Source organism: Syzygium oleosum, unplaced genomic scaffold, assembly GCF_021117445.2.
Source record: "Syzygium oleosum isolate NSW1041296 unplaced genomic scaffold, Sole_v2.1 Sole_v2.02, whole genome shotgun sequence".
NCBI classification, from domain to species: domain Eukaryota; kingdom Viridiplantae; phylum Streptophyta; class Magnoliopsida; order Myrtales; family Myrtaceae; genus Syzygium; species Syzygium oleosum.
Window position 1 is genome coordinate 4,776,072 of NW_026607486.1, and position 115,939 is coordinate 4,892,010.

Below are 115,939 nucleotides of genomic sequence, written 5' to 3' on the forward strand. Positions count from 1 at the left end.
TCTTCCCTATTGCCCTTTTATTTTCCAACAAAACTGTTCCTATGAAAATCACACCCTTAACCACTTGCCTTTGAGAGGAGCATCGGAGTAATGCCAAGGTTCCAACTTTGAAACACCCATTCCAGATTTTAACTATTGACACGTGAGCCAAAAATGCATCTTTAGAACAGATGCATGTTGGTAAGTATGATGCACAATACACCTAATGATAAAAGACAGGAGCGGTTCAAGCAATCTAGGAGTGAAAGCAAGCAATTTCTTAAGCAAAGAAACTAGAAAATGGTTCGGCCATAGCCATTTTCTTTCATAATAATCAGCAATATAACCATAGAAACCCATCAAACATCGATTTACCGTTATAATTGGGAGGTAAAAAAGTACATCAGCTCCTGAGATCATGTCTCAATAGATGGTTTCTGCTCCAACACATGTAGGCAATAGCAGCAAGCAAGACAAAGCCTTCATGCCAGTGATACGACAGCAAGGCGGTTGCCGTTTGTGGACCAGGAGAACTTCAGTTCTCTCTAAATACCACAAATAGAACACTCCGCCCGAACTGAACTGACCAGGACAAATGAACGGAACAAAAAATAACTGAGGATTTAGTCTTCTAAATAACATAGTCAGAGCATTCAGAAATATGTGAAGTTTGGTCCATGTTGAAGCTGGGCAACTTCTCGAGCTCAGTTGGGTTCTCTTTCCCTCCAACCAACCTTGCCGGGTTACCAACGGCAGTAGTTCTGGGCGGCACGTCCTTCAACACAACTGACCCCGCACCGATCTTAGCTCCGTCACCGATCCTAATGTTCCCGAGAATGCAAGTCCCCGCGCCTATCAAGACCCCATCTCCAATTTTGGGGTGCCTATCACCGGAGACTTTACCAGTGCCTCCCAAGGTCACATTGTGCAAAATGGACACGTCGTTCCCGATCACTGCAGTCTCGCCGACCACCACTCCAGCGGCATGATCGACCAGTATCCCCCGCCCGATCCTCGCGCCGGGATGGATGTCCACTCCAAACACCTCGGACACCCTGTTCTGCAACAAGTATGCTAGACTCTCCCTTCCTTGTGACCACAGTTTATGAGCCACCCTGTGGGATTGGCATGCCAAAAACCCTTTGAAGTTAAGAAAGCAATGGATGTAAGTCTTGCAGGCAGGGTCCCTCTGCTTCACCGCTCTCAAATCAGCCCGGACAGCACTCGTGATTTCAGGGTCATCGTCGAAGACACCCTTGAAAAGATCGAAAAGGGTTCGCCTACAAATGCTCGAATTGCTCAATTTAACCGAGAGATGATTCGCCAGAGCACTCTCCAACGAGCTGTAACTCATAATCGAGTCCTGATAGTAATTCCACAAGATGGTTTCTTGACAGGCGTCGCAAAAAGCCTCATCTTGCATCACACGCCACAAATCATCTTCCCCTTCCCTCGCATCGAGGGCTTCGGCGGACGCGGGGGAGGACGAGGACGAGGCAAGGCGATCCCGGAAACCGGGTCGGCAGCATGTAGCGAACTTGCGCGATAGATCGTCGCCTTGGGACCTGTTGGGATCGCGGGAAAGCTGGCAACTTTCTCTCCTGGGAGCGTCTATGCAAGCGGCCATTGAATCTGAGGAACCCGTGAAGTTGCGATGGTTGCTCAAGGTCGGCGATGTCCGAGAAAGAGACGAAGAAGAAGAAGAAGAAGATGATTATGAGGATGATGGTGGTGGTGGGAAATGGAAGAAACGGTCGTATTTTATAGCGGCCCAAGAGAGAGTTCGAGGAAGCTGGGATGTTCTCGGGAAACGTCAATTTCGGTAAATTTAAAACCAGAGGAATTTAATATTTGCAGGATTTCCATTACTAAAATGGATGCAAGAAAACGGGGCAGATATTAAATTCCTTTGGATAAAAATTTTACTGTGGTGACGACGGTCGGGAGCTATAGGGGATTGATCGTCGGCGATGAGTCGATTGATGATGGCGGTAGAGGTCGAGCAGTTGCCCGAATTTCGATGAGCAACTTCGGTTTTTTTTCCAAGAATTAAGCAATTTTTTTTCGAAACTTGGATGTACATAACTGGTGAAACTATGGAAAAGAAGCGTTACGATTATTTTATGTTTATTCTCTTGCGAAATGAGTGTGACTCTTTCCCTTTTTAAGGAAGTGTCGTGTTAGTGGCAAGCCACTTGTAGAACTCTAATTAGGAATGTTTCTTTAGCAGCCGTGGAAATGTCGAGATCTTTCTTTTGCATGCATAGAGATCAATCGTGAAAATTTTATCACATTTCTAATGGTGCGTGTATATATATATTTGAATATATATATATATATATATAAGGAAATGTCATTTCCTCTTTAAATTATGAATGAAAGCCTAACAGTGAATGGATTATGCAATCAAATTGGATTTGATTCTCTATTGAACCAGCTGAACTTGTGGTCCGACGTTCAACGTCCTTTTTTTCTTTCGCTCGAAACCGGTCCATCTTGAAGGCAATATAGTTTCCACCACAAGTTTTATACTTCAAAAATAAATAAAGTTTTGAAAAAGATCGAAAAATCAGCATGACACTCAATAAATTATGTGCCTCATATTTTTCAAGATAATAAAAAAAAAAACCTTGATAATCCATATAGAAAGAGTGTACTATGAGTCTATGACCACATAATGTGTGTATTATGAAGTTTGAATAAAATAATTGGCTTTTTGACTTTTTTTTTATTTACTTGATAATCATGCGTTTGGTCCCTCCCGAGAACCTCCTTGTACTTTCGACTTTTTCATTAGATCAAGAAAATTCCTTTTTCGCTATCAAGGTTTGACGGGTGAATTCTCCAAAAAATCCCAAACTTTTTTTTGTCTAAGAAAAAATTCAAAATTTTAAGTTCAATCTCAAATCTACCCCGAATTTTATTTTATGTAAAAAGAATCATCAAATTTCAATTTATTTTCAAAAATATACTCTCGTGATCCAGTCCTAACTTGATGTGGCACTTCCACGTCGATAACAAATCCTCATCAGCAAAGTAATGGGGCGATAGATACAGACCGACGTCGCATTTTTACTTCGATGACAAATCAAACCAAATAAAAATTGTTGAAATTCTCCAAAATAAAATCATTTTAGGATATAAAAGTTAGTGACGATAACAAATCCACCAAAAAAAAAATTAATTTAAAAAATAAACCTAACTTTTAGGTTTAGTCCAAATTTGCTCTAAACTTTTTTATCTAAAAAAAAAGCCGCATTACTTTGTTGACGTGGATTTGTTATCGACGTGGAAGTGCCACGTCAAGTTGGGACTGGATCATGGGGGTATATTTTTGAAAATAAATTGAATTTTGGTGATATTTTTTTACACAACAAAATTCGGAGCAGATTTGGGACTGGACTTAAAATTTAGGATTTTTTTTGAAATTAAAAAAATCGGGGGAGATTTGAGACTGGATCTAAAGTTTGAGATTTTTTTAAGATAAAAAAAAGTTCGGAGCAGATTTGAAATTTGACTTCAAGTTGGAGGTTTTTTAGGAAATTAGATCAGGTATGATTCCGATGAAGTTTTATGTTAAACTGAAGACCAGACGTACCATTAATTCCAGGTCAAATTAGCTGTGCAATTGGCAGATGTTGAAATCAGCGAATTCGTTCTCCGTACAAGTACCATTGGTATTTCGAGATATGAAATATTATCCTTTTAGAGTTATTTCAAAACTATCCTCGAGCTTTTCCTTCCTCTAATTTTGAAGCACACAATGAGCACCTGTATCTTGAATCCCTAAAAAATTTTGGCATGTCATGTTCGCAAAACCCGCCTTTTACGTCCTTTAGGTAGAGTGGAGGATGAGAAGACAATAGGTACATCGTCGTAATTTTAGATGTAAACCATAGGTTTTTGAAATTTCGAGTCACAAAATGAAGAGTTTTCAAAGTAGTTGTTTAAAGTGTATACGTGAAACTTATCCTATCAATCAATCCTAGGATCGATTTCAGAGTTTACTCGAGAACCAGCCAATTTCTTTTTTTTTTCTTCCTTTTTTTTGTTTCTTTTTTAGTTAGACAAAATATTTGACCAAATGAAAAGGTTAGGCAAAATGGAAATGAACTCAATAACAGAAATTCTCATTTGTCAATAACAATAAACCATAAAAGATGAACACGTAAAACAAAATAAATAATAAAAAGTTCAAAACACGTAACCTCAGTTCATTGGTTCTAGATTTAGTAGAACCTAGAAATCGGGAACCGAGCCGCATAGTATCGATTCTAATTCTTTTGGAATCGGTAACCGCGGAACTTGGAACCGCACCGAATTTTATGATAGGTTCGTTTTAGTTCCCAATTCTACCTCGAGTCCATGCTCACCATTAATCTCAATAAAACTCCATTCCATTTTTTTAAAAAAAGAAAACCCAAAAGATAGAAAAGAGAAAAAGCAGCGGAGGTAAAGCCAAAGGCGGCGCGTCGTCCCATCAACCGCGCGGGACCCGAACCCGACGCACCGGACCCCACAATCCAGTCAAACGACGTGGGACTATGCAGCAACGACGGCGACTGGTGTCTCGCCGTGAGGCTATCGCTGACGTGCCGCTCCTCCATTGGTTGGATAGCGTCCCCCTCGAGGGCGTGGGATCAGAGAAGAGAGACGCGTTTTGACCGTCCACCGTGAATCCTGGGGGGCGGGGGCCCCTCAATTATTGCTCCCACCCCCCGCCCCCGAAGCCTCCCATGTTTATGTAACGCCTGACGTAATTTCCAGCGAAGAACTCCGGCATTTCTTCGTGGGCCCCCCCCCCCAACAACCAGCGCCGCCCGTCCGTCGTAGCTGCTCCCCCTGTGGACCGCTCGCTCCGTCGGAGGGCCCACGTGTCAGGGAAAACTTTGACTCGAGCACAGTTAAATGATTAAAAAGTAACCTTAAACCTTTTTAATACTTGATATAAATTCGATCCTCAACCTTTTAATCTAATCAATTTGATTCCAATCGTTTTGATAATTTATCCGGCCAATTTTAACGTAACTGTTTAGTCAGCGCTGATCTCCTACGTGGTACGGCCGACGATGATGTTGATAAAAATTGCAAAGATTGGGGCGGTCAGCGTTGACTAAACCGCTGCATCAGGGATTTTTTGGCAAAAATTGGCCGAAAGGATTAAATGGGCAAATCATTAAAAGGTTTGGGTATAAATTGTTAAATTGGCAAAACGTTTAGGATTAAAGTGGCACCATTGAAAAGTTTTTGACTAAATTGGCCAAATTGAAAGTTTTAGGACTGAATTGGTACAATTGCAATGATTTATCATTATTTTTTGGTAATTTCCCCTTTTCAATCTTAAAAAGTATCGATTATGTATAATATTAAAAACATTAGCGAATTGAAAAATGAAAGTTTCGACAATTGTCTACTTAACGAATATGCATGTAAGTCTCGTTACTGAAATCTTACTTAAATGAGTAAATACCTTAAAATTAAGAAACGAACCCAGCATATCATTTAATTTTACGCACCCAATCGGGATTTTCAGCTTTCGTTTTTCCTTTTTGCCCCCTTTGAGAGTGCCAGCTTTATTCTCGTGGGTGTTTCCGGTCCATGTCAATCTCTGTCATATGAGCTATTAGATAATGCGAGTCCCGAAAAAGTATCTAATAATCGCTGTTTTGAGGTCAAATCCTTTGAAAATGTGAGGTAAGAGATGTTCCCCCGTCGAATATCATCCTGTTTGGCCAAGCTTAATGTTTAAAACTTCTAGGGAGAGGGAAAGATTTAACGGGCACATAATACATACAATAAAATAAAATATAAGTATTAATATTTGGGTAATGACGATTCGAAGTTCACTTTTGCCTCAATTATCACCGAAATAATCAAAGCGATTAAAATAATGCACACGACCAACAGAAGCGAACTCATGCGGAGCAATAATCGCGTAAACGATTGGAGCGCTTTTCAAATAATGACACGGATACCAAGAAACCTTGTACGACAAGGAAACATGAAACTTCCACACGATTCAACTTGACTTTGATGCTTCGACCCTCTACCCCTCCCGATCTTTGGAGTCTTACCACTTGCCTTGATGCTTTGCCGTTGTACTCGCAAGCTAGGACTTAAAATATAAATGAATATCGTTATTCTTTTAAAAAAAAAATTGACTTTGAAATACGTGTGGTTTTATATTGCCAGTCCTACGTGATGCTAACCTATATGCACACGTCAGTGTCCCCTCAACAACCCAAATCCACCACGAATTTTTTTATTTAATCGATCAAATTAGGGGTGTGCGAAAAAAGAGAAAATCGCCCGGAACCAAACCAGTCGGGAATCGGCGGCTCTCGTGAATACTGATCCGATTCCCGATTCCAATTTATTAAAACTAGTGAGTACCTGGTCCAATTTCCGATTTCAAACGTGAAACCGCCTATTCGGATCGGACCGATAATTGTGTGTATATATGCACATGGTTCAAAATGTTAAGAATTCAAGTGTGTTTCATGTCATTTACCAGATAGTTAATTACCCGCTCTATTTAATGTGAAAACAAAGTCGTGATGTCTTGTATTCGATTCCTTAAATTTTTCTCGCCAACCCATTAAAAAATTCTCTCTTTTAGTTGTGATGGTTGGAGAACACCATCGAGCGGAAGAGACCCCATGTCACTCCAGCGGCGAAAGCGGCAGTGAGAGATGGGCGTTGCCCACATCTTGGCATCCCAGCTACTTCATCCCGCTCGAAGCACGTGAGGGACATGGAGAACACAAGGGGTGTATAACATGTTTCGAGATATGAATGTGATGCCGGCTTGGATTGTTTTTGCAGGGGTTCGATTGGATTATTTCTCAAAGTCAGGGCCAAAGGATGATCACATGGAGAGGGCCCTCAACGACCTTCGTCACGGAGCATTTTCAAGAGCCAATCTAGTCGAGTGTTGTATAGACTTTGCAGTTCACGAGTCTTATCTCATGCCTTGACTTATCTTGCCAAAGGGATTGGGATTGGGTACCAGTTCCATCGATCCACCCGAGAACCGGATCGGACCGGATTGATGGTCTAATTCCCGAGTGGATTCCGGTCCGATTTCTAGGTGGATCTATGGAAGCAACGGACAATTTCAATTTTTCGGAACCGGTCTTAGTGGGCGGTTTTCGGTTCTGCGGTGGGAACTGCCCATCCAGACCATGCTCAAATCCACAAGAATTAACTCACAATGAATGGTCAAAAGTGCTCCTCTTAAGTATGCTTCCTGTCTATACACCCAAAAAAAAAAGTTATGCTTCAATCAAAGGCCTATAATTTAAATAATCAGTTATGGAAAAAAAAAATTATCGTTTATGCAAATATTAAAATATAAATTATTGTCGATAATGAAAACACATTTTCTTGGCTTATTATTTCAAACTACCAAAAAAAATCATTTTTAAGAACAAAAATTTTAAATTATTTATTTTTAGCGAAATAAATTACCGGTACCACCCCCACTTCCGAAGGCTCAACACTGAACCTTAGAGACTAGTCACATTGGAAAAAAAAATGGCTTATTATCCAACGGGCATAGGTAGTCGTGCGGCAATTGATCGGATATTAAAAAATAGGCAAAAGGACACTACAAGTGCCATAACTTGTGTACGGCGATCACTTTGGTGTCATAACCTTTTTTTCGGATTACTTTGGTGCCAAGTCGAAGTAAAAGAGATCACTTTAGTGCCAATTTGGCCGGAAATCCGACATGGCATTTTTTATTAATTTTTTACGCCGACGTGGCTCGCCGAAGGCTGAGTCAGCATGTACAGTCAGCATTTTTTTATTTTAAATAAATTTTTTCAGCGTGTACAGTCAGCATTTTTTATTTTAAATATTTTTTTTCCTTTTTTTTTCTTCTTTCCTTTTTCTTTTCTTTTCTTTTTTTTCTTTTCTCCCCTCGCCGGCCGGTTGCCGGTGGCCGGCCGGCCACCGGCGAAGCCCGGGAAGGGCCGGGCGAGGCGGCCTTGCCCATGGCCGGCGAGGGCGGCCGACCCTCGCCGGTGACAGCGAGGCCGGCCGCCTCGCCGCGGCGTCGGGCGAGGGTCGCCCACGCCCGACTTAGGCGAGGGCGACCTCGCCGGCCCGGCGAGGGCTCGCCTCGCCCGACGCCGGCGAGGCGACCCTCGCCCACCCAGCGAGGGCTTCCCTCGCCGGCGTCGGGCGAGGGTCGCCCACGCCCGACTCGGCGAGGGCGACCCTCGCCCGCCCGAGGCAAGGGCTTCCTCGCCGGCGTCGGGCGAGGAAGCCCACACCCGACTTAGGCGAAGGTGATCCTCGCCGGCGTCGGGCGGGAAGCCCTCGCGGGCCGCGAAGGTTGCCCTCGCCGAGTCGGCGTGGCGACCCTCGCCCGACGCCGGCTAGGGCGACCCTCGCCGGCGAGGGTCGCCCTCGCCGGATCTGCGAGGGCGACCCTTGCCGGATCCGGCGAGGGCGACCCTTGCCGGCGTCGGGCGAGGGCAGCCCTCGCCTGGGCCGGCCTTACCTGTCGCCGGCGAGGGTCGGCCGCCCCTCGCCGGCCATGGGCAAGGCCGCCCTCACCCAGCCCTTCCCGGGCTTCGCCGGTGGCCGAGCAACCGGCCTGCGAGGGGAGAAAAGTAAAAAAAGAAAAGAAAAGAAAAAGGAAAGAAGAAAAAAAATGAAAAAAAATATTTAAAATAAAAAATGCTGACTGTACACGCTGAAAAAAATTATTTAAAATAAAAAAATACTGACTGTACACGCTGACTTAGCCTCCGGCGAGCCACGTCGGAGTCAAAAATTAATAAAAAATGCCACGTCGGATTTCCGGCCAAATTGGCATTAAAGTGATCTCTTTTCCTCCGACTTGGCACCAAAGTGATCCGAAAAAAAGTTATGACACCAAAGTGATCGCCGTACACAAGTTATGGCACTTGTAGTGTCCTTTTGCCTTAAAAAATATATGAATCAAAGCGAGAGTTTTGTCTCGCTTTTCTTTTTTCATTTTAGCCCTCGTGTACTTTATTACTCTAATTCTAAAGCACTTTTTTTTCTTTAAAGAGAAAAAATAGGTAAAATTAACCGAAGAAAACGGACAAAAGAGGTGAAACATAGAAGGTCATTTTCCACTTCCCCGTTCCCGTTGTTGATGACCTGACATAGCCTTTTGATTAATCAGAAGTCCTAAAATTTATCACGAAATTGTAATCGAGTTCTAAAACTTTTCGTGCACAACTGGCATCGACTAAATCGCCACGTTAGTGATTTGTGACTAAAATTGGCCAGAATGACTGGATGGGCAATTCAGGTCTAAATTGGTAAATTGGCAAAATATTTAAGACTAAATTGGCACAGTTGAAAGATTTATAACTAAATTGGCAAATCATTAAAAAATTTATGACTAAATTGATAAAGTTGAAAGGCTTGTAACTGAATTGACACAAATACAATAGGTTTATGAATTTTTTGGTAATTTTCCCATTTGAATCATATGGAAATTTCAAGCATTGATCATGTGAAGCGGCGCACACATCATCCATGCATGACCAGCACCGAAAATAGTTCAATCTTAAAAAGTATCGATTACACGTAATATTGAAAGCATTAGTGAATTGAAAAATGTAAAGTTTCGACAATTGTCTACTTGACGAATATGCATGTAAATCTCATTTCCAATATCTTACTTAAACCAAAATTAAGAAACGAACCCAACATATCATTTAATTTTACGCACCCAATCGGGATTTCCAGCTTTCGTCTTTCCTTTTTTCCCCGGTTAGTAGAGCCGGCTCTATTCTCGTGGAATATGCTCCTTTTGTTGCTCCCGCAAATTCTACAAATGTTTTGGGTAATGACGATTCCAAGTTTAATTTGGCCTCAATTATCACCGTAATATAATCAAAGCGATTAAAATAATGCACACGACCAACGGGAGCGGGGGACTCGTGCGGAGCAATCTTCGCGTAAAAAGATCGGAGCGATTTTCAAATAATGACACGGATGGCGAGAAACCTTGTACAACAAGGAAACACGAAGCTTCCAACACGATTCAACTTGACTTTGAAATTGGTGTGTGTGTTTTTATATTGACATTTGCCAGCCATATGCGATGCTGAGCTATATGCACACGTCGGTGTCCCCTCAACAGTCCAAATCGGCGAGGAATTTCTTCGTCTTTGTCGATCAAAGGCACGAGGATGGACGCGCGGGGAATGGTCAAAAGCGCACCTCTTAAGGATGCTTCCCGTCTTAATCAAAGGCTTCATTCGCGAAAAATAAAAAGTTTAAGGAAATACTTTTTTTTTAAAAGAAACAATTGATTAGATCGCTTATAATAATAAATGAACGAGAGTATTATAAAGATTATTATCGATAATGAATACACGATTAGCTTACTAATCATTTCAAGCGATACAAAAGATTATTTTTAAGAATACGTTTTTCAAGTCAGTAATTTTTCGAGAAACAAACGGAGACCAGATAAAAAGAAAAGGGGATAAGTGCACTGGAAGTTTTTCAAAACTTGTCATGAAAGTATAATCGAGTTCTAAAACTTTCAGAAAGTGCAGTCAATAACTAAAAATTATAACAAAACTACAATCAAGTCCTAAAACTTTCAAAAAGTTCAGTCAAATCTTAAAACTTATTAAGTTAGTGCAATCAAATCCTGAAATTTATCATGTCAATGTAATCAAGCACTATAACTTGTTATCAATGTCAAGTTGGACATGGTTAATGAAAGGACTTGATTGCACCAACTTTACAAGTTTTAGGACTTGATTAATTTTTTTTTTAAGCTTTAGGACTCAATTGCACTTTCATGATAAATTTTAAGAAATTATGTGATAACCGATTTTATCCTTGCACTCTATGTGAAGCAATATACAATGAATGAACAATTTGTTTTTTTAGTTAGTGAAAATACAGAAAAATGCCCATTTAATGTTTTCTTTCTCTAGAAAAGAATTCATGTAACTTGTCCGATTAGAATTACGTTTTTTTACTGTTAATTTCTTATTTTGCATGAGGAATGAAAGTTAATCACGCACGACACACGATAACTATTTTAATATGATGTGTAATAAAAGCATTTAATACTCTGAAAGAAATACAAAGTCAACTTTTTTATACTTCATATTTTGGAAATGTCATTGTCTTAGTCGCAAAAGCAACCAACGCATTCGAGTCACTGGACAATACGGACTCCCACGCATAACCCACTCGATCGAAAGATTTAAGATGGACAAAAGCTATATACCAGGTGCCGCGAATAGGAGGAATTTGTGTTCAATAATGGCATGTCGTGCATTCATCGCAACTAATCAAATCCTGTCAATCCAAGAAAAGAAAGGGTTCGATGAGTCGACAAATGCAAACGGGCTTTTTTGGATGCACACCGAAAAAAGTTCACGATGCACTTGTGACCGATCCCAAGTGGTCTCTTGTCGCACATGCGATGATGCAAAGGGTTGCCCCTTGGAGATGCTAAAGAGCATGCCAAGATGCTCTTGCCTAAGACAACGGAAAGTCCCAAGGCATCGTCATCCATCCATCCATCAAAATCCAAAGCAGGGTCGTTCGTCAATTTAAGATGAATTCTTTTGTACTGCGTATTTATTTAATTACAAAAAATATATATTGTTTTAAAAAGTAATGTTTGCCAGATCCTCGGATCTTGTGGCGGCCCATCACACGTCGGCATCATGCTCTCCTCCTCCCTTGAATATTCTACTACCATTATCCGTAGGCGAATCAAAAGCTTGTCAAGCACGACGACGTAATCTCCAAGCTTTTAACTTTAGAAATAATGACACAAATGATCCTTGAATTTTAATTTAATGTGCAATATAATTTCTGAGTATTTAATTTATTCAATGTGATCACTGAACTTTAACTATATATGTAATTTGGTCCATGAACTTTTAATTTATTTAATGTGGTCCTTAGATTTTTTGTACATATTTAATGTAATCCCTAAATTATATGAAAATATTCAATGTTGTCCTTCCATTAATTCAAATTCAAGGTTAACATCGAATATTTTCATATAGTCTAGGAATCAAATTGAACATGTACCAAAAGTTCAGGGATTATATTAAATAAATTAAAAGTTTACGGACGACATTACACGTTTAGCTAAAAGTTCAATAATTATATTGAATAAATTAAAAGTTCAAATATCACGTTGTATATTGAATTTAAAGTTCAGGGACAGTTTGTATTATTTTTCCCTTAACTTTAAAACGAAGAGAGTGAACCGAAGAAAATGAAGATGGAGGAAGGAAAGATTGATTTGTACTTTATTGCTGTGAATGGGGGAGGAAACATAAACGTTTTGACTTTTGACCAATTCTCGTGTTTGCGTGAACGCGAATGCGAAAGAGCACTAGAAGGAACCCAAATGATGGGGAGGTAAGTAAGCGTAAATGTTTGGGCTTTTCCAGTACGTTTTCCTTGATCTCCTCAATTTGGAGGAAACCGACGACGACCGGACGCGGGTCGGGATGCAATTTTCCTCCAAGTTTCTTCCCCGATTTCAGATTAATCGAAAGTTAGGCCGTCAAAGAACTTGGAGCTCGGGTTAGGAAATTTGCCGAGGAATGCCTTTCTCGTGAACTGACTCAGCAAACGGATTAAACGTGAATCGAGGCTTTGACTTTGGAGAATAAGGGTCCGTTCGGTTTTCTATGGCTTTAAGTTTGGAGAATAAGGATCCATTCAGTTCGGTATTTTGATAGCCCCTTGAAAAAAATTTGAGGGTGTTTGGCAACCATTTCTAATGGGCTTTGGGCCTAATACTAGCATTGGGAAGACTGAAAGCTCGAGGTAGGTGAGGACCCGCTTTGAGCTTTCAGAATTTTCGGAACGCTAAAACAAGGGTTAAATGATATTTTTTTCCTTCCAAAATTACCCTCACCAATTTTTTAATTTTTCGATTTTGCCCCTCATTACTACTATTCATCTTCTTTGCGCGAGGGCGGCCAGTGAGGACCGACGAGGCCAGATCTGAGTGACGAGAGGCCGGTAGCCCAGGCAATCTCCGCCTAAGGTTGCGCATAGCTTAAGGTTGCACGACCCCAAGCTGCGCCAAGGGTCGCGCGACCTCGATCAATGGCGCCAAAGGCCTTTGCCAGCTCCGGCGAAGGGTTTGATTTCCTTTTAAAAAAAAATCGCTGCCAAAGTCCTTCGCAATTTTTTTTTTACTAAACAGTACTTAACTCGAAATTGCTTTACAAAGGATTTTTTACTAAACGCAATTTGCATTTTCCCAAAACCCTTTAAGCCCTTCAAGCTAAAGGCTTTTGCATTCCCCAAGGCCCATTTCCTAAGTCGAACCAAACGCAACCTAGCTCTCAAAAAAGAATCCTTGAGTCCAAACACAGGCTTGAGTTTTCTCTTGCCCGGCAACCCAACTTAAAAGCTGGCTTTTCTCCTACATGTTGTTTATCCGTGATCCTTGCGATTAGGTGACGTTGGAATTTCAAGGAAAAATTGTCAAATCAGTCCTAAACCTATTGTACGGCGGCCAATTCAGTCCTAAACCTTTTAATTTTGCCAATTTAGTCCTAAACCTTTTAAATTCTTGCCAATTGAGTCCTTCCGGCCAATTTTGGCCGGCCGGCGCTGACGTGGCCGCCGGCCGGCACCGGCCGTCCGGTCAACGCTGACGTGGCAATTTTTAATTATTTTTTTTCAATTTTTTAATCTTTTTTTTTCTTTTTCTTCTTTTTTTTTTTTCTGCTGTCTCCCCTCTGGCCAGTCCGGCGGTCGGCCGGAGGGGAGGGCCGGCGAGGCCTATGGCGAAGCTCGCCCTGCCGGCCACCAGCGAGGGTGAGCCGCGCCGGCCACCGGCGAGGGCGAGCCTCGCCGGCCCCGGCGAGGGCGAGGCGAGGTCGGCCTCGCCTTGCCGTCGCGACCCGGGCGACGGCGAGGCTCGACCTCGCCTTGCCGTCACGACCCAAGCGATGGCGAGGCGAGGCGAGGCGAGGCGAGGTCGAGCCTCGCCGTCGCCGGGTCGCGACGGCGAGGCAAGGCCGACCTCGCCTCTCCCAGCCAGGGGCCAGCGAGGCTCGCCCTCGCCGGGGCCGGCGGGGCGAGCTTCGCCAGAGGCCTCGCCGGCCCTCCCCTCTGGCCGACCGCCGGTCGTCGGACCGGCCAGAGGGGAGAAAGCAGAAAAAAAAAAATTAAAAAATTAAAAAATCGAAAAAAAACTAATTAAAAATTGCCACGTCAACGTTGACCGGACGGCCGGCCAAAATTGGCCGGAAGGACTCAATTGGCAAGAATTTAAAAGGTTTAGGACTGAATTGGCAAACTTAAAAGGTTTAGGACTGAATTGGCCGCCGTACAATAGGTTTAGGACTGATTTGATAATTTTCCCGAATTTCAAAGTCTCTTAGACATCAGAACGGCTCGAAGTATATCGCACTAGGCGACGGTCACTCGATGTTAGTATGATGTGAAAACGCACAGCAGGTCCAGCATCAAGCGAACTCTCTTGAGATCTTTCGCTTTTCACTGAAAGGGCAAATGTAACCACAACACGAGGTTAGTAATTCCGCATTACTTGTTAGCAACTTTCTAAACGTGCTAGCAAATGACGGACTAGGAAAAATCGTTGAATTAAGTAAACCGGAAGGTAGTCATGAGAATTTAAAAATGCTTGCAAAGGATCGTCATTCCCCATTTTAACTTCAGCATCTATCTAGTTCAGTGAATTCTCCGGCATACTCTGCTATTTTTGCCTGGTAACTGCTGAAGGCAGCAATCATAGGAAAGGATACAAGGAGGATTGAGAAACTATTGGTCGGCACTACTAAGATCTGAAGACCACCTGAGACAATTATTCTTACAAGATATGAGAACTTGTGCCATGGCACACTGCTCATAACTAGAATTGGGGGGAACCCACCACAAGCCAGGCAAAGGTTATTGTCAAATGGACTATCATCAAACCAGGGAAGCTCTACTTGATATCTTAGATTTCAAACAAGTTGCACCAAACCCAGAAGAGAGTGGCCAGATTTCAAGTTCTCAGAACCAGCAGCAAAAGTTTAACTCAATCATACAAATTACAACTTAAAGAATTCATAAGCTCAGAGCCTAATTTTACAGATAATCTTTTTCAATCTATCCAACATGATAAGGATTTTACTGCTTAGAACTTATGGTTAATTTAGGAGATTCTCTCCGGTTAAGAATCCGAATTTGACATCTGTACGTTGCTCCAGCACCGTGATTTCATCATCGCATTATGGTTGAGGTCATTGCAACGCTATCTTCAATCAATCTTGTGCTGAGAAAAGTCATGAACTGGTTACAAAATAATAGGTACATATCTTTAACTTACAACCAAGAGAAGGAAGATTACATTTCTCTCGTTGTTCAGTGACTTGTGAAGAGAAGCAATCAACCAAGAAAACAGCTATCCTAAAAACAAAAGCGAAAGCAAGCAAACCTCTAGCCTGTGAAGATACCTCGCCTGAACTAGAGCGCTGCTTCTTCAGAGCTTGACCTCAACATCAACTCCGGCAGGAAGGTCAAGTTGCATAAGAGAATCTATCGTTTGTGCAGTTGGATATAGAATATCAATAAGGCGCTGGTGGGTTCTAATCTCAAAATGGAACCTAGCGTCTTTGTGCACATGAGGTGACTTGAGCACACAGTACACTCTCTTCTTGGTTGGCAACGGCACGGGACCCATAGTTTTCGCATTCGTATTCCTAGCTGCATCCATTATCTGCTTGCAAGAGTCCTCTATTAAGGGCACCCAATAAGATCTAAGCTTTATTCTGATTTTCTGCTTCGGAGCCATCTGAGGAACATCAAAAGAAAATTATAATCTTGCAAACAAGGACAGTGGCAAACAACTATGCAATATACGTCTTCCACCAATGATAAGCACACCATCCAATTTTCACAGTAAGAGATGCACAAGATTTTATACTTTCTTCAATGCATGGCTTTCAGGGGCAAACATTTTGTTGCCATAAGATGCCAGGCTTTCGTAATAGTCGTAAGACGGGAAGAGTGGGGAGACTGAATCCTGAGCGTATGGATAGCGAGGGAAGGAGGAGGTCTAGTCATTTGGCTCTTAACATGAAATCACTAAGCTCCACACCCAAAATCTTCTCCTCAACGAAATACAAACAGCAGCAATGAGATATGAAAAAGATGCCCCTGTATTATTATCGACTCTTAAGCGTCAATGCCAAGAGAAAGGCCTAAACAAACTAGTATCGGATTCAAGGCAATATCCAGTTGGGTTGGCGTCTCCGAACCAAATTACTAACTTCTACATACTCAAATTGAAAGAAAGTGATACTCTCTCCTCGAACCAACGCTCTCTTTTATCCTTTCTCGGGATTTCCCACGAAAACAATGCCTGAAGTTCTCATACATCAAACAACGGCAATACTTCATCCACTCATCCTTCAATAAAAACCCATCACAACACCACGACAACCTTGAATACCACACAGATTCCAGTTCAAGAAAGCAATGCAATCGCTCTCTTCATTCTATTCCCCACGTCACGACCAAACAGGAACACAAACACGGCCTCAAAAAGATAAGAGAGCGAAACGAACCTCGACCGCGCCGGAATCGGGACCATCGAGGGTCTCCTGCGCGTCCAGAGCTTCGGGAGCTGCCGAGACGGTCGTCGCCCGCGAGCTCTTCAGAGCCTTGAGCTTCAACGCCGTCGCGGAGGGTACGGACGCGCAGGAGGGCTTGGGTTTCTGGCAAACCGCATGCGAATTGGGGACGGGCAGGGAAGAGAATAGGGTCGCGGAGATCGAAGACGAAGCCATTTCTCGAATCTGCGATGAGGGAGGGTATTCGGATGATATCTTCTTCTTCTTCTTCTTCGTTCTTCTTGCTCGGGCTCACCTTCGCTTCTCCCTTGCCACTGTGGCCAGTGTTATCCACACTTTCTGATGAGAGAGGAACATGAAGGTTCAACTCGAGATGGGCCATGGGCTCCATAAATAAGTGGGCTTACTCACCGGCCCAAAATGTATTTGCATTATGTTGATATGGGCTTGATCATTCGAGGTATAATATTTTAATTTTTTTTAAATATTATATAATAAAAAAGAGTTTCATCATATATATATATATTGAAAAAAATGCTCTATGTTCTCACAAAACAAAAGAAAATCATTTTTTTAATATTTATCCTTCTTTTTTTATCAGTTAATGATCTAGTCTTTTATAAATGTCATAAAATCAAGTCGGGTGATAATGTCGGGTTGGTTAACATAATGGAATTTCTTTCCAAGGGCTGGTTGATTTATCGTTTCCTTACGGGCCTTAGAAACTCTTCTTGAGTCAGCCTTACTCACATCGGACACTCATGAGAATGGGAAGAAGCTGAATTTGTGATTGTATTTTTGAGCGAATAGAAATGAGGGGAAGGGACCCATATTCATGCGAAAACTCCTATAATTACAATTGTTGACCTCAAATCCAATCTAATAGTGGAAATTGAAGAGAAATCTCCAGAATACAAGTTTCTCATTTTACCCTCAAAGAATTCTCTAGGATGTCTTTTTTTTTTTTTTTGGTAAGGTAAATTCTCTAGGATGTCATTGTATGTATTTTCCAATTCGTCCTCAAGAATATTCTAAAGTGCTCAAGCAAGGTCTTCGAGATTCATCAAGTTATCTTGGTAATTCCTCGCAATATATTGCTTCGAAAATCTCTGGATCATTTAGCATGACATCGCAGCATCACAGGCCAATGAGTTTTTCGTATTTTATTTGTAACAAGTACCGAAAACAATCGTAGTCATTCGATCGGTCGCTCGATATAACCGCGGTGCAGCAAAGCCTCCCACGGACGCTTCCGATCTCACCGCAAAGGCCGGTCTTTTTTCATCCATTTGGAAACGTAGGCATTAGATATCACAGCTGCGCTGAACTTGGGTGTGGAGCTCGCCATCTGATCCTAACCTAGAAGCTCAGATTCAATTTGCCTCAACACAACATAAACCTCCCAGTTTTAGTCGCATTTGAAATTCACTTCTGCGGATCTTCGCAGTTCCACCACCCAAAAGAAGCACATAACTGCTGTCTTTTCCACTCTCCCCCCCTAACTACTCGTCAACAAACCACTCTCTCCATTTTCACTATGCATTTTTAACTTCCCAATTCTTGAGCAGACCATTCCTTTTGAAATTCCCAAACTTCCATCGAGCACAACCCTCATGACTGGCCCCTTTGTTCCTACAAGTGATGATCAAACCATAACTGTCTGTTTCACTTTATTCGGTGCATGGTTTTCAAACACCAGCATCCCATCTTTGTACTTCCCCTCACCTTTTTGTATAATTTGATTGACCCAGCAACGCTTTTGCATGACATGCAATATGTTTCTTCTCTACGCTGGTCATAAACGTACGTTGGTGGCGGAACAGACACTTCACCTGCACGCTCCCATATTTATTGTACTCACCTGTTTCGCATTCCTTCTCCTTTTCAACTGAGGAAAACCGTGGAGACCCCTTGAAGTTCCTTTTAACGGGAAAAGAAAAATCAGAAACCTCGCAGATGAATGAGGATGTTTTAAAGTCTATGCTTTGGTGGGTTTAGAAACAAAACCGAATCTTGAAAGAACTTACAGTAATTCGCCAAGGGAAGCAGTTTCGAGACTCGGGGCGGATGACGATGGATCTGACGTCAGCTCTCTTAGGTGTTGTCATGATTCTGAGTGTTCTGAGTGAGGTTGACGTGATGTGCATCATGGCACAGAAGGATTTCATCAGTTGGGATGATATGAGAGTGAACGAGCATGAGTACAGAAACATGATCCGAGAGGAGTCGTATTCGAAAAAGGGTCAGTCTAATCGAAGCGGAGTGATCCTCGTCGACAAGAACGGCCGTGGCGATTCCATCACAGTTCAAGGAGCGGTCAACATGGTTCCAGATAACAACTCGCAGAGAGTGAAGATTCTCATTCTTGCAGGAACTTACAGGTTTGGACGTGTTCATTGCAATCACTTGTAATTCTCCATTGCGCCAACCCATGTGGGGAAAAAAGAAGCACCACGGTAGAATCTTGAAAGGCCTACACACATCCACTGCAAAAATCACATCTTTTCTGGTGAATTCATCGGTTTTTTCTTCTACTCCAGGTCATGCTTGAGCTTTTGCTTAGTTTTTGCTTTTCAATCAGTAACGGACGAATTACTTAATAAGTTGGCGGTTCGCGTGAGCACGATTAATTTTTTTCCTGAAAAAGAAAACAGCTGTTACGTGGGTGTTATGGGAAGTTACGTGGGACAATAGAACTCTCTCTCTCTCTCTCTCTCTCTCTCTCTCTCTCTCTCTCTCTCTCTCTCTCTCTCTCTCTCTCATGGTTAAGAATGAGCTTAGTATGGGGTGATCACGAGTGAATCAAGACCAAGACGTTACTGAGAATTTATGTTGTGTGCAGAGAGAAGGTTCATGTGCCAAGTTCCAAGCCATACATTTCCTTCATTGGAGATGAAGATCAAAACTCCAAAACCAGAATCACCTGGCATGACAAAGCTTCTGACAAGCAAGCCGATGGCTGTGAACTGGGAACCTACAGATCAGCCTCCGTGACTGTAGAATCTGATTTCTTCTGTGCATCTGGAATCACCTTCGAGGTAATAATCCCAAAAAAGGAATGGTAAAAATTAAAAGAAGAAAAAAATCAATTTTTGCGCATGTTTAACTCCTGCAAAAAGAAAGAGAGAGAGATAGAGAACTAGAACATGAACTTAATTTGGTGGTCGTGTGTTTGATGGGGTTGTGTGGTGACAGAATACAGTGGTTGCAGTCCCAGGGGGTTATGGAATGCAAGCAGTGGCTCTGAGAGTCTCAGGAGATAAAGCCATGTTCTACAGAGTCAGGGTGTTGGGGACGCAGGACACACTCCTAGATGACACTGGCTCCCATTACTTCTATCAGTGTTACATCCAGGGAAGTGTGGACTTCATCTTTGGCAGATCAACATCGCTTTATGAGGTATTATTTAGATTTTCAGGGAAATCTTGGGTATTTTTTTCCGCCTGTAGAGATAATGACTTCGGCGGGGTTCTTTTTTTCGCCGGATAGAATTCTAAGCTTGATTAAGATGTGCCAGGAGTGCGTCATTCACTCAACGGCGACGAATTTTGGGGCAATCGCAGCTCATCACAGGGATTCGCCGAGCGATGATTCGGGGTTTTCCTTTGTCAATTGTGTCATCAATGGAACCGGCAACATCTACTTGGGGAGAGCATGGGGAGACTATTCGAGAGCAGTGTACTCCTACTGTTACATGGATAACATCATAACTCCACCGGGATGGAGCGACTGGAACCACCCTTACAGGCAAAAGTAAATTTATCCTTCTCGAACATGTCGAAACAATTAAGGCCTTGAGTCAGTTTGAACTGAATGTTTCGAGGACTAATGATTCTAAGATGGGCTGTGTTTTTGGATAGGACCGTGGTGTTCGGGGAGTACCAGTGCAGAGGCAGAGGGGCTGACAAAAGTGGACGAGTGCCGTGGTCGAAAACTTTCAGTCACGAGGAAGCGAGACCATTCCTGGATAAGAAATTTATTCAAGGAGAGCGATGGCTTAGACTCTGAAATTCTTCAGGGCCTTCTTTCGAGCGTGTATCCTCGGGCAACACGGGCAATTTTGAGGAGTTCCTTCTCTCTTCCACATTCTGTTTATATGATTAGGTAGGTTAATGCTGATGTAAAGGTTAAGTGGGTGTGTGCTTCCGGTGGCCCAAGTGGTCACTGACCATATATATATACAGTGTAGTAGCCAAGATACCCTTAATGAAAGTTCTGATAAATTGTTCCTTCTCTTATCTTGGATTATAAGCGGAAGACATATTAAAAAGCGAACCAAACAGAACTGAGGAACTTACGTCTGCTAGAAAGGAATAAAAAGTCGGGCCCCAAAGAAAGGAATGAACCAACTAGCATCTTTCCACATGTAAGATTTTTGGACTCCGACTTCAGGTTATCTGCACAATAACTGATCAAGTGAAGTTTCGCTCCCCATGCTGAACTTATGGCAGAACGTCGATTGAACCAAAGGAGCACCTTAGGGCATGACCGAGTCTGTAAACCATCATACAAGTTTTCAGCAGTAGGAAGAAATTATGACTTGAAGATCAAGAGGTAACAACTTCTGGGACACAATATAGGTTATCATACATTGCGAACTAGCGCTAACAGAAGAACAGGCGTACTAATCGTGGATACACCCGCACGATACATTTCAAGGCCCCTCTACAAAAAAGGACCATCTGCCAAGATTCTATATCTAGACTTCGAAAACAATTAGTTGAAACTGAGACCTTGGTAATCCTAAACCCACTACCATACATACAGCTAGAGCAGCGATCGAGACACCAGTTAATATTTACAAAACTGGACATAATGATTCCGAGACTTTACACAAATGACACAGCTACTGCCAAATATTTCCTACGCCAAATGGAGTTCTCCATTATTCCCCTACGAAATGGCATCAAGTGTCATGCTGCCACTTCCATAATCTCCATCAGCTTACAATTTTGTGCAGAAGCTTCCGATGCATCCATATCCAGGGCATTGTCATCATCACTTCGCACTTCATCTTCCACATCGTCATCGTCAATGTCATCATTATCATCACTACCTCCGACATCACCTTCATGATTGCGAATGTCATTGGTTTTGTAGTAATCATCATCTTCATTGCTTTCATGTATTAATGGCGATGGATTCTTGTCATCAGCAGGGTCCACGTCTTCAGCAAGGCCATTAGAATCGGTTGTGGCACAGTTGAGTTTCCCTTCATCACCAATGACTTCAATGGCAGTAGTTGTGTCAGCATCTGACCCAGTAACATCATCACTCTTGACTTCTTTGATCATAGTTGGTGATGCTGAAAGCTTAGAATCCAGGGCAACAGCAGAAGTTATGGCTGAAAGAATATCCGGCTTAGCCTCGATATCAATCCATCTGTCCCCCACCCAATCTCTAGCAATCCGCAAATCCTTCATTTGCATACTCATGAATAAGTTTTCACCTGATACCACCAAGAATAACATTTTTTGTTCCGGTCATCAAGAATAAAATTAAAAGAAACAGAAATAGAAGCAGAGAACAGATCAATGCAAAGATACGAGACAGCACAAACTTATTATCATATTTCTTTTAACACACTTACCGGGAAAATAAATTTTCATATCATCATCTTCACAGTTATTGACCCTGATTACAACCCCTTCCCACCAGCCATCACTCCACCATGCATCCACTGCCACTCCAACATCAAGAGGTGATTTGGTTTGATCAACAGAATATGGAATCGGCCGGATTGTTAGGCGGCTTGAAACCCTCATCCCAAGCTTATCAGGAGCAGCAAATTTGACGGCAGGTATCCACTCCTACACCGGCAGTGCAAGCGTCAATTGCCAATTTAATGGAGAATAGAGTGAGTTTGCTAAACATGCGGGTAGAGGATGGGCTATGAGCATGGGTTATATTTGTCTTGTTCAAACACAACTAATTGAAAAAGGGAAAGGAAACATTTAAAAGGTTCACAGCATATAAAAAAAGAGCTTTTTCAATTAGTTTTGCTTAATTATGAACATTTCCATCTTAGGGTCTACAACATTTAAGATAATTCCACCTCGGAGTAAAAAATGAGCTTCTAATTCTAAATAAAATTAAATAATAACAGAGAGAACGTTGCGCTTAGAGAATTGAAAAAGTTAGTGTACCTCAAGATTGGCACTTCCATTGTCATCCTTCAAGTCATCATAACAGACTTTCAACTGCTTTCTGGTCACCTGCAAAATAGTACACCTGAACCAGCAGCCTCGGATGCCACTATCTTGGCATAGCAATTCGATCTTTTCACCAACTTTAAAACGTGGAGCCAAACGAGGCTGAGAGTTAACATGCTTAAGAGATAGCAACTTCCAAGCCAACAAACCATCATTTAATTTCTTATTTGCAGGTTCATATGTCAGATTGGCAAAATCTCCTCCAGATCTTTTTACTCCAGAATAAGCTGCAACACACCTCTTGTAACCTCTGCAACTTCTTGTCCTCTTACCACCCACCTTAACATCAGCACCTGAGGTTAAATCTTCATCTTCCTCCCCAGTCAGACCATTCCATGCTGTGTCTGGCTTTCGCAAAGGACTGGAAAGGAAACAAGAGAGAATGGGCTGATCGAAATAGCCCCTCAATTTGCTAAGATCAAATGATTTCACTTTGTTATTTCTAAACTGTCTGAAACATAGGTATATTTTGGATGATAATGCATGAGGAACCGCAGCCAAACACTTAGTGTAATGTTCGCGTGTCAGAACTGTAGCAGGACCATCAACACATTCTGCACTGACGACCTGTGCATAAGGCGTTATGAAAACTTCCTTGGGATGAGGATTTCGTATAGGTGTTACACCCTTGACTTCATCACTGTAGTGAAGCCACCTTATTTTGACCTTTTTCTGTCCCCTTCTGTCTTCATACATGTCTTCCAAATAAGCAAGATAGCGAGTCTCTCCCTTGCCCATGACAAATACAAACGAATGTATCTGACAACATAAAAAACATGTCAGGAGAAAATATAGCAGTAACAACACGAAAGAATTTGAGAAACATCAGGAAGCCCATGACTCAACAAAGATGTAGTTTCAACCGCGATGCACATCTCAAAGCAAATCTGAGCGGAGCAATAACATAAAAACTGATGAAACTTTACCGGTCACATATAGAGGTTGATACCTCTATGATTACACAGTGAAAAGTAGTATTCACATAAACACAGTGGCAGAACCAGGGGGGTTCTGGGAGGCAGCATTGCTGTCATCTGTCAGGACTTAGAAGTAATTCCCTTCTTCATAACATGTCCATTAATTTTGTGTCAAATGTTTTACTACGCCCGTCATTGGACATAAACATGATTCAATCCAGTAAATATAATGAAGCATGTATAAAGCGTGACTTCAACAAGCAAGAAACAACAATACTCATAACATTTCCATCTCAATGTGAAACATCCGATTCCCTCAAAGTAAAGAATGCCCACTTGAGGGGTCATTTTGTGCATATCAGAGATCAACCGAATAAGTTTTCCAGGTTTATCAGAATCTTGCAGAACTTTCTTGTCTCTCACATAGCAAAAGTGAAGTCTGACAACTGGAAGTTTGAAGAATGCATCAACTAACACGATAATAAAACTCCTGGTTACTTGCCTAGGTCCTCGTACCTATGAATTTATATACGTAACCTTGAGAGTTCATATTTCAGTAATTAGTGCTTACATCTATCGAAATCCCGTTCCGGCAGAAGGATGGGTAATGCTTCAGTTGTTTACCACATGTCCATGCAGTACCTGACCACACAATTTCTGAGGTATGCCCACCAAGTATGCTTGCCGGACGACCCTGAAAAGCTGATATTAAGCAAATATCACAGGCATAAAACACAGAAGACAGAAGGAAAAAGAAAATTGTACCTGGCAATCTGATACTTGAGCTAGTGACCTCTTCAGAGGAAACTCAAAATTTCTCAGAGCATGTGACTTATCAAGTTTAGGTGATCCTGCAAATGCAAAAAGATAGTTGAATAAGCTTATCATCACAATCTTCATGACGTACAGAGAACTTGGCATGCTAAATGCTTCATCTTGCGAGTACCAGCATATGCAACCATATGCAAACATTGACACTGTCCCTTTTGATTGTAGTATACAAGGTTGACATATCCAAAGGTCATTCTACTTCTAGCAATAACTTGCATCAAAGACACTAGCCAGAACTTTTGAATCATCAGCAGAATGCTATTATAAACTTAACTATGTGAACTCAATGCTGCGCCCAGGAGAGCTTACTCCCTTCGACAGATTCAATAATAGATTGGTAGTACCCGCAAGTTCCTTTCCAATTATGCACTTCCATGCAAGTCCAGCATGTGGCTATAATTTTTATAAGTAACAGATTAGCTTATGTGATAAATTAAAGGCAGGGATCTTGCCGGAGCACTTAATAGTGCATGTGCTTCAATCTACTCTACATATCCACTTCAAAGAGATGGTAGCGGAGGCACTTCAACAAACTATTCGCATAAAATATCGATGGCCCACCAGGCAAAGATTGCTTCAGATAAACTCCAGGATATGGAATTTCTGAATTCCGCAACTACGAAAACAACACCAACCTGTAAATCCTTGTGAAATTTTGCAAATTCTTTAGTTCCATGCACAATATCAGTACACTCTTCGAAAACCGAAACACAAGCAAAGACGTGACCTTCTAGCTTTGTACGCTGTATTATTGTTCTTTCTGAAGCATTTCATCGTTCGTCATGGTCTTTCTTTCATGATAGTGATACTACAAGCTGCAAGGGGAAAAGATAAGGTTTCATACGTACCACGGTGTTTTGATATCATAGATGTCAGCCAATCAACGACCTCTCTTCTCGATCTCCACTTGAAGCCGGCATGTATTGAACTTTGACTGCCAAAAGCTTCCACAAACTCGTCAGCAACAACATAGAACATATGCCTGACACTCCTCTCTGTTCCGACAACAGCAAGGATTGTTTCCCCAGCAGAATCCTTCAAAAAATAGTGAACCACACGGTTGCCACGCTCTAAGGAGACAAATTGCTCTTTCCACTCAACAAAATAACACCCTTCTCCGGACATTTTCGCCAAAACCACGGATGCAGTTCCAGCAACACCAAAACCTACTTTAAATACTCGTTACATAACTGAAAACGAAATCTGGCCTCGAGAGAGCGAAAACTCTCCGAAATGACTAGCCAACAGTGAGGACTATGATAATACAAATATAGGAAACCAGAAATCAGCAACTAAATTTTCCCGTGACATGACTCAATACAGCGAACGCCAATTCTGTGCCCCAGACCCAAGAACTCGCAAACTTACGAAGGGCACGGAACCTAGAGGAGTTCCGCAGATGAGGCACAAAAAGCAGATCAAGCCCTAATTACACGGCTTACGGTGGGGCGATCAAAGCGGGAAGAGGTCAAAGCGACCGACTTTCAGCCTTTTCCATGGATGAACAATTCCTGCTCTGAAGAGCTCTCGGAAGCTATCAGGAAGCAAGACATCACCATCGCCAGGCGGAAACGAAGGCCCGCGGGGGAGCAATTCTCAACTCCAACCGCAAAGCAGCCCCCACCCAACACAAAACCCGTGTTACCAAACCAGATCAACCAAAACCTCGCACGAAGCTACGCCCCCACAACGATCGGCGACCAGATCAGAGGACCCCCTCGCCCCAAAAGAGGGCCGCCCGGCTCGCAAGAACCCTCGAGCCAACACCGGCAACCGCCCAGGGGAAGCGAAGCGAACCGCGCGCCTCTGCCCAAAACGCCGGAAGGTGGGGCACAGGCCGCCGCCGAGGAGCGGGCCGGCGGGGCTCGAAGCAGCCGAGGGGACGGGGGGTGACTAGGGTCTTCTGGGAGGGTTGGAGCGGGGAGGTCAAACTGGGGAAGGGCGGCGCGTTCACACGGCGGCGCGCTCCGGGAGAGCAGCGAGGGGCAAGTGAAATGGAGATGGTTAGAGAGAGAAAGGGAGGGAGGCCGTACGGAGGTTCTAGAGAGAGAGAGAGAGGGGAGCCGAGAGATGTCGCAGAGGATGACGAAGAGCACTTGCGTAACAAACCATGGACATGGGGGAAGCGCAGAGAGAGAGAGAGAGAGGAGAGAGAGCCAATGGTGAAATGATGAGAGAGAAGGAGTGGGGAGGGTTGGGTTTGGTTGGTACTTGGTAGGACCGAAGAAGAAGAAGAAGAGGAGGAAGAAGAAAGAAAAAAAATGGCGAATGTGTGGAAATGAAATGTGGTGGATTGACCGCGGGCCCATGGGCCTGTACTCGGCCCAAACGGACACCGTTGATCATCCCGCAAGCCTGCGATGCTTAAATCGAGGGCCGGGAGACATGGGCCGGGTTTGGGCCGAAATCCTGACTTCCGGAATCGGGGTACGGGCTTAGCGGCCCATTTGGATCCTTTCTTGCGCGAGCGGTTTATCTAATAATGTGTACGTATACTATCTTAGAGCTCTACTGTGCGAGCCCTAAAAAGAGGCGTCTCTCGCGGATTTGGAAATTGTGTTTGAATTTTTCTGAACTGGGCTTTGTAATCGGATTGGGAAGATGCATACCCGTTCCGGAACTCGAAAAGGGTGCGGAAGGGCGACCACCATGCCGTGCCATCATCTCTTATGGGTATCGTTGCAAGAATGTCCGGATTGAGTCGTGATGACTCGAAACACCAGCAACTCAAAAGTCCGAGGACGGCGTACACTTCACCGCTTCACCTTAGCCCCAGTTGCACCTCGGAAATTAGGGATCCTCTCCTCATGAAGTATAAATGTTCAAGACGCGACTTGGCTAGAGATTAGCTCGCGAAATAGCTCGAACTTGTGTTCTTATCGAGGCGCGCGACTCTTCTGTCCTTGGCCTATCACGCTTGGCGGTGGGAACACCAGTATTCTTGCCTTAATTCCACGGCACCATGATTAGAAGAACCAACCATAAACCCAAGATATTTTCTCTCATTTCTAGACACTTCCTCCTTTCCTACAGGAAGCTAACACTCATTGGAAGCTGAGGGGTTTTAAAGATGAAAAGCGACTGGTCATGTGATCTAGATTCATCCTCTACATAATAAATACCATCCTACCAAGATTTTTTTCATCGCTGCATTCACTACCCATAACAAATGAAAAGGTTAGCATATTCGATAACCTTGTGGCCATTTCTCATCCAAGTATAGGGCCATTAAGAAGTCTATAAATACATACAGGCAACAACCCTCTTCGGCTTGCTCTGGCTTCGAGCCTTCTTTCTCTTTCAAATCCCTCTCTTTTTGAAAATTGGGTGACGTTTTTCTGCCTTCCTTTTGTTTTCTGGTGCACGGGAACTGTAAAGCAATGGCCTTCAAGTGGTTGCTCAGTTCAGCATTCATCCAAGTTCTGGGGATTGCAGAAGAAACTGTAGAGGAAAAAGAAAAGGGCAAGGCTAATAATGGATGCTCCAATGGAAGACGGACCCGTGATCAAGCCCAACGTAGCGGGAAGGCCGACAGCAAGGACAGAGCAGAAGAGCTTGCATCTGCAACGAGGTTCCAAATGCCTCTTCACTACCCGAGGTACACAAAAGCTGACTATGAGAAGATGGAGGAATGGAGACTCGATTTGCTCCTCCAAGAATATGGGATGAACTGTCAGTGTCAGGGCTCTCTTGATGAGAAGAGGGCATTCGCCATCGGCGCTTTCTTGTGGCCTGATCAGCGTTGACTCCCAAAAGACCGAACTTTACTGGTGCAAGAACTTGTACTGTCGCTCGAGTGATGTAAAAGACAAAACCTGTTGAAGAATTATGCAGTCTTGAGGTTAGTGTCGTGAAGTCATGTTGGCGAAATGAACAGTCGCCGTGATCAAAGGGATGTGGATACTTTTGGAAGATGAAACCACTATCGCCCTGGTCCTGATGGAGAGAGTCAGTTCCGTAATAATAGATAACTTTTTTTCCATGGATTTGCTATTTGTTTTTTTTTTATATGGATTTATTAACATAATTTCGAGTTTAAGGTGGAATGATCATTTCTATAATCCTCTGATATTATTCATTTTTCAAGTGTAGACTATCATGTCGTAGAGGATATTTCCATAATGTTATTCAACACAGATTTAATTAATATGTATATCATTAATTTGTTAAATATGAGCAACCACCTTATGTTGTGTTTTTGTATCCATTTATTGACAAAATATTCTGTTAAAAAGGGTATCCATGCAACTTTTTAATTGCAAAAATCATCACTTATTGTGCAGTCAGGGATGCCTTCTCTTTGCAATATACACGGTCATGTGATGAACCCTCTAAATATTGTACCTATTTTACTTTATATTAACTTTTTTGTAACGACAGGTATCCCTCCATCGTTAGATTCTCCTTAATTTAAAGCACTAATATAGATGTGCTAAAGTAATCTCGAAAATCGATTTGCTAAAGAGCAATATAGGATACATAAACAATTTGCCTAACAACCGGAGATTATGCTAAAGTGAAAAATAGAATCGATACGCACATAAACAATACACGCTTGAAGCTAAATAATGATACATAAGAAATAGAGATTTACTTAAAGTGCAAAATGGAATCGACATATACACGAAAAATATACTATTAGGGGTTAGAAATTTGCTCAAACGACCATCAAAAGCAAATTCGTTAGCTAAACCCCGTGCCCGAGCATGCCACGTACCTCAACCTCGCGGGTTTTAGATCCTATGCACTCGCCTGTTACCACGATCAACATTAATCCAAAGATACTTGACTTTCTGTTTTTTGGTCGATGAAAGATACTTAACTTCGTGTCGCTTGTTCATGCAAAAGGCCCTGAGCTAGAAACGTAGAACCCACGAGATATCATTCTAAATGATCATGAATCTGCTCAGATCTCTGTCGTGTCTTTTGATTGAACGGTACCCAACAAAGATAATTCTCGTTTGCTGACGTTCCGGATCGGCTACACAAATCCTTCGCGAGTCGACGCTCCTCGGTGCATCATCAACCGTCCCATCACCGCGGACCGCCACAGTTGACAGCGACAACGCGTCGAAGTCTCTACCACGTTCTGAAACGGGGTACCGTCATCTTCTTCTTCAGCTGCTCCTTTTTCGGTTTTCTTTTGCTTTTTATCTTGTGGGTGAAGGAGCTGAGAGAGCCGTTCCTGAATGCTCCCCTGTTTTCTCTGGTAAGCGTTAAAAGCATCTGGGTTTCGCCAAAATTCTTGCCTTTTTTTTTTGTTTTTTTCTTCTTGGAACTTGTTGGTGGATTTGAGGGTGAGTGACGTTTGGGTTCAGATCCACTTATTTCCTCTGGCGAAACTTGATTGCTAAGCAACTCTAATTTGGTTTCCTGCTGTAACAATTCTGATCTTGGGGTTCCCGGGTTGGGCAAAGAGAGGTGATCTTTTTTTTCTCTGCTATTGTTTTTTTCAAATGGGAGTGGATTGTGCAATTCTTGAAAATTATAATTAGAAACTGCGTGGTGAATTGGTCTGACTAGTTCTGTGGTAAAGAAATGGGATTCTCTGAATCTGTTCGTTCCGAAAATGATAAATTGCTTGGTGATAGCAGATCCCGGGGCTTCAGATTTTCATTTTCACACTGCACACGGTGCAGTCCGTTTACTGGCACTCTTATGCTATCTTGAGTACGCTAGCTTATGTGTTGACTGTCTTAGAAATCAAAAGGCTCTGTCTTTCTTCTAGACAAGAAAACTTCTCAACTGTGATCTGGTCTCTTTGGGTTGTTGAAAGCATGAATAGACTTGCCTCAAACATGATAGTTATTGAAGCATGAACAGTGCTCTGCTCATCGGTGGTGCTATTTTATATTGAACCATTGATAGTGATCTCTTCACTTGGCTTTGATTGAGGTCTTAAAAGTTTAGGCTTGTTTTGATATCTTCCAGGTGATCCTCTGTTGCGGAAGCCCCTCCATGGATGCTAATGGTGTGAAGCTTCCCTTACTGTCGAAGCCGCTTGATTCAACTCCAACAGATAAAAAGGAACCCAAGAGAAGGAGGTTTCGGCGCTGCAAAAGTGCTCCTCTTGCAGAGGGCATTCCTCGTGAAGCGAATCTCAATGGCTCAATCCAGTGTTCCGAGTCCGTACCAGGGTACCTCCACCCCAGTTTCAAAAGAGTTGCAATACTCTTGGCGCTCTACATAGGTTTTGGCACGGTGTGCTTCTACCTTGCGAAGAACGAGATCGATGGAGAAAAGACAAATGACATTCTTGATGCAGTTTATTTCTGTATTGTGACAATGACCACTGTTGGGTATGGAGACCTTGTGCCAGGCAGCGCTCTGACAAAACTACTTGCTTGTGCTTTTGTCTTCTCGGGGATGGCTCTTGTTGGCCTAATTCTGAGCAAAGCGGCAGATTACCTTGTAGAGAAGCAGGAAATCATGCTGTTCAAAGCCCTGCATTTGCATAACAAAGTTGGCCCCGCTGAAATGCTAAAAGAAATCGAAACCAACCGAGTGAGATACAAGTGTGTCACAGCCTTTATCCTTCTGCTGTTGCTCATAGTTGCTGGAACAGCTTTCCTAGTTCTAGTCGAGCACCTGGACATTGTTGACGCATTCTACTGTGTGTGTTCTACCATCACAACACTAGGATACGGAGATAAAAGTTTCTCAACCGAAGCAGGGCGTGTTTTTGCTGTGTTTTGGATACTAACAAGTACGATATGTGTGGCTCAGTTTTTCCTCTACATTGCTGAGCTAAACACGGAAAATAGACGGAGGGCATTGGTCAAATGGGTTCTCTCTAGGAGAATGACTCATGTAGATCTGGAGGCAGCTGATCTTGATGATGATGGGGTTGTCGAGTAAGTTCAATTTTTGCTTAATTGAACGCCAATATGGGGCATTTTGATAAATCCTTCATCTAATAGCCACAGGTTACCACGGGAGTCATTACCAACAGATTGGCAAAATTATGGTGGTCCTTATGTTTGCAATTATCTAGGTTTATACTAACGTTTGAAAAAAAAGGAAATTATTTCTTGAGGAAAAATTACCACTTCCGCTTTTCCACGCGCTGAATCATTTTAAATGCCCCAGTATTCTGTTTCTGTTGCAACTTGCTTGTTGATGGCTTCTATTTGTCTTTTATCTGCACTTATCATGAATGCGATTCTTGCTTTTCAGCGCTGCTGAGTTCATTATATATAAGCTCAAGGAAATGGGGAAGATTAGTCAAGAAGATATATCACTAATTTTGGAGGAGTTTGATGATCTTGATGTCGACCAATCAGGAACTTTGTCCGTTTCTGATACAACACTTGCCCAATCGTCCTAAGCGGAACGTGATTGCACCATACTTGAGCGATTAATGACTTCTACAGTTGTGTATATCATATTGGATTGTTGATGTTATGTGCATATGGTAGGTCCTTCAATTAGGGTTCTTCTTTCATGGTTTAGAAAAACTTCGCAACACTAGCTTTATCAGGAAAATGAGAGATTTGGCTCGGAGCTGTTCAAGATCCTACAGGCATCTCTCGTGTGACAATTTCCATCACTGAAAAGAGTGAGATGTTGATGATAATCTCTATTGCAGGAGTAGCATTTAATGGCATTTGAGTATGTTCTCTTAATAAAGTATACACCTCTCTCTTTATTATGTTGAGTAAGATGGTTGATTCAGCACTTTATATCTCCAATTTTGCCTGAATGTGCAAACTATGAGCAACAGCCACATCCTTCATTACACTTGAACTTTTCTGAAGATTCTCGGTCGGAATACAGTAAGAAATGTATATTCCCGTACTCCTGCAGGGCAGTAAGTCATAATGAATCTTTTTGTGCTCACGAAAGATTATCCTTCAGATTTCATTTGTTGTTGACGTATTGGATGTCGTAGATCAAGTATACAATTCCGTACAGCTGATGTGCTTCTTGTTTATACTAGAACACCAGACGTCCTCTGATGCAAATTGTGTCATTAATAACTGAAATCAACAGCATTTTGATGCAATATTACGTCCTCTTGATTCTCGAGTTCATGATGCTTCAAAAGTGGAATTATACAATAACTACTAAGTGGACTTTGGACATAAACAATCAGGTGGTCTCAACGTCTTGAAATTTTATCTGAGACATGCTGAGGCCATAAAAAGATCACCGAACCTGAGTGCATCCACTGTAGATGATTACGCGAACAGACCCGTATTTTCAATTAACTGACTTTCAAACTAATGAGTGACAAGCTTTGGGTGTTCAGTTCAACCGAAGTTCGATATCATCGAGATCGCTAAACGTTATTGTCCATCTAACTCGTGCTCACGATTATGATTGCAGGTAAAGCACGGGAGTATGATTAGGCGGGCTATAGGATGTGTCGATAAGTCTTTAAAGCAAATCCAGACACCATGATTCTCCATCCTTAAGGGAAGCACCATGATTGCTTCATTAGTCAAAAGCTCTTTTGGCACGTGTTTAAGAGCAATGCCCAGTTTCTGAATCGACTATTTCCTGTGAAATCGAGTGAAAAGGAAAAAGATTGTAGCTCAGCTCTCTCAGAACTCAGAAGCTCTGCTTCTGGCCTTTGCAAGTTTCTTCCTTATTGAAAAGAAAGCTTCCCTCTCTCTGTTCCAGGACCATTTTTTGTCTTTCGTTTCCTGGAAAGGGGAAATCTCAACTGGTAGCCAAAGTTTGGGGACAGTTTGGCAGATAATTATCATTCCAGACTCTCTTCCCTTCTTCATAGCTGATCTGTTACTTTCAGCCTGAGGCATGTAGAACTTACCTTTTTTTTGCTGCTACCTTTTTATAGATGCCAATATAGTCCCCACCATATTGTCCATCGTTACTTCCTTTTTTTCTTCTCTGCCAGGATGAGAAAGCTAGCAGAGAAGCAAATTTGTGCCCTCCTTCCCGTCAAAACACCAAAATTCAACATTAGAGTGATTGTTGCTTCTCTAGTTTTTGCCGGTTTTACGAGCTCTGGTTTCGTTCCTCTTCCAGTCAAGATTCCACTCTTGGCACTCTCAGCCGTCTTCTTTGTCACATCTTTCCTGAAGAAGAAGAAAGCTGTGGACGAAAGTGCCGCCGGACATAAAAATCTGGAGCTTCACCACATAGGTACTGTTGACAAGCACTTCCAACAAAAAACCCAACAGGTAGCGGAATCGGAGGGAGAAAGAAGTGCTGCCCAGATGGTTAAAATCCGGAAAGGATCGCTGGATTTTCCAGCAGGCGGTGAAAGTGGTGATGAGTTGATAGAAAGTGAAACTTTCGAGCTACATTTCATCAGTTCTGATAACGGAAGTTGCAGCCCACTGGTTTGTTCAAGCGATGACGATGACAAGGACGACGGCAGCCTCATTGAGATCTCTCTACCAACTAACGTTTGCTTGGCCGATCTCTCGCCAAAGTCCATTGGTGAGAAGCAGGAAGTGACAGAGACTTTGACAGACGACGAAATCAATGAGGAAGACAACTTAATAGAACTAGACATATCCATGGGATCCATCAGGTGCTCGAAGTTTGAGATTTGAGGCATAGGCCATGCAAGTATGATCAAATATGTACAAGGATGCTCGATTTTACACTACACTGATCATCAAAATTCTATCTCGGCTTGGAGTCCTAATACAGCAATAAGTTTTTTGCCATGACACGGAATGTAATTGCATATTTAAGAAGTTAGCATTTATGTTTAGTTGTTTTATGCAATGTTTTGTTGAGAGAGTTCCGCTCCATTAGAAAAGAATGACGTCTTCTAGCCAAGCAACTATAAATGGGCTAAAGTTGCCCAATGTGTGCCTACTTTATCAAGAACAAGGGAAAAAAAGAGGTCAACAAGAAGAGAACAAAAAGGAATAGAGGCAAAGCTGAACCGTGCGCCTATTTGCAATCGGTTATTAGGAAAAGAAGTGGCCATTCCAAGGGACTATTGGCACAAGCATGACATCGGATAATGAAACGAATAGGATTTAGCCTGAAAAGGGGATAGAAATGGTTAAATGAACATCTTGAAAGTAATGAATGAATGTGTAGCTAAATCATCCACGAGGAGAGTCTAATATTCTAACATCTTGGCATCAGTTTTGCAAAATTTGAGCATCTCAGACATGCTCATGCTTCTTGGGCATTTTGCAACAAGGTACCGAACTCTATTTGTCAAACTCAACATCAACATGCAACTCAAAAGGAGAAGGGAAAAAACCATCCAGTTGGACTCATTACAGTCAAACATGTGCCCAAGAAAACATTCAATATAATTCCAGTTTCCAGCCACAGAAAACATTCAATATAACACCCGATCCAGCAATTCATTCACCAAAATCGGAGTGGAGGACAAAGCAATGACGCAAAAGCTACCACTAACATCAGTTTACAGGCTAAAATACGCCATGCAGAATTTCACAGAAAACTCATAATTTCGGTTAAAATCTGCAACCAGTTACCGTACTTGAGCAGATAGGAAGGAAAGGGGAGACAGACAGGAGCAAAAGTGTTGCAAAAGATGAGAATTGTGATTGACTAGAAATAGATATTTACAAGGTGATAAGACATGTACAATTCACATGGGCTAATCAACTACCGTATAGTTAGGTTCTCTACAGTCTACAAAAAACACATCGTGTGGTCAACAATGGTGATACAGTCGGGGGAAAAAGAGGCCGTAAAAAATGATACAGAAAAATAGCCAATCAAGGACAGAACATGAGCGAAACATCCTCAACTAAATCCTATTACATCACGATTCAAATGATAGTTCTACGATAATCTACAACATCTATGACTTCAGCAATGTCAAGCCATAACATCATCCACAAAGTCGGTTGCTCAAGCTAATCAACTCAAAAACATAAATTCAAAGGTCTTTCAAACTTAAAACGGAAGTTCCACTCCTAACATCCATGGGAAAACGCCATGCATTATCCCTCTCATATAAGATAGTCATAAAGGTCTTCACCATCTCCAAGTAGTCCATAGTACTGCCGTAGAGCTTCAAGTCTTGGTATTGACCCTTCTTTAGCTATGGAAAAAAAAAATGAGCCAAGCAACATTTGCATAAGAAATAAGTACTTGATGAGAAAAATAGAAATCCAAACAAGTACAGAAGAAGGCAAATTGATCAGAAAAAGTTAGCAATGCCACCCAATGCTGATGTGTCCATCAAAGTTACAGTCGGTTTCATGACTTTCTGTTTATGGCCCATGCAATAGAGACATTAGAATCTGAATATAAAGTGCCTATCTGAAATGTTCATGAAAACCTGTTAAAAAATCTCTGTAATCGAACATGGCAGTTTTCAGTTGTTTACGTGCAAAAGTAAATTTTGGACATTCTAACAGGATGATCATTTTTAGTTTTCTCATTGAAAAAACTAGACCGAATGCTTGTATTTGATTGCTCAGTATTTTATTCAATTAACAAAAGCAAAATAACTGAAAAGATCATTTCCTTTTTCAGAATCAGGCACCATTTCTTGAAACAACATTTAAAAACCACAAACAACTAAAAGAACAGCTCGACATGCAAGTCCCACTGTTCAGTGTTCTCTATCATTAGAAACAGAATGTAGCTTCTATAACATCCTTAAGAACAAAACCAGAGCTTCAAAATTTATTCAACCTTGAACTGACGACTGGATTGGGGCTTGGCTGCGCTAAATATTTGCACAGGCCAAGAAATCGTTTCAGTTAAAAAGCATTGGATGAATACTCGAAGCAAATGAAACTCAGAAAGCGCAGTGTATATCTAGGCAGAGAACTTTCCGTTGTAGAATAAAAAAAAATTTAAGATGATCGAAATACTTGAACCGGTCTGATTTAATTTGAGGGCGAGAAAAAAACGAGTTTATAGTGATGAATAAGCGAAAGGACCCTGAGTGAAGGTATGAGAATGCAGACATGATGTAACCTCAACTACGTGTTACAAAAACCACAACAAAACTAGCGGTAAATAAAGAGTTTCCAGAAAGAAAAATGCTGCGTGATATGTTCCAATCTAACTATTAAGAATTTCAACAGCAAACACTCCTCGCAAACAGAGTTGCACTACATTGTTTCACTAACATATGCAACTAAGCCATAAGAACTGAGATCGTTTCTCACTAGTTCAAGAATTCATTACCCTAGGCATACCACCACCAACTAACTTTACACCATCAACTATCCACATCAAAATTAAAGAATCATATCTGCAAGAATCTATATTTCTTTAAAAGATGGCATAACTACAAAATTAATTTTACGAACTGCGTCGAGGTTCGATCTTTAATACAAAACAAATATCAGGCATACGAAATGGAAAGAAAGGATGGCATGATACCCCAGAGAGCCAACTAATTCTAATTTTGTTGTCAGAATACAAATGCTTTCAGTATACACCAACTGTAAATTATTGTTGACAACACACATGCAAGCACGAAAGCACACATATCCAAGCACACAAGTGACGTGTTTAATAGAGGATCAAACAAGTCTAATGGTCAAAAAATTCGGGAAGCAATACATAATCACGAGATGTAATGCCAGTAGTCAGAGGACGATGCAGTAAAAATATAAATAGTTGAAAATGGTATGGAAAAATGCCGAATAAAACTTGTAAATCTCATCCAAGGGCTTAAATCTAAAAAATGATTCTGATGTACGAAACAAACCACCATACCATTCTGATGTAGGAAACAAACCGCCATACCAGTCAAAGACACACAAGGTTAAGAGCAGAGTAGATGCACTGTCAACGTATGTGAGTAACAAACAAAAGCTCTATGCAAATTCTCTACAACCACCAGCAGGCACTGAATAGATTACTCAATATGAAAATAAGTCACAAGAACAGATTATAATTACTCTATAGCATTGAAGCATGCTGAAAATGATGAAACGACTAGAACTACAGAGGGAACACTTCAATAGCCTCTAGATGGAATGAAGCATGTCATAGCAAATGAACAAAGAGAAGACCGCTTTCAGAATATTGGAACTTTAAAATACTATTAAGTCACTCAACTTCCAAAAATAATACTATTCCCAAGAAAAAATGTATCGTCTCACTTAAATGCAAAAGTCGCGTGATTAGCCTATCTGTAAGAATCTTTAAGCTCAAAGAGAAAATATCACAAGCAATAAACTGCAAAGAATGCACACACAAACATGGAAGAACTTACAAATAAACAGGATATCTGAAACTAGAAGAGAATGTTTGGATACTTACTTTGTTTAAGGCAGGAAAAACCATGCCCCACACAAGAAGAGGCCATCAAGAACTTAAATGCCCCATTTACAGGACCACTGTCCAATAGATGAAGAACCCACAAAAGCAGCAGAAGACGAACTGGATAGGCATGCATCTCTCTGTTTTGTTTCTTCCCATTCTCAATGGGAACAAGAACAGAGAAATTATTCGGAGGTAAGGCGACGCCTCTTTCCATAATCAGCATCCCTTGATTTTGAGCGATGGTCCTCCTCTTGCAATACTCTGGACTTGCTATGAGTTCTTGAGGACCGTCCTCTTTCATACTCATCATCATGCTCTGCCTCGCGGTCCCTGTACCGATAATGATCCGCATATCTGTCTCTGTCCTCCCTGTACCGATCCCGTTCTCGGTCCCTGTCCCTTTCCCGGTCCCTCTCCCTATCTCTTTCACGATCACGATCACGGGAACGTTCCCTGTCCCTATCACCACGTTCTCTGTCACGTTCTCTACTGATATCTCTATCCTCACGGGGCCTCCTCTCTGACCACTCATTATCATGAGCCACATCCTTCTCTCTAGGCATTTCTCTTTCATAACCCGATTCTCTATCATCACGGTATCTTCTGTCAGAAGAACCTGACCAGTCCCTCTCAAAACTCCTGTCCTTTTCCTTGTTGGGTGGCCAACCCCCTCTATCATGACTCACCTCACCGTACTGATGATCAGAAGCAGCTTCTTCCCCATAACTGGACTCACCTGCTCGACCCCCACCATGATCGTCACCGCCCCATCCACCCATATTAGGATCAGACCACATGCCCATGTTAGGTCCCTCAACACCAGATGTGGGCATCATCCCCATTGCATTCATCGGCATCCCTCTCCCAAAAAATGCAGGATTCACATGAGGAGCTACTCCAGGTAAGCCGACACCTCCCATAGGTCCACCAGGGAATGAAGGCATTATACCAGAAAATGGAGGAGTAGGCGCACCAGGAAAGCCACCATAGCTCCCCATCCTACCCATCGGTCCACCAAAAGTTGGATCAAAACCCTGACCCATCATCGACTGAGGGTGTAATAATGGAGGGGTACCGCCAATACCCTGGCCAAAACCATTGCCCCCATTACCCATGATGCCTCTCCCGCCCACTCCAGCACCCCTGTTTCTCATTGGACCAACAGGACCCCTATTTCCCATTCCTGCATTACCCCTGCCCCAATTTCCTCTCCCAAATCCTCTGTTATTATCACCACCTTGATAGTTGCCACCAGTGGTAATATTATTTCCTCCGGTCTTCGCTGCGGGTTCATTGGGCCCTCGTCTGGCCTGTGAAAGTGCAGCCTGAGCCATTTGTTGATTCCTATTTACTTGAGCTTCTCCCATTCTCTTAACACTATAAGGCGATGCAAAAGCAACTACACATGGTCTACCATTGAAAACATGCCCATTCATGCCTTCCTTACAGGATGTTGCAGCTGTTGGGTCGTAAAACTCAACCTGGCAATACCCTTTGGACTTTCCACTTGCTTTCTCATCAAAAAATTTGACCTCCTTCACTGGCCCATATTTGCACAGCTCTCCCTCCAGCTCAGCATCTGTTGTCCACCAATGCAAATCCCCCACAAACAGTATCGTTCCTCCACCTCCCCCTGCACCTCCACCCGAATTAGCTCCAACACCAGCACTGGCAACAGCAACAGTAACAGCAACGGCACCCGCAGACACGTTATTGACACCCGGATTCACCATCCCATTTCCACCAACACCTTTCACAGCTCCTCCTCCACTTTGCCTAGCTAAAACCTCATTTCCAATACTAGGAATGCTACCGACATTGGCAACATTACCTACACCGCCAGCATGTGCCTGCTGTCCAATCCCTTGAGGCCCTACGTCACTTCTACTTCCACTCTGTACCTCCATTTCGTTAACCTTACTAGACCCCGGCCCTAATTCAACCCTAAGCCCTCCGCTCCGCTGTTGTCCAACCACCAGCCCCGATCCACTCGGTCCCTTCATTTCATTTCCTCTAAAACCCTGGCTTTGATACCCCGAAACCCTAGAATCTCCTCCGCCATCGACAACCACCCCGCCGACACTCCCGCTCTCGCCGCCCCCGACACCGGGTATCGAAACGCCCTGAACAGAATCGGGCGCGACCATCGGAGGCTCGATCTTCTTCTCCTCCGCGACATCGCTTCTAAACCCTAAATCCTCGTTCTTCCGCATGGTCTGGAGGAAATTCTCCCCGACGTTCACGTCGTTGTACAAATCCTCGTAATCATCATCCTCCTCGACTAGGAACCCGTCGTCGGCGACCGCGGAGATCGCCTCGTTGCGGTGGAACTGATCCATCTGATCCCCACCCTCCCCGTACCCTCCCTCCCCTTCCTCCATCCTCTTTCTCTCTCCTAGGGTTTAGCGCTCCGGCGAGAGAGAGAGAGAGAGGAAGCGATCCCGCTCTACCCGAACGAAATTCCTCAGGAAACGACCAGCGACATGTGCGATCGAAGGGACAGCGAAGCGCGGAATCGACGAGGGGGTTTCCCGATCTTACCAGTGAGGAGAAAGTGCTGCGCCCTTGCGCCTGTGGAACAGTAGAGAGAGAGAGAGAGAGAGAGAGAGGGAGGGAGATAGAGAGAGAAGGAAACCCTAATCCTCCTGATCTGGAAGCTCGTGCCCGTGGGAGAGAGAGAGGGAGGGAGGTCGGCTAGGAGCTGAGAAATTTCTGGCCTTTTTGCTAATTTTCTTTGCTTTGTTGGTGTGGGAGTGCGGGTGAATGCTAACGTGAGCCCGGTGCGTGCCAGTGTTGCGCATTCGCTAACAGCACATTTTGCGTGCTTTGGATGAGTTGACCAAAACGCAAACCCGCAAATGGAATTAACATGTTCACAATTTTTTTGACTCTTTAAATAGGTTAATTTTTTTACCCAAAAAAAGAACTGTAGTAAAATCTTGTTTTGTAACAAAAGATTAGGTTACGAATGATTGCCATTCTATTTTATAAATTAATTTCTGATTTTTTTCTATTTTTGTTTCTGGACGAGTTTCTAAGAAAAAAACACGTTTGATAACGACACAAAATTTTGTTTGATAATGGTACAAAATTTCTTCTCTCGGGTGATCGACAAGTGGACGATGGGCGGATGACGGCAGCGGCAGACGGTGGTAGCGAACAACAGGCGGTGGACGTGGGGGAGGCGGCGGCGGACGGCGACACAACCAGTGCGGACGACGGCGATTGGAGGTGGCCGACGTTGGGCAGCAACGAGAGGCAGGCGATGGTCGATGGCGGGAGGCAGCGAGAGGAGGGCAGCCGGCGGCGGAAGACGGTGACCGGCGGATGGTGACCCATGGCGGCCATCGGCAGGAGAAGGCGATCGGTGAGAGGCATCGGCCGGCAAGTAGGCGGCGTCGGGCGGTGAGTGGGCGACTGGCTAGTAACGAAGGTGAGCAATAAAAAGAATTTCTCATTTTTGTTCCAGAAATAGAAAAGTAGAAAATTTTACTTCTCATTTCTATTCCAAACCTATTTCTGAAAACAAAATTTGTTCTAGAAATTGAAAAATAAAATTTCGTTACCAAACGGATTTCTGTTACAAACTTGTTTCTGAAACAGAAAAATAGAAACGGAATAGTTATTATTCGCAGCCTTAAATAGCACTATTGAGAGATTCATATCCAAAACTCTCAAATTGGATTGAATATAGGCTGATTGGGTTACAAGAGAATCATACAAGGTCTTAGGAATAAGGGTCAAAAGCTATGTCCCGATATCTCTCTCTCCTTTTTTATGATCTTGCCATGCATCTCTTCTATCCAAATCCAGTGTATTGACTCTATCCATACCGATCATAGTGATTTTGTTGCGTGATCGTGCCGAGCCCGAGTTCAAGTGGAAGCCAAAATGATCAAGTCGTTGAATGATGAGGTGGTTGAGAGTGCTAACTATTCGTTTCTATTTTTATTATTGACACGAGATGCCGTTTTGTTAACAATCTCCCGCTTTCATCAAAGGGGCTCTTTGCGAAATGTCGAGATAATGCATAAGGTCATGCACATAATGCATAAGGTCAATGTGCATGTGAATGAAAAATTTGCATAACTGAAGGAAAAGCTTCTTAAACTCAAAGTCAATTGACACAACCCAAGGGAGCGAAGGGCTCCGAGCCTGTCCGTAAAAGAGAAATTGCCCCTTACGTGCATGAGACGTGGCCCCTTACGTGCATGAGACGTGGCCCATCCGTGCATGGGACATGGCCCATGCAGGTCTAGGTGTGAACATCATTCGTGACCCTTCAGTTGCTTCTAACACATGACCCTGCAGCTTCCCTTGGCAAGCGTCCCTTGAGCTTCCCCACGCCCTTAGGGCCCCAGCAACTTCTTGAGTAGCCATGTAATGATTATATCGATTCAAACATCACCGTTAGATCATGAAGGGATCAACGGATCATATTAGACCCGGACCTGTATATATAGGGGACCCTCCCCCTTCATTTGTACATGCTCTTTCTTGCAAGAAATTTAACTACTCAGCTTTCTCTCCATTCTTGTGAGTTCGAGTGTGTGTGTGCAAGGCTGACTTGGGAGTAATCCTAAAGCCGCACGGGTGTGGGATCGTTGTTAATCGACCGATCCGTGGCACAATGCTATAATTGTGGTTTTGACATAGTTGCCGCGTGCTGTAAAATGCCATGGCTTGTTATTTGATAATATATGTTTTAGAGAGGCAACACCTCGAAATACGATGAGATGGCTTCCTATAAATTGCTGATAGCTACTCCATATTCGAGAGTGCTGCAGCGCATGATGAGTTTGCCAAACACATCATGAACGTTGCAAATAACAGTAATCGTTTAAAAATTGCAGTCGTTGCAGAAAAGGTGTCTCGGCGTGCTTTTCAATGCATGGTAAGTTATGTTGTCGTTCTCTCCTATAAGCTTATTTTGCTGCTTTATAAGCTATAGGTAAATGACAAACAATGCTCGTCTATATTTGCGTTAGAGGTGATCAATGGAGAGACTCGAGTTAAGCTCTTGAATTGAGCCTCATTTGTTGTTCAAGCCCACTCAAAGGACAAATGACGAATAAATGCTTCCCGCGTGTCATATGCACAAGTCTCTATATATATAGTAAGGTTGAGCAATCGAACAATTCAATCAGGAACTGAACCGAACAAACCTTATCCGACCGGTTCTAGGTTGGTTCATACGAAGACGGTTCAGTTCCCAGTTCTCGAGTAAAGTGTTTCAAAATCGACACTAAATATTTTATGTTTAAAACAATTTCTACTTGTAAAGTATTTTATTTGATCTTGTGTTTATTTTTACGTCAATTTTATATATTTACAAGTACAACATAAATATACTTAATTTACTAAAAAAAAGGGCAAAAAGCAGACCGGTTCCTCAGTCAACCCTGGATTCAACCGATTCGATAGTAGGCCAGCTTCAGGGTGGACTGGTTCGGTTCCCGATTCTAAAAAACCAAGAAACGACTTCGACATCATAGATTTTAAGTTCTTGGTCCGAAATTCACTCATCTTGGACCCGATCACTCCTTCCATGCGAGGCGACGACTTTCAAACACACACAATAGACTGGCTTGCCACGCAGCACGCATCGGTCATGCCATGGAAGATTTGGGCGAGAACGAAAAGCAAAACGTGAGCAAAGGCTCGACCAAAATAGATCCCTTCACTAAAGATCCCATTAACCCTTTCAAGATTCGCGAAGCAAGAGTGGGCCATCGCTGGTCAACCTCGGGCAATCTTAACCTCAAAAGTCCAGTCCACAACACCAAGGGCCTTAGGCCCAGATCAATTGGGCCTCGGGCCCATATTATTTGGGCCTTACCCCAGCTGGTGGCATCTGGCACGTGGATGAGGCCCATAACAATTCGAGCCCAAGAGCAAGAAACTGGCCTCCAATGTGCGTGCCAAATTATTAACCTCGACATGGTCCCACGTGGACCTTCGGACAATTGACTGGTCCAGATTAACGTTTCTTCCCCTGGCGCGTAGTACCGCCCTTGTCCTTTCGCGGTCTTCTTTTAACCGCACCGCGAATCATCCCCTCCGTGACTCTATTACACACAGGGTAATAATTCTCTTATACACAAACTGGCCACTGATTCTCTTCCCGCATGACTCGTACTTGTGGTATCGGGAAAGACGGATGAGTAGTAATAGTACGAAATCACCTAGTCATTTTCAAGGGTACTCATCGTCTTCTTCGACCTTTAGCCGTGAAGAGGGTTTAAGTTAATCTCACCCTCCATTCTCTTTTTTGTTGATTTTGTTAGAGTTTTCTTGTTGTTTTCTTATTTTTTCTTTCCCCCCAATCTAGATTCGAGAGTTCTTTTTTCCTGACTTAGTTCTAGATATGAGACTATGAACTTTCCCGATCTAATTTTAGGCATAAGATCTATCTTATTCCGATTTAGATCCAATAGTTCAATAATCTTTTTTGGGAATTCGATACTTATGTGTTTTGTCCGTGTATAGGTCCTCCGCCTCCAATCTTAAAGGTGATTGCACGAGCTCTAGCGTCTTGCTAACCTATAAAAATTTGCTCTTCCAAATTTGATTGTTTTTGTACGACAATGGTGTAGAGGAAGCCGAACCTTGATACGCACAACGCCAAAGTTATTGGAGAAGATATTGCCAAACCTTGATACGCACCGCCAATTTACAACCCCACGGTTATTGGAGAAGATATTGCCGAACCTAGATGGGCATCGCCAATTTGCAATGCCACAGTTACCGAAGAAGATATTTTTGTCCATGCCACTGACCATAATACAATATCCAGCGATTGGTCGTCGATTATTTTGCTTGACAGATTCATATCTATAAAACGAGTATATGCTTAATCCTGCCGGTGCTCTATCGATTTATAGATTTGACTTTGTTATGTAGTATTCTGGCCTTTACTCTATTTCGATTCGCTTTGCTACGAAAGTTTATATATTTGTCATGTATATATTTTTTAGCACACTTTACAATTTTCTTCCGATAAAAAAATAAATAAAAGTGGACAATGCGGCACGATTCACGAGCGTCGACACTGGTCATAAGATTACTTTTATTTTGCCGCTAGATTGACCAGCAGAGGAACCATAGGATCCTCTTCCCGTGATCAAACAAAACGACACGCGTTCACATGCCCCCGTCTTTCCTCCTTATCGACCAACACCTGTCCGTTCTCTATTCTTCGCTCGATTAATTTAATTAATCTCCCGCCGATCCGCCCTTAAACGCCAATTAATAATTACCCACTTTTAATCGTCCCGTTCGCATCAGCCAAGAGGCCCAAGACGCTTTTTACTTTGACCGTGGACGCGGCAGCAGGGGATCAGTGCTCGCGCCGCGCTGGGGCGGGGGAATCTCCGGTTCCGCCCGAAGAGGACAAAGCGAGGCCGCGGCCGCACGGAGGAGGGTCCGCCCCACCCACGTCCGTCCGAGCAACGGCTACTTCCCCCCTCCCCGGTTGCCGGTCACCCCCGGTGGGCCCCACCACCCACCCAAACGGTCGCATTTCCCTCCGCCCTTTTCCGTCGTCTTCTTCCCCGTTAACCGCTTTATATTCATCCGTCACCCTTTCTCTCTCTACACCCTTTCATTCACTCTCTCTCTCTCTGACATTTTCAGTGATTTGCAGTCGTCTTGCATTTCGGGTTTGATTTTCTCGAGCACCCAAGATGCGTGGATTCGTCGCGGAGTTTGCGATCCTGGCGCTCCTCTTGTTGAATCTCTCGTGCCCGGCGCGATCCGCCGGCGATGCGCCTTCCCCGTCGCCTTCGTCGCCCAAATCGTCGGCGCCGCCGCCGACGAGCACGGCCGCTCCTCCGACGAGTTCTCTCGCTCCTCCGACGAGTTCTGTCGCTCCTCCTGCCAAGTCTCCAGCGGCGGCAGCGCCGACAACTTCCTCCCCGCCCGCGTCTGCTCCGAAAGTTTCTCCGGCGATGCCGACCGCTCCTTCGGTTCCACCCTCCACGTCCCCGGCCGCCGCCGCTCCTCCATCCGGCGCGCCTGCTCCGGTTCAGTCTCCGGCCGCTGCTCCTCCGACGCCTCAGGCACCGGCTGCAGCGCCGGTGAGCGCTCCTACCGCGACCCCGGCGAGCGCTCCTACCGCGGCGCCAGCCGTTTCTCCGGCATCAGCGCCGGTCAGTTCTCCACCAGTCGCGGAAGTACCAGCGAGCGCCGCTACTCCCGGGGCGGCCAGCATCCCTTCAAGTTCGGCGACGCCTGCGGAGTCCCCCTCGATATTCCCGAGCACCGGAAGCCCGCCGAGCCCGACGCCGGAGACCATATCGCCCGACACCGCGGCGAGCCCGGTGAACGACGATTCCGGCTCGAGTTCAACCCGAGCCATGGTGATTTTGAGCGGATTGGCCGTGTGGACCGCCATGGCTATCTAGAGGAAGGAGCTAAGTTAATAATTAGTAACTTTTCCCACATTATTGTTCATATCGTACGTTGGTTGTCGGAATTAACGATTGTGATTGTAGTGGAGCTGCTTGTTTGTATTTACATTGTTAAATAAGCATCCTCGTTTTGATGGAGGCTGTGTCTTTGATGCGTTCTTTGATTTGTGTGTTACTTACCTAATCCACGGATCTAGTGCTAATCCACGATACTAACCTCAAATCTGAGTAGTAGGATAAGAAAGTGGTGAAGTATGAAATTAATAATTATTGAAAGCATGATAAAACTATGTCCTTTGTTGTCATTTCACAATTCGGTACATAGGTGATTTTGGAAAGTAAAATGACAGTTTTGATATATATATATATATATATTTATCTCAATTTGTGCGTAATTTTTTCTTTCGAAATAAATAAGATTTTAGCAATGAAGTTTGATGTAACTTGTGTTTCACATGTCCTTAGATACATGCAAATTGCCCTCGTTTTATGTGCATCGACTGATGCTTCGATTGTTCTCAAATCACCCTCAATGGGATACATTGTTATTTGGAAAAGAAAAGCGAAATACGACAGCAAAACTAAGTTCTTAACCACTCGATTTCATTCCGAAGTATTTTTCTGATACGTTATCTACAATGATTTGCACTAATTTATACTCACTCCGTATTCATTTATCATGCAAGATCTCATCCGACAAACAATTTCGTAATCTATCATGTTGGATTACCCCGAGCTGCCTCCGAGTTACATCGGATGCAACTTTTGTTGTATAGGAAAAGAAATTTGGTTTGCTATTATCTAAATTTCCTAGCAAAAGATGAACCTAGCATCCTTTTATATGATATTTACTCCAACGTCGTGGTTATCGAAATTTGAATTCACAAAGGCTCTGTAAAAATTGCTGTATCATCTCGGTAGCATCACAGATAAAGTCAAATACATTTTGATTACGAATGAGATTCTTATATGATATTTACTCTATCGAAACCCAAATTAAAAAAGGCTCCGTAAAAATCGCAGTATCATCTTGAAATCTTTAGTAGGAAGGAGGTTCTTTCAAACCTTTCCTTAAATTAGGCTCGGACACCACCTCATCACCCCCTACAAACAAGATCAATGGAGCTGCATTTGCACGGCTCATGTAAAATAACTTCAGAGAATGAATCGAATTCGCTATGCTTAACTTGAAATGATTTTCAATCCTCAATACATACGACAGCACAAAAACATCTTCCATGTGAAAAGACCTACCGTTCGAGTCCGTATAGCCCTAATATAAATAATACGATAAACGGTTCATCATAACTAATACAAAAGTTTAGTTAACTAGTAGATTAAATTGATAAAACGAAACTATAAATCTTTTAAAATTCGAACAAATCCTTTGATTTTCACAACACCCTATCCTTAAATTTTGGGTTGTCACCCAATTAAGCTCGGCCCATCCAAAGGGTCCAATCCACAATTAAAAAAAAAATCAGAAACCATGCCGATAATAAATAAACAAAAATATCAGAAACCAGAAAAATCTCCCACAATCTTTTTGGCGCTGCGTAAGAAATTTCTTCGGCTCAAAAAATCCAAAATCCTTTCGAAAATTCAGCCATGACCATCTCCTATCTCCTCTCGCCATTGACGCCGCCCTGCAAGCCGTTCCTCGCCTACCCCCATCTCGGGCACCCGCCGCCCACCGCCGCCCTCGCCTCGGCAAGGCCACGGCGGCCCGTCGCCGTCCGGTCCAAGAACGGCGACTCCGCCGACGCGCCCGACCGGCTGATCTCCGCCGTCTGCTACTTCTACCCTTTCTTCGACGGCGTCCAGTACGGCAAGTACGTCATCAACCAGTTCGCCCCGCTTCAGTCCCTCGTCCAGCCCCTCGTCCCGGCCATCAGGGTGTTCAAGGGCTTCCCTCTGAACGGGTTCTTGGTGTTCTTGACGCTCTACTTCGTGGTGGTGCGGAACCCCAACTTCAGCCGCTACGTCAGGTTCAACACCATGCAGGCGATTGTGCTCGATGTGTTGCTGATTTTCCCCGACTTGCTGGAGAGGAGCTTCAACCCGCGGGATGGGTTGGGGTTGGACTTGATGATGAGCTTGGACAGCACTGTGTTCTTGTTCCTCCTCGTTTGCTTGATTTATGGGTCGTCCTCTTGCTTGCTGGGCCAGATTCCGAGATTGCCCATTGTTGCCGAGGCTGCCGAGAGGCAAGTTCTTTGAAGATTTGGTCGATTAATTATCGATGATTATTTTACGCCCCAATTGTAATTTGCGCGATACATTTCGTGATGGTGTTGTGTATTAGTTTACTGAGTTACTTGTTCCTGATAGGAAGAAGCTCATACAGCTGAATTTTGTGATTGCTTGTCTGATATGAAATAGATAGCGCAATTCGAGCCCGGGTAACCATTTTTTGACTCGTTCTCATAGTTATCTTATCTGATGTAGTTGCAAAGTTAAATACAGAATTTTGGAATGTTCAATCAAGTCTCCAATCTATTTAGCTGAAGGTCCAAGCATTTATTTTCTTTATGGTGTCTATGGCTTTTTGACCGTTTGAGGCTGGAAGAGTGGTTTGTTAACTACTTTGAACTTCAACTGGGAAAAATTATAGAAGAATGTTCATCGTTTGTGGTCTGCGTGGATTCTCTATTTTTTAGGTTCTTTGCTTATAAGCTAGAAGAGTGCTATACATGATCCATTGAAATCAAGCCTTGTGGTTGCACTCAAGTCAAGGCTGGATGTCTATGCTTATTCAATATATATGAATGGTTGAAGCTTAAATAGAGGCTGCTTATTCCGCGGACATGCCACTGAACGGTGTCATGGATGAAATGAGAATATCTCGACACGTTGACATATACTCAGACTCGCTTTGTCAGGTTGCCTTCGCAAGTGTGTCAGTATTGTCTCCTGAACTATGCATTGTTTGTTGTTGGATTGCGACTGGTTGGGTTACTGCAATTGAGGTTAGAATAAATTCCATGCCGTCTTAGATATTCATGTATTTGCTCGTGTCTGATAAAACCTACAAGTCCTCCCGCCATCTTGGTTGAATTAACACTTTTAAGTGTGGTTCAGCTCGGAGGCAGCTGGGTAGCCCAGGACGTAGATTAACTTGGCATTCTCTTAATTGTTGGAGTGATTCGTGATCTCAGATGAGTAGATTTATGTTTTCTAGACTGAAATGTCTGTCCCGGACTCCATTGATTGCTGGATGTTCCGTGACACATGCAAAGGTAACCTCATATTTACCAATACAGATTAGAACTGTGAACTGGTCTCTGACTGGATGTAGGGTATGAGTTCGGAACAATGACAAACTGAAGCTGGATCTTATCACCTTTTCGAATGGTCGATTAGGTAGTCTCACTTTTAGCTTTTTACTGGAGATTAATGCTTTTCATAGACCAATAAAGCTCAAGGCTGATGGCTTTGCTGCAAGTTAGAATGGTGGAAAATGAGACAGTAAAGGGGCTTGAACTGCTCAGACTAAAATAGCAATTTGAAGACGCATCGCGAGCGTGAGATTATGAAGAATCCCTGAAAGGGAGGTAAAATTTCAGGATTAGCATGATGCGGGTTTCGTTAACGATGATTCAGATTTGGGGTAATCTGGGATGAACTAAACTTTTCAAGAATCATAAGTTGTTTTTTTTTTTCTGCCTTTGGCCATCAAGCCCTTTGGCTGCGCTAGTTTCGAATAGCGGAAGCAAGCAGTTGGGGGAATGGAAGTCGTAGCATGTGAATTTGCCTGTCTGTGTTCAAGAACGGTGATGATGAAATGAATGTCGTTCTCATAATCATGTATTGTGATTAGAACTTCTCTTGTTTACGCTTTGACACTGAAAGTCGTTTTTCAGAAAACTCTCATAATTCCGGATTCTCCTCTATCATCACCACTGACCGATGACACCACTGTTGTGAGGGTGACTTCGCCATCAGCGACCCTCACCAGCTTCCGCCTTTGTCGGTCACCAGGGCCCTTATCTGTCGGCCATCCCTCCCAAAACTCATTTGAAAATTATTCAAAAAAGTCCCAAATCTATTATATGACGATGAATTCAGTCTTAAATATTTCAATTATGCCAATCTAGTTCCAAACCTTTTGAAAATTTGTCAATTTAGTTCTAAATCTTTCAATTATGCCAATTAAGTTTTAAATCATCTAACGATTTGCTAATCTTCCTCATACCGACCCTTTATCTTCAAAAGCGCCTTTCTCTTGCGTTCCCTCCAACGGTCTCCTCCACGGGAGGGTCTGGCAGCGACGGAGGAGGAGGAGGCACCGTCGCAGAGGGGTAGAGACGCCACTTCTTGCGCTTGTAAATGAAGCCGTCGTCGTTGCAAAGCTCCCACTCGTTCTCGACTTCAACTGGTGATGGGGTTGCCAAGCCCTAATCCTTCACAAACCTTGATCCATTTTCCCACCTAGGAACTAGTTGGACTGATCGGTTCGATCCGATTCCAGGATCAGATGGTTTGGTTCTTGGTTCTACAAACTGGGAATGGGCCCCGTTGGTCCGGTTCCCAATTTCTGGGTAGGAATCGGGCCGCCCAAAAACCGATTACCCCAAGGTTTAGCTACCCATTTGGGGCTTATAATGAGGGCTTCACATTTGCTATAGAATATTTGGTTTGAGTCATGCTACTCAACCTATTCATAAGCATACGAGTCCATTACTATAGTTTCAAGTTTCTCCATATGAGATACCAAATGCTTAAGGCATAAGTTGGTTAGAAGTTCGGCTCAAACTTGGGGAAAATTATTCAAAAAGTTCTAAACTTATTGCACTTTTGCCAATTCATTTATAAACTTTTTAATTTTGCCAATTGAGTTCTAAACATTTTCAAGTTTTGCCAATTGAATTTCAAACTGAAAATTGCTAACGTGGACGATTGCCCTACTTGGCATGTCCAGACGTGGGCGGCGACGCCGATGTGAATAGATTTTAATAAATTTTTAATAATTTTCTTTTTTTTTTTGTTTTTTTGGTTGAAAGGGTGCCAACCTGTGCCAGCCATTGGGTGAGGGCTTTGTAGCCCTCGTCGACCGAGGGCAAGGGTTCATGGCCCTTGCTATGGTCGGCGAGGGTGTTGTGAGCCTTTGCCGTGGCTTGTGAGGGGTTGTGGCCCCTTGCTGGCCTCAGTGAGGGGTTGGTACCCTTCGCCTTGCCAGATCTAGCGAGGGCCACAGCCCTCGCCCCCCGAGGATTTGTGGCCCTTTGAACCAAAAAAGAAAAACAAAAGAAAAGAAAAGAAAGAAAAAGGAAAAATAAAAAAATAATTAAAATTTATCCAGCCACCGTCGCATACGGCTACGTGACTATCGACGCCCACGTCCGGCTTTCCAATCGAAATCGAATGGATTTAACTCAATTGATAAAATATAAAAATGTTTATGATTTAATTAACGAAATTAAAATATTGAACACTGAATTGATAAAAATATAATAAATTAATAATTTTTTTGGACAACTTTTCCCTCCAACTTGTGATCTTATGAAAAAATCGTGATCCTTTTATCGCTAAGTTATCGCGCACGGGGGTTCTCCCTCCCGAGTCCCGACAATATCAGGGAAGAAGTGGGCCTCAAATCGAAAATGGTCGGAGGCAATTGAATGGCCACGTACGAACATGGCGAGCACGAGAGGACATGTGATGACATTGTACTAACATTGTTTGCTATAATTATATCAGCAAAAGTAAGCCTGAAATTATTGTTTCCAGGGGCGTCCAAACGTGGGGATCCCAGCTTGTTTGGTTTTATTCTTTACTTGGGAGACCTCTTCTTCCATAACGAAAGCTATCCTTCTTAACTAAAAGATTCTCTACACTTAGCTTTGCTTTTGGGCTACTGCTATGAGTCTAAAACAAGGCTGATTGGGCCACCAACTAGCGAAGCTCTTAAAGAGTGATAAAATAAAATGAAAAATGGATAATACCACAAATGATTTATGAACTTTGATTTAACGTGCAATGTAATTCCTAAACTCTACTTTAATGGGTAATATGATCCATGAACTTTTAATTCGTTCAATATGATCCCTGGACTTATAGTACATGTTCAATTTAATCATTGAATTTTACGAAAATGTTCAATATTATATTTTAATTAATTCAAGTTTAGAGATAATATTAAATATTTTTACAAATCATGAATCATATTAAATAAATTAAAAGTTTATGGATCACTTTTTACATTGAGTAAAGTTTAAGGATTACGGCGCACGTTATGTCAAAGTTCGGATGCCATTTATGTAATTTTCCTTACAGAAAAAGGGAGAAGAAGAAGAGAGCAGTAGAGAAAAAGGAAGAGAACAGCTGACAACCTTTCGATGCAAATTGGTAAATTCACAATTTGTGGGCCGTAAGTCGTGCTTTAGAGCTTGACAAAGACAAAAAAAACTGGACCTTTGGAGGTTGTCGTTTTCCCTAATTTCGGTGGAATCATTCCCTGACATTTAATTTTGATTTAATCTTCGGACAGCCTTAATGCTGTCCAGTTCATTAACTCCAGATAAACCTTAACCCGATCGCCCCCCCCTCCAAAAGAAAAAACCAATGGAAAATATAAAAAGAAATTGTTGGGTACATTTTCTTCTCGAAAAGTAATACGTATAACGCCTTCTGGTCGGAGTAGATTACGCATGAAATCGCGGGCGTTCTCTTCTGTTTTGACTTTGAATAAATGGCGCGATCGGAAAATTTTCAGTTCGAGTGTCGAGAATGATCTCACGAACTGTGCACAAACTGCTCCAGATCACACGCTTACATGCAAAGTCAATCAATTCGTAGAGCTTCCGCTATCTAGACCCATGTGTTCTATTTGGATTAGAAGTGTACAAAGGCGTGGTTGTCAAAGTGTTCCACGATGAGGAAAAAAAAAAACTGTAGATCGGTCTGAATTGACCCATCAATGGCCTGACCTAAAAGGGCTAGTGGTGGCTCTTGTCCCATAAGTCCGAAAACTGATTACATCTTTTTAAGTAACAAAATATTCCGCAATGTACGTAGCATCCCCATTTTTTTTTTTTGTCTCGTCCCCAGCCTCAATTTCTCGATCCGCCATCAGGTCCGAGAGAGGCCTGTTTGGTTCGAGCTTTGGAAAGCTTTGGCCAAATGCAAAGACATTTAGCACAAGACTTTGGAAATGCGGATGTTTAGCAAACATCCATGAAAAGTGCTTTGGAAATGCAAGTTATTTGGTAAACATATATTTGAAAAGTCTTTTGGTGTAACCAATTTATGTTTTTTTAAATTTAATTGTTTAAAATTGAAGTAAAAAAAATAATGACGGTAACTTTTATATTTTCGCGACGAGAATAACATAATAGAAATATATTCACAAATTTTAAAAAAAAGGAGTCATTTCATTATAATACACATACATGTCCCTAAGAATGAAATACATTAATCCCCTCATTTACATCATCATGATCAACTGAATATCCATTATCGGGATCCAATTCTGCATTTTCAAAATCCGTATCGATCACGACATTTCTTCATATATAATTGTGCAAAGTCATTGTCGCTATGACAATTTGCACTTGCTTTTCATACGGATAACATGGCATATTTGTCAGAATCTTCCACTTATTTTTTAATACACCAAAGGCTCGCTCAATTACCGAGCGTAGAGAGAAATGGGCACGATTGAACACTTCTCGATACCCTGTTGGTGTAGGACCTTGTCGAAACTCTGGCAAATGATATCTAACATCTTTATATGGCCCCAAATAACCCGTGAGATTTGGATATCCAAGATCTACTAAATAATATTTACCTACACAAATATAATGAAAATTTAATCAATATATGCCACTTGGATATATATGGATATACCTAAACAATTAATTAACGAACCTGGAGGAGGATGAGGAAAATCTAAATCCAACCCAAAAAAAAAAGTTATGCAAAGCGGCGCATCAACCCAAAAAAACCCAAACAAATTCATGACTCTAACACGAATCTCAAGGCGTCACGAGTCGAGTGAGGGTGAGGGTAGTGAGGTGAGCGTGAAGACTGGGCTTCTCTTTTTAAATGGGCAAAAGTGGATTTTTGGATAAATTTTGAGGAAAAAGTAACAAAATATTTTCAATGTACGTAGCATCCCCATTTTTTTTTTGTCTCGTCCCCGGCCTCAATTTCTCGATCCGCCATCAGGTCCGAGAGTGAGTATGCACATCATTTTCTTCTAGACGACTCAACTCGGGCAACAAAAGTTAAATCCGGGCCTCTGGCCACCATTGGCCATTTGAACACGTCTGGTTTCGCCAGCAGGTTATGCGTATCGGGATTACCTTTTCCGCGAACCGGCCGGCTCGAGAGGTCGCGCCGAACTGTAGCTTGAGTAGGCACGTGGAGGGAGTTCCATTTTCGTTCTAAGATCCAAAGGAAGTCTCCTACTCGGTAGCTAAAGTCGATGAAAAAACCTCAGTCCCCCCATGTTCGTCCCAAAAAGCTTCTTTTCCTGATTCCAGCTAAGGCGCAACGCCAGCTCCTTCGATTCTGTCGGTGACGCGGGGGGGTGGTGGCGGCGATCTGATCTCCACCCCCCCCGCCCGCCGGTCTCTCGTGATCGATCCGATCATCGGCCGTCCACGTGTCGCCACGCCACGAGGCGAGCTAGCCTGTCCCACGAAAAAGGGGGGGGGGGGGGGTCGCTTCTTCTTCGCGCATCATAGTGGTGGACCCGCGCTTCATTTATGTGCAGAGGACGGCCATGTCGCGCCACAGCGCTGTCTGCAACTCGCGTGCGGAAGAGAGAGGGAGGGGAAAAAAAGAAGCGGAGAATAGTGAAATGACGAGTATCTCCTTCCTCCGAATAATAATAATAATAAAAAATGACGGCATTAACGACATTGATGGTATGTTGGTGGCGTCTCGTTAGCCGTTCGTCGTGAATTTATTACACGACACCACCAATCCGGGGCTCGAATTTTGATAGATATGATCATGCATTTGCAAATTGCGATTGAATCCTTCTTCTTCCTTTTTTTTTTTTATGATTTATTTCCCGATTCATTCTTTCCTTTTTTTTCTGCCCATTTGCCACGATTCCTCCTTTGAATTATGACGATTTAGAAATAAAAGATTAGCCACCGATCCCCTTTTCTTTTGGATCGATCTTTGCTATCATGGTTACCAAATCATGCCTTTCATAATTCGATTAATTCAACAGCCAGTGGGGAAAAAGGAAGAAGGTTATGGGGATGTCATGGAAGGTGTTCCACACTTTTCGCGGGGGAACATATGATTTAGATCCGACCAAAAAAACAAGGACATATGATGTAGATCACGAGCTAGAAAGATGGTTAGACATTTATTATCATCCCTTCTAGAAAGATTCTCACGTGCAAACCATCACATCTTTTAGGAAACAAAGAAAGAAAGCGGTGGACATCATTAGTCCAATCGAAGGTGTAATTGTCATCTTAGACTCACGTTGAGTTCAATCATGCCTCAGGTAAAGTCACCCTTTTCGAACTCTATAATGTTAATATGCTTTTGGCCCATAAGATTGAGATGTCGGATCCGGTGCCAAATATATGTATATATCGCTATCTTATCACGCCGTCACGAGAATTAATGTGTTTTTCCTACGCAATGTGTGTGTGATGAAAGAATCATTATGTCTGATTGAGAGTAAGTAACCAAGAAGTCTCGGATACTTAATTAGTGTCAAAGTTGATTCAAGGTATCATGTGATCGGGTATTTGTTGAAGAATCTGAAAAAAAGGAGCAAATACCACAAAAAATCCCGAATTATGTCTTCGGTGACAAAAGTATGATCAAATTTTTTTTTGTCGCCGAAAATCCTAACTTGCCCACTGCGACATAAATACCATTAATTTTTTTGTGTACATGTGTGACATATATATATATATATATATATATATATATATCTTATTTCAGTTCCATCCAAGATATATTTGTCATATCGTATAAGTACGGGATTTTTTATGACAAAAAAATGTTTAGGATATTTATGTCACCATGAGTAAGTTTATGATTTTTAGCAACACAAAAAAATTTACGGTATTGGTGTCACAGTAAGTGTATTGGTGTCACAGTAAGTGTCATCTGAGGTTTTTTGGTGGTACTAACAAAAAAAAAAAAAAAGGACTTTAAGCAGTGGCTTGATTAGTAAATACCCCCAAAACCAGCCCCATTTCCAAGACCACCCATCTCTCTGTCTCTCTCTCTAGACCTGCTTATGCTACTCAGCTCAGCTCAGCTCAGCTCCCCCCTGCACTCCACGCTCCACTCTCTCTCCTCGTCCTTCACTCTCCCCCTCTCTCCACCTCCGCTCCCCTCCCCTCACGCGCCGCCGCCGCCGCCGCCGCCGCAGCCACAATGCAGCTCCGCCGCCTCCCCCTCCTCCTCCGCCTCGCCCTCTCCCTCCTCGCGGCGGCCCTCACCGTCGCCCGCGCGCACAACATCACGCGCCTCCTGGCGAAGCACCCGGAGTTCTCGACCTTCAACCACTACCTGACGGAGACCCACCTGGCGGCCGAGATCAACAGCCGCACCACCATCACCGTCATGGCCCTCGACAACGCCGCCATGAGCCGCCTCCTCGCCCCCCACCCCACCATCGCCACCCTCAAGAACATCCTCTCCCTCCACGTCCTCCTCGACTACTTCGGCCCCAAGAAGCTCCACCAGATCACCAACGGCACCGCCCTCGCCGCCACCCTCTTCCAGGCCACCGGCTCCGCCCCGGGCTCCACCGGCTTCGTCAACATCACCGATCTCAAGGGCGGCAAGGTCGGGTTCGCCCCCGAGGACAACAACGGCCACCTGGACACCTACTTCGTCAAGGGCCTCGAGGAGATCCCGTACAACATCTCGGTGATCCAGATCAGCAACGCCCTGCCCTCCGACGTGGCGGCGGCGCCGACCCCGGGGCCGAGCGAGATGAACCTGACGAGGCTGATGTCGGCGCACGGGTGCAAGGCGTTCGCCGACACGCTGGAGGCGAACGCGGACGCCATGAAGACTTACGAGGTGAGCGGGTGGGTATGTGGGGGTTTCTTAAATTATGGATCTTAATTAATTAGTGGATGGATTAGAGGTAATTAGTAGAGTAAAGAGCAAGTTGCTTCTTAATCTTAAGTGATTACTAATTAGGGAATGAGGAGTCCAAAGCTGTTGACTTTTTTCTGTTGGGGTTTTCTGATTTGGACATCAGAACTGGTCAGCCGCTGTCTGAACTTGATGAATGTCGGATAAAAATCTTTGGTGGTCTCATCTTAGCGCTGAGATCTCCTTCTTGTTTGGAGTTTTTGAAAGAGGTCGACATGCAATTGAGGTAAACAATGAACATTTGGGATTAATTTAGTTCTTGCAACATTGGCCATTAATAGCATGCGTGGAGCTGTACTTAATTACTACCTAAGTTGTGCCCTGGCAAGTTAATAAATACAGCCTTAAATGGTCAAGCAGGTGAAGAACCTAAGCTGCTTGAATGTCTTGCCCTGTTGTTAATTCAGGTTATCTTTTCTAGAAGTATTTGTACCTTGTGTTGGGGTTCTGATAGCTGAGTGATTGTCCTTGTTTTCCAATTGCAGGACAATGTGGAAGGAGGCTTAACCACATTTTGCCCTCTTGATGATCCCTTCAAGCAATTTCTACCCAAGTACAAGAACTTGTCAGCACCCGGGAAGGCCTCCTTCCTCGAGTTCTTCGCCATACCGATGTACCTGTCCATGGCCATGCTGAAGTCCAACAATGGACCGATGAACACTTTGGCGACCGACGGGGCGAGCAAGTACGACTTCACGGTGCAGAACGACGGCGAACAGGTGACCCTAAAGACCAGAGTCAACACTGTTAAGATCACCGGGACTCTGCTAGACGAGCAGCCGCTCGCAATCTATTCGATCGACAAGGTTCTGATGCCGAAGGAGTTGTTTAAGGCGGCGGCCCCGACTCCGGCCCCAGCTCCTGCACCCGAGAAGGCGGCTGATTCGCCGAAGTCTTCGAAGAGGAAGTCGGTACCGGCTTCTGCGGACTCACCGGCTGACTCTCCCGATGGTGATGTTGCTGATCAGACCGCAGATAGTAATGGCAGTGTGAGGTTTGGAAGCGCAAGATTTGGTTTTCTCGTATGGAGCTTGTGGTTTGGTGCGCATTTTCTGCTATGAGTTTATTGTGCCTTTAGATGTTTTCATTTTTGGAGTGAAATAAGTCAGGTGAGAGGTGGTTCGTAGGATGTAGTATTTATTCCCATTGAACTAGTCATAGTTTCTTGATTGGTTTTGGTGTCTCTTGTGTGTATTTGTAAGGGTTTTCTGTGGTTATGATTTGCTTTTGACGTGTTGCAAGTTCAACTAGAGTTTGTCTCAGGAGGTGTAACATATTAGAGTTTCTGTATATTTCATTATGAGATTGTTTGATAGTGAATGAGTTATTTGCATCCTAATTACAGCAGCCTAAACGCAATCTTGGTGATCTTATGGTTCACATGGTAACACTGTAAATTTTATCATGATAAGTCGTAGTTATCAATAAGTCAAGTGGCTCTAGATTCAAGGGGTTACCGCCGTAGCTGAACCCGAGGGGAAGATCATTTGTACCGATATTGACAAGATCGTTTTATCGGACATCTTTGTGTCCGTCTCACTTACAATCGACTCAAGTTAATATGATACATATACCTTAAACTAGTGAAATGCGAATGTTACCTTATTTTCACAAGGAGCACAAAACGACTTTTGCTCAACGAGTGAAAGGAACACATAAGTACACGGAGCGGGTATTATACATGCAATGACACGAGAATTATTTTATGACAGAAGCCAACGGGGTTATAATTCAGATACCCTATAACAAAGAAGAAAATCAAACTTACCATTAATTGTGGATAAAGCAAAGCACGACGACTATCGACCAGAGCAAGGACGGGAAAAAAGCAAGAGCAGCAGAGCGGTTGTCAACGGGCACAAATCCATAAGGATTAGGAGGGCTATAACCATAAGGAATTGGGGGGGCAAACTGACAGCAGGCGGTGAACTGACCCGGCGGGAAATTCCCTTGAACCGGCAATGGTGGCGGCGGTGCTCCCGACACCGGATAGCCCGTGGCCAGTGGCGGAGGCGGTGGCAGCGGCGCTCCATAGAGAGGGTACCCTTGGGGCGGTAATGGGGGAGGTAAAGTGTGACATGGGTACTGGCAGATTGTGCAATTGGTGCATGTTGCAGCAGAAGCAGATGAAGAAGAAAGCAAGCCAGTTTTGGAAACAACCCTGGACCTCGACTCTACTACACAATCATGACAGAGGATCAGCAAGACATTAGCAAGTGAGATCAACAGCTTTTGCAGAGACATTTCAGCCTTTTGAGGACCCCTGTGACCTGTGAAGGAGGATCAAGAACGGCGGTAGGTTATAGGTATAGAGCCGGAGAGAGTCGCAAAAGGGTTATACGGTGGTTTCAAGAGAATCCTACACCTGTGTACAGGTTTTTTGACGGGCTGTTTCACTGTGTGAATGCGAAGGTCAGTGTGGTTCTCATCCCTTCTGCTTTGTAATATTGCGGATTTTGGTGCCGCAGGGCACAACATCTGTCATGGCTTAGCAAGGGGTAGTAAAGAAACCTTTACTTCATCTGCATGAGAGAGAGACCCGGAACGGACAAACAGTGGGCTCTTTTTGGTGATTAAACTCCTAGGGACACAGCTAGCGCAACTTAGTTCAAGATTGTATACATCTGCGTCAGCAACTTTTATATATGGTCCAGCCCAAATTAATTAAGGGCAAAGGAAAAGAGAAATACGCAGCTCTAGAATTGATTCAACCTACAGCAAAACATCTCTTGATTTACCTTTTCAAACTTCAAATAAGGCAACAATTGAGCTAATTTACTCCATCCCAGGGATCCAGAACCAGAAGTACAGAAAATGGGGAGAGACAAAAACTCATTAGGAAGATACTTCAAAGCAAACTATGAACTTCTCATGATAAAATGCCTTTTCTTTCATCCGACTTGATCAACGAACAGCTGCCGTTGAGTCATTCCGGAAAAGAACAATGCAGATTGTGTATAAACTGATGTCAGTAAGTGGTTCACGAACAGATGAATGGAAACAATATGAACACATGTGAATTATTCAATAGACCAGTAATGAGTTACTTAGAGGACTTAGAGGACCTGATATGACAATAATCAATCTATCCTCTGGTAAATTGGTTGGCTGAAGCTCACTGATTTAGGTGTTAGCTCTTCAAGCAAGGAATTAAATGTTCATAATTGATGGATAAGATAAGGCGTATCCAGCATACTCTCCCAACTGCACCTTCCAAGAATATTTTGCTAGTGCAACCAAGAATTTCATTCGTCTGGGGGAAACTGCATTGACTGGAAAAAAGAAATTTCTTCAAATATATATCCAATTCTAAAGAAGAGCAGTAAAAAAGTTCAAGAGATGCCCGTATATTCAGGTGCATCCAGTGTACAAGAAAAAAACTGGGAGGAATAAATCTACACTCAGATAGTGCATCAAGTGGGCCTTCTGTTAGTTACTCAACCTATGGCTTCAGAGATCAAATCAGAGAATCAAGGTTCACCATCTTGACATTATGAACAATGGTTATCGGGCTCGCCATTGGAAAATGCTTCCAAGAAAGAACAAAAGAAATGACTGCATAGTTTAGATGCAATACCTTTGTCTACTCTTCGTTTGACTTCAAGTATAGATGATGTTCTTTTATATATTCAACCACTTCGTCTTCAGTCAGATATTTTATAGAAAGCCCTCTTGAAATGCATTCCCTATAATAACAGCAGAAAGCAGAAGACTTCTCAGTATCAAATATTTTAATTGGCTACCGCAACTTCAACAAATGGATCACTCAGTACCTCACTCGTGTTGAACTTATCTGATTTGGAACAAGTTCATCCACCACTTTGATATTCTCCTGCAGGTAAATTCAGTAAGGGAGGAGAATTGGCTACTTTCAGAGCTACATTGCACTTAAACTATCTGAACTGACTATTTCATTAAATATGATGCTTCTTGTTTTAACGCTTTGAACCTTTAAAAAAAGTCAACTAAAGATGCATCAAATGCTGCACGTTGCAGCACAGTAAAACACAATCCAGATTGTTCGACAACTGGATCTAGAATTCTAGACTCTAGTCTAAAGAAAAGCACGTTTTTAGGGAAAAACTTTCTGTGGCAGCTCGGTCTAAATTGTCCCCACAAAGAGAAAGAAAGTTTAAGCAAGAGGAGTTACCCTGTAATCACTCAAAATGTCATCATCTGAAATTATCTTCTCAATTTCCTGTCCCTCCCTACGTATGCAAACCACGCCGTAATCCTTGCATATAATTCTTACCTGAAGCAATGACCAAAAAGTGTGATCCATCAATCACTGCTGCAACCCATTAACTCTCAGTTCACTTTCAATTAGTGCCCGTCATTTCACACATACCAACAATGGAAAACCAAATCTCATGTACAACTTAACAAGAAAATAGCACTTCAATCAGGCATGTAATAGTTGGATTTAAAGGAAGGAACTGTCTAGTCAGTCTCATCTCCTTCCTCATTTTAAAAACATCGGATATAATGACAGTTGAAAAAATAACTGTCGAAAGACCACCATGTCCAGCAAACTTTAGCATCGTGAGCTACAAGATAGAAATTGACAAATTGCATGCCCCATTAATGTGGACTGTATTAGGAAATATATCCACCTGGTCACGAATCCAAGCTCCAGGAACACCACAAGATTGGAGTAGATCAGAACCACAAACGAGCATGACTTTAAGGGAATCTGCATAAAAAAGAGACAGCGGAAGCTGTGAAATTGCCTCCCAGAAAACTTCTGATCCCTTGCATAAAATCAAACATTCCAGGAACTGTTACGGTTCTCCAGCAGCATTATGTTAGGTTGCAGACACCACTTTCTCCAGTGAACTTGGTCAGATTGAGTCCGTGGGAACCGTTGAAGCAAGGACAGGAAACCACATTCCCCACCTCCTCCTCAACATAGGTTTTTGGCAATCACCAAAACTGACTATATGAAGAGACAGAATAACCACCACTCTATGTAATAACTTTTCACTAGCATTGAGACTCACAACTGAACGGTTTTGTAGGCAAAAATCAACGATGCAATTTAATCAAATGAACTCTACCATATTTACCAAAGGATAGCTGCCGTTCCTGACACAAGATACTCTTCACTCTACATAAAACAGTCAGAGTGCGTTGGGAGGTGCTTTGATTTGCCTCCCATGAATCAACCATTACGAAGTCAGAACTCTTGCAGGCCAGATGACATAAACGTATCCGATGCTCAGCTGATATGAGACCCTACACAAGCACTTACTTCATTCGGTTACTGATCAGTGCTAAAATGAAAGGAAAGAAACAACACTAGTTTATTCTGTAGCTACAATGATGATAAAAAATACAAGCAAAAAGTCGAGAAATTTAATCAAGTAGTCTGTACAAATGCGAAGATAGACTATATCTCATTTTACATGTTGAGCCTCAACTGATCACCTTATTGTTAAGGATCAACCATCCAGACTAGATATTTACTTATACATATCATCCATCACAAATTTATTACTATCATGTCTAATAGTTCTTGACAAAACTTTACAAGGAATAGCTACTCCGTTTCTTCATAATTAGCACGAAATGACAGCAACATCTATGCACGTGACACAAGAATCCCTTCATTTCACGGATGCCAAATTTATGTTAAGAATCAACCTTTTGTTCACTGTTTCACCTGCCATGAAATTCCGACTGTTCCGTACATAATAACTTATTACCGTGTCACCTCCGCAAACCTATCAATATTACTTACTATTTGGTTACTTGCTACTCGACAAGTTACAGAGATTCACATACCCTTTTCTTGTATGCATTGTTGACAGGTGACATATAACCTCCAATGACAGAATACCCTTCTGCATTGAGTGCATCCCTTGCCAGCTCTAGGAAATTCACGTAAGGCATTAAGAAACAGAGTGGAAAATCCAAAGTTTGCTGAAGATGAGAAAACATCTTCAAGATCAGCACTAATTCTTTGCAAAATACATATTCAAACTAGTATGCATTAACCTAAACTGGATAACATGCAATCATTATATAACGTACATTATTCAAGAAATTCAAGGAGAGGTGCACGTCATGCACCCCCACTCACCGACACCAGAATCATCTAAAAGATCTTCCGGAAGACAGAGTTCATATTTTCACAGCGCTTAAAGACAGAGTTGGACATGCAATGTGTGACTATATTCATGATGGATGAACATGAGATACACCATAAAGATAGAATCTGGCGACAGTCTTAAACATACATAGTGGTGGAAGAAAAAAAGACTCAAAACAGAATGTGCTCAAGGGCACGAAGAAGCACCATTTATTAGCTTACACAGAGAAACCACACACCCAAAAATCATCAAATGGGTATCATTTTTTCCACCACCTCGTTCCTGGTGAAAGCCCTGATCATTCACTCGTACATGCCAAACTTAACTTGTGAGCGGAGCCAGGGAGTTACCGAATATGCGCAGATGCATATAAGTAGGAGGATTGAAACTTCCGGTCGCCACCAGAACCACGTACCCGTTTCTCCTGTCGCGAACGACGTAAAACCCAAATCACTTTCTTCGAATCAGCAACAAAATACGGCGCCCCCCAAGTTGGTGCAATATCAATGATCCCGAATGATGAACAGAAGAAAGAGCGATACATGAACGGACGAGAGCGACTTGCTCGCGTGCATCCGGAACCGAACACGGTTTCGCAAAAATTTCAAAACGATTCAGCCTCAGAAAGCCGAGCAACTCACGGTTCATCGGACGATCTCGGCGACAGTTTCTCCATCGGGAGGGGAACGTCCATCTTCTCGACGTCGAAAGCTAACAGGAAACGGGGGCAAGAATCAGCTAACGAACGCGGAATTCCCCGGAGCTCGCGTTCGGCGATGACAGCGCGACGGCGTTTGCAAAGGAGGGAGACGACCTCGCCGATCGAGATTGCGTACCGGAGAGAGAGAGAGAGAGAGAGAGAGAGAGAGAGAGAGAGAGAGAGGTTCGATTTGAGCTTTTCGGCCTTCGACGTGTTTGACGATTCCGATGGGAGTCGGAAAGTGGAAGGAAGAAGCGGCGTCGACCGCCGACGAGACCTTTGGCCCGTCGCATGGGAACGTCTCCGCATATCGTGAAAACTAAGCACTAACGCGCGCGCGTGCAATAAAAAATGAAAGGTTCAAATCAACACAGCTTAATAAATTTATTTTAAATTAATTTTATATTACAAAAAACCCCAAAAAGATATCTATTTTATGAATAACGTCGCAAGAAATTGCCAATTGAAAAATTAAGCAAAATTATTTTATTACGCAATAGTGGATTATTAGATAATGGAAAGAAATTATTGTTGGGAAGATTACTATGAGATTCAAATTTCAATACTGGAAAAATGTGAGAAAAATAATATTATGAAATTACCTATTTGCCCATGTACTAAATATTCGTAAAATAGATAATGAAGAATATTTGAGAGAAGAGAAAGAAATGATTGGTATCCCTAAAAGTAAGAAGGCTCTCTGTATATTTTTTTTATAACAGCATACATAATTACTTAACTATGTGCACGCATTAAGTCAAGTGCTTACATAATTTAAAAGGGTTTAAGATTTGAGAAAAAAGATAGATGCTAATGCATTAAGAAGTTGACGAGTTCTTAAACGATGAATTTTGTGCAGATATGATTTAAAATTAATCGAAAAATAAGAAAAAATTGTTTGAATTGCTAAAGATTCGACAAGTTCTTAAATTAACTACCAACATTATTTCTTAATAATTTAAGATATACTATTCTCTACATGATTTTTTTAAGAATTATATAATTTACCATGTCCACTAATCAATTGAATGGGAGGGATTTCTTCTCCACGAACTCATTAAAACTTATTGACTTTGTTTGTTTTACGGAAAATAAATAATTTGGACAATATTTTCCTAAAAAAGAATAACTTATATAGCTTACAAAAATGATTGAACAAAAAATATCTTCGCCTTGTTTGTTTCACGAAAAATGAATGATTTAGACAATATTTTTCTAAAAAGAATCACTTATATAGCTTACAAAAATGAATGAATAATTTTTTTTCATCATTTATAAAAATATTTAGATATAAATTGTCATCGACTAATTATTTTAAGCGATACAAGGGATCATTTTTAAAAAATTATTTTTCAAATAATTTATTTTTCGCGAAATAAATGGAGCTTTAATAAAGATTGAAATCCCTGGAAATCATCTCCAACCAAAGAAGTTACAATTTTTTCTCAGTGTGTAATGTGGACATACCTTTAAACTGTAACTTCCCATGCATGCACAAACCTTTGGTCTCCTGTCCATTCCAACTCTCCGCCTAAAGCTTAGCCCAGCTTTCACTTGTCTATGAACTGAACCTAAGCATCATCGTCACAACCCAACTGTTGCATTGCAATGGCTTCTGTATCAGCGACCCGAGGGTTGACATTACTCAGATTGGCTCGCATGTTCGGTTGCTCCTCTCGCGATGGTCATTGCGCTTCTGCCTCGCCTCCTCTTGCTTCTTCCTACGGTTTCCGAGTAAGCAGTGACAAGGGTTGAACCAAGCCTGCTCCAAATGACACTCGTGAACCATATATGAACCATATAACGTGCGGGCTTCACGCAACAGATTCCACATCGGCGGTACTCTTCGTATGTGCCTATAATCACTTCGAAGTATCCTACGTGGCTCTTGGTTTGCTGGCCCTTTTGGTACCACTGAAGAAACATTTTCCCATTGTTCACACAGAACTACAGAGAGCTACATCGCCAAAATCCTCCTTACTATAGCCATTCCATTGACTTGGATCATTCAAAAACCTACAATCCAGGAATTTTATGGCTATAACATTTCAATGTGAAAGAATTCTTACAAAACTACAGAAATTTTGGTGCAAACAGATAGAGTGTAATGCCGCTTGTAACCCTCAACCGTGAGACTCTAAAAATGGGAGTAAGCTAATCCACAGCAACAGGGGGTATGCGTCTGCTTCATGCCTTTGATTCGTTCTCTCTCTGTATTGTGTTGCACCGATCTACCATGGAGGGGTTGGGCTGGAGCTCAAAGCTAGCTGGATTAGGGGCTACATATTCTGGCCGATGATGGTAAGCACATTTCTCAAGCATGGTATGAGTGGGATCAGGTTGAACATAACCTTGCATCTGCCGTCTTAAACTTATTAACCTCAACTGAGCCAAGAACCAATAAAAAGCTGCAACGGAACATGAGACTTTGAGTCATGCAGACACAGCACACCTAAAAACTGGAATCAGCTGCAGCATGAGGAACGGCAGATTTTTATCAACTTAAGTACACGCCCCATAAAATATATATAATTTAATGGTCGTGAAAGAGATGTGCTCTTACATGTGCCAAGAAAACAGTTCACTGGAGCTGGCATGATCACTCAAGGAGGCTAATAGCAACCATTTTGAATGACAGATGGATTTTACAGCTTCAAGTCCAATTTGAGCATCCGCCCCCCAAAGACATTAAGAATATAGGACTATATGAAGTGGCCAGCTGTAATTGTTAAGAACATCACATGAACTATTTCTTTAGAGGTAAGACTAAAGAAACCACATAAACAAATTACACACCACAACTATAAAGCTCGGAGAAGACGAGCTGCAAAGGCCCCATCCAAGGAATGTTTAACTGGATTGGAGAAGTAGAAACCCCTTTCCGTTACAAATTCACAAGGGACATACTTGTCCGCAGGATCAACGCAGAACTCCTACAGGAAAAACAGCGAAAATGCCAACGATAGAGTTCTCAGCTATACCACAGGAAGAACAATGCAACCAAAATCAGCAGTCTTCCAACATCTTCAATTTGTTAACTTTCTTTGAAATCTAAAGGGTAAATGACACAAATGGTCCATGAACTTTGGCCCAATAGGCAACGTGGTTCCTGAACTCTGAATTTGTTCGATGTGGTCCCTGAACTTTAGTTCAATATCCAATGTCGTCCCTGGACTTTTAATTTGTTCACCACATCGAACAAATTCAGAGTTCAGGGACCACGTTGCATATTGGGCCAAAGTTCATGGACCATTTGTGTCATTATCCCAAATCTAAATGAGATGTGCTACTATCGTCATCCCACCATCATATCTCAATAACTAGTTAAAATTTAAACATGATATAACACAAACGTTCAACTTGACAATTATCATTGACATACCGGATGCCTGAGAAGAAATGCTGTCACTCTCTCCTCATTCTCTTCAGGATCAATGGAGCAAGTACTGTACACTAACACACCACCAGGCTTCACCAATCTTAATATCAAATGGAAAATTGAGGAATTAATTAGAGGAAAAAGGGCATAAGAGATAGGCTTCTCGGTGCCATGCACCCAATTTGAAGATGCATGCCCAGATTAGAGAGGAGAGTCACATGTTGGGGGGAGAGTTACATTTGAAACTTGACTTGCACCATCCACAGTCTTGTTCACTCACTTTTACTATAACTTATTCTGTGCTGAGATATGGGCATTGACTTCACATACATACATGTGGTAGGGGAATCTCTTTTTGGTATACTTATAACAGAGGGATTCCAGAAATAGATCAGAGAAACAGGATTTTTCATGACTTCAACAAACTCACTCAGGTTAGTAAGATTAACAAGTTCATCTCACGGGAAATGCACGGAAAAGAACTGAGATGGGATAACACAACAATGATTCTCAGGGAAAAGAAGTCGTCAGTCACACCTGGAGGCTGCATCAAGAAGTTCATTTTGCAGTTCCTTGAGCTCTTCCAGATCTTCTAAATTCTTATTCCACCGTAAGTCAGCTCTCTTCGAAAGCCCAAAGAAGATTTCGGCAGTCAGATAGATCATTTACCATTTGACGTCAACGTAACAGGACAATTCAACTCACACTTGTCTCACTCTAGCTCTATTTTGGCAACAATTGCCCACCTCCCAAATCAAGCTATCCCTTCGACCAAAACAAAAAATCAAGCTATCCCCTTTATGGACTTTGTCAATCCAATTAAGTCAAGCCTTAGGCTCATTTCCCATGCCACAGTAACAAATGGATGTGGGACAATTCATAAAATAAAATCATTAATATAATGTGACCAAGCACATGAGCTTAGGCGCTTCTTGGATATATGCCTAAACTTTAGAATATGATCCACAGTGTAAAAAAATTTAGTGTCATTTCAGCTTTAGAAAGACAAAAAGAGTTTGACCTTTCTTCTCCCTACTTTTTATTGAATTCTTTTTCCAGCTCTGACCACCCACTAGCTTTCTAATACTCCCACAACTATGTTTACAGCATGAACAACGATACGATCTACCCAGCCAAACAACAGAGATATCGGTTTAAATCTACCACTACACGCATGTCTGTCTATTTGTCTCTCTCTCTCTCTCTCTATCTTTAGTGCTTCCTACCTGTCTGTGATCTATGAAATTGGGCAATTTTAATAGAAGACTGTAATCAAGTTTATTATGGTACCCATAACTAACTTATAACTGTTAGAGCTCATTTGACGGAACTATGATCAGGTGACTTTAGAGACAAAGGATGGAAAAAGGTGGCCATTTACAGTATTGCTGTCAAGAAGGTATAAAATGCATCTAAGTGCATGTGTGAGCACAATATTATATAGAAATAAGATTTAAAGTAGCGACTGACAAGTTTGATAAGAGATACAGGGATTCAGGTGCCAATATGATATCTTTGGGACATAAAATGCCATCTATTTCCCAATAATAGAGAAGACAAGCAGTCTTCTAAGGATGATAAGGATTCCCACAAGTATTCTCATGAGTCATGATTCCATTTACAGTGTTTCCATGAGGACATATCAGGTGCATCCAATCTCAAGCAAAATCATCAGCAGATAATTGTTGCAGAAAATGTCTATGTTACCTTGGACAAAACACCCAGTCCAGAACATGGAGCATCCAACAAGACTTTATGGGCCTTCAGTGAGTTATTGCCCTTGTAAACGCAAAATAGCTATTAGACATGCTGAAGAAAACTTCTTTCTTCAAAAAGATAATAACTTACAGCAAAACCACGAAGATCTGCATGGACCGTAGTGATGACTCCATCAACCTGGTGCACCTTTGCAGTCTCTTGGAGGATTCTCAATCTTCCGCTGTTTACATCAATAGCAGAGATCATCCCTGAGACACACACAAGGTGAGTTCCCCAAACATTTCAATGATAAAATTAGTACTCTCTAAGAAATGTAGCCTCATCTTCTGCCTTGGAAACTCTTTTAAGTCTCCAGAATTTATGTTCTGACAAGAACAGTAGATTTATGAAAAGAGGATTCTGAACGAGAGACAGAGAGAGAGAGAGAGAGAGAGAGAGAGAGAGAGAGAGAGAGAGAGAGAGAGAGAGATGTAGTGTTTTATCAAAAAAGAGCATCTTGTATAAAAAATTATAAAGCTCATTTATATAGCATAAATGAAAATTCTGCTGAAACAATTAAAAGAAAAAGTGGGGAAGCGCTTATTCGTACTTGGTTAAAGCAATACCTTGTCCACTTAAACGGGATGCCATGTAGAGAGTCTTTCCTCCAGGAGCAGCACAACAATCAATAATGCAGTCGCTAGGTTGAGGATCCAAAAGCAAGACTACCAAACCTGTTTGAAATCATAATGGGCTGTCATTAGCCAAAATAAACAAGATGGAAAGCTGGAGCACGATTTAACTTCTCTGAGCTGCCCAGTAGTTCAACACACATTTGGTGAAAGAGTAGCTCAAATCCAGAACCACACATTAGAGTGGGACAAAAAGTTACCTGCACTCTCATCCTGGACTGCACATGTACCTTCTTTAAGCAATCCAGCTTGTATGATGATCTTGGTTAAGGGAAAAGAGAAACGTAAATTTCAAAACCCAAACAAAGGTAACACAAGATATTCTAAAGAAGGGTAAAATATATCAAGTAGTTGGTATCATGTAAATTGTAGGCATGGCCTCATTTCTTGGTATTGATTTTTAGAGCTTAAGATGTACAAACAACTTCAAGTTCATGAAACAAAGTCCCTACATGGATCAATACGATGTCCCCCAGTTTAATCTGAACTTGCCAACTACCCATAAAGGGTTTGAAGCCAGAAAAACCAAGGTGTGGCATTTAGCTCTTTTCAGCTATCCTAATTCCAGAAAGGAACTTTTTAAAGTCTCTTATAGGTAAATGAAATTAAAGCTTTATAGCCTTACTACCTGCATTCCAGTCTTAATTCGGACAAAGTCCTCCATATTTAAGGAACACTCGTACGGAACCTAAACCAAAGAAAGAAACTGCATCAGTTGTCAGCACACTGCACTTAATCAGCTGTCAGCACACTGCACTTAATTCAGGTACCAACCAACTGGAGAGAGAGAGAGAGGGGGGTTGAAGCCTAAGAAATCACGGTGCAAAATTCCTTCTTTCCATTCTGGAGGGTAATTAAGGCGAATATTTCGAATAATTGTAGCAAAGCAAATCAATGAGGTGTGGTCAGATTCATTTGGCACCAAGCATATCTCTAAATAATTTAGAAGGATAAGCATTTAGAACCTCCAACATGTCAAGCTGCTTCACAAGGTCAGCTCTTGTGACACCTTTTCCAGTATTTGCCCTGAGATGTCAATAACAGTGTAAGCTTTTCCTCCTATATTTTATGAAACTATATGTTTAAGAAACCAAAATTTAGAGAACAACCTTAAACTATAGCTGGGTTCACTGTTATTCCAAACCATCAGTTTTATTGCTTCTTCTCTCCCAAAGTACTTAGTCCAACGCCTTACCATCCACTACAAGATTTAAGCAAGAATAAAGAACTTGGCATGAGTAGCATGCTCTGTCAGATCACTAGCTATCTTGCATTTAATAAGAGCTATGTACCCATGTAGGATCATTGAGATGACAACAACAAAATAAGAAGGCAGAGAAACCTTTTCCAAAAAGACCAGATAAAAATAAATATTTCGTAAAACTCATTAGTAAGAGTTTCATGAAACAAAACATAAACACATTCACCATGAGATCTACTTGACCCTGCCTAGAATAACAAGAAGTGCATGTATAGTCGACCCAATGACGCTTGTTGACAAGGAAAGCAGTTTCAAGATTGTGGAAACTGACAAAAAGAGTTAGTCTGGTTATACTCTTCATGCAATGGATGAGGATGGTGTTTCAGATTATATCAAACAGGCATTCTTCTTAAGAAAAGTGGCAAGAGATGCAAACTCACCACAGGGTGAGAATAAAGAGTGGCAAGAGCACGTGCTTGTGCACGGTCATCACCTTCCAATTTAGGCAGTGGAAGAGCATCACTTTCCTGAGACCCAAAAGTTAAATGCATTAAACAGAGCCACCAAGTGATTCATCAGTATCTAGTGTAATTTGATATTAGACCTTTAGCCGGACTAGCTTCCTGAGAATACCATTCACCATGTTGCCAGCACCAGGTCTGAGGGCAACCTTAGCAAGCCTTACATTCTGCAATATATACAAAAATTGCAGCATGCAACCAACTTGAGGAAAAATATGAAGTTCCACATATATCAGTTGAGATTATTCGGAAAAGTTAAAATGATAAGAGTTTAATGGTACCTAAATAACCAGTTATACCTCATTTTAACGGGGCTGAGGTGCTGAGCTAGATAAAAGCATTGTTTACTGGAATATTAAGATTTTTGTTTGTCTAAACTAGTCATTGGAAACTCCATGAAAGTTTCCATATTGATAAGCGTGGCCACGTCAAGACATCCTGCTAAAAGTTGAATTAGCAGCATTTACCAGTCATCTGTGCGGCAGCTAGTTTAGCACAGGTAGTTTATAGTGTGCATGGAAGGGTCTAAAAACATTTCCAGTATCACTGCTCAAATCAAGGATAAACATTATTCTATCTTTTCTCACCAAAAAAATAAGGACAAATTGGTCACCAGCATTTCGAAATAGAGATTAAAAATGGCAACATCCAACTCAATGACCAATACAGTTACTTCTAACTAATAGAACCATTTGCCCTGTTTGATGGTAATCCTTCAGGACGAGGAGATACCTCATCTACAACAGCATAAGGTGGCATATCCAGCTTGACAATCTCATACATCCCGATCCGAAGAATCTGAGAAAAAAAGTTGGAGAATTAACCCTGAGCTCAATTTATCAAAAATTTTCTACTATTGTTAGCATTGTTCTAAAAAGTTCAAGAGGGTTCCATTGTATCTTTTTTTTTGGCCAAAAATAGTATCATGTCCGCTCACTTCACATGTGGCATTGACTTATCACCTGAAACCAAAGCATGAATGAGGACCAGATGATGGAGTCAATAAATCTTAATAGAGAAGGTGGCAGTCTAGTGTCTTCATTGATGCTATAAGCTGACGATCTTTGTCAATTTATAATCACTTGAAAGACAACCACTTTTTGTCAATTTGACCATACATTCAGTCTCTTTGAGCCATCCGGCAGTTATCATCTTCTTCCAAAAAATATTTTTCTCAATCAAAATATTGCACTCAAGTTCAAGAAAACTGAGGAAAAAGTTACCTGTAGAAGAAGTGGTTCCATGCTTCTAAACATGCTCTGGTCATGGCATAAAGACACGATCAAGTGATCAAGAAACCTTCTCCAACGGATGGTGCCTCCAACAACATCTGTGACCTATAGAGTGCAAAAAAATGTTATCAAAGATCTATTTCACACGACGAGTGAGGTTATATTGGAAAATTTCCCATGCCAAAATCATCTAGGTTGGTTTACATAAAAATAATTTAAAACTCTCGAAAGCATGAGAAATCGTTTCAATTAGCATAGGAGCGGCTGCATCCAAGAAACTTCAAGCTAGTGCCTTCTGCTGCCTAACTAAATCTAGCATGAAAGAAATGGCAGAAGCGCGATCAACAGCATAATGGGAGAAGAAGAGGAGACCAATCTCAGATCGCGATCATCCAACTCGCGGGTGCGGAAGCCGAGAGTTCGTTCGACATAGCCCATCTCGTTGTCGCCAGACCCTTTCCCTCTGTCATTCAAGAGGTCAGCGAAAGCACCGCCCAGCTCTATTCTCATCAATCTGACCGCAGATACTGTGGAAGACAAGTAAAGAAATTCATCCCACCGGGTGACCCAAAAAACATAGAGATATCGAATACGCATCTAAACACACTCCAAAGTAGAAGGCACAGGCATAGCGCCAAAGCTCGACGTGAACAAAATTCAAGTGTACGCGTCCTCTTATATACCAGCTCTGTGAGGGGAGACCTCCGAGTTCAGCTTCTGGGTTTTGTGCGAAGGAGAAACAGGACCTGTGAAATTCACCTTCCATGAGTTGATAAACATTGCATCGAATCACTGAATCATCTCGCGCGGAAAACAACAGTAGCGCTGCATTGTGGACTCAAAATCAACGCATTGGTTGCTCGATGAACGAAGAAACACGCCACACAAGACCAACTACACACAGCAACGTCTCTCGAATTCGGTGAGATTGACCGTGACCGATGCCTTCCTGATTTCGTTCTCCATGACGAATTCAGCGGGAGAGAGAGAGCATTTTACCTCTTCTTCGAGCAGTATCCGAAGCGTTCGAACGGAGATTCCTCTCGGCGAGCTTCAACGGCCGACTCGATGAACGAGAAGAAGATGAAGATGAAGAAGAAGAAGAAGAAGAAGGTGGTTGGGGAGTGCGTGTGGAGAGAGTGACGCCGAGACAGAGCGTGTGCGCCATTGATGTGGAACAGCGAGCTCGCGAGTCTAGTCGGACATTCCACCGGCGCGACATTATCCTGCGACAAAATTCTGAATTTATAAGATTGACGTGATGATTAATTTATTTTATAATCAAAACAATTTCTAATTTTTTTTTATAGTCAGACTTTTATTTAAAAGTTAAACGATATAAAAGCCAAACTAAACATATTCACAGTGAATTACGTGAGACTCGATGCATACGATCCACACTAACATCCTCATGTGGAAAAGAGCACTCTCTGATGAATATTTTTGTAGGTCTAATTCCCTAAAAAAATCCCCAATTTTAGGTCTGGTCCCGATTTTTCTCCAAATTTTTTTTTGTCTAAAAGAAGAACCCTCATTTTAGGTTCAGTCCCAAATTTACCATAAACTTTTTTTTTGTCTAGGAGAAAAATTACTTAACTTTTACTCTAGTTTCAAACCTGCCCCCATTGACTCTTCGTCCAAAAATCACTGTTAGCTGTGATTAATTTTCATATCCTAGAACGGTTTCATTTTCGAGATAGTTTTTCATGTCACATTGCTGATGTGAATTTGTTGTCAACATGAAATTGTCACGTCAAGTTGGGATTGTACCACAGGGGTTGATTAATTGAGAATGGATTGAAAATTGGTGATTTTTTTTTTTACAAAACAAAATTCATGGCAGATTTGGGACTAGACTATAGTTTGGGGTTTTTCAAGTCTGGATCTAAAGTTTGAAGTTTTTTTTGAAACAAAAAAAAGTTTAGGACAAAATGTGGATTGGATCTAATGTTGGGGTTTTCTTAGGGAATTATGCCTATTTTTGTAAGAAGCTTTAACTTCTTGGGCTATTAATGAAAATAAGCCTTTTCGTTATTTTGAGATTTACTCTAAAGCCATCAAGCCATCTTATTAGGCTAGAGTTTATGATTAATAATGTTGGCCCTGCTTCGCTTAAAGATATCAGTAGATCACCTTGCTAATCTTGGAATCGAAAAGCGCTTGGATATTAGTTTCTTTTCATTACCTCCTATAGAATTACTTTATGTTTTATTAGGTGATAAAATAGGAATAATAGATTTACGACATTAATTCTTTGTATTTGGCTTTAGCCCGTTTCCATATAAGATAAAGTGAGTGTTTTCGGAATGCAAATATGAAGTAAAAATCCGAGAGAGAGAAAGAAATATCAGAAGGGGACTCCTTCATTTAATAAACCGATGCTGCGTCAACATTCACGGACATAGGCATCGATGCCACGCCGACCGCCGACGCAGCATCTCCGGAAGGTGCAGAGCAAACAAAGACAGAGACCATAGCTATCCAGATTCATTTCCTAGAACCAAAGACAAACAGAAAAAGGGGAAAACAGGAAGTCCTCCCTGGACTTGCTCTCCTGGCGCCCTTCAGTGGCGGTCGATCTCGGCCAGGATACGGGCCAAAGCATCCGCAGACAGCGGCTTCTCCAGGCAGTCGTCGGCTCCAGCTTGCATCATTTCCGGCCTGTCAGTCTCGAGCTCTCCGGACGTCAGGCCGACAATCTTGGTTCGCACGCCCCTCTCCCTCATTAGCCGTATGGTCTGCCACGAGAAACCCTGGTGAGATGTCTTGGCATGTGCGAATCGAAAAATCGAAAAGACACAGCACGCAAGGTTCAGGAATAAATTGGCAGCAAAACTAAAGTTCTTAGTTTTAAAAGGCTTTTGTGCGTTCTCATCCTAGAACTGTTCCTCATGCATATTCGAACCTGCGTTGGCTGCGTTGCCAACCAAGATTCTATGCCATCGTGCTAGAACTGCTATCTGACCAAAGACAAAATAAAGATGAAAGAATGAGGACTTTAGCTTCTTGTTTAGCTACATGGGGCTAATATATGATCTTCTCTGGTCGGAGTAAGATCTTAGGACAATCACATTGTCGCAGGAATTAGTCTCGCAGGACCATTCCTTTGCGCTCTTTTACCTCGAGACCACTCATGTGATGCATGTATCTGTCGACGAGGATCAAGTCGTAATGCGCTTCGGTGAGCTCAAGCGCCTCCTGCCCGCTTCCAACCATCTTTGTTTCGACACCGACTGATTCCAGCCTGTGATACACTATAAGCCGGCACACAGTCACTCCATCTACCACGAGCGCGGTCAAGGGTTTCCTGAGAACCAGCTCAGCCCACCTGCAGCCACGTTCATGCCCCGGCAAATTACTGCTTGAGGTCTCATTTCTTTCAGTCGAATCTGGCGCCGCACCCATGATTTTTTTCCCACTTTGCAAGCACCTGTTGAACCGCCGCGTAATGTGAATAGCATAAGAAAATTGAGGGGGTAAAACAATGTTTTTTAAGCTGTTTGTAATAAAGGATAAGAGGGAGAGGGCATGGTTATAAGCTTGGGAACATGATGACACATGAAATATTTCAATCAATCAATACATGCATAAAAAAAAGGCGATACACCATGCATAAAGTCCTTGATTGGGGGCTGCAAGTAGGAAAAAATGGTCGCAGAAAGCATACAGTCTATATCACGAAACGAAGCTAATCGTCGCATAAAGCGCGCTTACCTTCGAACTTCTCGAGTTCTTTTGGAGTTGATGCCTGTACAGGTGCTTGGTACTGCCTTATATAGGTGGAACGGACTCCGCGTACTCTGGAAACTGCCAAATTTGGTAGTAAAGGAGCATGTAATTTTAAGAGAAGGAAATCTGGAGCAGCATCGAAAAAGGTACGTGGTCAATGGCTCGAAATAATTGCCGAATCCGATACCAGAGATTTTTTTTCACTTTTGCAATAAATTGCCCGGGTTTTCTTGCGCTTTTGGCATTAAAATTTAAGAATGTCCTAGATATTTTCACGCACTCAACGAGCCGTGGCAGATTTTAACTTGTCTTGAGGCTGTGCAATCTCAGGATATGAAGTTACTGCTGCCAGTGAAGCTAAAAGGCCTGCATAGGTTAAGGCACCATCTTAGAAAAAGGATCTATCAACACCTGATAACAGATGTGTACTTGAATCTTCATGAATCCATTAAGTCGATATTTCAAAAAATTCATATTTGTTCATCCTCGGCCATATGCCTCTTACACTTGGCATTGTGTGTTTGAACGATTCACGGTTGTAGACTTAGCAGTTTTGCAGTATGTTCGACAGCGTAAGTGATAATAACAGGCTAAAGCGCTTCTACCGCTTAATGTTCGCCACTGTCATGAGATAACATTGCGAACATTTCCTTCAACTTTTTTCTTCAAGTACTCATACTATTCTTCTGTGTTAAGTCGGTTGAGGGTGATAGTAGAGTCAGAAATATCATTTGAGTGAGCTAATTGAGATTTAGATCAACCCCGAATCTTGATAAATGATAATGTCATTTCCATGATGGTTATTGCTAATTTTTCTTCTTCTCTTTGTGGTAATACATATGCCGAGTTCGATTAGTTCATTACTAAACTGTGCTGCCTCCTAGAAATATGATCTACTTTTCTTTCAGTTGCTGCATCAGTCATCGAATTGATCATCGAAAGCAATTTCACATGTTCACTTGGTATGAACAAGAGGGATTTTCCAATGCTTCTTGCGAGTGTTGGATCCCATCGATAGTTTGCTCCTGGATTGCAACCCAGCGCAAGGGACTCTTGACCTTGAGCTGAAGCTTTCACCATCAGACTTAAAAGCTTCCTGAGCTACAATGGGGTTAACACAACTCAGAACACCGGTATCCATCCGAAGATTGGACGAGCCCTCTCGTTCGAATCAGGCATGTGTTCTACTCGGCCACGTGAAGAATCTACATTCTGGTCTGTGGGACTTAACTCGCAGTTCGGAACCACGGACTCGGCTTTAGAAGTCTCGATACATGTCATTTTGTGAGTTCTGAAAACAAATATCCTAGTTCAATCATCGTACACAAGCATTACACTTGAAATAGCTTTTCAATTTTCAGAACTTTTATAAGTTAAATGACTATTTCGATCAAGCGGGAAATTTCCTGGTTTTTATGTCGGATTTGAAAGCCAAACCAAACATATTCATAGTGAAATTACATGAGTCTAATTGACAGCAAAATTAGTCAAAAGTGCAAGAAAGTGCTACTTACTAGGAGAATGATCAAGCCCTTATAAAGTAAAGTCTCATGTATCACTCTAAACCTTAATGACGAGTTTGTTATTATATGTTTATCAAGATCGATTAGTCATTGGAAAATGAATTATCACTCTTCCGGCTTTTGCCTCAATCCCACCATAAATTCTTGACATGGAAGTTTAATTTCGTAATTGAAATTTCTTACTTCATTTATCCTGACAAATTTCCCAAGTTTTTATACTTCTGTACAGTTTTTTGAAACAAACACCAGAAGCCATATATGAACTCAAGAACATATTGAAAAACGTCATGGGATAACTAGGTGAAAAGAAAACTCTCTCCATGACCAATCTCAGCATGGCCATTTCAATTACTTGCCTGAATTCATTGGAGAACCATGTCAAACCCTATCGCACCGAAATGGAAGATGTGGTGTCTTGGTTTTTCCGTTCCAGCTTCAACCTTCAGACATCTTATTCAGAATAAAACAACATTAAAACAAATGCCCCAGTGCCGCGATCGATCACAGTGGACTACATCTTCGAACTATCAGGAAACGAATCTGTGCCGCACATCAAACAACTTCCTCGGTATCAATTGATGAAACAGAATCTAGCTGGGGTCCAGTTGCAAGGTGAACTTATTTGATCGAGTCGTCGAATGGGATTCAAATGCGGAGGCGTGAGTAAAGGAGAGGAGCAGAGATCAAACTGATGTGATTACGTTAAGTTTCACCAGGAGGCCGACCTCTAACAATTCATGGGAATGAACAACGTTGTTCTCGTCCAGCAAACAAGACTGTCATTTTTCTTTACGAAGATATTCATTCATTAAAACTGCAGCATTTCCACTTCATTTTGAAGAGTACTCTTTCATGGATTATTTTGTGGGAAGCTCCAACTTCATGAGTCATTATTGAAAATCAGCTCTTCGGGAATGCATGAAGTAGAAATCACGCAGAGAGAGCGAGAAATCGAAAGGGGACTCCTTTACTTAATGGACTGATGCCGAGGCCAACATTCCCAGACATGGGCCGCCAAACCCCGCTGACTGCTGACGCCCCACCTTAATACAAGCTGCTGAGCGAACTTAGACTACCTATCGAGACTTATTTCCTAGAAACTAAGACAACAGGACAATGAAAAATGGAGCCCCCGGGACTTGTTCTGCCGACACCCTCTAGCGGTGGTCGATCTCATAGTCGATCTCAGCTTGGATATCGGCCAAAGCATCCTCGGACAGCGGCTTCTCCAAGCAGCCATCAGCTCCAGCATCCATCATTTCCACCCTATCCATCGCAATCTCTCCGGAGGTTAGGCCGATGATCCTGCTTTGCACGCCCCTCTGCCTGATTCGCCGTATGGTCTACCACAAGAACATATACAAGTAGAACCCAGTTAGATGTCTTGGCATGCGAAATGAAGAATGAAAAGACAGCACGCACGGTTTAGTGATAAATTGGTAGTGAAACTAAAGTTCCTAGTTTAAAAGGCTTCTGTGCATTCTCATCCTAGAACTGCTCTTCATGCATATTCGAGCCCGATTTGCGAATCAAGATTCTATGCCATCATGCTAGAACTGCTATCTGACCCCCAAAAAAAAAGAATGAAGAGAAATTTAGCTTCTTGTTTAGCTACATGGGGCAGATACATGATTTTCTCAGGTCAGAGTAAATTCCTGGGACAGTCACATTGTCTCAGGAATAAGTCTCGCAGAACCTTTCCCTTTCGTTCCTTTACCTCAGGACCGCTCGTGTCATACACATAGCTGTCGACGAGGATCAGGTCGTAATGCGCTTCGATGAGCTCGAGCGCCTCCTGCCCACTTCCAACCATCTCTGTCTCGACGCCGACTGATTCCAGCATGTCATTCGCTATGAGCCGACACGCAGTCACTCCATCCACCATGAGTGCGGTCAAGCTGTTCCTGAGAACCAGCTCAGCCAACCTGCAGCCACATTCATACCCCACTGAATTACTGCTTGTGCTCTCATTATCAGCCGAATCTGAAGACGCGCCCATCATTTTCCCCACTTTGCAAGCACCTGTTGAACCACCGAGTAGTGCGAACAGCATAAGGAAATTGAGCGGAAAAGTAATGGTTTTAAAGCCGTTTGTGGAAAAAGTAAGAGGGCAAAGTTATAAGCTTAGGAAAACGACGATAAAAAACGAAATATTTCAATTTATCAATACATGCATCGAAAATGGAAAGGGGAAAAACCATGCATAATGTCCTTGATTAGGTGCTGCAATCAGGAAAAAAACGGCCTCAGAAAGAATACAGTCATTATCATGAAACGATGGTAATCAAGGCATAGAGCGTGCTTGCCTTCAAACTTCTCTCAGTTTTTTGGAGTTGATGCCTGTACAGGTACTCGGCAAGGCCTTACATAGGTGAAACAACTTGGCATCCTCTGGAAACCGCCATATTTGGTAGGAAAAAAAGCATGTACTTTTAAGAGAAGAAAATCCGGAGCAGCATCAAAAAGTTACATGGTCAACGGCTCGAAATAATTGCCGAATCGGATGCCATTTCTGTATCTCTTTTGCAATCAATAGCCAAGGTTTTCTTGCACCTTCTGGCGTTGAAATTTAAGAATACCCTGGATTCAATCACACGCTCAACGCGCCGCAGGCAGATTTTAACTTGTTTTCAGGCTATACAATCTCAAGAATTGAAGCTACTACTGCTAGTGAAGACAAAAGGCATGCAATGTTAAGGCGCTAACTTAAAAAAAAAAAAAAAGGATCCATCAACACCTAATAACAGATATGTACTTGTTTTTCATGAATCCGTTAAGTCGATAAATAAAATAAAAAAAATTCATGACGTTTTCAGCACCCGGCATTATGTGTTTGAACGGTTCACAGTAGTAGACTCAGGAGTTTTGCATTATATTCGACAGCGCTAGTGATGATAGAAGGCTGAAAGCGCTTCTGCCGCTTAATGTTAGCCACTGTCATGAGATAACTTACGAACATTTCTTTCAGACTTTTCTTCTTCAAGTATTCACAATATTCTTCTGTGTTAGGTCTGTCGAGGCTGATATTAGAGTTGGAAATATCCCTCGAGTGAGCATTCGGATCAAACCCGAATCAACACTCGTATCAAATCAATACTCGATTTTCTGATGCTTCTTGCGAGAGTCGTATTGAATCAATAGTTTGCTCTTGGATTGGAGCACAGCTTCAGGGACAGTTGACCTTAAGCTGAAGCTTTCACCATCAAACTCAAAAGCTTTTTGAGCTTCAATGGTTAAAACAACTCATAACACTGATGTCCATCTGAAGACTAGATGAGCCCTCTAAATCGTATTAGACACATGTTCTGCTCGGCCACGTGAAGAATCTACAATCTGGTCCGCTGGACTGAACTCGCAGTTCGGAACTGCAGACTTGGCATTAGATGTCGCGGCACGTGTCATTTTGCGAGTTCCAGAAACAGTCTCCTAATTTATCGTAGCACACAGCCCTTAAAACTCGAAACGTGATCAACTTGCTTCATTGCATCAAAACCTGTGTCGACGGACCGGCACAAAACCTCCTGTAGAAACGACTCATCCTAGGCATCTGCTTCTCCAGACGTTGCCACTACATCGAAGGGTCATAACTCGGATCGCGCCAAAACTTAATCAGATCGATTTGCAATACAAGGAGCCAGATTAGAGGCTTTTTCTATTTCTAAGTAGAAAGAATAGTTGATAAGGACACAAAATTTTTGTTCCCAGAATAGAAATTTGTTTGATAGAGTAGATCTAGAATTCGTATATCGGCAAACGGGCGGGTGGCAGCCGCATGTAGCGAGAGTTAGCTTTTAAAAGAATTGCTATTTCTGTTTCTGTTCTAGAAATAGAAAGTTTCTACTTTTCATTTATGTTCCAAACTTATTTCAGAGCTAAAACTTTGTCCCAGAAATAGAAAAATGAAATTGCGTTGCCAAACGGACTTCTGTTCTAAACATATTCTCGAGAACAGAAAAATAAATAACAGAGAAATAGAATGGTTATTATTCGTGCCTTAGCATATGTTTCTTTAGGAGAGTACTAGCTTGGTGATATTAAAATTCAAAATTTATCTGCACAATTTATTAGACTCTCTAAATAATGGATGTGTAATATGCAATCAGTCTAATTTTATAATAGTGTAATTAAGTCCTAAAATTTTAAAAAGTGCAATCAAGTCCTAAAACTTGTTAAGTTTGTGCAATCAAATTCTAAAACTTGTTAGCATTTTCCGTTTGTCAAGTTGGACGGAGTTAATAGAAGGAATTGATTGCACTTTTTAAAAGTTTTAGGACTAGATTATACTTTCGTGACAAGTTTTAGCACTTGATTACATTTTTTTTAAGTTTTAATATTCGATTATACTTTCGTAACAAATTTTAGCACTCAATTGCATTAATTTAAATTTTTAAGATTCGATTGCATTTTCGTGAAAAATTTTAGCACTTGATTGCATTTTTTTGAAATTTTAAGACTCGATTATACTTTCGTGACAAGTTTTACAATTTTTAGTACACTTTTCATTTTCTTTATTATCTCTTAGACATAGTGCGGTGCTATAGAAAGAGACATTCTTTTTTATTCATGAATAGTGTATTTCTTGGAGTATAACAAAGAAGAGATGGGTTTATACTACGAAAAAAATCTCAAATATCCGTTTGCTAACCATTTCAACACATTTTTCCATTTGAGAATAAAAGAAATGTTGTGAGCCCAAAGAACAACCAAAATTTCCCGTGCGAAATGAAAAATATATAATTTAACCTAAATTAATTATTTGATCACCAAAAATCCTAAACTGGTATATCTATGATAAATTTACCCAAAAATAATTTTTTAACCATCAAAAACTCCAAATTGGTATATCCGTGATAAATTTATCCACCATTAGCTTCCTTCAAATTTTACCATTAAATTTGCTGACGTGGATGATACATGGTGACGTGGCAAGTTCACGTGGAAATTCATAGGTTTAATACTAGGAAAAAATCCAAAACTAGGTTTATGTGAGATTTGGTGGGACTACAACCAACTATTGTAAAAGCTTAAGCTGTTAAATGAATATGTGGTTCTCTAACATTCTCCTTCAAGGTTAGTCTGGTTTCTTTTTTGCCTAGTACTAAGCGTAGACATTTAATTAGGGAGGCAAATATGGCCCAAAAAGATTTGAACTCGGGACCTCCTTGCTCTGATACCATGTGAGATTTTTTATGGTATTAAACCCATGGATTTCCAGGTGGATTTGTCACGTCACCGTGCGTCATCCATGTCAGCAAATTTAATGATAAAATTTGATGAAAGCTAATGGTGGGTAAATTTGTTACGGATGTACCAGTTTTGAAGTTTTTCACGTTATCAACCCGATAATGAATATGTTTTTTTACATTCGTCGCGAATTTACCAATAGTTAAAAAAATTTGAGGAAAATATAGACCGTTGATTTTTTCACGATCACATACAGGCGTTTCTACTGCAAAGGCAGACCCATTCCAATCGTCGTTGCTCCCGCAGTCGGTGCGAAAAAACCTCCGCTCACTCTCACTCCCAGTCCGCACAGTCGCATGTCTTCTTCTTCACCGTCTCGTCGTGCCGAAGTACCGGTGTTCACCGTCACCGGCATCGGCACTCGCATCGCCGTCTCCGTCGCTCCCACCATCACGGCTTCGGACCTAAAGAGTGAGCTCTTCCTCTCTCTCTCTCTCTCTCTCTCTCGCTCTGCTTCGTGGGGTTTCGGTTCCTCTCGGTCGATAATGCCTCCTCCCTCGGATCAATCGGATCGGTTTCTCGCGTGATCGATCGTGCGCCTGAAGCCTCTAGTTCGCTTCGAGAATCGTGTGGCTCCCGGCGACGGAGGACGTGCGATTTCCTCGACATGGCGCAGATTGTTGAGTTCATTTGGTTTTTTTTTTTAGTTTTTTGTGCAGACGGGCGAGGCTTTTCGAGTTGAGATCGAAGAGACTTCGTGTCATTCTCTTGGACGGTCAGGACGAGCGGAGACGAAAGCGATAGGTTTCGGCGCTTTGCCGGAAAGATTACACAGAGCCTCTAAAGAGAGATGCTTGATCACTTTGCTTAATCCTGTGCTTAATCGCTATTGATTGCCGCTAACGCAAAGTTTAGGTGGTGAGATTAATTTTCCTATACATACATAAAGCTTACATATTGGGGGGAAAATGGCCATTTTGATGGGGGCAGTTGCAACTACTCGATTGCATGAGGCGCCCTCCCAGGTAGGATAATGAAAGTGACGGTCATGATAAACTCATGGAGGATGATGCTGGCTGTTAAGTTTTCGTAATTCAATTTAGCAGGATATCTAGAGCTAATGCATCTTGTTAAGGGAACTGAATGTAAATTTGACTTTGGAGAAACTTGTTTTGTATTGCATGTTTTGCTCACTGCTGCATGAAAGGTCAAATCTCGGACAGATCAATTGTTAAACTGTGGTGTTGACGGGTCTTCGCTGTTGTGGCCGTTTAGCTAGAGATACAACCTGCGTTAGTCTTGCTGTGGTCTGCGGTGGCGACGCATTTGGAATGAGTAGGTTGAGCTTTTCTCTTGAGCGTTCCTCTTTTTTGGGTTCTTGAAGTATCATCTGAATGTAAGGCTTCCCTGCTTCTTTGATTAATTTCTAGCTTGCTGCAAGTTTAGCTCCCACTGAGTTATTGCCAACCAAAAATATAGATAATCAATCACTTATTTTGCTTACATTCCTTTGGTTTTTAATGTGCCCCCCCTATCATTCTGGTTCTATACTTGAATTGCTCTCAATTGACAATACATACGCGTTTACCTACTTCACTGTCCTGCTGGAGTTAAGTCTGCACTCTGGATCACTTTTTGATGCTCGCCATTGCCTCAACAATCTGACTGCACTCACTTCTATTCTTTTGTAGGGGTCCTTGAGAGAGCTCACTTCAGTTGCTTTCCGGAAATAGGAGAGATTAGGGTTGATGGAGTGATGGTGGAGCGTAGGTCATGCCTCTATTACCTGCCGAATTCAATGCCAGTAAAATATGCTTTCCAGGGAATCGAAGGGTCCTGGTTTATTCACTTGGATATAACATGTTTAGAATGTTTAAGTCAGCCATGCTCACATCACTGCATAGCTATAGGCAATCATGTCTCAGATGTTTGTGACACTGACCCTTCGAAATCTCAGAGCCTTCTCTTGCCTCATAACATTCAGAGAATGGACAAATATGGAGCCAAGGGATCTCACTACGGTAAACCTCTATTACCACAGCTTCAAAGGGATATTCGTGGTCCAAAGAAAAAGAAGAGAAATAAGCATAGATGGGAAGGTAGCTCCAAAGAAGATAGAACTAATGTAATCGACATGAACTGGCATTTTAGAACTGAAGAAAATCCATTTACCGGTGTTCAGAGTTCTCCAAAAGGCACAAGTGAGGTTGTGCAACTGAATGAAAGGAAATCCAGCACACATAATGAGCACTCTAACACAACGTCATCAGAAGTTATATCAGTTGGTGGTATCATTAATAGATACTTTACAAATTTCAGTGAGGTGAACAGTTTTGGTAGCCCTTCTAACCCTGATTTTCAGTCTAGAGCATTAAGACTACAATTGAAGAGTAAACTTAACTATAACTGCCCAAGCATTCAAGTGGATGCTTCAGCAGAGTTTGCAGTTGAAACACCCCCAAGACTGTTGACTACATTGTCTTCAACTAAGCCAAGCCCTGGCAGTTTAAGCAATGCCGTAATAAGAAGCAGAGTTGGGAAATCCTTAATTATGGCCTCCCGAAATCTTGGTACTCCAGCAACTCCACGAGGATCGGTGGTTTCTCTGTGCAGATCCAGAAACAGAAAGCAGACGAGTCCAAATACTTTGCCCATAAAGTTTTCAGTCTTCGAAATTAGTGAAGATGACGAGTAAGGAAACTGAAGCCATCGGCTTGTACTGGCTTGGGTTGTTGTAAATCAAGTCCACAGACATCTTAAGCAAAGAAATTGCGACAGTGATAGAGCTAGTGCCTATGCAGAATTCAGATGAGTCATTTAGAAAAAGTGTCAATTTCATTTTCCTGTTGGCTTTTGCTGATTGAATTACATTTTCATGGCCAGGACCTGCGATGAGGTTTCTGCAGATTAGTCTTAAGATGAAACATATATTTGACCCCAATGAGCAACATATATTTGACCCCAATGAGCGACCGCGAACATGGGAATCCAATTATATATTGACATTTAGTTCTGCGACAAGGTGGTCAGCATAATCAAATGGCATAGTCAGGAGTATCGGTTCAGAGGGCTAAATGTGCAGTTAACTGCTATCGGTAACTTTGCTGACTTGGATAGATAGGTATGCTGCAATGTTCTTATGTGGCTTTTGACATCACTACAGCTGTTAAAGCTTTGGTTTGAGTGCGCAAATGACAAGGCATGATTATTGCGTGCAATTGGTGTTGACTAGTCCCATGATAGCCTCTCTTAGCTGGTGTAGCATTCCCACGGTTCTTTGGAATAGAGAGAGAACTGATATGTAGAGGCAAAGCTTATGCTGCAGTTAATAACTTTTAGAATTAAACATTTGGCTCTGTGTGCTTCAGTATCAACCGCAACAAAGTGTATGCGGCTAGTATTGTTAACTTCAAGTGCTTCTTTCTTCTTCCTCAGGCTATATCATTTACACTACTAACAATTCTACAAGAACGGATCAGAATCCTTTGCCATTTCTTCCTCTCTTTTTATTTCTTCCTTGTCAAGTGATGCTAAACTTGACTGATCCTCATTTTTTATTTGGTGGCAACGGGAAAGGAGCAAGGCTTCTCGTGAACTGCAGACCCACGAGGTGGAATATTTTTAGTAAACGAAGATGCTTGAATTGGTACCGAGGAAACAAAATAAGACATTGAGCCCTGTTTTTCCTTAGCCTGTCTCCAGCTGGTGCCCTCGAGACACGCAGCTTGAACTGTCACTGAAACCTGTCCATGGAGGTACACTTTATATAATCTTTCCCCAGACATGGTGAATTCTGTTGTGGGCTTGGCACAGGACCTGCACATTTGACAGGAATATGCACATTAACTTTAAATGGCTTTGCAATAGTTTATTGTCTATACACGGTTGTCCTGTCAGAATCTCCCTGAATACGCAGAACTCACAAACTCAGTCATCTCTTGAGAAATGAGACAATTAGTTGTCCTGGATGGCGCCTTGAGCTCCTCTGCAGAGAGACAGAGAGAGGACAACCTAGATATCTGGGTTTGCCAAGTGTGAAAAAGCAGCAACATGACATTATATAACAAAACAATGCTTGGTTGGCTTTCGTGTTTGAATAAATTTTGGTGGTTGTCCTTCTTGCTTCGTTGCTCTTTTGAGAAATAAATATTGTATTTGGTGTTATTAGCCCATTTAATTTTGAACACGTCTGTGCAATTTCCTTTTGCGCTTCTTAATTTGGACGTGCTGCGCCTTTCGTTTCGTGCCTGTTCTTCCTCCCTCTTCTTTCTGGGCGGTATTGGCCTTTCACAATACAGACGAGAAAAATATGAAGACCGGGACTCAAGCGGCGCGCTGAAAGCATTGATAAGACTCGTATTGGTACGACTTAAGGATATTCAAAACCCGCAATTTGCAATTATGAAAAGTCGTCGCCCCGAGACGTGATTCGTTCACCCACCAAAACGTGAAAAGACCGGGCAAAACGATTCCAGACCTCAAGTTGACGGGAAACGCATTGGAGTGGAGACATTTCAAAATTCGAGATAGCGATACGTGCCGATAGTTTGGAATAAATTTAATTTTTCCGTAAATTATCAGAATTCGAAAAAAAATCTGTCCTTTTCCATCTTCGAATTTTCAAAATAAAAGATATTTAATGCATCGAATGCATCATCATAACATGGTGATAATATATACATCTGGCATAAAAACCAACACGAGAAAATACTCAGCGGCACTTCCGCATCCACCAGGACCACCGTGCCATCACCTGCCAGCTCATCCTCCGACCGACTCATCATGTCCCTAATGATAGCGCCACGTCACCGGTGACGTTGCGCTAACGGCGACACGGGCGCTCCGCAGTCACCGTTACGGACGGAGGTAACGCCGTTGGACGACTGTTGTCGGAGGGCAAAAATTCCCCCGTGGAAAAAAAGAAAAGAGGAAAAAAAAGGAAAAAAGGAAAAAGACCAGCATAATAGCTTCACATGCTGTGAGGTCCGTTCTTCGGCCCAACTCATCACCCCTCTCTCTCTCCTCTCTCTCTCTCTCTCCGAAGTTCATTTTTTTGGCTCCTCCCGGAAGATTTCTCTCTCTAGGATTCATGTCGGTACGTGAATCGGCTCAACCCTCTGAACTTCGATCGATCCTTCCGCGCTCTGTCTTTGCTCGATTCCGTCGTACGACGTCATCTTGCTGCCAGGAGCTCTTTCTTTTTTTTTTGTTCCGATGATGTTTCCGTCGGGTGTTTGCTGTTACTGCTTGTTTTCTTCTCGCTGTCCGGGTCGCGCTGAGCTGAGTGGATGCTCGGTCGGATTGTTGATGTTTTTGGCCGTGCGCCGGAGCTTCTTAGGTTTGAATCAGCTGCGAATCTTGTTTGATTTTTAGCCTTCGCACCGATCGGGAAGCAGTTCCGGGTCTCGGGGAGCTTACTGAATTCGGGTTTTTCGTGATTGAAAGTGACGTCAGTGGGATATTTCCGTCGCGTGCTTTTAATTTTTCTTTCTTCGGTAATTTTTTTTTTTGAATGGCGACGGAGTAGTATTGTGGATCCTCCATCGCCAATTTCCTCCCCCGAAATCCATTGGTGGGTCGCCCGTGAAGCGTCGTCCGTTTGGAAAAATCTGAGTGAGGAAGTGGAGTGTTTAGGAGATGATCGATTAGTTTCGCGTGTTTTCCGGGTCGGAGCTTGCTTTGAGTGAGGTGAGCCTGTTTGGGAGAAGGTTTGTTATGCGTAATGGGGTCTGGTGGCGCAATTACTTTGAATGGAGGAAGCACTTAAGTTGTGGCTTATCTGCTTCAACCTTTTCTGCTCTTAAAGTTTTCCATGGTGTATTACATCGTATTGTCGCTTAGGAATTAGGATGATCTGGTCTATTCTGAATCTATGCTGCCATTTCGCGGGAAGCCTGTACGGTGAAGCAAACTTATCTACGTAATTATATGATAGGACTGAGGATCATATCTGATTATAGCTTTCCCACTGAAGGAAACATTGTGCTTGCATGTTATCCGGTTTCTCTAAGGGATTAAAGCAACCTACCATGTGTGTGAATCATGGAAACGGTGAATGGACCATGGAGATTGTTCGATCGAATGATCATTACTGTTTTTCACATTATCGCGAGAGGTACTAATCTCACCGGTCATATTCCTTTTCTTGGAATCAGAATTGCCACTGCTTAAAGGCATCTTAACTTCTTTCAGATCCAGGTCTTGGTGCTGTTGGTCTTCATCGTTGATTGTGACTGTTCTTATCTTCACACTGTGCAGCTTATTCAATATAGCTGTTTCTTCATTAATCTAATTCAAGAATGAGTTCCTCTGTATTATGTTTTAACATATACACCATGTGGTCTAAGAAATTTAGAAATTATTCTGCTTATAATTGTTATCTTGACAAGTTGCGTTGTGCACCCTATGTAATCCATAGTTCCATAGTTATGTTTCGTGTGGCGACTGAAGTGAGGTGAAGATTTTGTGCATTCAACAATCTGTTCCTTGCTCCAACAGGAAAAGGGGCAGCCATTGCCAAAGTTTGGTGAATGGGATGTGAATGACCCTGCTTCAGCCGAGGGGTTTACTGTCATCTTTAACAAGGCAAGGGATGAAAAAAAGACTGGTGGCAAGCCTGAATCTCCAGGAAAGGCCAACCCTCAAGTTAAACACTCTGTTGATCTGAGCAAACCTCCAACTGTAAGTTGTTTCTTGAGAGCCTGGGAACAAACTGTTTAAGACGTGTGGGATGCAGTAATTATTGCAGTCATTTGTTCTGGGATAATCTTTTAAGATTGCAATTATGTAGTAGTTAAACCGTTGAACAATTAATTTTAGACTTTCTTATATGCTATGCTAGTCAGGATGAAAATGTAGGAATGCAAAATAGAAATCTCAAACTTGCACAGATAGGGGAAAAAATTGATTTGACAGTGCCATAAAACTAAGCAGGTTGGGCGCTCCTTGCTAGTTCGTATTTGAATCATTCAAAATGACCATCCAAAAGATGCTATTATTCTGTACAGCGCGAGCAAGAATTGGATGAGAGTTGGACTCAATTATATATGAACCACGTCTGGGTGCTGGAAGTCTTATTTATTTTTTTTGTTTTCATGACTCCCAACTTTTGCTGATTCGCTCTCTCTTACTGTGAATTCTTTGCTGCACTCAGAAGAAATGGTTTTGCTGCATTCAGAGCCCAGCAGAATCTTGACGAGGGTCTCTGGCAAGGAGCTCCCAAAAAAGACGCGCTTCGTTAGGCTAAAGCAGCCCCAGAATGTTCACTTGAAGAAGATACAAACAGTTTAGAGCCATTGTTATTCTTGCTGGAATCGCTCCTCGTGGTGTAAATGTGGGGTCTGTGGGGATGAGTAAATAATGACGCGTTATGCTTACTATAATCTATCAGCAGTATGCTTCTCTCTTTCTCTCTCTCGCTCTCTCTCCTGCTGCTTAGTTCTATCGTTAATTTATTAAGTATCTGCTTTGTGTATTTGTGAATTGGATCTGTCTGTGAAATGTCTTTGCCTATTTTCTCCCCTCTGGTTTAGTTTATTGTTATACATCATCGTTGAAGGGCATGTTGTTGAAGCTTTAAGGCATATAAATACGAGCTTACGACTGTTTCCTCTATCATCAAGCTAACAGATGTTTCTGGTTGGGGGAACATCGTGAGCCATAGCCATATGCGTATTTCATTTCTCTTTATTTAGGAATTTAGGTGTTAACTCTCTTCGACATGGGGAAAAGTCATCTCCACGAATCTGCTGAGGGATCGTTCCAATGACGATTTCAAGATGTTGGTAATCCAGTTCGTAACAAGGAGAAATGTATATGCTCCCCTTCTTCTTTGTTTACGGAAAAAGGAAGAGTCTTAAGGCATGTTGATATTGGACGTGAAAGAAAAATGTCTCCGAGCGCATGTGTTCCGAAAAGAACGTAAGTTTGCAAAGTTGTGTGCACGCAAAACGGCGATTGTGGTTGCGGACTGGCTTTGCCTATGACCTTTTTGCCATACATCATTGATGTAGTTGATAAATTCCACAAATTGGTGGGATCGATCGACACTCTGCTTTTTCCTCTTCCTTTTTCCTGCGACCGGTATGAATGACATGGCTCCAATATCACCCCTGCAACCTACTTCTGTTACGCATCGACGGTGAAAGACCTCAAGAATGAGACCAAGGTTCCAAGCCCAGTAATTGCAACTCCGAACCTGTTAAGATATGGCTATCCATCTTTTCCTTCTTTTTGCTTCAATTTGAATCGAGCGTCACTCTCTGTTAGGAATAAGTGGTAATTGCCATGAACTTAACGATGGAGCCTATAGAATTTCCCAATTTTTCTTCGTGGCCTGACGCATTCTGTTTTTCACCTCCAAGTCATCTACCATATCACGTTTCCCAAAGTAAACAGTTTCCCTGTCTATACATGTCTCCATGGATATTTAAAAGAAAGAATTGAAGACTGGTGTTGGTAACCAAAATCTCTAATTAATTAAGCGTCATCGGACAGTATCAATGTTAAACTCGAGAGATACCGAGCTTCCTCTCAAAAAGGCGGCGGAGAAGGTAAACTTGGAGAACGCTTGCCCCGATAAGTGCTGCTGACTCGAAGAAAGCCTTATGGACTGCCCTTCTGCTCATTGCGTCGGTCACTGCGATCACAGATCATCATAGAATGAGGATTCATTGAATGCAATATCTAAGTAATGTCCATCATTGAACACAATATTTGATTAGCAAGGTCATCCCCATTTCATTTAGTGTGGTGATAAGACACTTCAAAACATCAAGCAGATTACACATGGAAACGAAACCCATGACCATTTGAAACCCACTCAACCAAACACGTATCTTCTTTTTTGTTGCCTTCTTTGTTTTCTAAGTCCGCCTCTTCAGCTGCTGCCAAGTTAGGTACGTTTTATTATTTTCAGGATCATAAACAATATAACTGACTGGTTATGTCAATCAAATGGATAAAATGAGCTTGTCAAAGGCTCTAGAAATAGCTTTCAACTTGTCTTGTGGGAAATTTACTTCCAAAGGTCTTTTAAGAGCAGACGTTGTGATAACCTTTGTGATAACCTTCGAGATTTTGGAGAAAACGGGAGTCGAATCAAACTATGGTGGTCCACTCAGCATTAAAATAGGAAAGTTATTTCCGTTGGAGATGAAACAAGGTTGGAATAGCAAGAGGACTTGACATAAAATTTGTTACCAATTGCTTGACGCTCAGTCTGAGCCTCCAGCCAATGCTGCTCAAACTGAATGTTGTAGAGAGCCTCCTCCAACTTCCCTATCTGTTCCAACAAGGGGTTGATATGCTCTGCAGATACATTCACAACAGATAAAAAAGAGTTACACATGGTATATTCATAAAGTTTTCAAGAGACAAAAGAACAGAAAAAAGGCAGAGTCCTACCGTCCTTTGCATGCTGATCGTAGTATGCAAAATGGCCAACATGTACATCAAAGTCGATGGTTTCATGATAAGGAGACTTGTTAGTAAAGCAGAACCGATGAACACCCTTATGGTGAGCCATAAACTCAAATTTCTCACTGATCTTGTCATGAAAATCTTGAATCTGATTACCAGAAGGTCCTTTCACCTGACAATTTCAAAAGTTGCAAAGTACGTACAGTTATCTAGGTCATTATCAAAAGGTTAAAGATCGATAAGCACGCTATTGACAGAATTAACGAATTGGATAATCAACATGACTTTAATTCAAAGCATGTTCCAACAAACATGAAAAAGGAAAACTAAATATGCATATGCAAGATCTAGTTGATCCATCTAGGCTGCCAAAGGCTAATAAACTTCAACGAAGAATCTCCTTTAGGAAGACAATCAGCATCCCTCACAAAAAGAAGTATATGTGAGTACAGTATTTCATGTACATTAAATCTGATCCATTAACCATGTGCTATTAAGAACTCTCACTTGCCTACTTTCCAAGATGAAGTGTGTCACACTATATTGCAGCAAAGTAACTTCTAATCGATTACTTCAGAATTACCCAAAATAAGAACCGATAAGCATTCTAACATGCCTATACTGGCTTTACCCTGTCTATGTCCTAATATCCAAGAACCAACATTTTGTTTATCCCAGTTTTCAAGAAGGGATACACATAGTGTCAACATTTGCCAAAAACAGTCACAGCGATGCCTTGTCTGAGGCAGCAGAGACTAATAAGAGGTTCAAAAAATCGCACAACTGATCTGCCCATTTAAATTGTTTGACTACTGCCAAGCAAGGAATTAACTGGGTAAGAATAGAGCAAGACATGATGGTCATCCCCAAAAACAAATCATCAAGGTATCACCAGCTTTCAATAAAAACAAAACACAACCCAGTTAAGCCAATGACATGAACCATTGCACTTAGGGATGAGCACTTCTTGCACATCAAAGAACAGTCACTGCAATAAGTAACTTCTCAAACAAAAGCTGAAGCTTACCACAAGATCAACACCATCTTGACTGTAATGCCAAGCTGAATCAGATTTGATCACCACGAAAGATACATGAACAGTGTCCCCTTCATACTGAACATCATGGGCAAAGCATTCTTCCCTATCAATCATAAATCTAATTCCAGATACCGCATGTAGGGATAGAAATAGCCCCAGAACCACAGTCAACATATAACCAGGTGCATGAGAATTCATCTGCAGATTCAGAAAACAGCATGTTATTCAATGAAGCAAAACAAGATGATCATCCTTTGGCAGTTTCTTACAGCCAACACGCAAAACCAAAAGGTGAAATAAAATTGAAGTCTTCAGAGGTGTTTGAGAGGACTTTTCAACCCTTGCTTCTAGCTTTTAGGAGGTGCTTTATTTCAAAAACAATAGCAGTTAAAACAGATATAAGTTAATTTTCAATATCAGTCTATATGCACTTAACAGCTTCTAATCCTTCATCCAGCCAAAAAACTGATTACTTAGCATTCTGCAGACTATCTGCACAATGCCAAATCCTTGCACTTGCACATAGCAATTTTCTAAAGGTACAACACATTAAAAGATCATTCACTCACTTCTGCGGTCACCATTACAGCCATGCACAGGACAACAAAGCTCTAAAGCTACAACGCCACAAAAAAAAATAAAAATTTGACAGTCACTCCACACCCACATTGCTTCCTTCCTCTCTTTCGAAAGAGAGATCCAACAGAGCATCCACTGGGGCAATTGAAGCACAGACGAACTGTGCCCTCCTTAAAATAGTGATCGAGAAAAGCCAGGAACCAAAAGAAAAACACAAGGAAGAAGAAATCCCTTCTCTAGATAACAAAATTAGAGCCAAGTTTCGATTTTTTTCTTTACCACTCCCTCGAAATGCCATTCCAATCATCACCACAAACATGCACTCGGTCAACGTTCACACAGAACAAAAATCCCTCCTCGAATTTATCAACAAAAAGCGATCTTTATCAACTGCAGACCTCGTCCCAGGCACGAATCATAAGCAGCGAATAACATCCCACCACAATCGATTTCAAGAATCTAACAATTCATCACCAAAATTCAGGGACCAAAACAGGAAGCCAAAAGAGACCCAAGCAGAGAAAGAGCAAGAGAGATCGAGACAAAGTCGGGGAAAAAACAACAAAAGCGAAGAATGTCGTGCCTTATGGATCGTGAACACACTCGCTGATAAGACCTCAGCTCTCAGATCAGGCGATGGCTTATCAAGCGATGCGAAGGGAGGCACAAGAACACTCGGACTTTGGATTTCAGTTTGTGGGAATCTGGTGGGCTCCCTCAAGAAAACGGAACTCTTTCTTCCCGTGTTCTACGATGAAGTTTGAGGAGGAAGTCAAACTTTAAATTAATGTCTCCGCGACAATTACAGTGCGGTAGTTTTTTTATTGAAATAAAACCAAGCGAATCCTTCTGTTTTCCCCGACCTTTTTCGTCATGTTTACAGTCGGAATTTCTTGCATTTACAACGTACAATCCTTATGCGGTCTTCTGATGTGAACGATTTCTTAAACATGTCTTCTTGACAAATTTTGGGATGGTTTGTGACTCTTCAAGAACCCTTTGTTAAGCATCTTATAAATTAATGGAGATATTTTCAATCCCGTGAGGATAAACTGACCGTAAACGATATCGATTAAATTTATTACTTTTATTTTGTTTACATACAAAATTGTAAGTTTACCAATTTTAAAAATGATTAACCTCAATTGGGATAATAACTAAGTTTTCTCCAATTAAGTTACTAATTGGTTTTGCATTACCAGCTCTATTTGAGTTAGTTACTAATACTTGTTTGTTTTTTTAGTTATTTACTATTGTTATCTCTGATAAAAAAAATTATCTTATTTTTTATATTCTTTTATATATCTTTCTTATCAACACCTTCGATGCAACCCTTATTTAGTGAAATTACTGAACTTTTTTATATGACTTACTAACTTTTCTCTACCAATTGGTTTTGGGTTATGTACAAACTTTCATGTGAATTTTTCACCACGATTATTTGTTTTTTAGATTTGCCAACTTTTTCTATTTTATTACCATTTTAATTTGTCTACTTACCAACTATTTTTTTTTCCACAATTAAGTTAGCCAACTAGTTTTGCGATACTAAACTCCTATTATATTTGTTAGCAACCTTTTTTTTTTTTAAAACTTACCAACTTCTCTTATCTCAAACAAAACAAAAACTTCTTTTATCTTAACCAACTTTTGTTTGTCTTTCTTACAAAAACCTTAAATTTACCAATTATTAATGAAACTATCGATTTTTATTTGAATGACTTACCAGTTTTTTTCTAGATTAAGTAACCCAATAATAAAAAGTTGATAAATTAAAACAAACTAAATAAACATTGTAACTAATTCATAAGAGTAGATAATCTAAAACTAGTTGATAATTCAAACGATTAAAATTTGTAATTAATTAAATTGAATCTAGTAATTTTATATAAGAGTTGGTAAATATAAGATGTAATTAAAAAATATAAAATATAAGGAAAACTACTAATTAAAAGAAAGTTAAATTAGCTAAGTATCTTAAATGAGAGTTGGTAAATATAAGACGTAATTAAAAAATATAAAGTATAACGAAAACTGGTAATTAAAAGAAAGTTAAATGAGCTGAGTATCTTAAATGAGAGTTGGTAACCTAAAAATAATTTACAATTTAATTGGAGAAAAGATAGTGAAAAGTTGATAAATATAATGTATTGCAAGAAATGTAAAAAAAAGTTCGTAAATCACAAGAAAAGTTGGAAAATCGAAAATAGTCAAGTAAGTGAGTAACTAAAAAAAAATCGATAGCCAAATACTAGGTAATAATTTAATTGGGAAAAAAAGTTGGCAAGTCATACCAAATTAGATTGGTAATCTCTCGAATGAGTTGAGCAAAATATAACGACTTGCAAACCAAGACAAATAAAAGTTGGTAATTAGATAGAAAAATTGATAAAACACGAAAGAATGGTAAGTAACTTGAATGGAAGTTGGTAACCACAAAACAATTGGTAATAAAATCTGACAAAAGTTAGTAAGTCATTCGAATTCATGTTAGTAATTTCATATTAGAGTAAAATTCAAAACATTAGTAAGTTATACTAGTGAAACTTGGTAAGACAGTTCATAAATTGTTAATTTGCAAACTATAAACAAATTGTTAATTTCGTAAAATCGTTGATAAAATGTAAACAATTGACCTGGAAAATATGTCATCGGTTTTTTTATTAATTCTTTTGATTTTTATCAACACTAATTATAATCTACCAACATAATATATTTTTTTATTTCGCACGGACAATAAAATTCTGCGGCTAGGACCAAGGGATAGTAATAAAAGTTGCTTAAGATTTTTTTAGCCCACAGATAAATTGTGATAAAAGTTGCTTGAGATTTTTTTTCCCACCAGCAGTGTCGACAATGTAAATTCTTATTCTCATAAAAGCTTCCAATTGATGATAACAAAAGAGAGCCTCATAAACTAATTGTCCTACAGTGAGTGTAAAAGCCAAAACCACTTGAATCGTCTAATTTACTATCAAAAGGAAACAAAAATGGTGCAGGCTGACACTGCAATCACAGTTGATGCAACTGTTGTAGAAATTGGCATCTTGCCCTCATCCTTCCTTAGAATGCCATGATAGATTGGCAGATTGATAAGAATCAGAACTGCACACAAAATTGCTTGCAGCGACATCGATCCGAAGAACCCGGCACCCCCAGATGCGAACCCCTTCAGTGCCGCGCCGAGGAAGCAAACCAGGTTGAGCAGAGCGAGAGTGGTCAATATGGTGAACATTGGGGACGTGGCCCCGAACTCCATCATCTCCTTCTCGTACCGCTGGGCGACTCCTTCTTTGGCCACCTTCGAAGTGATCACGAACGCTGGCTCGGAGCACCCCAGCAGTTTTGCCACTATGTCGATGGCGGCGAAGAGGTAAGAGCTAGTCCTCTTGTAGAGCCACATTCTCTGGTCGTTCCACCAACCGAGGACCGTGCCGCCAGACCAGAGGTACTCTGCCAAACTATAAGCGTATTTGCAAAAAATCACGAATCCAAATGGAATGAACCATGGGCTTGTGACCTGATTCATAGTAACACAAACTTAGCTAAAAAGGACCATAATTTGTCTGATACGATGACATTGTCTAGTTGAATGCAGTGCAATTGAAAAGGGGACACAGTAACATAGTAAGATTTGTAAAGAATACCTCTGGAAACAACGAAATGCCTTTCACTAGGCAAAGTGAGGGGATGATAGTGTAATAGAGAGTCGGCAAGCAATTAGGAGCCTTGAGGCAATAGGGGAGATAGCACATTATGAGGCCAGGGCTGATCTTCCCGAGCCCGTGCCATGCCGGGCTGTATCGGGACAGCAAGATCTGGAACTCGCCCACCGACCATCTCTTGTGCTGCACGAGCGACTGGAGCAGCGTGGTTGGCACGACGCCTAGGAAAGCGTTCCTCCTGGGGTTGAAGTAGACGGATCTCCATCCTCGGTACTGGATTGACAGCCCCGTGATCACGTCGTCCGACAGACAACCGTACTTTAAGCCCATCTGCCCGAATCACAGAAACAAATCCTTTTAGGCCCTTTTCTGTCCTCAATCTTCTCAGATTAAACAGTTGTAGTTTCATTGGCATCTATTGACAATACTACACAATACTAAACCTCTCTTCCCCATTCAGTGTTCTCCTCATAACTGCAGCTTGCAAGTTTCTTGAGCTCTTCTGGTTTATAAATGCCTCCATTTTGGTCGATTCCACTATTTTCACTCCATCTAGTTATGACTTTTCTGCTGATCTTCTTCCCGCAAAGAGTGTCTCGCCTGTGAAAGCAGCCGCTCCCATCATAGAGCACACCTCCTTGACCATCCGAGCCATGAAATTTCACCTTCAATGCAATCAAAGAAGAGGCGGCCAAGAAGATCAACTAAAATGATGCGAAATTGCAAAATGACGTGCAAACAGATAATATAGGAAGCTCTAAGACTGCGAATATCCACTCACCTCAAAAATCACTCTTGATGAACTGCTATACTGTTCGTTCTTGGTGACATTCTCGAAGTTTTGCGGGAACTGCACGTAGGCAATCTCATCCCCTCTTTCTTCATCCATGAAAAAGCAAAGCGCGTCTCTTATTGACTCCGAGTTGTTCGAGTACATGTCGCAGTCCACATTGAGAATGATCCTCCCGTTGCTGTTAGCCGATGATACCCTTATCTGCATTTTCGAACAGAGAACGAATTCGGCCCTCAGAAAATTGCATCACATGATGATGTCAGTATAAGGACACTGAAAACCATAGCATGATGATAGAAATGCAAGTACTCTGAGACCAAACTTCACAAAAAAAGCATCTTAATGCAAGATCAATGCATGTATTCACGGTTTCCATGTCTTGTACTAGTTCTGTTGTCTGTGCGCACATTACCAGCGCATTCATGGCTCCGGCTTTGAAGTTATGAAAATATTGCGGCCTCTTTTCGCGAGCCATGTAAACCAGTGTGGGCAGCGGATTGCCTTTGGCATCCATGGCCTTCCGGGTCGTCCTATCGATTAGTATCTGAAACAAACGGGCTAATTAATTAGTCATCGGCAGATAATTAGCATGAGAAGTTACAAGCTACTATGCTTAGGATATAAAAAGTTGCATACCTCAAGAAACGTGTCGTGATCGTGTCGAGAAATATAGGAATCCCACTGAGAGAACTCCTTATGTTTTGAGCGGATATCCTCGGAGATCCGGCCGAGTTTGTGGGCAGTTTCGATCCTATTCTTCATGTCTTCATATAGTTTCTGATGGTGAAATTGAGAGAGATTAAGAATCATCTGGATTTTGAGGATTAGCATGCACCTACGCGAATTTTATCGAAGCAGTAGTGACAGAACATGATTGTTCCTAGTAATCTACAAGAGAACTAACTATCTCCTTGGACGATGCTGCTGTTCTGCTTCCCAAAAATGGTTTCTCAGTAAAAAAAGTTTTTCTTGGTTCAGAGAGAGAATAGAAGTTGGTAGTTTAAAATAACCAAACAAACATTAGTGACTCAATATTAGTTGTTAATTTAATCGGAGAAAAATTGATAATTCTTTCCAATTAAAGTTGATAATTTCTATAAAAAGTATATAAATATGAGGTATTGTTGAATGAGATGTGCCCATGGCAAAAGATTCTCTTTATGGAGACTCCTCAAATTCAGACTCAGGATCTCCTCTTTAGTCCGACATAAGTTGGTAAATCACTCTATTTTAATAGGTAATTTTATATGAGAGTTAATAAATCCAAAATGTTAGTAAAATAAATCCAAAAAGTTAGTAATTTATGCAAATAAAAGTGGGGAAGCTAGTTCAATATTGGCAAATGTCAAATTGTGAGAACAAGTTGATAATTTTGCAAAATATTAATAAGTTACTAACAATTTACATAAAAAAAAAGTCACCACTAATTTTTAACATTAGTTTTTTTATATTTATCGACATTTATTGAAATTTATTGGCACGCAACGGTAGAACTCTTCTATCTCCTTTAGAGAAAATTTCCTCCAACTTTACAAGCCCTAATTTTTATTGTGAGCGTTGAACTTTCAACCCCGAATTCCCCCAAAATTAAATTATTTCCTTTTTCAATGATCAGAATAAAAGAGAAAATAGACAGTTTAGCCCTGTTGACTAAAAATGGGGAAATCAACATGTGAGAGAGACTATTTACCTTGATAGCGGACAATTCTTCATTTTTACCGTTGGCGCTAAGTTGATCGCTTGACGGCGATCGGAAATAAGCCGCTGGCGACCTGGGCTCCACCTTGAATCTTCGGCAGAATGGTATCCAGTGCTTGGCGAATTGAGAAGCTTCTAGCAAAGCGTAGTACGTGATGTTCGAACCGGCGTCATCCGAGAGATAGACACTTATTTTCTCCGGCGGGTAATCGTAAGCCATCATCGACAGGACAGTATTGATCACCATCATTGGTGGCTCGATAGCGGGATCTGCCGTGCACACAAATATGTCCACCCCAGGTAGATCTTTTTCATACCTGCTTTTGTTATTATTTTTTTCATTTGCACACTATAAATAAAATTACCAACAATTAATAATGTTTAAATTTTTTATATTAAAGTCACACATTCATCTAATCATAGTTTATGCATTTAAAATAGTTTACTTTACCATTCGCTCGAGAGGGTGAGCCATTTTTGGAGTTTTGTGATCTGTTTTTCTTTCAGGTTCGACTTTAGTGCCATGAGTGGCGATGGAGAAAGGTCAAACAGACTCCCTATAGAATATTAATACTACAATTTCTATGTAGACCATACGGCTACCGCCTAACTGGGGACTCTGCGTCATCCTAATCCAATCAGAAGGACCTACTTCATGCAATTTTCAACAAGGGAGCTCTTCTCTCTGGGTTAAACTTCTAATGCTCAACGACCGTTCAAAGAGCAATCAGCTGCTGCTGGCTAGCATACTGTGCTTCTCTTAAACTTATCATCACCAAGTATGGTCGATGACCACTGAACCGATAACTGTAAACATTGCAATTCAAGTTTCATCGCGACGCTAGCTAGAGAGAGGGAGAGGGAGAGACGGACCTGTGAGAGAGCCGATCCTTGAAGGTGCGGCGATAGACGAGGCTCCAGCGGCAAGCTTGCGTGAGAACCCAGTAGAGGCCGAACCACAGCTCGGCCGCGAGCAGGCCAGACCAGACCCAGATCGGACCGTGCTCGGGTTCACTCGGCACATGACTCAATCTATAAGCCCATATCATGCATATCCCCAGGAAGATGGTGCTTGCAAACACCCTGTACGCCACCGTCCCTCTGGCCCTTGTAGTCTCAAACAATGGAACATATCCCTCACTTCCCATCTCTCTCTCTCTGTCTCTCTGTGTCTCTCTGTCTGTGTCCACTAATGATTTATATAGACGCCCACAGATATTTTATTTATAGATAAGCATAACGGACGGTGCAAGCTAAACCGCATGATTTATTTTGCAAGGTGTGGACAACCGGATGGGCAACCGAGTGGAGAGAAAATATTAGGTACGCGTGGAATTTACTTGAGCCGCTTATCAGTTATCATGTGTACATGACTGGCCCCACGTCTGATTCCATCTTTCACTCGGCACTACTCCACTCCTGCTACTCTCTTCTCTCACTTTAATTTCTTCTTGCTCCTCTCCGTGATCTATCTCCACTCTCTAGCAAGATACCAACATCCTCAATTCTGTTGGGGTTGTCCCACTTTGATTGTAAAAGGAGCTAGTAGTCCGCAACATCCTCAATGCTGTTGAAATTATCTCACATCGATTGTGGAAGGGGCTGATGATCAATTTCTAAGTGTGAGGGAAAGCTCTATCTTTTGAGCTAGCTTTTGGGGTGAAAAAGACATGGGTTGGAGACGTAACAACCTGTAACTCTTCCGTGTGACTATTGGGTCCAGACTTATTTGCAACCTGAGCTCTGATACCAGTGTTAGGTGGTTTTGGGCCTCTCTCACCCCAAAAGCTAGCTTAAAGGGTGAGGCTTTCCCTCACACTTAGAAATTGACCACCAGTCTCTTCCACAACCGATGTGGGACAACAAATTCCTCCAGCGACTTTGGCAACTGGGTGGGAAAAGTGTCAAAAAAGGTCATAAACATTTTACATTGATGCCAATTTAGTCCTAAACCTTCTAATATAGTGCAAATTTAGTCATTCTAGCTATTTTGGCCTGATATGTTGACGTGGACGCCGACCGGCTTACGTGGCACTGCCGGCGTTGACGTGGATAATTTTGAATAATATTTTAATATCTTTTCAAATATTTTATTTATTTTTTCTGATTTTTTTCTTTTTTCCTTTCTTCTTCTTCTTCCTTTTCCAGTGATCAGTTGGCAATGGCCGGCCATGGCCATGTGGGCTGGCCTCGCCTGAGCGAGGGTCGCCGTTGCCCGGTCAGGTGAGGGCGAGGCCTGGCCCGGCGAGGGCTCCCCTCGCTAGATCTGGTGAGGCCAGCCTTCACCCAGGCCAGGGCAGCCTCGCCGGGCGTTGCCTTTGCCCGGGTGACGCTTGGCGAGGGTCGGCCTCGCCAGATTTGGCCTGGGCGAGGCCAACACTCGCTGGGCCTGTTCAGCCACGCCGCTTATCGTGCCACCTTCATCCAGTCCATGTTTGCTGGTCTTCACATTGCACAACCAGTCCAGGCTCCTATTCGTTGCTTGCTGTGCTATCGTCCCTCTCGTCCAATGTCATTGCACAGCCAGTCCAATTGCCTTCACCGTTGCTCGTTGTCCAGGCTAGATCTGGCGAGGCCGCCCTAGCCTGGGCAAGGGCCGGCCTAGCCAGATTTGGTGAGGGGAGCCCTTGCCGGGGTTGGCCCTCGCCGAGCCAGGCCTCGCCCTCGCCTGCCTAGGCGATGGCAACCCTCGCTCAGGTGAGGCCAGCCCGCGAGGCCATGGCTAGTGGCCGGTCATCGGAAAAGAAAGAAGAAGAAGAAGAAAGGAAAAAAGAAAAGAAAGAAAAAAAGAAAAAAAGAAAAAAATCAGAAAAAGTAATAAAAAAATTAGAAAAATATTAAAATATTATTAAAAATTGTTCACGTTAATGTCGGCGGTGCCACGTAATCCGGTCGGCATCCACGTCAGCAATATTTGGCCAAAATTAGCCGAAAGGACTAAATTGGAACTGTATTAAAATGTTTAGGACTGAATTTGTATAAAAAAAATTTAGTATTAAATTGACACCCATGTAAAAGGTTTAGGACTTTTTTGAAACTTTTCCTGCAACTAGGCCTCTGTTCTCTCTGCCAACGACCCCTCGAGTGCTCCCCGTCCCCGCCATCACCCCACCCCCTCAACACGTCACCTTCTTGCTACTCAAGCTCTTGAGCATAGGCTCTCGCTTGTCGATCCTCCTGCCCACAACACCACCCCTCGAATGCTCCCCGTCCTCGAGCCCGACCTCTTTTCCTTCCGACGCCCTCGCCGTGTACAGCATCGCCCGGATCCTCGATTACTCAGTCTCAGCTTGAGGAAATTACTGGCCAGCGCTATTTTTCTCCATTAATTTTTGCTGTTCTTTTTCTGAGTTCTTGTCGAGCTATTCAAGCCAGGGGAAATACATGAGTTTTCTTTCTTTCTGAAAATTCTGAGATCATACGAGTCTATTAGAATACGATTTTTTGAGTTGGTAGATCAAGAAGGAAAGAAGCTGTGTTTTTTCTTTCTGAGTTCGTTGGCATGATTGAAATAAAAAACGGCGAGGGGAGTGTGTTTCTTCTTCTTCTTCTTGGTCAGTAAGAATAGTTTCATTTGTTGCGACTGACTCGAGATCTCTGTTTTGTGTTTTGTGTTTTTCATTCATTTATTTCTTTAATTTCCATAGAGGGAAGATAAAGAGAGTAGCGGGAATATAGAAGACGCAAAGGGAATTTAAAACTCCCATCCGGCATCCAGCATGTTTGACCATGATTGCATCTTACTTTACGACCCACGAACTTGGAAATCTATCGTCAAGGGGAAACGAAGAAGGGTTATTCGACCTAAAAAACAAGAAAAAAAAGGAAGAAGGGTTCTTTATATTATACAATAGCGACGGTGCAACAATGACCACGTATTGCAATTTGGGGAAGATGGGCATCCGGAACGGGGATTGGAGATAGTTTGATGCATTTAAAGAAACAAATCTAAGGATGTTAGTCAAGCCAAAAAAAAAGGCCATGGGATATAAACTGCCATTATTAGGGTATGGATATTATTGCAAAATCAAATGAATTCTATAACATTTCGTTTTGTAATGTATAGACGAAAATATTATGGTTGCACAATGTATTGTATTTTCATATCGTGTAAGGATGTATTACAAAATCACTAATAGTATGATAATATCATACATAGATTCTTTACACTAATTGCTAAATAGATTTTGCATTAGAGCTTTAAAAATTGCAGAAAAAGAAAAGTGGAGAGGAAAATCTCGAGTGCGATTTTTTGTCGCATTTGTCAAAAGGCACAGGATAAAAAGGATCAGTTAAAGTCAATTTCATGCGGATACATTTGAAGTTCGAACTGTAGTTGGTTCCGTCCATTATTTCTTTTATAAAACAAGCTCAAGCTCAGTCAATTATTGTTGTCTTTTCTTGTTTGTTCTATTGGGTTAGCGTAATGGGGCATAGGGGATTAGGTTAATCGTTTTCGACGAAGATGGGCCAGCTGAAGTTGGTGAGATGTGAAGAAGGCAGCCAAAGCTTTGCTTACTTTGTCTTGCCTTTGCCCATAAACCCGCATCGGACACGACGTTTCCCGCATAAACTGGTGGCGTCTTCTTCCTTCAAAACCAAGAAAAAGAAGCGGCTCATTCCTTCTGCAGGAGATTCTTTGCTACATGTGAAAAAGATGTGAAAACGATTGACCTAGCCTCTCATGATGCTGATAATGTTAAGGTGTAGTTCATACTTCCCGTCGACAGGAAAGTACGGGAGCCCCACCCCCCGGTGAATGGGCTAGGGTCACGGTAGCGGCAGTCCCGAGCCGCAAGAGGGCTTTTATAGTTTGAGCCCGGAAAAGGAAAGTTTCCTAATTCAATTAGGTTTTTTTCTAATTGGCGTAGGTTTTTGTAATTATAATAGGTTTCCTAGAAAGAAATTTCCTATTTTGAATCAAACTATTGCCTATATATAGTCTTTTTCTCTTGTAATTGAGAGATGTAACAGAGAGGTGCGAGGTGCTAATTATAATGGAATCCTCTACTGGACATAACCCTAGTTTAAGGATGAACTAGGATAAAATCCTTGTATCTCGATTCTCTTTCTTGTTTTTTACTCTCTATTTCTTTGTGATTGTGCGGCGGATTGTAACATCTGGTATTAGAGCAAGGTTTTAGGTTACAGTCTCTTGGTGAAGAGAGATTCGAAAAATCGAATCTTGAGAAGATGTCGTCAGCTGGTCAATCACGGATTGAAGTAGAGAAGTTCGGAGGAAAGGGGTTTCGAGTTATGGAAATTGAAGATGGAGGCTTTGCTCGTGGACAAAGATCTATGTCACGTGATCGAAGAAGATAAACCCAAGGAAAAATCTAAGGAGAAGACAAGGGAGACCGAGTCCACGTTTGATGAATTGAAGGTGTGGAATAGCAGTGATTGGAGGGCGCGAAGCCTAATCTGGCCATGCCTTGCGGATAGCGTTCTAGTGAACATGACTTTTGAGAAAACGGTAAAAGATCTCTAGACGAAGCTGGAAAACCTTTATCAGAGCAAGTTGCTCGTGAACAAACTTTTTATGTGGAAACAACTGTACAACTTGCGGATGAGCGAAGGTGAATTTTTTTTTACTGCACACTTAAACGAATTTAATACTATTTGTGGGCAACTTGCATCTATCGATATCAATCTGGATGAGGAAGATAAAGCATGTGCTTTGTTGTGTTCACTGCCGAATTCATGGAAACATATAATTATATCGATTGACACTGATGTTAGTGCATTATCCTTTGAGGGCATTATAGCTACTCTATTGTCTGAGGAGATGAGGAGAGCAGGTTCTAATAGTGCAACGCAAGGGGCTCTTTTCGTAAGAGGAAGGAACAGTGAACGATCCAAATCTAGATTTGGTGGCAGGAATAAGTCCAGAGGAATATCTAAAAGCAGATCGATTGGAAATAACGTTTTGGAAGTGCAAAAAGCCTGGACACTTGAAGAAAGATTGCAGAAACAAAAGTGCAAGTCCAGAGAAGCGAGATGAGGCATCATCCTCTAGTACAAAAAAGGATGATGACAGCGGCATGGGAGACATGTATCTCGTCTGCAATTCATCACATGGTTACTGCAGTGCATGGATAATTGATACTAGAGTGTCTTTCCATATGACGCTTCATGGATAATTGATACTAGAGTGTCTTTCCATATGACGCTTCATAGAGATTGGTTTTGCTGTTATGAGCCATATCAGGGAGATACAGTGCAAATGGGGGGATGACACGGCGCTTGATATTATTGGTTGCAGAAAGGTGAAGCTGAAGATGAAAGATGGGACAATCAAGAATCTTCTGGATGTAATGTATATTCCTGATCTTTCGAGGAATCTTATTTCTGTGGGAACTATGGTAGATGCTGGCATTGCCTTCACCAGTGACAAATATTCATGCAAGCTAACCCGTGGATCTATGGTGATCGCCAAAGGCGAACGGTATGGAAAATTGTGGAGGTTATTGGGAAGCACAATAATCAGTGGTGAGAGTTATATCTCAGAGCAGGTGGAAGAAAATCTTTCGATGCTATGACATCGGAGATTGGATCATATCGGTGAGAAAATGTTAATGACCCTTACCTCAAAGAAGATGGTGGATGGAATTCTAAGCTGTTCTATGGGTTTCGGATTTTGTGAACATTGTTTATATGGGAAACAAAATCGGGTATTTTTTGAATCCATAAGACGAAGAGCGAAAGGGATTCTGGATTTGATTCACGGCGACGTCTTTGATCCTACACCCATGGCATCGTTTGGAAATTCAAGATATTATGTTTCTTTTACTAATGATTTTTCCAGATATGTGTGGATACATTTTCTTCAAAGGAAAGATGATGTGCTTGAAAAATTTCACGAGTGCAAAGCTTTGGTGGAAAATCAGTTTGATAGGAAAATCAAAGTTTTGTGGATTGATAACGGAGGAAAATTCTGTTCTGTGAAATTTGATCAATTCTGTGCGACTAGTGGCATTGCTAGGTAGAAGACAACGCCCTATACACCTCAGCAGAATGGGGGTGGCAGAGAGGCTTAATCGGTCTCTCATGGAAAAGGCAATGAGTATGCTAAGTGGTGCAGGTTTAGCAGTTGAATTTTGAGCGGAAGCAGTGGCAACCGCATGTTATTTGAAAAACAGATCTCCCACATCAGTTTTGAAGGATCAGACACCATTTGAAAAGAAACCAAATATATCCCATGTTAGAGTGTTTGGTTGTGAAGCACATGTACATGTGCCAAAGGAAAAGAAAAACAAACTTGAGAGTAAGTCATAGAAGTGTATCTTCATTGGGTACAAGGATGGTGTCAAAGGGTATAAGCTGTGGAATCTTGATACTAAACAAATCATCTACAGCAGGGATGTGATATTAAGAGAATCTGCGATGAATCAGATTATTCGCCAAGCTCCTGAAAAACCACAGACGGTTGAGTTAGATGTTGGTTTGAAGGAAGAAACGGAGGCCACACTAGCTGGAACAGAAAATTCAGATTCTGAAGCTGATGAGCCTAATGAGGCAAATGATGTAGTAGATTCTGAAATTGAGTCTGAAGTTGAAGCACCATCTGAACCAATCCTAAGAAGGTCCACACGGATGAGAAAATCTCCTGAGAAGTATACCCTATTTGCCGGCAATGAGAATTATGCTCTGACTGTTATAGATGATGATCCAAGTACTGTTAAAGAAATAAGAAGAGTTGAGGATGGCCAACAGCGGGAGAAAGCCATGAAAGATGAGATGGACTCACTAGATAAAAACGGAATGTGGAGCCTCGTAAAACTACCTACTGATCAAAAGGCAATTGGTTGCAAGTGGGTGTTCAAGAAGAAAATATCCGCAGATGAAGAGATAGAATGATATAAAGCTCGTCTGGTTGCGAAGGGATACTCGTAAATAGAGAGAGTCGATTATGGTGAGATTTTCTCCTATTGATAAATTAAATTCCATAAGACTTGTCTTATCTGTAGCAGTTGCATACAATCTAGAGGTAGAGCAGCTTGATGTAAAGATAGCATTCCTCCATGGTGACTTGGAGTAGGATATTTACATGAAGCAACCGGAAGGGTTTGTGGTCAAAGGAAAAGAAGATCTTGTTTGCAAACTGAACAAGTCTTTGTATGGCCTGAAGCAATCTCCAAGAATGTGGTACCAAAAGTTCAACTCATATATCTTGAAGCTTGGCTTTGTTCGTTGTGATGCCAATCATTATGTCTATGTGAAAATGTTAGATGATGATTTTATTATCTTAACGTTTTATGTTGATGATATGCTGCTAGTTGGAAATAGTTTGAGAATGATTAGCATAGTGAAAGAATTGTTGGCAAAATAATTTGAGATGAAAGATTTAGGCCAAACAAACTTCATCTTGGGCATGTAGATTAAAAGAGAGTGTGAGAATGGGAAGTTGTGGCTAAGTTAGAAGAAATATGTTGAAAGTGTATTGAAAAAATTCAACATGACTGGCTGTAAACCTGTGAAGACCCCCATGTCCACAAGTTCCAAGTTATCAGTGCTCCAGTGTCCTAAGATTGAAAAGGAAGCTGAAGAGATGACAACAGTTCCATATGCAAGCGCTGTTGGAAGTTTGATGTATGCCATGATATGTACTCGTCCTGACATTGCTCAAGCAGTGGGAGTATTGAGTAGATATATGTCCAATCCAGGGAAAGAGCATTGGATGGTAGTAAAGCGGGTGCTTCATTATCTTTGTGGTACATCTGACCTTGAGCTATGTTAGGAAGGTATGAAAAACTCAAAGGGATAGCAAGTGTTAGCATTGAAATGTTTCGTGGATGTTGATTGGGGAGGTGACATTGAAAGCAGAAGGTCAACCGGCGGATATGTTATTTCTCTATTCGGTGGAGCCGTAAGTTGGATGAGCAAGAGGCAAAGCACAGTTGCTTTATCTACTACTGAGGCAGAGTACATGGACCTTACTCATGCTACTAATGAAGTAATTTGGATGCTCAGATTATGTAAAAAACTTGGTTTTACATAAGGAGGAGTAAATATTGGGTATGATAACCAGAGTGCTATATTCATGGCTAAGAATCCCGGCTTTCATGCAAGAACAAAGCATATCAGCATACAATATCATTTCATCCAAGAGAAAGTGGGACAGAAGGTTGTAGTGTGGTAGAAAATTGATACATAGGTAAATAGTGTGCAGAAAAATTTGAATGGTGTACAATTGCGTTGGGTTTGAAGAAGCACGTGGAGTATTCACCAAGAGGAAGAATGTTGGTGTGTGGTTCATACTCCCCATCGACAGGAAGGCATGGGAGTCCCACTCCCTGGTGAGCGGGCAAGGGTTGCGGGAGCGGCGGTCCCGAGCCGCAAGAGGGCTTTTGTAGTTTGATCCCGGAAAATGAAAGTTTCCTAGTTCAATTAGTTTTCCTAATTGAATGGTTTCCTAATTTGAATAGGTTTCCTAGAAAGAGGTTTCTTATTTTGAATCAAGCTATTGTCTATATATAGTCTCTTTCTTTTGTAATTAAGAGATGTAACAGAGATGTGCGAGGTGCTAATTATAATGAAATTCTCTGCTGGACGTAACCCTAGTTTAATGGTGAATCAAGATAAAAACCTTGTGTCTCGATTCTCTTTTTTGTTTTTTACTCTCTATTTCTTTGTAATTGTGCGGCGAATCCTAACAGATAAATATGTGTCATTTCTTACCCTTTCTTTCTTTTGAGACAGAGAGAGGCCAGCAGTGTTAGCGATCTCATCTTAACGTCATCATTAAGAGATCTCGGACTCTCAATGGAACTTTCGGTTCGAGTTGTAGATATCCGCGCTGTTTCCGATCCAAAGATGTGAATCGAACTCACGACCTCGTTCGCTACGAAACTTTCTGTTTGAGCCATAAATATATGCATTAATTTTGATATAAAGATTTGAATCGAACACGTGACTTTGTTCGTTATGGAACTTTCTGTTTGAGTCATACATATCTGCGCTACTTTCAATCCAAAGATGTAAATTGAATTGGCGACCTCGTGAAAATCATTTGAGCCCTTTACCACTACACTAACCACCTTATTGGTTTGTTTCATGCCTAACTCAATTATTCCTAAAATTTCAAACTTTAATCGATAAAAACATCATTTCATTTTTCCAAGAAATGTTTTAAGTCTCATTGTTTTTAGTGTTTATCTAAGAACAAATCTTAAAGAATTAATGAGATAATTGCAAGCTAGCTTGAGACAATCCGTCCCTCAAGCTTGTGAAATGGATAAGTTTTGATTGAGTTATAAAGTTAATTATTCTTATATTTCCCATGAAATTACGATTCCGATCGAGTCGATTTAATCTATGGAGATTGAAAAACGAGCAATCTTTGATGTTGAAGAAAATGTATGAGGGCGCCAATTTGATCAAACTAAGGAATTATATATGCGAGAGTCTCATTTGAAACAGCTTGATGTATGCGGCGACACTCTGACACTGGCTCACGTCATCATGACCTCAAGGTGAGGGGATTAGCACAGGCTTAATCCTGCATATTAGTATATAATGCAATGGTTGATTTTTCTGCTACACTTTTTAAGCCATTGGCTGCGAGACATAATCGCGTCCGATATCATCATTTTAATTACAAAAAATTTCAAATAAGAGCCTGAAGTGCCATCATTTTCTTAAATAAGAGCCTGAAGTGGACTTTGTGTCAAATAAGGATATGAAGTGCCCTCATTTTCTTAAATAAAGACCCGAAGTGGATTATGTGTCAAATAAGGGCCTGAAGTGGCTATTTTTGTTTCAAATAAGGGCCTAACTTTCCGAATGATGGGGGCATTTACGTCTTTTAACTTTTTTTTGAATTCTTTTCTTTTTTTTTTCCTTTTTCTTTCTTCTTTTTTCTTTTTCTGGTTTCTCTTTGTTCTTTGCCGGTGGCCAGCGAGCCGCCTCTCGCCAAATCTGGGAAAGGGCCACCCTCGCCTTGGGCGAGGGCGCCCTTGAAAGCCCTAGGCGAGGGTTGGCCTCGCTTGTGGCTTTCGAGGGTGGCCTCGACGAGGCAAGACTGGCCTCACCCAGATCTAGCGAGGCCATCCCTCGCCGGCAGCTGGTGAGGCCGGCCTTGCCCATGGCCGGCGAGGGTGGCCTCGCCTAGGCGAGGTTGTCCCTCGCTTATTGCCAGTGAAGGTTACCCTCGCTAGATCGGGCAAGGGCAACCCTCGCTCAGCCCTTCTTGGGCTTCATCGGTGGCCGGCCCGGCTACCGGCAACCAGCCACCGGCAAAACAAAGAGAAGATCAGAAAAGGAAAAAAAGAAAAAAATAAAATTATTTTTGGACGAAAATGCCCTCGACCTTGCCGGTTGCCAGTCGGAATATTTTGTTGTCTGGTGATCGGCGAAGTTAGGCCCTTATTTGAAACTCTCATGGCACTTCATGCCATTATTTGAGACTGATATGCCATTTCAAATCCTTATTTGATACAAAGTCTACTTTAAGCCCTTATTTGAGAAAATGAGGGCATTTCAGGCCCTTATTTGGCAGTGCCCTCATTTGGAATTTTCCCTTTTAATTATTAGTCATCGAAAGGAATAGATTCTCAATTATCTCACGAATTTATTCGACTGAATTTAAAAAGGACAAAGGAATTATGAGATATTAGATTAGGAGATCATGTCCCGAGAAAATAATTGTAAATCTCAAGTTCGTAACGACATTACTTGATTAGTCTGACTTACGGGGGTGATTAAGTATCGAGATGAATGGGTTCTCGATATGAATCGGGAACCTGTCCAGTCAGGGCCAATTTCAAATTCTTATAATTGGAAACCAAGATGTATATGTAAGGAACCGACCCGGAATTGAACCGATCGATTCCAAGCTGGTTTTCATTTCATGTCCATGACTTTGTTTCATCTTCTTTTCATTGTGCACCTGTTAAACCCACGCGTGCTAGAGAAAGAAAGAGCATCGGCGGCAACACCATGTTAAGTTGATTGTCGAGTAAGGTCAACTTCACATCCTTTTGCCAAAACAAAACCTTCTATCCTAGAGTGAAATCGGGAATAAATTGAGAATTGAGATTTTCCGTCCCTAAACTCTCGTTTGTCTATTTGATTATTCTCTTTGTTCCTTTTGTGCAGCATTCAATAGAAAGGACAAGAGGTTCACATCGATCCCCATGCCTCCATCATTGCAGTCTCTTTTCTCTTATTTTCCGAAGGAAACTCATCTTATCTTCTTCTCTCCCGTTTGGTAAGAGATGAGATCTCCTTTTCACGTGGCGATCATGATATTTCTATTCTCATCCTTATTTTTTCCGAAAGAAACTCTTCTTATCTTCTTCTCTCCCGTTTGGTAAGAGATAAGATCTCTTTCACGTGGCCAATCATGATATTTCTATTTTCATCCTTATGAAAAAACCGAAAAATTGATAGGAAGTAGAAGTAGACTTTGGACCGATTTTATTTCACGAGCTTAAACTCAAGACATATTCAGTAGTTTTGGGAACACTTTATATGTTAATTTCACATGGTGAAGTGGTTAAACTATTTTGACAAAAAAAATGGTTAAATTATTTTCAAGCTAAGTGGAAGACTTGAGTTTGAGTGGGAAAATTGTTTAAAAAATTCTAAAATTATTGCACTTTTGTCAATTCAGTTCTAAACTTTTTAATTTTATCAATTGAGTATTAAACCTTTTTACGTTTTGCCAATTGAGTTCATTCGTCTAATTTTGGCCAAAGATGTGAACATTGGCCGTCCTCGTACCATGGCCAACATTGACATGGACAATTTTTAATAATATTTTAATATTTTTTTAAATTTTTTTTATATGTTTCCTTTGTTTTCTTCTTCCTCCCTTCTTTCTCCGCCGGTTGTTGGGCTTGGGGATGGCCTCAGGCGAGGCCAGTGAGGGTCGCCTTGCGAGCTTCGGGCGAGGTCAGTCCTCGCTAGACTTCGGTAAGGTTGCCCCTTCCCAGATCCCGGTGAGGGTGACCTCACTTAAGGCCGGCGAGGGCGACCTCCGTTGGTGGTTGCCTCGCACAATCCTGGCGATCCGCAGAGGAAGAAGGGAGGAAAAAGAAAAAAAAATTAATACAAAATTTGAAAAAAATATTATGATTCGTTTGGACAATTTTTCCGAGTTTTATATACATGCGCGCGCCAAAAAAAAAAAACTTGACAGCCACTCCACACCCACATTGCTTCCTTCATCTCTTTCGAAAGAGAGATCCAATAGAGCATCCTCTGGGGCAATTGAAGCACAGACGAACTGTGCCCGCCTTAAAACAGTGATAGAGAAAAGCCAAGAACCAAAAGAAAAACACAAGGAAGAAGAAATCCCTCCTTCAGACAATAAAATTAGAGTCAAGTTTCCATTTTTTTTTACCACTCCCTCGAAATGCCATTCCAATCATCACCACAAACATGCACTCGGTCAACGTTCACACAGAACAAAAATCCCTCCTCGAATTTATCAACAAAAAGCGATCTTTATCAACTGCAGACCACGTCCCAGGCACGAATCATAAGCAGCAAATAACATCCCACCACAATCGATTTCAAGAATCGAACAATTCATCACCAAATTTCTGGGACCAAGAAAAGAAGTCAAAAGAGACCCAAGCAGAGAAAGAGAGAGAGATCGAGACAAAGAGGGGGAAGGGAAGGGGACAACAAAAGCGAAGAAGGTCATGCCTTATGGATCATGAATACACTCGCTGATAAAACCTCAGTTCTCAGATCGAGCGATGGCTTATCAAGCAATGCGAAGGGAAGCACAAGAACCCCTGGATTTCGGATTTCAATTTGTGGGGATCTGGTGGACTCCCTCAAGAAAACGGAACCGTTTCTTCCGTGTTCTACGATGAAGTTTGAGGAGGAAGTCAAACTTTAATTAATGCCTCTACGACAATTACAGTACGGTAGTTTTTTATTGAAATAAAACCTAGCGAATTCTTCTATTTTCCCCGACCTTTTTCGTCATGTTTGCAGTCGGAATTTCTTGCATTTACAACGTAAAATCCTTGTGCCGTCTTATGTGAACAAGTTATTAAACATCTCTTCTAAACAAATTTTGGGATGACTTATGACTCTTCAAACACACACAAAAAATAATAAAGTGTGTTTTTCTTTCCTTTGTTAGGCATCCTTGTAAATAATGGAGATCTTCTCAATTGCATAAGAATAAATGGACCGCGAACATGTCAATTAGATTTACTACTTTTATTTTCCGTACATACTAAATTTAAAATTTACCATTGTTAAAAAAATTATTAACCTCAATTAGAATAATTACCGATTCTTCTCCAATTAAGTTGCTAATTGGTTTTGCATTACCAACTCTATTTGAGTAAGTCACTAACTATTTATTTGATTTTTTAGTTATCTACTATTCTCATCTCTGATAAAAAAAAATTATCTTATCTTTTACATTCTTTAATATACCTTTCTTATTAACACCTTTTTGTTTTTGGTCGAATCTTATTGACCCCTTAGATGTACCAACTATTTACTGAAATTACTAAACTTATTTATATGACTTACTATGGACTCACTAACTTGTCTCTACCAACTTGTTTGGGTTATGTTCCAACTCTCATGTGAGTTTTTCACCAACTTTTATTTGTTTTTTTAGATTTACCAAAATTTCTATTTTGCTACAATTTTAATTTGTCTTACTTACGAACAGTTTTTTTTTTCCACAATTAAGTTGCCAACTAATTTTGTGATACTAAACTCTATTTAGATTAGTTAGCAACCTTTATTTTTTGTTTTAAACTTACCAAATTCTCTTATCTCAAACAAAACAAAAACTTCTTTTTATCTTAACCAACTTTTATTTATCTTTCTTACAAAAGTCTTAAATTTACCAATTATCAATAAAACTATCAATTTTTATTTGAGTGACTTACCGGTTCTTTGCTTGATTAAGTAACTCAATAGAAAATTTGATAAATTAAAACAAATTATATAAACGTTGTAATTAACTGATAAAAGTAGATAATCTAAAACTAGTTGATAATTAAATAGATGAAAATTTGTGATCAATTAAATTAAATCTAGTAATTTTATATAAAAGTCCGTAAATTTAAGATGTAATTAAGAAATACAAATGAAAATTGGTAAAGTATCAGAAATTAGCTAAGTATCTTAAATGAGAGTTGGTAATTCAAAACTAATTTGAAATTTAATTGGCGAAAAGATAGTGAAAAGTTGATAAATTTGATGTATTGCTAGGAAATGTAAAAAACAAAAGTTTGTAAATCACAAGAAAAGTTGGCAAATTGAGAAAAGTCAAGTAAACATCGGTGAGTAACCCAAAAAAGAGTTGATAGCCAACTACTAAGTAATAATTTAATTGGGAGAAAAGTTGGCGAGTCATGCCAAATTAGATTGGTAATCTTTCAAATGAGTTGAGTAAATATAACGAATTACAATCGAGACAAATAAAAGTTGGTAATTAGATAGAAAAATTGATAAAACACGGAAAAATGATAAGTAACTTGAATGGAAACTGGTAACCACAAAATAATTGGTAACAAAATCTGAAAAATGTTAATAAGTCATTTGAATTCATGTTAGTAATTTCATATAGGAGCAAAATTCAAA

At 41.6% G+C, this 115,939-nt stretch overlaps 18 protein-coding genes and 1 long non-coding RNA gene across 40 annotated transcripts; 10 read left to right on the forward strand and 9 right to left on the reverse strand.

Annotated features, from left to right (window-relative positions):
* Nucleotides 1–236: 236 nt before the first annotated feature.
* Nucleotides 237–1,768, reverse strand: LOC115668392 (serine acetyltransferase 1, chloroplastic). The gene has a single exon (XM_030589858.2). It carries the CDS (start codon nucleotides 1,604–1,606, stop codon nucleotides 611–613), a length of 996 nt encoding a protein of 331 aa, XP_030445718.1. The 5' UTR covers nucleotides 1,607–1,768; the 3' UTR covers nucleotides 237–610.
* Nucleotides 1,769–14,908: 13,140 nt separating this feature from the next.
* LOC115668371 (30S ribosomal protein S10, chloroplastic) lies at nucleotides 14,909–16,882 on the reverse strand. 6 transcript variants are annotated; one of them, XR_008814585.1, is made up of 4 exons: nucleotides 16,554–16,882; nucleotides 15,428–15,778; nucleotides 15,335–15,389; nucleotides 14,909–15,259 (listed from the first exon to the last, which is right to left on the reverse strand). XR_008814585.1 is itself a non-coding variant. In XM_030589849.2 (3 exons), the coding sequence occupies exons 1-2, from the start codon at nucleotides 16,773–16,775 to the stop codon at nucleotides 15,467–15,469; spliced, it is 534 nt and encodes a 177-aa protein (XP_030445709.1). In that variant the 5' UTR covers nucleotides 16,776–16,882; the 3' UTR covers nucleotides 14,909–15,259; nucleotides 15,441–15,466. The 6 variants fall into 6 exon arrangements, 4 of the variants coding, with proteins under 4 accessions (XP_030445709.1, XP_056159429.1, XP_030445701.1 ...); XR_008814584.1 differs by having other exon boundaries at nucleotides 15,335–15,778; XM_030589849.2 differs by lacking the exon at nucleotides 15,335–15,389 and having other exon boundaries at nucleotides 15,441–15,778.
* Nucleotides 16,883–18,117: 1,235 nt separating this feature from the next.
* On the forward strand, nucleotides 18,118–20,945 carry LOC115664338 (pectinesterase QRT1). Its single transcript, XM_030586282.2, has 5 exons — nucleotides 18,118–18,940; nucleotides 19,402–19,597; nucleotides 19,755–19,958; nucleotides 20,077–20,312; nucleotides 20,420–20,945. The coding sequence occupies exons 1-5, from the start codon at nucleotides 18,627–18,629 to the stop codon at nucleotides 20,565–20,567; spliced, it is 1,098 nt and encodes a 365-aa protein (XP_030442142.2). The 5' UTR covers nucleotides 18,118–18,626; the 3' UTR covers nucleotides 20,568–20,945.
* A 176-nt stretch (nucleotides 20,946–21,121) lies between these two features.
* On the reverse strand, nucleotides 21,122–26,735 carry LOC115663646 (uncharacterized). 2 transcript variants are annotated; one of them, XM_056306896.1, is made up of 7 exons: nucleotides 25,962–26,735; nucleotides 25,368–25,685; nucleotides 24,454–24,539; nucleotides 24,260–24,382; nucleotides 22,706–23,530; nucleotides 22,150–22,369; nucleotides 21,122–22,008 (listed from the first exon to the last, which is right to left on the reverse strand). In XM_056306896.1, the coding sequence occupies exons 2-7, from the start codon at nucleotides 25,642–25,644 to the stop codon at nucleotides 21,473–21,475; spliced, it is 2,067 nt and encodes a 688-aa protein (XP_056162871.1). In that variant the 5' UTR covers nucleotides 25,645–25,685; nucleotides 25,962–26,735; the 3' UTR covers nucleotides 21,122–21,472. The 2 variants fall into 2 exon arrangements, with proteins under 2 accessions (XP_056162871.1, XP_030441485.2); XM_030585625.2 differs by having other exon boundaries at nucleotides 25,368–26,734.
* A 1,042-nt stretch (nucleotides 26,736–27,777) lies between these two features.
* On the forward strand, nucleotides 27,778–28,505 carry LOC115663699 (uncharacterized). The gene has a single exon (XM_030585688.2). It carries the CDS (start codon nucleotides 27,900–27,902, stop codon nucleotides 28,263–28,265), a length of 366 nt encoding a protein of 121 aa, XP_030441548.1. The 5' UTR covers nucleotides 27,778–27,899; the 3' UTR covers nucleotides 28,266–28,505.
* An 878-nt stretch (nucleotides 28,506–29,383) lies between these two features.
* LOC115663654 (two-pore potassium channel 1) lies at nucleotides 29,384–32,170 on the forward strand. Of its 3 annotated transcripts, none has more exons than XM_030585650.2 (3): nucleotides 29,384–29,728; nucleotides 30,451–31,373; nucleotides 31,696–32,170. In XM_030585650.2, the coding sequence occupies exons 2-3, from the start codon at nucleotides 30,478–30,480 to the stop codon at nucleotides 31,844–31,846; spliced, it is 1,047 nt and encodes a 348-aa protein (XP_030441510.1). In that variant the 5' UTR covers nucleotides 29,384–29,728; nucleotides 30,451–30,477; the 3' UTR covers nucleotides 31,847–32,170. The 3 variants fall into 3 exon arrangements, with proteins under 3 accessions (XP_030441510.1, XP_056164936.1, XP_030441503.1); XM_056308961.1 differs by having other exon boundaries at nucleotides 29,385–29,618; XM_030585643.2 differs by lacking the exon at nucleotides 29,384–29,728 and adding an exon at nucleotides 29,741–29,940.
* Nucleotides 32,171–32,306: 136 nt separating this feature from the next.
* LOC115663684 (uncharacterized) lies at nucleotides 32,307–34,219 on the forward strand. Its single transcript, XM_030585673.2, has one exon. It carries the CDS (start codon nucleotides 33,384–33,386, stop codon nucleotides 34,044–34,046), a length of 663 nt encoding a protein of 220 aa, XP_030441533.1. The 5' UTR covers nucleotides 32,307–33,383; the 3' UTR covers nucleotides 34,047–34,219.
* A 789-nt stretch (nucleotides 34,220–35,008) lies between these two features.
* LOC115663630 (uncharacterized) lies at nucleotides 35,009–40,344 on the reverse strand. The gene is made up of 2 exons (XM_030585613.2): nucleotides 37,720–40,344; nucleotides 35,009–35,533 (listed from the first exon to the last, which is right to left on the reverse strand). Exon 1 carries the CDS (start codon nucleotides 40,101–40,103, stop codon nucleotides 37,905–37,907), a length of 2,199 nt encoding a protein of 732 aa, XP_030441473.1. The 5' UTR covers nucleotides 40,104–40,344; the 3' UTR covers nucleotides 35,009–35,533; nucleotides 37,720–37,904.
* LOC130137508 (uncharacterized) lies at nucleotides 37,037–37,343 on the forward strand. Its single transcript, XR_008815932.1, has 2 exons — nucleotides 37,037–37,179; nucleotides 37,210–37,343. It is a non-coding gene; the product is annotated as an uncharacterized LOC130137508 (long non-coding RNA).
* Nucleotides 40,345–45,314: 4,970 nt separating the features above from the next.
* LOC115663675 (vegetative cell wall protein gp1-like) lies at nucleotides 45,315–46,271 on the forward strand. Its single transcript, XM_030585661.2, has one exon. It carries the CDS (start codon nucleotides 45,408–45,410, stop codon nucleotides 46,125–46,127), a length of 720 nt encoding a protein of 239 aa, XP_030441521.2. The 5' UTR covers nucleotides 45,315–45,407; the 3' UTR covers nucleotides 46,128–46,271.
* Nucleotides 46,272–47,656: 1,385 nt separating this feature from the next.
* Nucleotides 47,657–48,642, forward strand: LOC115663689 (protein TIC 20-v, chloroplastic). Its single transcript, XM_030585681.2, has one exon. It carries the CDS (start codon nucleotides 47,742–47,744, stop codon nucleotides 48,351–48,353), a length of 612 nt encoding a protein of 203 aa, XP_030441541.1. The 5' UTR covers nucleotides 47,657–47,741; the 3' UTR covers nucleotides 48,354–48,642.
* A 7,738-nt stretch (nucleotides 48,643–56,380) lies between these two features.
* Nucleotides 56,381–58,566, forward strand: LOC115665470 (fasciclin-like arabinogalactan protein 1). The gene is made up of 2 exons (XM_030587354.2): nucleotides 56,381–57,149; nucleotides 57,713–58,566. The coding sequence occupies exons 1-2, from the start codon at nucleotides 56,496–56,498 to the stop codon at nucleotides 58,286–58,288; spliced, it is 1,230 nt and encodes a 409-aa protein (XP_030443214.2). The 5' UTR covers nucleotides 56,381–56,495; the 3' UTR covers nucleotides 58,289–58,566.
* Nucleotides 58,567–60,218: 1,652 nt separating this feature from the next.
* Nucleotides 60,219–65,805, reverse strand: LOC115665480 (nicotinamide/nicotinic acid mononucleotide adenylyltransferase). 7 transcript variants are annotated; one of them, XM_056305707.1, is made up of 9 exons: nucleotides 63,961–64,355; nucleotides 63,670–63,743; nucleotides 63,012–63,097; nucleotides 62,285–62,462; nucleotides 61,841–61,920; nucleotides 61,378–61,479; nucleotides 61,001–61,059; nucleotides 60,805–60,913; nucleotides 60,219–60,499 (listed from the first exon to the last, which is right to left on the reverse strand). In XM_056305707.1, exons 1-8 carry the CDS (start codon nucleotides 64,326–64,328, stop codon nucleotides 60,811–60,813), a joined length of 1,050 nt encoding a protein of 349 aa, XP_056161682.1. In that variant the 5' UTR covers nucleotides 64,329–64,355; the 3' UTR covers nucleotides 60,219–60,499; nucleotides 60,805–60,810. The 7 variants fall into 7 exon arrangements, with proteins under 7 accessions (XP_056161682.1, XP_056161689.1, XP_056161708.1 ...); XM_056305733.1 differs by lacking the exons at nucleotides 60,219–60,499; nucleotides 63,961–64,355 and adding an exon at nucleotides 65,487–65,802 and having other exon boundaries at nucleotides 60,501–60,913; XM_056305720.1 differs by lacking the exon at nucleotides 60,219–60,499 and having other exon boundaries at nucleotides 60,501–60,913; nucleotides 63,862–64,358.
* A 408-nt stretch (nucleotides 65,806–66,213) lies between these two features.
* Nucleotides 66,214–73,970, reverse strand: LOC115665976 (uncharacterized). Of its 4 annotated transcripts, none has more exons than XR_008815049.1 (18): nucleotides 73,742–73,970; nucleotides 73,426–73,488; nucleotides 73,115–73,269; nucleotides 72,734–72,847; nucleotides 72,243–72,308; nucleotides 71,594–71,677; nucleotides 71,430–71,516; nucleotides 70,898–70,989; nucleotides 70,754–70,814; nucleotides 70,417–70,476; nucleotides 69,989–70,049; nucleotides 69,723–69,830; nucleotides 69,247–69,365; nucleotides 69,106–69,177; nucleotides 67,936–68,021; nucleotides 67,402–67,498; nucleotides 66,583–66,738; nucleotides 66,214–66,488 (listed from the first exon to the last, which is right to left on the reverse strand). XR_008815049.1 is itself a non-coding variant. In XM_056305674.1 (18 exons), exons 1-17 carry the CDS (start codon nucleotides 73,962–73,964, stop codon nucleotides 66,821–66,823), a joined length of 1,680 nt encoding a protein of 559 aa, XP_056161649.1. In that variant the 5' UTR covers nucleotides 73,965–73,970; the 3' UTR covers nucleotides 66,583–66,738; nucleotides 66,816–66,820. The 4 variants fall into 4 exon arrangements, 3 of the variants coding, with proteins under 3 accessions (XP_056161649.1, XP_056161655.1, XP_056161661.1); XM_056305674.1 differs by lacking the exon at nucleotides 66,214–66,488 and adding an exon at nucleotides 66,816–66,952; XM_056305680.1 differs by lacking the exons at nucleotides 66,214–66,488; nucleotides 71,594–71,677 and adding an exon at nucleotides 66,816–66,952.
* Nucleotides 73,971–75,306: 1,336 nt separating this feature from the next.
* Nucleotides 75,307–76,147, reverse strand: LOC115664331 (two-component response regulator 24-like). Its single transcript, XM_030586273.2, has 2 exons — nucleotides 75,863–76,147; nucleotides 75,307–75,507 (listed from the first exon to the last, which is right to left on the reverse strand). The coding sequence occupies exons 1-2, from the start codon at nucleotides 76,145–76,147 to the stop codon at nucleotides 75,307–75,309; spliced, it is 486 nt and encodes a 161-aa protein (XP_030442133.1).
* Nucleotides 76,148–79,151: 3,004 nt separating this feature from the next.
* On the reverse strand, nucleotides 79,152–79,996 carry LOC115664322 (two-component response regulator 24-like). Its single transcript, XM_030586265.1, has 2 exons — nucleotides 79,712–79,996; nucleotides 79,152–79,337 (listed from the first exon to the last, which is right to left on the reverse strand). Exons 1-2 carry the CDS (start codon nucleotides 79,994–79,996, stop codon nucleotides 79,152–79,154), a joined length of 471 nt encoding a protein of 156 aa, XP_030442125.1.
* Nucleotides 79,997–83,451: 3,455 nt separating this feature from the next.
* Nucleotides 83,452–87,342, forward strand: LOC115665990 (uncharacterized). Of its 3 annotated transcripts, none has more exons than XR_008815935.1 (3): nucleotides 83,452–83,649; nucleotides 84,870–86,311; nucleotides 86,762–87,342. XR_008815935.1 is itself a non-coding variant. In XM_056308985.1 (3 exons), exon 3 carries the CDS (start codon nucleotides 84,935–84,937, stop codon nucleotides 85,871–85,873), a length of 939 nt encoding a protein of 312 aa, XP_056164960.1. In that variant the 5' UTR covers nucleotides 83,507–83,649; nucleotides 84,386–84,574; nucleotides 84,870–84,934; the 3' UTR covers nucleotides 85,874–87,342. The 3 variants fall into 3 exon arrangements, 2 of the variants coding, with proteins under 2 accessions (XP_030443658.2, XP_056164960.1); XM_056308985.1 differs by adding an exon at nucleotides 84,386–84,574 and having other exon boundaries at nucleotides 83,507–83,649; nucleotides 84,870–87,342; XM_030587798.2 differs by having other exon boundaries at nucleotides 84,870–87,342.
* An 804-nt stretch (nucleotides 87,343–88,146) lies between these two features.
* On the forward strand, nucleotides 88,147–90,698 carry LOC115665157 (protein NOI4-like). Of its 2 annotated transcripts, none has more exons than XM_030587046.2 (3): nucleotides 88,147–88,273; nucleotides 89,677–89,859; nucleotides 90,332–90,698. In XM_030587046.2, exons 1-3 carry the CDS (start codon nucleotides 88,268–88,270, stop codon nucleotides 90,371–90,373), a joined length of 231 nt encoding a protein of 76 aa, XP_030442906.1. In that variant the 5' UTR covers nucleotides 88,147–88,267; the 3' UTR covers nucleotides 90,374–90,698. The 2 variants fall into 2 exon arrangements, with proteins under 2 accessions (XP_030442906.1, XP_056161633.1); XM_056305658.1 differs by having other exon boundaries at nucleotides 90,335–90,698.
* Nucleotides 90,699–91,491: 793 nt separating this feature from the next.
* On the reverse strand, nucleotides 91,492–101,565 carry LOC115665159 (transmembrane emp24 domain-containing protein p24beta2-like). 2 transcript variants are annotated; one of them, XM_030587056.2, is made up of 12 exons: nucleotides 101,246–101,565; nucleotides 100,365–100,689; nucleotides 99,311–99,451; nucleotides 99,087–99,218; nucleotides 98,663–98,875; nucleotides 98,325–98,546; nucleotides 97,864–98,211; nucleotides 97,245–97,736; nucleotides 93,626–93,835; nucleotides 92,584–92,770; nucleotides 92,380–92,487; nucleotides 91,492–91,816 (listed from the first exon to the last, which is right to left on the reverse strand). In XM_030587056.2, exons 1-12 carry the CDS (start codon nucleotides 101,518–101,520, stop codon nucleotides 91,683–91,685), a joined length of 2,787 nt encoding a protein of 928 aa, XP_030442916.1. In that variant the 5' UTR covers nucleotides 101,521–101,565; the 3' UTR covers nucleotides 91,492–91,682. The 2 variants fall into 2 exon arrangements, with proteins under 2 accessions (XP_030442916.1, XP_030442909.1); XM_030587049.2 differs by lacking the exons at nucleotides 97,245–97,736; nucleotides 97,864–98,211; nucleotides 98,325–98,546; ... (3 more) ...; nucleotides 100,365–100,689; nucleotides 101,246–101,565 and adding an exon at nucleotides 94,800–94,977.
* Nucleotides 101,566–115,939: the final 14,374 nt, after the last annotated feature.

What these genes read in the sequence shown, in the direction of transcription:
- LOC115668392 (XM_030589858.2), bottom strand. Translation starts at nt 1,606, where the DNA reads ATGGCCGCTTGCATAGACGCTCCCAGGAGAGAAAGTTGCCAGCTTTCC.
- LOC115668371 (XM_030589849.2), bottom strand. Translation starts at nt 16,775, where the DNA reads ATGGCTTCGTCTTCGATCTCCGCGACCCTATTCTCTTCCCTGCCCGTC. An exon ending in CCGATTCCGGCGCGGTCGAG is followed by an intron (nt 15,779 to 16,553) that starts GTTCGTTTCGCT and finishes GATGTTCCTCAG; the next exon opens with ATGGCTCCGAAGCAGAAAAT.
- LOC115664338 (XM_030586282.2), top strand. Translation starts at nt 18,627, where the DNA reads ATGACGATGGATCTGACGTCAGCTCTCTTAGGTGTTGTCATGATTCTG. An exon ending in GATCAACATCGCTTTATGAG is followed by an intron (nt 19,959 to 20,076) that starts GTATTATTTAGA and finishes AAGATGTGCCAG; the next exon opens with GAGTGCGTCATTCACTCAAC. An exon ending in AACCACCCTTACAGGCAAAA is followed by an intron (nt 20,313 to 20,419) that starts GTAAATTTATCC and finishes GTTTTTGGATAG; the next exon opens with GACCGTGGTGTTCGGGGAGT.
- LOC115663646 (XM_056306896.1), bottom strand. Translation starts at nt 25,644, where the DNA reads ATGTCCGGAGAAGGGTGTTATTTTGTTGAGTGGAAAGAGCAATTTGTC. An exon ending in CTCAAGTATCAGATTGCCAG is followed by an intron (nt 24,383 to 24,453) that starts GTACAATTTTCT and finishes TCAGCTTTTCAG; the next exon opens with GGTCGTCCGGCAAGCATACT. An exon ending in TATGAAAATTTATTTTCCCG is followed by an intron (nt 22,009 to 22,149) that starts GTAAGTGTGTTA and finishes TGGTGGTATCAG; the next exon opens with GTGAAAACTTATTCATGAGT.
- LOC115663699 (XM_030585688.2), top strand. Translation starts at nt 27,900, where the DNA reads ATGGCCTTCAAGTGGTTGCTCAGTTCAGCATTCATCCAAGTTCTGGGG.
- LOC115663654 (XM_030585650.2), top strand. Translation starts at nt 30,478, where the DNA reads ATGGATGCTAATGGTGTGAAGCTTCCCTTACTGTCGAAGCCGCTTGAT. An exon ending in GATGATGATGGGGTTGTCGA is followed by an intron (nt 31,374 to 31,695) that starts GTAAGTTCAATT and finishes CTTGCTTTTCAG; the next exon opens with CGCTGCTGAGTTCATTATAT.
- LOC115663684 (XM_030585673.2), top strand. Translation starts at nt 33,384, where the DNA reads ATGAGAAAGCTAGCAGAGAAGCAAATTTGTGCCCTCCTTCCCGTCAAA.
- LOC115663630 (XM_030585613.2), bottom strand. Translation starts at nt 40,103, where the DNA reads ATGGAGGAAGGGGAGGGAGGGTACGGGGAGGGTGGGGATCAGATGGAT.
- LOC115663675 (XM_030585661.2), top strand. Translation starts at nt 45,408, where the DNA reads ATGCGTGGATTCGTCGCGGAGTTTGCGATCCTGGCGCTCCTCTTGTTG.
- LOC115663689 (XM_030585681.2), top strand. Translation starts at nt 47,742, where the DNA reads ATGACCATCTCCTATCTCCTCTCGCCATTGACGCCGCCCTGCAAGCCG.
- LOC115665470 (XM_030587354.2), top strand. Translation starts at nt 56,496, where the DNA reads ATGCAGCTCCGCCGCCTCCCCCTCCTCCTCCGCCTCGCCCTCTCCCTC. An exon ending in ACGCCATGAAGACTTACGAG is followed by an intron (nt 57,150 to 57,712) that starts GTGAGCGGGTGG and finishes TTCCAATTGCAG; the next exon opens with GACAATGTGGAAGGAGGCTT.
- LOC115665480 (XM_056305707.1), bottom strand. Translation starts at nt 64,328, where the DNA reads ATGCGGAGACGTTCCCATGCGACGGGCCAAAGGTCTCGTCGGCGGTCG. An exon ending in ACAATGCATACAAGAAAAGG is followed by an intron (nt 62,463 to 63,011) that starts GTATGTGAATCT and finishes GTGCTTGTGTAG; the next exon opens with GGTCTCATATCAGCTGAGCA. An exon ending in GCTATCCTTTGGTAAATATG is followed by an intron (nt 61,921 to 62,284) that starts GTAGAGTTCATT and finishes TTTTTTATGCAG; the next exon opens with ATTCCCTTAAAGTCATGCTC.
- LOC115665976 (XM_056305674.1), bottom strand. Translation starts at nt 73,964, where the DNA reads ATGTCGCGCCGGTGGAATGTCCGACTAGACTCGCGAGCTCGCTGTTCC. An exon ending in AGTCCAGGATGAGAGTGCAG is followed by an intron (nt 69,831 to 69,988) that starts GTAACTTTTTGT and finishes GATTTCAAACAG; the next exon opens with GTTTGGTAGTCTTGCTTTTG. An exon ending in ATCCCGTTTAAGTGGACAAG is followed by an intron (nt 69,366 to 69,722) that starts GTATTGCTTTAA and finishes TGTGTGTCTCAG; the next exon opens with GGATGATCTCTGCTATTGAT.
- LOC115664331 (XM_030586273.2), bottom strand. Translation starts at nt 76,147, where the DNA reads ATGGGTGCGGCGCCAGATTCGACTGAAAGAAATGAGACCTCAAGCAGT. An exon ending in ATCACATGAGTGGTCTCGAG is followed by an intron (nt 75,508 to 75,862) that starts GTAAAAGAGCGC and finishes GCACATGCCAAG; the next exon opens with ACATCTCACCAGGGTTTCTC.
- LOC115664322 (XM_030586265.1), bottom strand. Translation starts at nt 79,996, where the DNA reads ATGATGGGCGCGTCTTCAGATTCGGCTGATAATGAGAGCACAAGCAGT. An exon ending in ATGACACGAGCGGTCCTGAG is followed by an intron (nt 79,338 to 79,711) that starts GTAAAGGAACGA and finishes TTCTTGTGGTAG; the next exon opens with ACCATACGGCGAATCAGGCA.
- LOC115665990 (XM_030587798.2), top strand. Translation starts at nt 83,535, where the DNA reads ATGTCTTCTTCTTCACCGTCTCGTCGTGCCGAAGTACCGGTGTTCACC. An exon ending in CACGGCTTCGGACCTAAAGA is followed by an intron (nt 83,650 to 84,869) that starts GTGAGCTCTTCC and finishes ATTCTTTTGTAG; the next exon opens with GGGTCCTTGAGAGAGCTCAC.
- LOC115665157 (XM_030587046.2), top strand. An exon ending in ATCTGAGCAAACCTCCAACT is followed by an intron (nt 89,860 to 90,331) that starts GTAAGTTGTTTC and finishes TGCTGCACTCAG; the next exon opens with AAGAAATGGTTTTGCTGCAT.
- LOC115665159 (XM_030587056.2), bottom strand. Translation starts at nt 101,520, where the DNA reads ATGGGAAGTGAGGGATATGTTCCATTGTTTGAGACTACAAGGGCCAGA. An exon ending in CCGGAGCCATGAATGCGCTG is followed by an intron (nt 98,876 to 99,086) that starts GTAATGTGCGCA and finishes TCGAAAATGCAG; the next exon opens with ATAAGGGTATCATCGGCTAA. An exon ending in AAGATGGTGTTGATCTTGTG is followed by an intron (nt 92,771 to 93,625) that starts GTAAGCTTCAGC and finishes TGAAATTGTCAG; the next exon opens with GTGAAAGGACCTTCTGGTAA.